We start from the raw sequence: 144,179 nt of genomic DNA, 5'->3' as shown, positions 1-144,179 counted from the left end.
CCTTTTGGGAATTGATCCCTAATTTGTGAAAAGGTGGTCTCCCCCATGAATCTGTATAGTAGAGGATAAAAGTGCAAACAGACTAGGTTCCATAGGAAGAAACCAGATTTCACAATTGTAACACATTTTCATGGTCGTGTATTTGAAAGGTCCTACCTATTAATGAAGAATACTTGGTCTGCCGAAGTACTGTAACAAACCCTGGGATCTGTCTTGGTCACATTTAATAAGGGAAATTGCAGGTACCAAGTTTCCCCTAAGGTTTTTAAGTACTTTATAATCATCTGATGCCTGGAACTTTGGTTGTGACGGTGGCACAAGATAGACGTTCTGAGAGAAAAGTACTCCACTGCAAATTTTCAGTTCCATATAGCCAACTATCAAACCTTGTGGATGAAGTACAGTTTGTTGCAGTGGGACAAAGTAAGCTCCCTCAAAAGACCAGAGAGTAACTGAAGGCAATGGAAGACCAGTTATGAAAAGGAAATTTCAGGTCACGGGATGTCTCTGATGTTAGGGCATGGTCAATGGACACTGCAGTCACTATGCAGAGAACATCATGGCTGCAGTTGTCAGGCATTCCAAAAGAGGTCATGTGCCACAATTGAGGACCTTCCTTCTGAGGGCTTTTTAAATCAAGAACTGGCAAAGTGCATTATTTTCTGAAGGGTTCTGCATCTCTTGGTTTTTACACGCAATTACAGAAGTAGAAACAAAGCAGCTCTCTCTGATTCTCCAGGTAGAGGCCTCCATCATATTTTAGTTCTTACACTCTTCTGAAAAAGAAGAGGCCTGTAATACTATGACAGAGTGCTTTTCATAAGACCTAAGGGGTCAGGTTTGATGCTGAGTTCGTTGGAGAACAACTTTCTCCCTTCTTTCCTTTCTCTGTCAATCTCCTTTTTTTATGGATGTATGGGCTGCAATTAACATTGATCTTTGGGTTTCCATATGGAACAGCATGTTTATACTTGATAGCTTGGAGACTCTCAGTCTTGGTTCTGACGATAGAAGCTAAACTGACTGCAGTTTGCCCTTTCCAATCAAGGGGTGCTGCGGAAAGCGTCACGGACCAGGACACTGCTTCCTGCAGCTCTCCTTGACTAGAAACAGCAAACTGCAGCCAATAGGAGCTGAGAGGCTCCATGGCTGTCGCTCCTTAGAGTAAACAAAGTATCTTGGGGCCCACCAAGGGCTTTCCTTGCCAGGTCTGCGGCCCGAATTTGAAACCCCCTGTCTGACAGGATACAGGCCTGTAGGTTCCTTATGTTACTGCTAAATAACAAAACGCTAAATTTTGCTCTGTCCTATACGTAAAGCATGTAGCAGAAATGAGAGCCAGACTGTGGTGTATTTACCTATGTAACTTTTGTTTTAGAAGTGTTATGCACTGTAAGTCTCAAAGGATTTTGCTCTGTGCAGAGCCAGGCAGTGATATTTTTTTGTTCATTTCAGTGCAGCTGTTAGAGAAGAGAGGTTTGCACACACATGTTCACATGCTGTGCTCTCTGAGACTTCTATTAGTTTTTATCTTCAAAATTATAATAGCTAGAAACTTGAAAACAAATCTCCAGTTGATATAACTTTGCACAGCTCCATTTCCTTCTCTGGATGTATGTTGACCTATATTAACAGAATCTGTCCCTTTTCCTCCTCACTTTTTTTCCTAGGCTATGTCTAGACTGCAAGCCTCTTTCGAAAGAGGCTCTTTTGAAAGATACTTTCGAAAGAGCCTCTTTCAAAAGAGAGCGTCTAGACTGCACGCGGAATTTCGAAAAAGCAAGCCGCTTTTTTGAAAGAAAGCACCCAGTGAGTCTGGATGCTCTCTTTCTAAAAAGCCTGTTTGCTTTCAAGAACGCCTTCTTTCGAAAGAGCACTTTCGAAAGAAGGCGTTCTTCCTCGTGGAATTAGGTTTACCACCGTCGAAAGAAAAGCCGCATTCTTTCGATTTAATTTCGAAAGAACGCGGCTGCAGTCTAGATGCAGGTGAAGTTTTTTCGAAAAAAGGCTACTTTTTTCGAAAAAACCCCTGAGTCTGGACACAGCTCTAGAGGGTAAGCTTAGGTTTTTCTGAGTCCTCTGTGTATTCCTACTCCTGGGATGTGCCAGTGGTGTAACTTTAAGGAAACTTTCACAGCAGGCACCTTGAATCTGGAAGTGTGACCATGCAGAGGCTCAGTGAATTCCTGTTAGCAATCTTTATTTCTTCAAGTGTCTTTTGCATATTGCCACAGGTGTGATCAAGCTACCTGCATCATGAGGCTCCTCAATCATGGGCTGTCAACGCATCTCATAAGTGTGAATTTGTAACATGTGCTTTGAAAAATTGCAGTTACAACTGAGTAATCTTCATTTTTTTGCAGAAACAGAATGTGTTGTCTGGTTACATAAATACAAATGGGCCTCATGTTGAACATATTAAGGAACAGCAGCTTCACCAGCTTCCTCTTGGTGGGGTTGGGGGGACAGACAGCTGTGATGTTCTACACAGAAAGTTGGGAGGAGACCTGTTGTGCCCCCTCACCACAAGTCCCTGCTTCTCAGATAAGGGCTGATCCTGTCACCACTTCTTCCTTCACCTTGAGTCTCTGCCCCTTAGCCAGGTTGGAGGCCAGAAGCCAGAGCTGTGCAGGGCATCTGCTGCACTGGCTGGTGCAGGCAGCAGCAATGCTTCCCCATCTCCTCGTGCTGGGGCTCCTGGCCTGCAATTGCTCCTCAGCTCCCTGCTGCCCTGTTCACAGCTGGTAACAGCTGCTTGGGCATGGGGTCCTATTTTCATGGCCAGCAGGGTCCTCAGGAGAATGACCATGGAGGGGTAGGATCCAGGAATCGGGACCAAAGTGAGTCATTCTGGGCTGTTGAGGGGGAACCTGGGGCTCCCCAACCTGTCCTGGGCGATGCATTGTGTTTAGGGGCTGATCTCAGGAACTCTACTGGCCACCTGGGCTTACTTCTGCACTGTTGCTGGCAGTGGCACTCACTTTAAAGCTGCCACTGAGCCCAGCCAGCACTTGTCACTCTACACTCTGCCTTCAGATCTAGTGGCCAGAGACTGGCAGTTGCAATGGGGGGGCTAAGGCAAATTTTGGGGTGGCTATAGCCTCTGCAACATGTCCTTCCATCAGTGATGCTCCTGTTCAGGATAGATTTCACTGGAACTATGCTAATTTACAGTCACAAGGATCTGGCCTTTATGTTAGCAAAAGTAGCATCTGCAGTTATGCAATTTCAAAGTAGATAATTCATCAGTCCCTTTCCATAGTACTAGAATGATCCAACAGATAAGTTCACAGAAATACATTTGTTTCCATGCCTTTCATTGAAGCATTTACCTTTGCACAGACAGAATAACCACTGGTCTGTTCCAAAAAGGCAGAATAAAAATGGCAAATGTCTTGGGATTTTATAGCACCTCTACCCAAGAAAACTATCGTAAAAACACAAGCCAAAACTTACTCAGCAATTTGGATTGATATATATTGTATTAAATTGCGTAAAAGTTTAATAGGAAACAGCCCAATAAAATGTATTCCAGAATATTCTATATAGATTATAATGAAAGTACAGCTGTTCTAATTAGAATTTGTGGTTGCTGCCGAATTGCAAGAAGAAAATGCTTGCATCTAACATTTAATGACTTTGATTAAATAAAAAGGTATTCAGCTTAGTGCATTTTAACTGCAAAATCATTCATTTTTAATTTGTGGAAATAAGGTTACAAGATTTCCATTTATACTCCATTTATTAAAAATTGAATTGCATTATTTTATAACAGTTAAAGTGTATGCAATGCTGGTAAAAACTATAACTAAATGATTTGTACAAATGTTTTCAATAATTATTGCAATATAGCTCTTGTGACAAATTATTGTTTTATATATTTTTTTTTCTTCATGAGACAGAATTGTAAAGGCACCAAGGATAGTTAGGCACCTGACTCCCACTGAAAATCTCCCTAGCTTAGTACAGTCCTGAATAAAAATACATGGTAGTTAATAATTAGCAGATTTTTTCCTAGATTTTGTGCTAGTGGCTCTTACCCAAAGAATTGTATTGCACTTTTCTGGCTCTCACATTTGTCATCACTTGCCTTCATTTAAGGGAACAAAATATATGGCGATTTGTGCTGGTGAAGTATAGAATCATAGAATACTAGGACTGGAAGGGACCTCGAGAGGTCATCTAGTCCAGTCCCCTGCCCTCATGGCAGGACCAAATACTGTCTAGACCATCCCTGATAGACATTTATCTAACCTTCTCTTAAATATCTCCAGAGATGGGGATTCCACAACCTCCCTGGGCAATTTATTCCAGTGTTTAACTACCCTGACAGTTAGGAACTTTTTCCTAATGTCCAACCTAAACCTCCCTTGCTGCAGTTTAAGCCCATTGCTTCTTGTTGTTCATCTTGGCCTCTGAGGATAAGTTTTCTCCCTCCTCCTTATGACACCCTTTTAGATATCTGAAAACTGCTATCATGTCCCCTCTCAATCTTCTCTTTTCTAAACTAAACAAACCCAATTCCTTCAGCCTTCCCTCATGGGTCATGTTCTCTAGACCTTTAATCATTCTCATTGCTCTTCTCTGGACCATCTCCAATTTATCCACGTCTTTCTTGAAATGCGGTGCCCAGAACTGAACACAATACTCCAATTGAGGCCTAAACAGTGCAGAGTAGAGCAGAAGAATGACTTCTCGTGTCTTGTTCACAACACACTTGTTAATGCATCCAAGAATCATGTTTGCTTTCTTTGCAACAGCATCACACTGCTGACTCATATTCAACTTGTGGTCCACTATAACCCCTAGATTCCTTTCTGCCGTACTCCTTCCCAGACCGTCACTTCCCATTCTGTATGTATGAAACTGATTGTTCCTTCCTAAGTAGAGCACTTTGCATTTGTCTTTATTAAACTTCATCCTGTTTACCTCAGTCCATTTCTCCAATTTGTCCAGGTGATTTTGAATTATGACCCTATCCTCCAGATTAGTCACAACCCCTCCCAACTTGGTATCATCTGCAGACTTAATAAGCGTACTTTCTATACCAATATCTAAATCGTTGATGAAGATATTGAACAGAGCCGGTCCCAAAACAGACCCCTGCGGAACCACACTTGTTATACCTTTCCAGCAGGATTGTGAACCATTAATACTACTCTGAGTACAGTTATCCAGCCAGTTATGCACCCACCTTATAGTAGCCCCATCTAAGTTGTATTTTCCTACTTTATTGATAAGAATATCATGCGAGACCGTATCAAACGTCTTATTAAAGTCTAGGTATACCACATCCACCTCTTCTCCCTCATCCACAAGACTCGTTATCCTATTAAAGAAAGCTATCAGATTGGTTTGACATGATTTGTTCTTTACAAATCCATGCTGACTGTTCCCTATCACCTTGCCACTTTCCAAGTGTTTACAGATTATTTCCTTAATTACTTGTTCCATTATCTTCCCTGCCACAGAAGTTAAACTAACTGGTCTGTAGTTTCCTGGGTTGTTGTTCTTACCCTTTTTATAGATGGGCATTATATTTGGCCTTTTCCAGTCCTCTGGAATCTCTCCTGTCTCCCATGATTTTCCAAAGATGATAGCTAGAGGCTCAGATACCTCCTCTATCAGCTCCTTGAGTATTCTGGGATGATCTAGGATAATCTATAAAGAGAGATTCTACTGAAGTAGAGAATGAGCGAGAGAGAGGGAGAGAATACCTTAGTATCATTCTTGTGTGACTTTTCCATGGTCATGGGATGAGGACAAAGCCGTATCTCACAACCAATAATGTGTGTGCGGGCAAACACAATGGTTGCTTGAAGCTCTCAGGGTATGTCTGTGCTGCAAAGGTGTGCTTGTAGGACAGGTTGGCATACCCTGGCTGACTTTAATTTAACTGGCATGGGTTACAATAGCAGTACAAATTTTAAGGACAGACAGGACCACTGTGATCATCTTGTGTGACCTCCTGTATAGCACAAGCTACAGACATTTCCTAAAATATCTTTCTAGATTTTTAGTCCAAATATCCTATGATACCAAGTCAAACATCTCACAAAAGTGAAGTAAGTATATTACTCAACATGATTACTTGTATCAAAAAACTTGTAATCTCATTTTAAAAAGATATCCAATTAATCTGACAGGATATATTTGATATGCACTCATTTTGATGGGAATTATATTATCCCCGTTTAATTACTTTTTAATTGAATCCCATATCAGACACTTATTTATTGATTGTTAGAAATATAAGTAAGCAATGATAATTTGTAGACATCAAACGCTTTTTCAAGATAATTATTTTCCTTGCTTTGTATATAGGGGAAATGAGCCACAGAGGCAACAAAGGTAGGAAAAAATGAATCCTTGGCAGAGCTAAGAATATGACCCTAGGTTCCCTGACTCCCACTCTAGTTCCCAATTCAATGGACCATGCTGCCCATCTTTATTCAAAACAATAAATAGTTGAAAATGTGTAACTTTTAAATACCTAAAATAGTTAACTATATACCTATTGCATACCCATGTGGAGAATGCAGGCAGTGTTTCCTTTTGAATCCAGATGCATATTTTCAATACACATGTATTTTCATATAACGCGGTTGGTACTCCTTAAAGAGCAGAAAGGATTGGCTTTAGATGTGACCTCCTTTGAACCATCTTTTATGAATTTTTACTTAAGAGCTGGTTACTTCTGTTTTGATCGCCTCTAGAAAATTGAAAGCTATATTGAAATAATCTGCAAGTTTTAGTGAAAAAAGTTCCTAAATTCATATTTTGAATCTGAGCCAAAATTTTAAAAGGCATTTGAAACCCACTGATAAAGGACAGCACTGATGCCTGATGTGCTAGCAAAAGTCCCTAGTATAGATGCAGTTATATTGGCAAGATTGTGCCTTTTGGTGGTTTAGCTTATTTTGCTTGGGGGAGGGAAGTGAAGCTGGAATCAGCTATGCTGGCAAAAATGTGTTTTTTCCCAGATGAGTCCATACTAGAACTGTGCTGGGATAGTATATCTGTATTCCTATACTGCAAAGCTCTCCTAATGTAGACTTGGTCTCTGCTGCACAGAATAGGAACATTCATACCAGAATAGCTGCATCCACTCTAGGGGGTTGTACTAATTTAACTATACTTTTGTATGTAAAGCTGTACAACTTGTATATGTAGACAAGCCCGTGCAAAAGTGTTTTATTGAGATTTTATTCAGTTCATGCTATAATCTCCCTCTTCCTTTGTGATAACAGGCGTGTCTTAAATTTAACCATCTTTGCCTAGATTTTAGCCTAACTCTCCTACTGTCTGACCTGAATTTGCAGCATGGGCTAAATGAGCTACCTGGGAGAATAGGTTAGAGCTACAGTTCCATTTTAGATTGGAACAAGTCCTCTTTGGAGTATGGGAGCAGGTGAAATTGCTAGAATGCTGATCATTGTCTAATGCCCTTCCCACAATTCTCCAGAAGGACAGACAAGTTCTCCCTCAGCTGATTGGGAAAGAATCCTGGAGTGACTCAGCACAAAGAATCATGGGCTGTGTCCCCAGATCTGTACTGGTGAGCACAGAGAGAGTCATGCAGGGAGGGCTTTGCAGTGGGGAATCATGCCTAGAATAGGCTGAGTTAGGTGCTAATCACCCAGATTAACTGTGAAGTAAAGACATACAATATATTGGGTATATAAATAGGGCCTTTGATCTAAAAAGGCATTATCAACATTCATGGATTTTAGTGAAATTACTGATGGAATAAAATACAGCTCAACATGAGTAAAACTGACAGTTTGGCCCCAAGACAGACTGAATGACAGAAAGGAAAGAACAAGACAAGAATTGTAAGTATGAGTTGTATGATATGTGTATATGTGCACAGATAGTCAAGAGAAACAGAATCAGCAAAATCTGGTTTCATCAAAGAAAATTCATTTACTCTTAAGACACATTTTATTAAATACTTCCAGATAATCTCTTCTGTTTTCTGGACTGGCTAGACCACTTAGTCCTGCTCAGTGATGGTAACATGTTTTGAGTCCCAGTTTTGTATGATTACCTGGTTTGCAAATCAACTTGGTTCCCAAAATAAATTAGTTTTGCTCTTGGTTTAAATATATGTTTGAATTCAAAGATGTCAGGATAAATACAGTAGGTGCAAGATCATATAATATAGCATGTTTATTCACTACAATCTGGGGAAAGAAGGTGTGTCAGAGTTGCAGATAAGTTTAAATAATAAAACACAATTTACATTCCACCAAAGCTTGTTCATATTTCAGCTAAGAGGAAAGACATAATTACTGTGGACTATTTGAGCTAAATATTTATATTGTACAGGGACTGAACTTAATTGACAGCTCACTAAATGCAGTATCATAGCTGTGATGTTATGTGTAAATAATTAATATGAATATCTTTTCCCAGTATCATTTGGCCTTTTTGTCATGGGTGATTTTACTCTGATGTAATTGCTTATAGACTGTGGTGCTATAACTGAGACAGAGCCCCTGTCCCGAAGAGCATATATTGTAAACTGGGCAAAAAGAACCCATGGGACAACACTGGGAGAGTGGGGTTGCTGTTAGGGAGGTGGTGATGATCACAGGAAGGTTTGGTGGCTTCAACACTGATTTGCAGGCATCTGGGCACGACCACGATGTTAAGGTTTAATAATAACTAAGGGCATGTCTAAATAGGGGAGTTACTTAATAAGCAAAGCATCCACTCTACCAAGCCTGTTGTTTCAAAATAATGGGCTTGTTATTTTGAAATAACTCCTGCTCGTGAAGAAGAATAAGCTTATTTCAAAATAGTTATTTTGGGAGTTATTTGAAATAGCTTATTTCAAAATAACCTGGTAGACATAGCCTCAGGGACATACACTGTTGCCATTGCTCACCTTGAATAGTCCCATGCTCCCCTAGTAGTCCTATTCTGCTCAGTAGGTTAACTTGTAACTTTACAATCTGCCTGGAAAAAGGGGTGGCATTGCCCCCCAAATAAATCAGAGTATGAATTGTGAATCAGATGTGCTATTGCTCTGCTTGTACACTCTTGCTCTGGGAAGACAATAAGATTATGCTTCCTTTTCATGGAACAGTTAATGCCTTGCTGTGCGGCTGGCCAGCTATTCTGGCCATCGGGACAAAGGCTGGAGTCAGGTCTAGTCCCACTTCTCTCTACTTCCTTTGGCTTGCATGCAGGAAGGAATCAGACAGCTATCCCCACTGCAGCCAGAAACTGATAGCGCTATCAACCTCCATGACAGAGTAAGTTGCTGTGGCTATAAAGGAAAAGAAAATGTTTTTTTTTAATGTACACGAGAGAGAGAGAGAGAAACTATTCCGAGAATCAGGGAAAGCACACATGAAACTCATGGGAATTGGGCATATTTAGCCTATGGTTGGATCAGGTCAAAGGAGAGATTGTTCATAAACTCTCTTCATGGATGCATTGTTAACAACCATATGTTCAGTGGAAATCTGCAAATACAAATTTAGAAGAAGAAAATAAATGTTTAGCTATGGTCTGGAAGACAATGATCAGCTGAGTACATGTCCATGGGAATGTTCATACTTTATCACCTAACCTAATCCCAACCCTGAACATGTTTCCCTTTTAACTATAAGACAAAGTTGAAAGGATAAAGTGTCTCCAGAATAATTTTCTCTTGTTTAAATCAAGAATTCTGAAGAGTCTTTCATAATCTTAATTTTTCACAGTAACTAGATTAGAAATGGGTCAGTTTCCAAAAAGTATGTTTTCATTTGAAATGAAACATTCAATAGCACTTATAGTGGGGAGCACCATTGTCAAATAATTAACACTACTTTTTGTATTTGAACACTTCTTAAGATATAGATGAAAAGAGAAAGTCCCTAGACAATGCTGTTAACATTTGGATCTCTATAAACCTTATTCCACAGTACAGAAGTAGATTACCTTACTTCACTTTACATCCCCTAACAGAACTGTGCAATATATATTTATATATAAAAAGGGACTTTGCAGAATCCTCTTCATTGGAGGTTTTAAGAACAGATTAGACAAACCCCATATCAGTGAAGGTCTAAGTATACTTGGATCTGCATCATCTCAGGCAGCTGGACTAAATGATTTCTTAAGGTCCCTCCCAACCCCACATTTCTTTGATTGGAAGTGCCAATAAGAGTCCATTGTACTTACTGATTAAGTTGTGCTGATCTAGAAACAATGATTTGCAGGTTTGAGGAAGAGGAAATATGAACTATAAGAATAGCCCTGAGAAGTGAACATAATATTGTCAGTGATTATAGGAGGTCACTCTTATGAGACCAGCCTACACTAAGAAGGCTGCAGAGGGCACATCCTCTAAAATGGTATTTCCTTCTATTGGCTTCCAAGTGAAAGTTTATTGGCTTCCAAATTGAACACCTGAACCACCCCTTTATTTCAGTTGCTGTTGTGGTAGTTCAGTAATTTAGAAAATAAAGCCCGTGGAGAGTTAGCTTCAAAAGTATTTAGGTAACTATGGGAACCAAGGTGTCTTTGGGGACCCAAAACCAGAGATCATTTTTTAAAATGGTAGCTTTAAACTCTTAGGCTTGCTTTCTCCAAAAGGAATAATAATCTTAAGACTGAGATGGTGGGAAAAACTTGTAAATATTCCATCCAATTTTGAGCCCTCTGAATTTTGCTAGATATGAAATTTTGGGCCCCTAAGAATGTTTCACAGATTGATTTGCAAAATGCTGCTTTTAGTTCTAAACTTTGTAATATTGCTCAGTCAAAACTTCATTGGAAGATTGAATCATAGAATCCTATGGCTGGAAGAGCCCTCAGGAGGTCATCGAGTCCAGTCCACTGCCCAAATCAGGACCAACCCCAACTAAACCATCCCAGCCAGGGCTTTGTCAAGCTGGGACATAAAAACCTGTAGGGATGGAGATTCCGCCACCTCCCTAGGTAACCCATTCCAATGCTTCACCACCCTCCTAGTGAAATAGTTTTTCCTAATATCCAATCTAGATCTCCCCTGCTGTAATTTGAGGCCATTATATGTTGTTCTACCATCCGTCACTACTGAGAAGAGCCTCTCTCCATCCTCTTTGGAACCTCTCGTCAGGAAGTTGAAGGCAGCTATCAAATCCCCCTCATCTTCTCTTCTGCAAATGAAATAAGCCCAAATTCCCCAGCCTCTCCTTGTAGGTCAAGTGCTCCAGCCCCCTAATCATTTTGGTTGCCCTCTGCTGAACCCTATCCAATGCATCCATATCCTTTCTATAGTGGGGGGCCCAGAACTGGATGCAATACTCAAGATGTGGCCTCAACCATGACTAATAAAGGGGAATAATAAGTTCTCTAGATCTGTTGGAAATGCTCCTCCTAATGCCACTAGCCTTTTTGGCTACCAGGGCACACTGTTGGCTCATATCCAGCTTTTCATCCACTGTAACCCTCAGGTCCTTTTCTGACGAACTACTATTTATCCAGTTGGTCCCTAGCCTGTAGCAGTACTTAGGATTCTTCCTTCCAAGTTCAGGACTCTGCACTTGTCCTTGTTGAACCTTATCAAATTTCTTTTGGCCCAATCCTCCAATTTGTCTAGGTCACATCTATCCCTGCCCTCCAACATATCTACTTCTCCCCCTAGCTTAGTGTCTTCCGCAAACTTGCTGAGAATGCAATCTATCTCCTCATACAGGTCATTAATAAAGTTGTTGAACAAAACTAGCCCTAGAATCGATCCTTGGGGCATTCCACTTGAAACCATCAACCAGACATCAAGCCATTGATCACTACCTGTTGGGTCTGACAATCTAGCCAGCTTTTGATCCACCTTACAGTCCATGTATCCAATCCACACTTCCTTAACTTGCTGGCAAGAATATTGTGGGACCCTTTAGCTTTGCTAAAGTCAAGGTATATCACATTCATTGACTTCCCCATGTCCATAGAGCCAGTATCATAGAAGCTAATAAAATTGGTCAGGTATGACTTGCCCTTGGTGAATCCATGTTCACTATTCCTGATCACTTTCCCCTCTTCCAAGTGCTTCAAAATGTATTCCTTGAAGATCCCCTCCATGATTTTTCCAGAGACTGAGGTAAGGCTGACTGGTCAGTAGTTCCCTGGATTGTCCTCCTTCCCTTTTTTAAAGATGGGCACTACATTTGCCTTTTTCCAATCACCCAGGACCTCATCTCCACGAGTTTTCAAAGATAGTGGCCAAAGGCTCTGCAATGACATTTGCCAACTTCCTCAGTACCCTCGGATGCATTACATCCGGACCCATGGGTTTATGTATGTCTTTTCTAAATAGCTTTTCTAAATAGTTCTTAACCTGTTCTTTCTTCACTGAGGGATGCCCACTTCCTTCCCATACTGCCTTCCCTAGTGCAGTAGTCTGGGAGCTAACCATGTCTGTGAAGACCGAGGCAAAAAAAGCATGGAGTACTTAAGTTTTTTTTCTCATCATCTGTCACTAGGTTACCTCCCTCATCCAGTAAGGCCCCCCTCCTCACACACACACACTCCCTGATCATCCTCTCATTGCTAACATGTCTGTAGAAACCTTTTTTGTTACCCTTCACATCCCTTGCTAGCTGCAATTTAATTGCGCTTTCGCCTTCCTGTTTGCGCCCCTGCATTCTCAAGCAATATATTTATACTCCTCCCTAGTCATTTGTCCAGGTTTCCACTTCTTTTAAGCTTCCTTTTTGTGTTTAAGCTTACCAAGGATTTCTCTGGTACACCAATCTGATCACCTACCATATTTGCTTTTTTTATTGTGCATTGGAATGGTTTGTTCCTGTGCCTTCAGTAAAACTTCCTTAAAATACTGCCAGCTCTCTTGGACTCTTTCCCCCTTCCTGTTAGCATCTAAGGGGATCCTGCCCATCAGTTCTCTGAGGGAGTTAGTCTGCTTTTCTGAAGTCCAGAGTGTGCATTTGTCTGTTCTCTGTTCTTCCTTTTGTCAGGATCCTGAAATCTACTGTTTCATGACTGTATGCCATGCATCTTTGCCAAGTTTTACTTGTGGAAAAAAGACTGGGAAGGAAAATACAACATGCAAAATGTACGTCCACACATTTTCCAATGCGCCACCTGCATGGAGACACTCAGTCTGACAGGATTTACTGTGTCCCTAAGCCCTGCCCAACCATGGCAGAAGGCTGAGGTGAAGTGCCAAAGCATCAGCAATCTCAAGTCAGCTGTCAGATCAGCAGCTGCCAGATCTTTCTGCTAAGAGCAGACAGTTGTACAAAGTGAACTTCTAGTCTGGGATCCAGCATAACACAGGCCATAGCAATTCATTGAGTCATTTCCTGTTGAACAAGAACAGAGCTTTTAGAAAAAACATCCAATCTTGTTTTAAAAGTTGCCAGTGATGGAATAGGAAATCAACCACAGTCTTTGGTAAATTATCCGTAAGATTATTTACCCTCACTCAATGGTGGATTAATGCATGGGATCATAGAGCTCCTTTCCATGGGCCCTGGTCAATTTAGGAGCCCACAAGGGGTACCAGAACTTGTGTAAAAGTGAAGAGACCACTGGTGCTAGAACTTGTCCCCTCCTGCTTTTCTTCTTCCCCCTGAAACTCCACCCCTACTCCTCTTCTTTCCTCAAGGCCCCTCTAGGCGGTGGTAAGAGCTACCCATAGAGCTCAGGTTGCTGTGAGGAGCCCCGTATCCTCCTGCCCTGGTCAGGGTGGCCAAAAGTAGCTGCCAACCCATGTCCCTATCCCCTGGGATGTACAACGTGGGGGCAGGTGGAAGGACTGAGGCTCCCCATACCAGCCCAAGCTCCCTGGGTAGCCCTTACCATGGCCCAGCTCCAGGTTTTGTCCTGGCTAGGGGGTGGGACCTTGAGGGCAGAGGAGGAGCAGGGGACAAGGCCCCATGGTGAGGAAGTTAAGGCCCCCTTTCGCCCTGTACTAGGAAGAGTCAGACACCTCTAGCAGGGGCTGCACTTCACAGTGTGGCAGATGATCACCTTGTTATGTTTCATGGCAGGGCAGCTACTTGCCACTGCTGTTCTGTTCCTGCCCAAAACTACTATGCCTATGATAAAATTTGAAGACTTGGTATGTGTGTGGGGGCAGTAAGTGTCATTCTGTATCTGCCCTCACTGTTAAACATTTGTAGCATGTTTTCTTGACTAAAACTGTCCAGCTCCAAATCTGGGACATTGAATATGGCTATATCTTTGTCTGCTATACTGAGCAACCCTGTTCTCTACATCCTGGTTAAGTCACTACTTGACCATCTTTTTATCATCTTAAACAGGTTACACTCCTTCAGTCTATCACTATAATTGATATTTTTTTCCAATTCTTCAATCATTTTTGTAGCTCTTCTCAGAATCTTTTTCAATTTTTCAACATTCTTCTTGCATTGTGTCCACTAGAACATGGCACAGTGTTTTAGTAGCGGGTACACTATTGACAAATCTAGAGGTGATACATAACCTTCATATTCCTACCCAGTATTCCCCAGTTTCTAAGTGTAAGTAAGCAAGTAATACATATTTATCTGGATTTTCTTTTATTTTTGGAGGTGGGGAGGAATGGAGAAGGGAAAGACGGGACTATACAAAACAAGATATTTTATGCAAAAAGATCTGGCTGGTTTGTCATCATGAGTGTAGAAATTTCTTTTCCAAAGTGGTTAAGTGCTGCGTCAAGAAAGATTTTTAGCTGAATAAGTGGCAATTTTGATATAATAGTCTTTCATCTCTGGATGCTTGATTCACTTCCACTTACCTCCACAGGGGCTGATTGTGCTCCCACTTAAAGCAGCATAAGTCAGGATTAACTCCATTAACTCACAGTGGTGTGAAACAAGTAGAAATGAAAAGTCAGGCACAGTATTGGGATCATCTGTGAAGAATTAAGACTCTTGGGAAAGCTAGGCAATCTGATGAGCAGCTGAGCATCTTAGGTGTCTGAGAGGAAAGTAGGATGCATTCAGCTGAAGAAGCAATCCTTTTACCTAGATCTGTCTGGTTTTGACTTCAGGTCCATGTCAAGGCATTTCTCTATTAAGCAACCAGTCAACCAGCCCGGATCCAGTTCTAAATCAGATTAGCCTCTGACTGCTAGATTTAGAATGAGACTCATAGGAAGCTATTCTCTCCTTATCTGTAGACTTCTGACACCATAGGACAAGTGCACACCAGAAATGAAGGTATGGTTGTAGCACAAGTAGACATGTCTTTGCCAGCATTAATCTATCTATCGTGGTTAACAATAGGAGTTAAGATGTAGGAACACACACTTCAGCAAGGGCTGTGTTCCCCATTACAAGCCTGTCAGGGATCCTGGATATGGATTAAGGTTGCTAGCTGGTGCTGAAATCCATGCTGCCATGTCTTTATTACTGGTACCTACTCTAGCTCAGTTAGCACTAATGTGAGTATATACCCCTGCCCATTCTACAATCACACATCATTTATGGAGTACATGGAACCAAAGGGCACTTTTACTTTCTTAAGTAAGGAAGGGCCTCGGAAGCCTAGAACTTGGAATGCTGTGACACAGCCTCTCTTGGGTTTGACAGCCTGGCAGGTGTAGTAATGAATTTTAGTCACATCATGTTAGATTCGATGCCGAAGACATTCATGCCAGATATGGCAAGGTTTTTTTTTTCCTGCCAAGGTTGTGGTAGTCTAGGACATCTGGTGTTGTCATGGTCTGTAACAGGAGGATCACACTTCAGGACAGGTAGCCTTAGTCCAATTCCTGGTGGAACACGAGTCCACTTTGTAGAAAATATCACATTTGCCACAATTTATCCCCCTCTCAAGAAGTTTTCATTCAGCAAGAATCTGCTGCTAGAAACTCAGCCCTTAAAACACACACTTCCTTGCAATATGAGAAACAAGATAGCTATCCCTGACACTATACCTTTGGATGTGTGAGGAAATGTTACCCTGTTAGAACTCAGTGGGGAAGTGTCAAATAAGTTGCCCAGTATGCAACTGCACAGGACTTTGCTTTGTCAGCACATGCTCTCAGAATGCATCTGAATGCATTCCAGTCAATGGACTCTGCCTACTTTCTCACTCTTTGTGCACATTGTGTGTTGGGCTGATGGGGCCCAAGCTTTATTTGGGTTGCTGAAAATGTTTTGATCTCCTTCTAGATCATGAAACATTTCCACCCTTTCTCTTTATTGAAAACCACCCTGAGGGGCTAAACCCACCTAACCAAATGTCTGTCACCCATTGAGCTATCAAACCTTCCCATAGCCATTTGTACATGTAAATGATGGAAGCCAGATATTCTGCTTCACACAGGGCCCCTTGCACCTGCCAAATCTAGAACCACATCTTCATGGATTACAGAGGACATATTCTATCCTTTCCCATCAGACAATCATTGTATCCAGTAACACACTAATAATAGTTAAGGTTATGTTGGACTTCACGTTATAAAAATATGTTCCATAGAAATTGTATCTTGGCCATAAGATTTTGTATCCAAAGTCCTAATCTGGATTCAGTGTTATGTATTTAAACTTTGAGAATATATAGAGCAGCAATACAGTATCTATACATGCAATCACCTCTTTGCTGCTCTGTGATGTTTAGCAGGAAATACTGAGGCACACAGACCTTAACATTATTCTAACTCATAAATCGGTGCGAATGTATAGACATATTCTCCTTTGAGTGGTCCCCGTGGGTGCTCCACTCTGGGTGCTGGTGCGTCCTCGCGCTGGCGACCTGAGACTTTTCTAGCTGTTTCTGCCGTGGCGCACAGGCGCCGTAGCACCCTCTAGTGTCGTTGGAACTGAAGGGGTGCCTGCGCGCGCGGCTCCTCGGTTCCTTCTCTACCGTCCTCGGCAGCCGACGGAGCCCTCTGTTCACCTTTATTTTTCTGGAAAAAAACAGTTAAATTCCTCGTTTTACCCCTTAGTTACCTCATCAACCAAGTTCTCGAACCCTACCCACCTCCCCTGGTTGTTATTTTAAAAAAAAAATATTTTATTGTTCTCGTTGTGGTTTGCCGCTTTTTCCCCAACCCCTCATGCCTGGCTCACCGGGCTTCAAACGTTGCGAGTCATGTCAGGATGCCATGCCGGCCTCCGACGGACACTCTGCCTGTATTAAGTGCCTTGGAGAGGCGCTCCAGATTCAAAAGTGCCTGTACAGCTCCAAATTAACAGCGAGAGCGTGCCATGACCGAGCCAATAGATTGAGGACTCTCTTATATGAGAAGTCGCTCCATCCCTCCTCAGAGGACTCGCCTTCGCTCTCTACACCGCCTCAGCTAGCTAAGGGTATGGAGAAAAATTAACCCCCTACCCACTCTTCTTCCACAGTATCAATAAGCGGTCTCTCTCCAACACCATCTGTATCCTCAGCACCATCAGCAGTGCGGGCTAGCAACCTAAGGCGTAGGCACCGCACAAGAGAGTTCATTCTGAGCCCAAACAAAAATCAGCGGCATCGACCGCTATGGCACCTAAGCCCTCCTCGGCACCGACGGCACCGTCGAGAGAGCGCTCGGCACAGAAGCAGACCAAAACGGCACCAGGTTCAGCACCAAAAAAGGCCTGTGCCGATAATCCATCTAGTGCTTCGGTGCCGGAACGAACCTCGGCACCTACAACCTCTTCAATAACGACGCCGTTACCACCAAAACCACACTGCCCGGCACGGTCTCAAAGCCAGGATCAGTACCGATCCCCGGTGTGGAGCCACACCTCTTCGGCACCGCCGTCCCCAGGTTCCTCTATCCACTCAGTGAGATCTCAGCGCTCCTTGGCCACTTCTCGTTCAGCTAGTGACATCGGCACCGAATCCAGGAGCAGGTTCTCATCGCAACACTCTAGCCCGGCACATAGACCTCCATCCTGGCAAAAGCCTGCTGTTCAATATGCATACCTTCCACCTCTGCATCCATGGTACGCACAGCATTATACCTATCCACCCTGCCATATGCCACTCAATGGCAACCCTGGGATTCACATCCAAAGAAGAGTCGCCATCGACCCTCTTCTACCAGGCCACTCCCTCCCTCGCCTCCTGCCACCGCATCTGCCACAGAGCCAAATTCTCCAGCTCCCTCAGGCAGTCATGAGTCCCTCTCTGAGGGCAAGACCAGATCTCCTTTACACAATTCCTCCTCCTCTCGAGACGAAGCGGTCATCACCGATGCCCCACCATCGGGAGACAATATAAAGAAATTTCAGGAGTTGTTTAAAAGAGTTGCTATAGCCCAGGAAAGAGATCTCCAAGAGGTGCAGGTCAAACAATATCACCTCCTTCGCACGCTTCAACCCCCAACTGCCTCCAAAATTGCCATTCCTATGGATGAGGCTATTATGGACCCAGCCGACAATATTTGGCAGACCCCAGCATCTGTCACTCCAACAAATAGGAGAGCAGACCGTAAATACTTCATCGCTCCAAAAAATATGGACTTTCTTTTTACCCACCCACCCCCGAACTCCCTAGTAGTGGATTCGGTACGTCACAAGGGTAAACAACCTAACCTAAAAACAACCCCACAAGACAGGGACCACAAAAAGGTGGACATTATGGGCCGAAAGGTTTATTCCTCGTCCACACTGCTCCTTAGGGCCTCCAACTATACTGCCATGCTTGTGGACTATGATCATGCTAACTATTCTAAGCTCCAGGACCTCCTCCAACACCTCCCGGAGCATAAATGGTCAACCCTGCTCAACATTATGCAGGAAGGCCACACCATCTTCCTGTATCTGCAGTCCGCTATGGACGTGGCAGATACTGCAGCTCGAATTACAGCCTCGGCGATAGTGCTCCGCCGAATGTCATGGCTACAAGCATCTGGGGTATCTAGGGACCTCCAACAAAAGGCTGAGGACTTACCCTTTGATCGGACCAACCTCTTTGCAGCTAAGACCAATGAGGTATTGCATTCTATGAAGGACTCCCATACAACCCTTAGGACCCTAGGAATGTACACTCCATTTAAGAGAACCAGATATCAGCCTTATCAACGACCGAGAGAACCATTCCGCCAACAACCCAGATTTGATTTCCGCAAACAGAGATCTCAACATCGTAGACCACAGCGACAACAGCGACAACATGCCACACCCCATCCACCATCCGGCAAGCAGCAGGTTTGAAGGTCAGGTCGAGAGCCAGGAAGCCAATCCACTGACATTCCCAACTGCTACCCTTCAGTACCACCACCCCCTCCGAGCTTTTTTCCATCAATGGTCCCTCATCACCTCGGACAGATGGGTCTTGAACTTAGTCCAATCTGGCTACATCATCCCCTTTACCTCTCTTCCTCCCAACCACCCCCCTACCCCATCCCTTTTCAGGGACCCCTCTCACGAAACCGTCCTCCAGGAGGTTTCACACCTTCTTCAACTGGGTGCAATAGAACACGTACCAACACAATTTCGAGGCCGGGGCTTCTACTCAACGTACTTCCTAACCCAGAAGAAGACAGGAGGTTGGCGCCTCATCCTAGACCTCAGGCGCCCCAACAAATACATCGCATACCACCGTTTCAAGATGGTTACTCTCTCAACTATCATTCCTGCACTCGATCAACACGATTGGCTTTCGGCTCTCGACCTTCAGGACGCAGCTTTCCACATTACAATTCATCCTGCTCACAGATGCTTCCTCCGATTTACAGTGGGTACCCAGCACTACCAATACAGGGTGCTCCCGTTTGGACTCTCCACAGCCCCCAGGGTATTCTCCAAAACCCTGTCGGTCGTAATGGCCTTTCTTCGACGTCAAGGCATCATAATATTCCCGTATCTGGACGATTGCCTCATAAAAGGTGCGTCCTTTGATGAAATGAAGGCCATGACAGATACCATAATAGCCCTTTTACTCAGCCTCGAGTTTCACGTAAATTACAGAAAATCCACTCTATGCCCAACACAGAGACTGGAGTTCATAGGCGCCCTCCTCGACACAGTCGCAGCAAGGGCCACTCTTCATGAACACAGGTTCGCAACGATCTGCAACCTTGTCCGAGCGGCACAAGTGGTAACGACTGTCACATTCTGCCACTGCCTCAAAATCCTCGGACATATGGCTTCTACGACCTACGTCGTCAGTTTGGCCATAGTCCACATGAGACCTCTTCAGTCCTGACTCGCAACGGTTTACAGACCCTTCAGAGACCACCTCTCCAAGTCTGTCGCCATCCCACCACGCATCATCAACTCCCTGCTCTGGTGGACAATTCCTCAAAATATGTTGCACGGCGTTCCCTTTCAACGCCCACCTTCCACTCTCACTCTTATAACAGATGCTCATGGGATGGGGAGCTCACTTGGGAAACATCACAGCCCAAGGCAAATGGTCATTTATGGAGCAAACACTCCACATCAACCTCCTCGAGCTATGGGCAGTCAGATACGCATGCCAGCACTTCACTCAGCATATAGTCCACAACCATTATGACGGACAATACCACCTGCATGTACTACATCAACTGTCAGGGTGGCGCTTGATCCCCTTCCCTGTGCTCGGAAGCCACCAAGCTCTGGACCTGGTGCCTATCACATGGAGTCACCCCGTCGGCTGTCTATCTTCCCAGAATACTCAATATCACAGCAGACACCCTAAGCCATACGTTCATGGACCAGCACAAGTGGGAGATCGACAGACGCGCCCTCACCCCGATCTTCCTTCACTGGGGCCAACCGGAAGTGGACCTCTTTGCCACAAAGAACAATCGAAAATGCCACCTCTACTGTTCCAGAGGAGCCCTGGGGAAAAATTCCCTCGGAGACGCCTTTTCCATCACATGGGATGCCTCCCTCCTGTATGCCTTCTCCCCCCTTCCCACTCCTACACAAGGTCCTCAACAAGATCATAACACACCAAGCGCTGGTCATTCTAGTGGCACCTGCATGGCCCGGACAGAAGTGGTACCCTTACCTTCTCAAGATGATAGTGAAGGACCCATATCCCTTCCCTTCCCATCACGACCTCCTCTCACAGAATCACGGTCGGACCCTTCATCCAAACGTCCTCAAGCTCAATCTCCATGCCTGGCTCCTTCATGGCTCCAGGATGCCGAAACTGCCTGCTCGGAACAAGTGAGAGACATCCTAATTAATAGTAGTAGACGTTCCACCAGGAAAACCTACCTGTACAAGTGGACGCGTTTCTCCCAATGGTAAGCTCAAACCCACGCAAGCTTACCACAGCTTGCTCTTGTACATACCTTATTGGACTATCTACTATCTCTGAAACAGTCCGGCCTAGCACTTAGCAGTATCAAGGTCCATGCTGCGGCCATAGCGGCTTTTCACCATTTTCCGCAGGGTGCTTCCTTTCTCGCTGACCCGCTGACCAAGCGTTTCTTTAAGGGTCTGCAGAATACCTTTCTTCCGGTCCGGACACCAGTCCCCATTTGGGACTTGAACCATGTTCTGAAGAGCCTGACAAAACCTCCTTTCGAACCAATAGCTACTTGCTCCTGGTCTCACTTGTCTATGAAAGTAGCCTTCCTCATCGCCATTACCTCCAGTAGGAGGGGGAGTGAACTTGCGGCCTTAATGGCTGATGCTCCATACACCGTATTTTCAAAGGACAGGGTGATACTTTGACCCCACCCTAAGTTCCTCCCTAAAGTACCCTCCCCCTTCCACGTGAACGAACCAATACACTTACCTGCCTTCTTTCCGAAACCACACACGGACCCGATCCAGACCGCGTAGCACACCCTTGACGTCCGACGAGCCTTGGTGTTTTACGTAGATCACACGAAACCCTGGCGAGCCTCGCCTAGACTTTTTATCTCTTACGCTGAAAGATCTAAGGGACAAGCAGTCTCATCTCAAAGAATCTCTAAATGGATTACATCCTGCATTAAAACTTGTTATACCCTATATGGCAAGGATTTACCTGGAGCTATCACAGCTCATTCCACTAGGGCGGTAGCTTCCACGACCACCTTTCTTCATAACGTTCCACTGCAGGACATCTGCAACGCTGTTACCTGGTCATCTGACCACTCGTTTGCTCAACACTATGCTCTTTCCACCTCGATAACATCCTCTATGGCGGTTGGACAAGCAGTGTTATCCACAGTTACTACCACACAGCTCCAAACCCACCTCTACGAGCCGACAATTGCTGTGTAGTCATCCAGAGTGGACCACTCGAAAGAGAAGAAAGAGTTACTCACCTTGTGCAGTAACGGTGGTTCTTTGAGATGTGTCCCCGTGGGTGCTCCACTACCCTCCATCCTTCTTCTGCTTGGAGCCTCATTCTCTAGCGGGTAGAGAAGGAACAGAGGAGCCGCATGCCCGCAGGCGCCCTTTCAGTTCCAACGACACTAGAGGGCGCCACGGTGCCTGCGCGCCACGGCAGAAACAGCTAGAAAAGTCTCCGGTCACCGGCGCGAGGATGCACCAGCACCCAGAGTGGAGCACCCACGGGGACACATCTCGAAGAACCACTGTTACTGCACAAGGTGAGTAACTCTTTCTTTTCTCAAAAATACAGATATACTCCAGAGAGCTGAGAACACCCCACCCAATGGACTTTGCCTCATCTCCTCCACTCCTTGCACTATTGTGTGGAAAACTTTTGACTAGTTCTAGATTATTTATGCCCCCATCAATATAATTTCAGAACAAGTCATAATCTTAAATAAATGTATCCTAATTTTATAGATGGAAAACTGAGGCACAAAGAGACTGTGACTTGCCCAATGTCACACAAGAAATCTATGGCAGAGCAAGGAATTTAACTGAGTCTCAGGTTAAAGAGCTTTCTCCTCTAGATGCAGTAGGTGAAAAAATAGCCCTACCTTTGAGCTGTCAACTCCTGACATAAGTTGCCATTCCAGGAAAACAAATTAAAATTCTTTCTTGGAAGTGGCTCAATATGTATCCTTTTTTCTCAGAAAATGCATGGTTATTGCTCTTGTCAGGGTGTATTATTATATGAATCTTATCTTGTGTTAATTCATATTTTATCATGTTTTCCCCTCCTATTAGAACGATATGTGGTTTCCAATAGATTCTAACAATACTTCTTGGAAATATTTTCATGGCAACACTTTAACATTCTGCACATTTTGTCAAACCTAGTCATGAAGTAGTAAACATTACACAGTCACTGTGTTCGCAGCCTGGTCCTTGGGATTTATCAGCAATTCTGTTTTTGTTTTTATAAACCCTGCACATTAAAGGACTTATAATAAAAGCTTAAATTGGTCTCTAAGCCAAAACTGAAACTGGCAGGCCTGTTGTAATTGGGATCCTTTTTATTTCATTTTTTTCATAAAATTCTGAATACAGAAAAGGAGTCTGAAGACGATAAAGAGTTTGAGGGAAGGTGAATCAACATGGCTAAAGGGATATGCCACCACAAATCATATATTTACCAGAGCATTTCCTGGAGTGAGGCAGTGGTAACTGCATTTTGCAGAAGACTTTCATATTTTGTTTTATTCTGATTTGGATCACGGGATTCAGAAAGGAGCAGAGCTCTGACTCCAGGGCAGTCTGTCTGGCAGGCTGCCCTGAGCTACGGACCCTAGGAGTCTGGAGACCCTGAGTCTGGGACAGTCTGTATGATGAGCTGCTATGGTCCCTGGAAATCGAGGCTGCTGTGAAGCTACTTAGACTGCTGAGGAACCAGAAGCTCCCAAGAGCTTCCAGGTTTTTGGCTCCTTGTTAGTCCAGCAGGCAGGAGAACTCACAGGAGAGCAGGCAGGTTTCGGCAAACTGGCAATTTCTGACAAAAAAGAAAGAGTCGTATTGGAATGTTTCTGACCAGCTCCAGTTTTAACAATAAGTTAAGGACCCAACCCTTCAAGAAATGTTGAAGACCCTCTTCTTCCATTGTCAACAGAAGTTAAGGGCTTTCAGCACCTCAGAGAAGGTACCTGACATTTTATAGGACTGAGCAATCAGTGTATTAGGAAGGCAAGGTAGTCCAGGAAATAGAGCACTGGATTGGGAGTCAGGAGATTTGGGGATTATTGACAATTTCTAGCTCTGCCACTGACCTGTCTGTGATTTTGGGCATGTCATTTCGCCTAACGGTGCTTGTGTGGTCCCTCCCACCTTCTTGAAGAGATACGACATGCAAAGTACTTTTCAATTATTATTTATGCTGTACTCCATAGCAACTCCACTAGCCCTCCATTGCCAATACCACTCCTCGCCCCGAAGCTTTGTAGCTTTTTAGATTGTGAGTTGTTTAGAGAAGGGATTGGCTCTCTCTGTTTGCACATCTAATAGGATGGGGCCCTAGACTCTTTCTGAAGTACTGTACCTTTTCAAGTTGAATGCTTCAAGTTACTGCAATGCAAATAAGAAGTAAGAACTATTATTAGTAGAGTTCAGTGACTAGCTCATAATGGATAATTTTGTCTCTTTATTTTCACAAATTATCCATAAGATGATTGCAATTTTTTGTTAGCTTGTTCCTTGTTTATCATCTCTTGTGTTGGTGCTGATTTGTGAGAAAGGGCAGCTGGTAAAGGAGAGGACTCCCTCAGGTGGGGAATAAACTGGTGTAGCTGTGGCCGAAAGACATCTATATATGTGAGGGCAGAGGAAAGGCAGGGGGATGCTGGTTTCTCTTGGAAGTTCCAGTTTATCAAAGACAAACTTGGTTTGCATTCATCCTGCAGTGCTCAGTTTGCCATCTGCTTTATGTCCTGAGCCTTGCAGAGCCTGCACAGCTCCAACTATGACTCTGTCTGGCTGGAAACAGAGGCCTTGACCTCAAATTCTTTTTATCTTCTTCTCTGGAGAATACATTAAAAAAGAGAAAAACAACAACAACAAAAATCCAACAACATGGTCAGATGGCACTTCACCCAGGTGTGTTTTGCTGCCTGAATACATAATTCCAGTAGCATCATGTATTTAGCTGTGCTCTTTGATTTTTGAAAAGCAGTCGGATCAAAGAGTTAAAACAATTGCATTGTTTGCCTGTAGATATATTTGCCAGTAAACATGCTCAAGGTTGGATCTAAAAATAGGACATCCTCTTCCTGCATGGCTGCGAACATGGACAGAATTGAATCATTAAAGCTTGTACGCTTAGCTACAGGAAATCGACTCTCTTTTTGATCAACTTACTAGCATTTGCTAATGTCAGTACCGTACAAATATGGTATAGGGCATGAGAATGTGGTTAATATTGTATTACACAATAGCACATTTGAATAGAATCCTATGCAGTAGGTGTCTGCCAGAGCTGGTTTAGGATATTTCACATTTATCATGGAGCAGAAAAGCAGGGTGATTTTAGTTTCAGAACCTCCCCTCCCCACCCCCACTGAATTTATCAAACATATTTTCTTCTCCTAAAGTGATACTCCTAGAATGCAACTCATTTATCTAACTCCTTAAATCCTGTGTCTGTACTAATAACTGGATAAAGACCTGATTTTTCAGGCACTTATGTTAAGTTAATGAACACATTATAAAGCCAATTTCTCCTGCCTTTAACATCTTCATTTTCACATTAAAAAGCTACGAATGGGACACCACCAGAACCCTTAATTAGCTTCATTAACACAGGTCCTTACACTTGACAGGTAGTTCTTTCGCTGTCATATATATTGCTTTCTGTTACTTCCACTCCAACTCATCTAATAAAGTGTGTCTTGATCACAAAAGCTCATGATTCTATATATTTTTGTTAGTCTCTAAGGTGCCATAGTGCTAATTGTTGATTTTTAATGTTACGGACTAACATGGCTATCCCTCTGAGAACTAATACATCTGTTAGTATCTAAGGTGTCACAAGACTCCTCATCATTTTCACTGATAGAAGTTGATCCAATAAAAGATATTACCTCACCCATCTTGATTCTCTGTTTAAATCCTGGAAGTTCTAATGGAAGAATGTTTCAGTCTTTCATTCTTACAATATTGAAGAGATTCATTTGCCCTGGTCACTATGAGCCACAGTAGCTGATTAAACAGTTCAGGAAAGATGGGCTTAGGTGTCCAGCACTGTAAGTGTGAGATACAATTTCAGTTACCATTTCCTTTCAAGCAAGGAAGGAAACAATAAGACGAAAAATAGACCTGTCTTTATTCGATATGGCCAGAGATACATAAATCATGAACTGTGCAAGGTTTCTGAAATAAGTGAAGACACCAGTCCTTCTTTAAATGCATACACTCTTCTGCTTCTGTCTTTTGTTCTGCAAATTTGCTGTAGTCTGCACTGGTTTAAAAAAAAACAAAACAAAAACCTCTTTCTGAATACAGCCATTAGTGACAGCTCTAATTTTTTCAAAACAATGAGTAGTCCTTTGGCACCTTAGGCTACGTCTACATGGCAACATTATTTTGCGCATCTACCCTGCAAGCCTTTATTTCAAAATAATGTCGAGGTGGAGGACTTCTAACTCTATGACTCCTGGTGACCCTAATTTCTTGAGGAGTAAGGGAAGTTCAAGGAAGAGTGTTCTTCCTTCAACTTCCTACTGTGTAGACAGCACCAAAAGCTGAATTGACATAGCTGAAGTTGCGTAGCTTAATTTGATTTCAGCCTTGCTGTGTAAATGTACCCTTACAGACTTATATTTATTTATTTACTTGTTGTTTTTTAAGTTACTGACTAACACTGCTACTCCTCTGAGACTAATTATTTCAGGATATGTTCTTTGCCTTTTACCTCTGGAGCTGATTTTGTTTAAGGGATAAGGCTCAAAAGTTCAGTCCTCTTCCTGGCTTTGCCAGTCAACTTCTGTGTAACCTTGGGTGAGTCACTTCACATTCCTGGTCTTAGTTTCTCTACTTGTGTAAAGCTTCCTTTAACAAGCTCTGAAATGTATGGATGAAAAGTGTTCAGTATAAGTACTTATTAGAACATTTTGAGTCTTGCTGAAATGGTTTAAACTGCATGCATGTTAAACTGTTTGCTCCCTCTATTTTAATTGGCATGATATGAATGATCATCTAAATAAGGCAAATGTACATTTCAAATGACAATATGAAGCTAATGGCATCTTCTGAGATCAGTGCTTCATATGGCTAAAAGCATGCAAAGACGTCCAAGCACTTTCCAGATGATAACTATCAAAGCCTCAGGTCACCTCTGAGATATAAGCAAGGAATATCAAGTGATCAATTCACCCCTAGAAAGTGGTCATCTCTGATAGAACATAGCAGCTGCTCAATGGCACTCTTCTGAAGGACTACGTAAAAGTGTTGTAGAAATAAGAACACTCCTACTATAACTGCATGGACGGGGGGGGGAGGGGGGGGAAAGGATGTGACTACTTGCATTGGAATTTGGCCAGGATACCAAACACTTCTAACTACTGCAAAATTCCAATAAATCTTTAGTGAATTCAATCAAGTGGTCAGGACTCTAGCTACAAATCTATTTATTAGGGCAGGAGCTTTCTTGGGTCAAATCCACTTCATCAGATGAATTGGGCTTTACCCATGAAAACTTACACCCTAATAAGCTGCTTTCCAGCCTCCACTTGGTGGGCTGTCAGTAAGCCCTCTCCTGGTTGAATGGAGCTCTGCACAGCTTCTCTGGTTTGCTTTAACCTCTTCCATGCCCAGACCCACCACCGGGGAAAGGGGGGGGGGGTGGGAGGAGGAAGGCAGTTGCCCTGGGACTTGGCAATTCTCAAGGGCCTAGGGCTCTTGGTGGCTGCTGCTGCTCCTGTGGCAGTAGTGGTGGCTGAAGCCTTGGGCCCTTCAAATCGACCCTGGAATGCTGCACCATGTAGTTTGTGTGGCTCTCAGATCTGGGGGGAGGGGCGCACCGTGCTCTGGGTAGCATAGAAGGCTCATTGTCCTAGCCCTACCCCTTCCGCCTGAGGCTCCACCCCTTCTGGATATGTGGAACTGCCTCCCCACCTTGCCCAGGGACCCATGGAGGCTTTTGGCCACCCTGTCCACACCAGGATGGAGCAGCTGCCCTGCTACATCTACCAACTAGAAAGTGGGTACATGTTTCATCTGGGATGGCAGCCACATGAGCTGGCTAGTAAAATAAAAACCTGTGGCAACAAATTAACTTTCACACTGCTTTATTACAACATGATTATTACAGTACTGATGTATCTGCTGTACTGACGGTAACAAGAGATTCCCACTCTACATTCACTCATTTCTTAAGTGACCCTGGAAATAATGACAAGGAGTCCTGTAGCACCTTATAGACTAACAGATGTATTGGAGCATAAGCTTTCGTGGGCAAAGACCCACTTCGATGCATCTGATGAAGTGGGTCTTTGCCCACGAAAGCTTATGCTCCAATACATCTGTTAATCTATAAGGTGCTACAGGACGCCTTGTCACTTTTGCAGATCTATACTAACACGGCTACCCCTCTGATAGCTGGAAATAACGTAATTTATATGTAATATGGGATGTAAGTGTGATGATTGGGGGTAATCTGTCTAGACAGAGCATGATTTCTGCTTGGTATTGGGATCTTTCTCTGTTTATCTGTCAGACAACGCAAATTCCATTTTGACACCTGGATTTATTTGCCTTCTCTCCCATCTTTGCCTCCATATTGAACTAGAAGCAGGAGGTGGCAGGAGAAATTCTTGTTCTTGGCATAGGGCTAACAATGAAAGGTTATTTAACCTCCTGATGATCATCCATTCAAATAGAGCACCCTTGGACAATGAGATGGCTAATGCTCAAGGCAAATCAGTTTTTCATATCTGAACTTCAGGGCACTATAACTAAGCATTGAATCTCCTGACAAGATTGAACAGGGAAGTCACCCAAACAAAATACGTGTACACTTACTGGGAGATTGGCACTACAGGGGTTGATTTAGTTGATCTTGTAAAGACCAGCTTAATTAACTGCTGACTGTTCTCCCATTTACTGTGCTGCTTCACCAGATCAAGAAGCATAAAGGGAGTTGACAAAGATCTGGTAACTTGATCTAAGCTATTATGACTCCAGCTATGCTATTCACACAGCTGTAGTTGCATAACTGAGTTCCACATTGCCTCCTGCTATAGTCTAAGGATATTGAAGGTTATGAAGGAAAGCTTTCTTTTACTCTCACTGGCCATTTAAGCGGGACAGAGGGCGAAAAGACCATAAGTAGACCGCTGTCTTCAGGAGTGAGAAGAGACTTCTTGTTCCAGTGGAGAAATCAAGTGCAAGGAGAAAAGAGGGAGAAGAATGATTTTGGACTCTTTAAAACTCTGACCACCTCAGTACAAAGAATGCTCAAAGTAGTGAAAATACTGAGGCAGGGGAATGTGCATAGGGATTTTATTGTTTTCTCTAGATCTGTGCAGTCCCTGTGACAAATGGTGTTCAAGATAATCTTACTATGCCCCTGGATTTTCAGCATTCTGAAAATTTAAAAAATACATGCTGGCAATGTATCCCTTATTCAAATCATCCCACATTTGCACCACAAACTCTACCCCAGGAATATACACATTTTCAATACAATCTTCCTGTGCATGTGGATTTTAGAGATCTTCTTGGATTACCAAGATCAGTGACCATTGCGGCGGCGGGGGGGGGGGGGGGGGGGTCTATATCTGAGGAAGTCCTTAATGAAGTGACCTCAATTTGCATCATGGGCTCTTCCTCTGGCCATAATAAATGCCTCACAATCATTGAGGTTATACTTGAATTTCTATATTAAGAGGGGTGAAGAAGTTCTGCAGCAATTCCTGTTCCTTTGCATTAGAGTCATTTTAAAATGTTGTTGTAATTTGTGCACTCCTTGATTTTCCTACAGCAGTTTGTGAGGGGAAAATATCAGCTGAGGTTTGCAATAGCTGGTTTAAAAAAATTTCTAACGGCTAACATTTCCCTTTGACTCATTTTCACAGAAAAAACCTAGTGCTTAGAAAGTTTTGGTTTGTGCAGTATGGATAATTTATTGTAGAAAATTGAAATTTGTTTTCTGACTTTGTATTGAATGATAAACACTAGTTATAGTTTTGACTAATCACAGTGTCCTTGCATTACATTTATTAATGTCAGCATTATGATAGCACTGTGAATAGGGATCTCTGTTATGGATGTTTTTCCTAGAGCTCAGCATTTCCTAATTAAAAATGATTGGTGATATGGAACAGCTTCTATATGAGGAGGGATTAATATGACTTTTTCAGCTTGGAAAAAAAGATGACAAAGGCAGTATATGATAGAGATCTCTAAAATCACAACAGGTATGGCGCATGTAAATAATGAAGTGTTATTTACTCCTTCACATAATTCATGAACTAGGGGTCACCAAATGAAATTAATAGGTAGCAAGTTTAAAACAAATAAAAGGCAGTATTTATTCATACAATGCACAGCCAACCTGTGAAACTCTTTGCCAGAGGTGGTTGTGAATGTCAAGAATGTAACAGGGTTCTGAAAAGAACTAGATACATTTGTGGAAGACAGGTCCAACAATGGTTAGTAGCCAGAAACAGGAAATGGGCAACAAGGGCTGGATCACTTGATGATTCCCTGTTCTGTCCATTTCCTCTGAGGCAGCTGGCATTGACCACTGTCACAAGATGGGATAAAAGGCTATGTGGGATAAAAGGCTATTGTATTTTGATCTGGCCTATTATGGCTGTTATTATGTTTTGATCATTGATGAAAGTTGTAGCTACCTAATTTTCTTTGATCATACTTTGTCTATTGTTTAAGAAACAGGTGAGGACCATGAGGCATGTTTACTTTATCTTAAGATCTAGTCTTCACTACAAAAGGTTTACTGGTATAGCTAATCCAGCAAACACTCGTAAGTTAGGTGCAAATTACAAAGTGTTTTTGATGTTATAGACAATACTCCTTCTCCAAGTAAGATAAACAGTACTTTGCATCTACACTAGGGCTTTTGCCAATAAACAAAATGTCATAAAGAGTCACACAGTCAACGGCCTCTCTACTGGCAAATGTTTCTAGGGTAGCCATAGCCCAATGCTGCTGCTGCTATGATAATCTTTTGTCTTCTCTCTATTTAATTATTGGTGTTCTCCTTGAACTAAAATAAGAGCACAGTACACATATGGATTTCATAGCACTCAGAATGTCTGCTGGTAAACAGGAAGCTGCTCTGAGGGCAAACTTTTAGGAGCCCCTACAAAATGCTGCTGTAGAGCAACAAATGATCATGAGATACTGTATCTCAGGCCACCCCTATGAGGTTACCCCAGTAACTTCCAAGACACTCCAAATAAGTGTTGATTTTAGAACATTAGAAAAATCAGCTATGGAAAAGCAAGCAGCCTGAAACGTCAGTGCTACTGCCACCACAATATAATTTACATTATAAGCTTACATGGTGGGGACTGTCTTTTACTATGCATATATACAGTATGTAGCTCAATAGTTTGTTGGGGCTTATGGGCGTTACAGTACCAGAGACAGTAATAAAGTAGATTTTCAGGTCCAAATACTACTACTCCTTAGTGCTTTACCTCTTTGAAATACTTACTATGCATGACACCTCTGTGAGGTAGATGAGGGAATATTTCAACTCCCATTTTACAGGAAACTTGATTGTTTTCTTCCTTTCTTGGCAGGCTGCACATATGTTTTTCAGGATGTGTTTAAATCCCTCATCTTCCTCCCAGGGCTAAGGATAATAAACCAGTCAGTGCAACCTTGAAAAAGAAACATATTTGATGATCTTTCTGAAAAGTTGCTCCATATGTTAGCTGATGATGCAAAGCAGATTAACTGCTTATTTGGCCAGATAGTAGTTAATATTGGATAATCAACATGCGTTGTCTAGCCCTGTAAGCAGTTTCTCCAGTTTTCCCACAATTGATGTATTTCCACTTCACTAGATTTCCATTTAGTTGCAGGCAAAGTATTAGATGTGAAAACAACAGTTGGCCACGGTTCACCATTCCTAGCCATACTGCTTCCCACAGTTCCCATTGATGGGAACAGTGAACTAAAGCCACTGAGAGCTGAAAGTGCTTACAAATGATCAAGTAAATAAACTATCAGGTGGTCTGCCACAGGATAACTCTGGCGCACTGCATCTGGTCTGTGAGCTGCTTGTAATTCCTCCCTATGTTGGAAGGATTATGTGCAACAACTGTTATGTTCTCCTTCCTGCATTTTTATTTACACTTTCACTGTAGCCCATGTGAGAGTTCTATCTTTTCAGAAAGCATTGCATAGAGACAAATCCAGGGCATTGCCTTCAAAACCTTGAGCTTAGATTTTTTTTTTGACAATTCTTCATTCCCTTCACAGACACAGTGCCACCCAACTGCTTATTACCCAATGTGTATGTTGGATACAAAGAGACATTTGCAAAAATATTAATAGATTTTGTTTCAAAAAGTTATCAGGCAGTAAGTCTCCCAGTCTGTTCTTCAATAAACTTTCACAAACTCTCTTTGATGGGTGTCGATTGTAGGATGAGTTGCTACATTGTTATGTGGGGCTTCACCATAACATTTATCTTTAGTGCACAATCTTTTCCCACTGATTTTCTCTATAGGCTATTTCTGAGTCCATAATGTGGCCTAAAATGTAGGTAAACTCTAGGCTCACCCATAGTTTTCAACTTGACCCACTAATTTGTGGTCTGAAAACAGGCTTGTCTTCCCTAGGATTTTAGCTCATGTTAAGTTGAGTTAAGAATACCTCTTTTGCTTAGTAAAGACATATTGTAGAAGTGACAGATGCTCTTCTCCCAGTTCTCCTTCTTCCTTCATAAAATACACTGCAATGAACCATCCCTTATTTGATTAAGGTTTTGTCTACACTGACAATTGAGCAACAAAACTTTTGTCATTCACAAAAGGCACAAAAGAGGTGCTTATGGTATCCCCTCTCCCAAATGATAAAAGCTTTACTTGGGCAAGTGCTAGTATGAACAGTGCTTTCTTCAGACAAAGCAAATACCACCCATGGGGTGGAAGATTTTTGTTGGCAAAAGAGCTGACAAAGAACATTACACTGCCTGACTTTTAGCGACATGGCCCTGTCGACACGGCTTTGTCACTAAAAGCTGTGTATTATAGACAGTGTGTGTGGGTTTCCCGAATAGGTAAAAGCTGGAATAACACTTAAATGTAGGCAAATTATTACAGATTTTGAGATCCAGACATGACAGCTGGTGCATAATGGTGCCTTCAAACACTGGCTTCAAGAAAGTTTTTGAGCATGCTCAGTGGGTATTACCTTCCTCTTTGGGATATTTGTGGACACTTCTCTTTATATGTGTACAGGGGGCCAGTGTAAAAGCATGTTGGTTACATCTACAGTTACTGCATGGAACATTTTCAGCCATGAGGTCCCAATATATGATATATGCAAACTTAGTTTGCTCCAATCTCTCTTTAGAAGCTGCTGGCCCCTGGAAGAGCACATTTCTGCATGATAAAGTATGCTTTAGTTCTATAACTGGAGCACTTAGGCTATGGCTACACTGCAGGCTTCTTGTGCAAGAATTTTTTGTGGAAGAGATCTTCCACAAAACGTTCTTGCGTCCACACTGCCACGTGCTTTTGCGTGAGAGAGCATCCACGCTGCCATGGATGCTCTTGAGCAAGAACACTCTGATGGCCATTTGCAGAATGGCCATCAGAGTACCTGTGCTTTTACCAATATGGGTTTCTTGGGCAAGAAACCCCTGGTGTCCATCCACACATGCCTTTTTCTGCAAGAGCTCTTGCTCAAAAAGGCTTATTCCTCTTAGAAAGAGAAATAACTCTTGTGCAAAAAGCCCTGTCTTCTGATGATCTACTGTACTTTTTCTTGTGCAAAAATACGCTTATAGTGTGGACGCTCTGTGAGTTTTTGCGCAAAAACAGCTGTGTTTGCACAAAAACTCTGCAGTGTAGACCTAGCCTTAGAGAGGAGGAGAGACCAAAGAGTGATCGGTAGAAGGTGATAGATTCCGAACAGCCATTAGATGTATGCATAGACAGATTATGTCCTTCGAAATATAAGCTTATTTGAAGAACAATCCATTTTCCATGTGAACTCTTGTTCTGACCTGTATAATTTGAACAGAAGGGGTTTTTAAAGTTGTGTTTAACAGCTGTACAGGTGCAAATAATGACATCAGCTTTATCATTCCCTGCGTTGAGGCCTGATCTAATGCCGCTGAAGTCACTGGAAAGATTCCCATCAGATCCTCTGTGTGGTGTTTTTTTCATAGAAGCCAGTGACTCAAAAGCCACATAGCACAATTTTTTCCTTCTTGTATAATAAAAGTAAGGACGCTACAGCTGTCCTTGTACAGTTAATACAGCATCAGCATAGTCACATGCCTTGTCTGTGTCTACCAAGGCATTACAATAATATGTTGTCCTTTTCTTTTTTACCCAAGATATGTAGCATGCATTTACAGGTATGCGTTTACTTGTATTGGCCTGTGCTTGTGAAAAGCAGATAATTCACAGACACTTCCATCCACATTTTAAAGAACTTCCAGGGAAAAAGAGAAAACCTTGTAGGGATTGAAAGACAAGCAGTATACAGCCCTGGTATTAATTGGCACTTTCTCAGGTCGGTGAGCTAGTGCAGAGATAGCTCCATGAGCAGTTCAAGCAAGTTTTGACAAGCAGTAAAGAAAACAGCAGAAGCAAATTTTGCATGCACTGCCTAGCAGCATAGATTCTGTATTTTATTGTACAATTTCTTCTAGCTGCAACATGTAGCAGTGTCAACCCCCCTGGCACAAGGAGAGGATGGAAAAAAGGAAGATGGAAGTTTTTGAAGCCTGTATTACACACAGATTTAGAGCAAAATTAAATCAATTGAAGTAAAAGTAAAAACTTAAAAAACAATAAATAGTCTAGTAGCACCTTAAAGACTAACAAAACATGTAGATGGTATCATAAGCTTTTGTGGACAAAAACCACTTCTTAAGATGACCAGAGTATAAGTCCAGATCCAAGAATAAATAAGGAAGGAAAAAGGGGAGGAGAGGAAGAAAAAGAAAGACAGTGAGTATAGTGCAAATAGTTACAAGAGGCTGTTAACTGCCATTAGCACCTCCATTGGTTGGTTGGTTGTTCAAGTCATTAAAAGGTAAATGTAGTTTTCCACTGACATTGCTGATTATTATTATTTATCATGCATTTCTTTATCATCATCAAGCATTTATCATGTTATTATTTATCATTGTCTGTGTCCAGAAACTCTTATACCATGAGTAGGCTTCACTCACACAGGTTAACATTTATGAAAGTATGCCTGTGGGTAAGGATTGCAGAAGGCTAGTTTCCCAGCTACACAGGGTCTGTTTTCTAGCATAGTGAATTAAGTAACTGCATCCCCCTGAAGGGGGTGCAAACAGGCAGAGTGTATTGGTGAATCTGGCCTTGTATTTTTAAAAGTTCTTATTTGTCATGCCTGGCAATTGGCACAGAGAGACACAAAGCAACTGCTAAAGTTAACACATTTTTACTTCAGCAACTGATCACTTGATTTCCCAAGCCAAGATTTGCAGCTGCTTTGGTCTGTGGGTGAGAGAAAATGAGGAGATTAAATGTTATCATGGGTGTCCCAAATTAGATATTCCCTGAAATGGGTAGACATTCCAGGATAGACATTTCAGGCTTCCATGAATGCTTCTCTGGTTTACTTCTCCCTATTATTATATTATTATTTCACAGTCACCACAAATGTGCAGTAGAAACAAGAAAATGCTGACCCTACACCAGAGAGCTCTTTGTGCAATGAAAGTCCAAACAAAAGAGTCAGGGTGAGAATAAGGAAGGGAAAAAAGAGTTTCTAAATTCTTCGCTAGTGCTGCCCGCCTTCATTTCAGCTGTGTGTGCTCTGCGGCATGATGAAGCTAAGGATGCTCCAAATTGCAATGAGCTCTGGCTTGTATGTAATAAACGTGTACGAGTTGTGTGAGGAGGCTGGGAATCTTTGTTCTGTGGTTTTGACTATACTGTTCTTCTAAAAAGAGACTTCAGTAAGATAACAATAGATGTTACAATGCACATGTATCCCTAACATGAAGGCTATTCCTGATAGACGTGTATCTAATCTGCTGTTAAATATTTCTGGTGATGGGGAGTCCACAACCTCTTGGGCTTAAATTGCAGCAAGGGTGATTTAGGCTGGATATTAGGAAAAACATCCTGTTAGGGTGGTTAAACACTAGAATAAATTGCCTAGGAGGATTGTGGAATCTCCATCCCTGGAGATATTCAAGAATAGTGTTAGACAGACATCTATCGGGGATGACATAGACCGTGCTTGGTCCTGCTGTGAGGGCAGGGGACTGGACTTGATGATCTCTCAAGGTCCTTTCCAGTTCTAGTGTTCTATGATTCTCTGCTGTATTCCTTCCACTTTAGTTTGCTGTAGTGGCCAAAGGAGATGGAATCTGTCCTTATGTCCCTTTCTGAGCATTTCCCCAGAATGGGGAATCTTGATTGGGCATGGAGATAGCATAGTTTACACCTATGCCATCATTCCTTGTGGCTCAGGTATCTCAAGGGGTCAGGGAAGAAATGTGAATGGAGCATGTAATGGTAATTGAGAACTGTTGCCACTTGGCAAAGTTCAAAGCAGCACCTGAGTTCCTCTAATCTTGGACAAAGACAGCTCCAAACAGAGACTTAGAAAATCCTAAATGGCTCCTTGCTGATACGCATTCTCTGTTACTCCAAGCAGAAATTTGGTACGTCATGGGCCACGTCTACACTGGCAGCTTCTTGCGCAAGAACTGTTTTGCGGAAGAGTTCTTGCGCAAACAGTCTTCCACAAGAGCGTGTTTACACTGGCATGTGCTTTTGCACAAGAGATGTGCTTATTCCTCGTGGGGAGAGGAATAACTCTTCTGGAAGAAGCCCTGTTTTCTGATGCCAGACTGTAAATGTACTTGCGCAAGAACACGCGTTCAGTGTAGATATCCAGCAAGTTTTTGTGCAAGAACAGCTGTTCTTATGCAAGAAGCTGCCAGTGTAGATGTAGCCAAAGAGTCTGGCCCATAGAATCTTCAACTCTTATTTACAGACGATTGAATAGCATGTACCTAGAACAGCAAATGTTGACTATCGTTTGTTTTTCCAATAACATATGCATGGTGGCATAATTTGCATAGCATGAAGCTCTTAGTGAAGATCAGACCTGAACAGATCCAATGTTAGTGGCTGCTCTTGTTAGATAACAGCACCAATAGCAATGGCATTACTAGGAACCATGACTGCAAATGTTGTGGCTAGATTCATGGCATTGTAAATGTTGTTAATGAGCTGGTAGTGAAAGATTTGAGCTGCACCGATATTCAGGGCCCACCTAGGAATGTGTATGACGACTAAAAGGGGAAATCCATTCCATTATGTTATTGTGCTAGAGGTATGCAGTGATGAATAGTGTATTATTTTTATTACTCAGAATCACTTTGCTGCACCTCATGCTTCCTACATTTTATTAGTCCTAGCTGTTTAAATATGGTCACATTACTGACTGCTAGTGTCCTGACAAGTTATAAATAATTGTGTGTACTGCAGATGCATATGTGCCAGGGAATTTGTCTGATAATTACAGACCTTTCACCCCACAATGTTCACTTTAGAGTTTTAAATACTAAAAGGGCCAGTTCCTCCACTGCTGTATATCAGAGTAGCTCAATTGAAGCAATTGGTTCTATGTGAATTTACGCGAGCTGAGGGGCTGGACTAGAATTCTTTATTACATGCCAGTGAGTGTTCCCATAGAGTAGTGCCCGTGTATCACAATTATAAATACACTGGGGTGAAAAAAAATCTGTAGCTCTAGGGATGATGTTGAAAGCGGGCACTGGGTAACTAATGAATGGTCAAATGCAAAACAACATATAGTAACTCAATGTTTCTTAGTTTCTGGCCGGCTGTAAATCTTGCTTTGCAAATGATGCTTTCCTTGATTTTCAGGTAGATGTCAGCTTCCCCAGTGGCACTGACACAATTCAAATTCAGCAAGCTCAAACACATGCTCTACTCTGCGCTGGTTAGGCCTCAGTTGGAGTATTGTGTTCAGTCTGGGCACCACATTTCAAGGAAGATGTGGAGAAATGGGAGAAGGTCAAAAGAAGAGCAACAAGAATGATTAAAGGTCTAGAGAACATGTTCTATGAGGGAAGGCTGAAATAATTGGTTTTGTTTAGTTTAGAAAAGAGAAGACTGAGGGGGGACATGATAGCTGTTTTCAGGTAGATAAAAGGGTGCCATAAGGAGGAGGGAGAAAACTTGTTCATCTTGTCCTCTGAGGATAGAACAAGAAGTAATGGGCTTAAACGGCAGCAAGGGAGGTTTAGGTTGGACATTAGGAAACAGTTCCTAACTGTCAGGGTAGTCAAACACTGGAATAAATTACCCAGGGAGGTTGTGGAATCCCCATCTCTGGAGATATGTAAGAGTAGGTTAGATAAATGTCTATCAGAGATGGTCTAGACAGAATTTGGTCCTGCCATGAGGGCAGGGGACTGGACTCGATGACCTCTCGAGGTCCCTTCTAGTCCTAGTATTCTATGATTCTATGCTCTGCAATAGCATTGGAGTGCGCATAGCCAGCTCCATTCCAAGAGGAGAGACTCTAGAACTCAGTGCTAGCCATTATGAAATGAAACTGTATGACATATATGGGACCATGGACATCTGAAATTCTGTACGACATCAGGTTTCATCTCTGATACATACCAATTATTTCTCCATTCAACAGATGGGAAAACTGAGAGATTCCAAGAAAATTATCTGGAGGGACTGTGCTTAAGTGGATGAGACAGAAACCTGCATTCTGGGCTCCAACCCTAATTCTAATATTAATTTGATACGTGACCTGACATATTACTCTTGATTTAGTCACATTTTCATCAGCTATAAAGTAGAAACAAAGATGTTTATTTTATTTAGTGGGGATATTATAAGGCATAACTATTTTTTTTTGTAAAATATTAGTCAGACCAGCTGTTAGCAGAAGTATATATAGCATGTATGCCTTTTTGGCTCATAGACCCATGCTTGATCTGTAGCCTCTGTAGACTTATCTGGTGTCTCCACTTTTGCCCCCACTCAGAAAAATAAGTAAAAGAAGATGAGGGTGGGGGAGGGAATTTTGAAACTCCTTCAACCAATTTTTCATATGAAAATGAAAAACTTCCAAAAAATTTAGCTCCTTTATTGGTTGAATATTGTGTGGAGGAAGAGTGGGGGAGAATGTTGCTAAAAGTTTTTCAATATTTTTCCTTTTTTTCACATTTTAAATTTTCAAAATTCATGAAGTTTACATGAGTCTTTGGGGGCAGCTCTCCTTCCAAGAACTTTTACATAATGTCAGACTGCAGAATTTCATGTGGAACTAGCCTTTGGAGAATGCTATATATTCATAGGGTATGTCTAGTTTAGATTTGTTTACTAGATATACCCAAATGAAGTGCCGATTTAAATAATCGCCACTTCATTTAAATTAAAATGGCTGTGCCGATCAGTTGTTTGGCGGCACAGCGCTGTAGTCTGGATGCTCCGTGCTCGACATCAAAGGCATTTGTTGACTTCCTCAGTATGCCTCGTGTGATGAGGTATACCGGGGAGGTCGACAAATGCCTTTGATGTCGAGCTTGGAGCATCCAGACTACAGCACTGTGCCACCAAACAACTGATCGGCACAGCCCGGCAGCCATTTTAATTTAAATGAAGCGGCTATGTCTAGTAAACTAATCTACATGGCTCTGCTGACAGAGCCATGTAGTCTAGACATACCCATAGATTCTAAGGGCAGAAGAGTCCGCTGTGGTTATATAGTCTGATCTTCTTTATAGTATAAGCCAGATTGCTTAGAAATCTTGATTTAACAGTTGCCACCACAACCCTTGGTTAATTATCCCAATGATTAATTACTCTCACCATTAAGAATGAATGTGTATTTCCAGTATGACTTTGTCTAGCTTCAACTTCCAACCACTGGAACTTTGCTGGATTCAAAAGTCTATTATTAAATATTTGTTTCTCATGTTTTCGTGTAGGTACTTATAAACTATTGTCAAGTCACCTCATCACCTTCTCTTTGTTAAGCTAAATCACAGAATCATAGAGTTGGAAGAGATCTTAGGAGATCATTGAGTCCAATCCCCTACTAAAAGCGGGACCAACCCTGATTAAATCATCCTAGTCAGGGCTTTGTCAAACTGGGATTTAAAAACCTCTAGGGATGGAGATTCCACCACTTCCCTAGGTAACCCATTTCAGTGCTTCACCAATGAAATAGTTTTCCTTAATATCTAACCTAAACCTTCCCCCACTGCAGCTTGAGATCATTCTGCCATCTGTCAACACTGAGAACAGCTTCTCTCCATCCTCTGGGGAATAGATTGAGTTCCGTGAATCTATCACAATGAGGCACGTTTTCTAACCATTTAATCATTCTTGTGGCTCTTCTCTGAATCCTCTCCAATTTATCAAGCTCCTTCCTGAATTGTAGGCACCAGAACTAGGCACAGTATTCCCACAGCAGTTGCACTAGTGCCAAATATGAAGATAAAATAACTATTTTATTCCAACTTGAGAACCCTTATTTATGCATCCTAGGATCACATTAGCTCTTTTGGCTGCAGTCTTATACTGGGAGTTCATGCTCATCTGATTTACCCAACAGTCCCCCCAAATCTTTTTTAGGATCATTGCTCCCCAGCATAGAGCCTCCCATTCTGTAAGGATGGCCTGCATCCTTTGCTCTCAGAGGTACACATTTACATCTAGCTGTATTAAAATGCATATTGTTTGCTTGCACTCAATTTACCAAGTGAGCCAGATTGCTCTGTATCAGCGACCTGTCTTTTTCATTATTTACCATTCCCCCAGTTTCTGTATGATCTGCAAAATTTATCAGCGTTGACTGTTTTCTTCCATATTATAAAGAAAGAATTTTATCATCACAACTATGATGAGACTGCATCATCTGTTTTTTCCCAAATGGAAAATAGAAATATTTATAGGACACTTCTGCCTTTTCTGCATTACTATTACTATTTTCATCTAGTAATAGACCTATACCATTCTTTTCCTAATATATTTTAAAAACTCCTTATTGTCCATAGAATCATAGGACTGGAAGGGACCTCGAGAGGTCATCGAGTCCAGCCCCCCTCCCTTAAGGCAGGACCAAGCTCTGTCTACACCATCCCTGACAGATGTCTATCTAACCTGTTCTTAAATATCTCCAGAGAGGGAGATTCCACCACCTCCCTTGGCAATTTATTCCAATATTTGACCACCCTGACAGTTAGGAATTTTTTCCTAATTTCCAATCTAAACCTCCCTTGCTGCACTTTAAGCCCATTGCTCCTTGTCCTGTCCTCAGAAACCAAGAGGAACAAATTTTCTCCTTCCTCCTTGTGACACCCTTTTAGATATTTGAAAACCGCTATCATGTCCCCCCCTTAATCTTCTTTTTTCCAAACTAAACAAGCCCAGTTCATGAAGCCTGGCTTCATAGGTCATGTTCTCTAGACCTTTAATCATTCTTGTCGCTCTTCTCTGTACCCTTTCCAATTTCTCCACATCTTTCTTGAAATGTGGCGCCCAGAACTGGACACAGTACTCCAGCTGAGGCCTAACTAGTGCAGAGTAGAGCGGCAGAATGACTTCACGAGTTTTGCTTACAAACACACCTGTTGATACAACCTAGAATCATATTTGCTTTTTTTGCAACAGCATCACACTGTTGACTCATATTCAACTTGTGGTCCACTATGACCCCTAGATCCCTTTCCGCCATGCTCCTTCCTAGACAGTCGCTTCCCATCTTGTATGTATGGAACTGATTGTTCCTTCCTAAGTGGAGCACTTTGCATTTCTCTTTATTAAACTTCATCCTGTTTACCTCTGACCATTTCTCTAACTTGCTAAGGTCATTTTGAATTATGTCCCTATCCTCCAAAGAAGTTGCAACCCCACCCAATTTGGTATCATCTGCAAACTTAATAAGCGTACTCTCTATCCCAATATCTACATCATTGATGAAGATATTGAACAGTACGGGTCCCAAAACAGACCCTTGCGGAATTCCACTTGTTATCCCTTTCCAGCAGGATTTAGCACCATTAACAACAACTCTCTGACTATGGTTATCCAGCCAATTATGCACCCACCTTATCGTGGCCCTATCTAAGTTATATTTGCCTAGTTTATCAATAAGTTATATTTGCCTAGTTTATCAGTAAGATGCTCGCCACCAGGTTCTTTTTGTGTACCTTGTTCCCCCTTATTAATTTTCTATAATTCATAAGTTCTGATTTATATTCTTCAATTCTATAGCTATAGCTATATATCATTTTTAGAGTATATCTATCTGTTTGTATGTCTGTCTCTGAGTTTGTTTGTTCAAGAACTCCTCCTAAACGGTTAGTGCTAAGGCCATCAAATTTGATATGCACCTTCTTCTTCTCCTAACTTAAAGCAAGGTCTGGGTTGGGTTGTGCCAGGACAACCAGAAGCCGTGGGAAAAGGACTATTTTCCATAACATGCAAAGGGACGGGCTGCTGTTCGGAAGGATGCAATATAGGGCAGCAAGCTTATAGGGGAGAATTAATCTGTAGAATGACCTCTGCGGGGGCAGCCATATCACCAAGGAAGTGGCCAGCAGGGCTGAGACTCTGCCATCTTGCTTGCCAGCATGCTGAGTAAGTTGCGCTCTCCCCACCAACCCAAATCCTTACCCCACTTCCCAGCAATTGAAGAGGAGACTGGGGACAAGATGGGCCAAACTCAGAGTGATGTATAACATCTTTTATCATAGACCCCCTCACACTACCGTCAGCTCCTTTGCACTCAGCTGCAGTCCCTTCCCTTCCCTTCCCTTGAACTGGAATTAAAAAATAAACGTAGATATAAATCCTCATGCTTCAGGGTAGACACCAACCTATAGCTGACAGGGATTAGGAAGAAGTATCCTCCACTTGGTAATGCTATAGCTGTCAGTTTTGAGGTCTTTTATCTTCCTCTGAAGCATCTGATGCTGGCCATTGTCAGGCCACTGGTATGTTGCTCTATTTTTTTACTTACTTTCAGCCATTTAAGGGAGTCTAATTTGATGCAACTTGCTCACTGAAGGGGCCAGAAGAAACTGCAAATTACACTGACTCAGATTCCATCTAACCTTCCATAAACTTCCCTGTGAATTTGAATTAAGACACCTGCGAGAAACTGCACAGCAGAGACAATAACCCCGCCTCCCCCCATCCCCAGTAATGCGGAGAGTTCCTTTTTCACATTCATTTTCACAAGGCAAAGTTCCCATCTGTTGTACGAGCTTGTTTTCTCATTGCAATGTGAGAACTGCACTGCCTCCTGGATTCTGGAGATGGTAGCCTGGTGCAGCTCTGACATTTGTACTCCTCTGCAGTGTGATTAGTAACAGAGTCAGAGAGCAAGCCCCAGGGAGGGGATAGAATGTTCAGCCAATCAAACAGAGAACACAGAAAAGGCCAAAGGCATTTCATTCTGCAGTCTTTGAGAAGACTGTTGGGATTAAAATTCTGACCCCAAATGTCATTCTCATGATGTGGGGCCTGCACAGGTGCTCACTGAGGCAGGATCAGTCACAAGGACAGTATTGAGAAATGGACACAATGAAAAACTATTCTGGCAATAGAATGGTTGTAATGCACATAAGAGCTGATAGTTTTCTTTCCCCTATGGTTGCTTTACTACACACCTCCTAAAAGGCTAACTTTGCGCCTATAAGGCATAGAGTGTAAATGCAGACAGCAGACCCTGACTTTGCATGTATAACCCTTTTGCTAGGTGAAGCCAGCAGCAACCTGGGCTAGATTAATTACCTAGGGGTGTATTTTCAACAATACAGGACAAAACCAGCTTGACCCCTCAACCTAGTAACCTGGGGAAATTACACACACACTCCTGAGTGCCTTTGGGAGGCAATACTTCACCCCTTGCAAGCACAGAGATTGAATTTACAAAAGAAATAGGAAGTCATTTGACATTAATTAGGGAAAATGCAGCAGGCAGGATTCATAATAAAAAAGCCTCAAGCAGGACACTTCAAAGGGTGAGTCGTCTGCCTCATGTTCCTGAGTTCTACAACCAAAAGTTCCTTTCCTGTACCCATTCCCTCACACCTTCACCATATCCCCCTCACAGTGGTTGTCCTTGGTCAGTGAGGACCCAGGATTTCAAGGTGCAGCTGTGTGAGTTCACCTTCTACTGGGAAGAAGGCGCTTTGCTTGTTCTACCATGTGACCACATCAAAGGGGTGGAAGAGACCTCAGGAGGCCATCAAGTCCAGCTCCCTGCCCAAGGCAGGACCAATCCCAACTAAATCATCCCATCCAGGGCTCTGTCAAGCCGGGACTTAAAAACCTCTAGGGATGGAGATTCCATCACCTCCTTAGGTAACCCATTTCAGTGCTTCACCACCCTCCTAGTAAAATAGCTTTTCCTAATATCCAACCTAGACCTCCCCCACTGCAACTTGAGACCATTGCTCCTTGTTCTGTCATCTGTCACCACTAAGAACAGCTTCGATACATCCTCCTTGCCCCCCCCCTTCAGGTAGTTAAAGACTGCTATCAAATCCCCTCTCACTCTCCTCTTCTGTATAATAAATAAGCCTAAATCTTTCAGTCTTTCCTTATAAGTCATGTGCTCGAGTGTTCCTAATTATTTATGTTGCCCTCTGTTGGACTTTCTCCAATACATCCATATCCTTTCTATAATGGGAGGCCCAGAATAGGATGCAATATTCCAGATGTGGCCTCATCAGTGTGGAATAAAGAAGACTAATCACTTCCCTAAATCTCCTGGCAATGTTCCTCCTAATGCACCCTAATGTGCTGTTGGCCTTCTTGGCTACAAGGGCACTCTGTTGACTCATATCTAGCTTCTCATCTACTGTAATCCCCAGGTCTTTTTCTGCCAAACTTCTGCTTAGCCAATTGGTTCCCAGCCTGTAACAATACTTGGAATTCTTCCATCTCAAGTGCAGGACTCTGCACTTGTCTTTTTTGAACCTCATCAGATTTATTTTGGCACAGTTCTCCAATTTGTTTAGGTCACTCTTGACCCTATACCTGCCCTCCAATGAATCTACCTCTCCCCTTAGCTTAGTTCATCCGTGAAACTTGTTGAGGGTGCAATCCATCCCCTTATCCAGGTCATTAATAAAGTTGTTGAACAAAACCAGCTCTAGAACTGACAATGGGGCACTCCAGTTGATACTGACCACTAACCAGACATCAAGCCATTGATCGCTACCCATTGAGCCCAGCAACCTATCCAGAGCTTTCTATCTGCTTTATAGTCTATGTATCCAATCCATACTTCCTTAACTTGCTGGCAAGAATACTGCAGGAGACCATATCAAAAGCTTTGCTAAAGTCAAGGTATATAATGTCACCACTTGCTCTGACTGACTCCTCAGCCAGCCACGGTTCCTTGTCACTGACCTCTCTGTCAGCTGCGGGTCCTCTCTGTTGGCTGGCTTTCTAGTTGCCACTCCACTCCACTTGCTGGTCACCTCTTGCCTCCTACTTCTCTGCCGTGACCCCTGTAGGTCAGCCACTTGAGAGCTCACCTGAGTGTCAGCTCTTAATGAAGCACTAAACACTATAAAAGACTTCCAATGTAGCTCAATCTTTGAACACTGGGGAGGAACAGGTTAAACTAGGCTCTTGGGGGCATCTATACCTATTGGCCAGGACACCTGTCCCCAGGTCTGCTGACAGCAATTCTGGGCCCTGGGCAGCATAGACCAGCAATTCTCAAATTTTTTGGGCTCCAGAGCCCTTTACATGGGTAAAAATGTATGTGGAGTCCCAGCGGTGTGTGTTAATTGCGTCAGACAATGGGGACTGCCTGACTGCAGACTTCATGACTGGGTGCTGCTGCGCCTGCATTGCTATCATGTCCCCTCTTACTTTTTTCATCCACATGAGCAATACATTTTGTTTGCATGAGAAGATGTGTACCACCAGTAGAAAAAAAAACAGGTACATATTTAAAAAAAAATGATCATGGGGATTATTATTCCCGCCAGGACAAGATAGGCATTTTTGAATTCAAAGAATTAAATTTAAGTGTAAGATAAACAAAAATTATGAAAGGCATAGAGAGGTCAAAATAAAATAACACTCATTGGATTGAATACAACTGCAGAGAATATATATGCATTGCACGAAGTACCAAGTGGTAACAATAATACAAGTATGCGTTGAGAGGTGGATGTGATAAAGAGACGAGAGAGAGAGTGTGTGTGTGAGAGTGCATGCATGTGTGTGTGTCTTGGCTTGGCTTGAGAGAGAGAGTGCGTGTGTGCGTGCGCGCGTGTGTGTGAGTGAGGGTATGTCTAGACTACATGCCTCCTTCCACGGAGGCATGTAGATTAGCCAGATCGGAAGAGGGAAATGAAGCCGCGATTAAAATAATCGCGGCTTCATTTAAATTTAAATGGCTGCCCCGATCTGCCGATCAGCTGTTTGTCGGCAGATCGGGGGAGTCTGGACGCGATGCCCCGACAAAGAAGCCTTTCTTCATCGACACAGGTAAGCCTCGTGAAACCAGGTTTACCTGTGCCGATGAAGAAAGGCTTCTTTGTCGGGGCATCGCGTCCAGACTCCCCCGATCTGCCGACAAACAGCTGATCGGCAGATCGGGGCAGCTATTTAAATTTAAATGAAGCCGCGATTATTTTAATCGCGGCTTCATTTCCCTCTTCCGATCTGGCTAATCTACATGCCTCCGTCGAAGAGGCATGTAGTCTAGACACACCCAGAGAGAGAGAGAGAGAGAGAGAAAGAGAGAGAGAGCGAGACTGAGTTGGCTGCTGGGGAAGTCTCAGAAACAGTGCATTGTCTCTTTAAAATTGGCATTCACACGCTCACAATTCAGAGTATAAGGAAAAAGCTCTGATCCAAGTCCTCCTGATCCAGAGCCTCCTGTGTCTGTTGTCCTTGCTCAGCACAGATGGGGTACAGTAGAGGCAGGGGGGACACCCTGACTGTGACATCAGTACCACATACCCCCCCTGCTCCACACAGCTAGGGACCAAGAGCACTGAGCTGCAATTGGATAGAGGGGAGGGGACTGTTGCCTCTCAGCTAGGAGTCATGTGACTCTTCTGTATGGCAGGGCCCCTCTGGACCCTTGGAAATCACCAGAGCCCTTGGGCAATTGTCCCCTTTACCACACCGACCCACAGGGCTGCCTGTCCCAAATCTCTTACATTCACAGGGCTGTGGCATATGAGCCTCTGGCTTAGTGAGTTCCTTTCAAGTAAGGGTGACCTCTCAATCAGGACAGGTTAAGCACTACAGTAAAGAAAGCATTGATAACATTTCACTGTGCCTTCCTTGGTGATTAATCGAACATAAAAATCATATAGACTGAAGGAATATGGTTACCGTTTGCTATGGAAAGCATAACAAAACACAAAAACATGGGTTAGATATTCATTGAACAACACACGTCAAGAAACCAATTTCCTAGCAGTGGATTTTGCTTAAATCTGTCTTGATTATCTGTATCTGAAAGAAAGATATAGGGACGGGTTAAGAGATGATGTGAAGACTCCCATGAGCAAGTAAAACATTTTAAATTATACCAGAGTTACTCTGTTAGATGCAGATGTATTTTGCTTTAAGAAGATGCTCTGCAATTCAATGGAAGGATATAATTTCATGGGATGTGATAGTTGCCACGGAAACTGAATTAATATTGAATGTGCATAAAACATATGCAGAAATATTCAACATGCTGGTGCTTGCTGCCCTGAGGCTACCATCACTTACTCATCTTTTCTTTTAAAACTGTATCTTTTCTTCTCTCCTTAAATATGTACCTCACATGAACAAGCTTTTCTTAGTTACTAATTCTTATGCTGTGTAGGTGGGAGCTGGTCTTTTATCAGCAGGAGGGATGGAGACATTCAGAAAAGGCTTTTGACCTTGTGTTTATGGGCCTATGCTGAATCCTTTTTTTTTTTTTTTTTTTTTTTAAGGAGTCATCTTTGCAAATGTTGCATGGGCAGTGAAGGGGAGCGGGAAAACTACAATTAGTTAATAAGATAAGCAATTTCTTTTCATGCAATAATGTTTTTCTCTGATGCATTTCTGACTCCTTTTTAGTCATCAATGCATTAATCACTTATTTTGTTTTTTCCTATCTCTCCCTAATGTTTTCAGGTGAAACCTCGTCCCCATTTAAGTCAATGAGAGTTTTGCCATTTACTTTGATGAAACCAGGGATTCATCTTCAGCCTATAGTTAATTGAGGACCCATTGAAAAAACTTTAGGGTAGCAACAAAACCCCAGCAGGTCTAAAAAATCCAGATGGTGACCCTTGCTAGTGTTCTGCACTTGCTAGGTGAATTGGCGGTAGCAGTGTGGAGGCAAGAAAAACTTCTGTGGAGGACAGAGGGGCATGAAATCATCTCATTCTTGCTTACCTAGAAAACCCTAAGCAAGACCTACCCAAGTGACCACCTCTCTCCTCTTGCTAATCAGGCACAGCTGCAATCAGCAGAGGCACTTACGTTTTGCCCCATGGCTACGTCTATACTGGCGTGATTTTGCGCAAGAACTCTTTTGCAGAAGAGTTCTTGTGCAAAAACTCTTCCAGAAGAGAGCATCTACATTGGCATGTGCCCTTGCGCAAGAGATGTGCTTTTGCACAAGAGCATCCATGCCAGTGTAGACGCTCTCTTGCACAAGAAAGCTCTAATGGCCATTTTAACCATAGGGCTTTCTTGCACAAGAAATTCATATGGCCTGTCTACACTGGCCTCTTGCACAAGAACAGTTGCGCAAGAGGGCTTATTCCTGAGCGGGAGCATCATAGTTCTTGTGCAAGAAGCACTGATTTCATACATTAGAACGTCAGTGTTCTTGCACAAGAACTCGCGGCCAGTGTAGACAGGCAGCAAGTTTTTGAGCAAAAGCGGCTGCTTTTGTGCAAGATCGCGTCAATGTGGACACAGCCCATGAGTATAAGAGAGAGGAAGTAGTTAGCAGGACTTTTTTGTTAGATCTCTTGCACATTTGGGACTTACAGATCCTGGCAGTAAGTAACAGCCTGAGTCTGGTAACATTTGAGAGAGGTTCCATTTGCTCAACCCACTGGGAAGTTGGAGAATGATAGGAGAGGAACTCTAGTGGCAGTTTTCATAATGAATGTTATATTAAATTAGTGTTTCTCTCTGTTGCTCCTGGGTAATGTTATCTGCAGGAAATTGCTGTGGCTCTGTTTATTTTACAAGATGTATTTTTAAAATTTGTTGAAGGTGCCAGTAGTTTGGGATAGATGGTCATTTGTTTATTATAGTATAAATATGAATAAATAAATAAAAGCTGCATCTGTAATGTGGCAGACACACAAAGCTCAAGATATGATGCATAGGGAATTTATAATTAACTTGCTCATGATGTTAGCATTTATTTTCAAATCCTATCTGGAGAGCGTAGTGTATGTACAATTAACCAAGGCCCATGGTGGTGTGTACATACAAGGTCCAACCTATGAAGCTGTCATACATGTTAAAACTAGAAACAGAAAATCTTTGGTCTTCAAGATTCCTAGCATTTAATTATACTGCCTGGCTCTGTTCCATGATCCTTATTCAAACTTAAATTTCAGGCTTTCAACTTTCTTTTTCAGCACCTGAATGATGTCCACTAATTCAGTTTTTTGTTCAATTACTGCTTTAATAAATAATGTGGGCTTTTGTAGCAGTTCTGCCTCCTGCTGGTCACTCCAGGAATTAGTGGATTCTTTGGCCTAGGTGCACTTTCTGATGGCCTTTTCCTATCCATTATCTGCCTTCTATTAGCATCTCCACCACTCATCAGGCCCCGTGTCTGTTGGCCCATTGTGCCCCTTCTATCGCGGAAGTGCCCCCACGCTCTGGAGTTCCTCCCAGGTGACCCCAAGCCACCTTGACTTAAATACTGACCTTGCCTTAGTGAGGCTAGTCCTCATCTAGTCTTTGGCTCAGGGGCAAATTGCAGTCTGAAATTGCCACTCATTATTGGCAAGGGAGTGTGGATTTGCTACTTTCTCCTGAAGGGCCTCCCTGCAGCCCTAGTACCTCTTAGGCCTTGAAAGCAAGGCCTCAGCCTGGGAGTTTGCTTGGCCAGGGCTCCCCAGCTCTGCCTGCCTGCCTGCCCTTCCCTTGCATTATTCTGTCTCAAGTACCCTGTCTAGCTTACCAGTCAGCCTGCCTGCTCCACAGCTGAAGCAAGAGCATATGAGCTCCTCCTCTCCAGGAGCCCTTCTTATAGGGCCTGGCCAACTCTTGATTGTCTGTCTCTAGCCATCTTCTGATTAGGTCCCAGCCTTCACCCAGGGTTGTTTTAACCCTTTATGAACCAGTGAGGGACAACTGCCCCGTCACAGTTCTTTTTTTGAGGTGGCAGCAATAGTACACTAGGGCTGCGTCTAGACTGGCAAGTTTTTCCCAAATGCAGGCGCTTTTGCGGAAAAACTTGCCAGCTGTCTACACTGGCTGCTTGAATTTGCGCAAGAACACTGATGATCTCATGTAAGATTGTCAGTGTTCTTGCGCAAATACTATGCTGCTCCCGCTCAGGAAAAAGCTGTCTTGCGCAAATGCTTTTGCACAAGAGGGCCAGTGTAGACAGGTCAAAACTGTTTTGCGCAAAAAAGCCCCGATGGCGAAAATGGCGATCGGGGCTTTCTTGTGCAAAACTGCATCTAGGTTGGCACGGACGCTTTTCCGCAAAAAGTGCTTTTGCACAAAAGCGTCTGTGCCAATCTAGATGCTCTTTTCCACAAATGCTTTTATCGGAAAAACTTTTCCATTAAAAGCATTTGCGGAAAATCATGCCAGTCTAGATGCACCCTAAGGCTACGTCTACACTGGCATGATCTTGCGCAAGAACTCTTTTGCGGAAGAGTTCTTGTGCAAAAACTTCTCCAGAAGAGAGCATCTACACTGGCATGTGCCTTTGCGCAAGAGATGTGCTTTTGCGCAAGAGCATCCGTGCCAGTGTAGACGCTCTCTTGCACAAGAAAGCTCTAATGGCCATTTTAACCATAGGGGTTTCTTGCGCAAGAAATTCATGTTGCCTGTCTACACTAGCCTCTTGCACAAGAACAGTTGCGCAAGAGGGCTTATTCCTGAGTGGGAGCATCATAGTTCTTGTGCAAGAAGCACTGATTTCATATATTAGAACAGCAGTGTTGTTGCGCAAGAACTCATGGCCAGTGTAGACAGGCAGCAAGTTTTGGCGCAAAAGCAAGTGCTTTTGCGCAAGATTGTGCCAATGTAGACACAGCCTAGAAGACTGAGATAGTATATACTGTTGACATTTTTCTGGCAAAATGAAACAAACTGTAACAAAATGTAATTATTAGAAAAGCAATGAAAAGATTTTATTGAAAAGTAGGGCTGGCTGATAAGCTTTGTTGCTGCTGATAACTAAGTTTATGTTTCTAGAATGGAGGTTGAGATTAGATGTAGCTGAGAGGTTGTAACATATGATAAAGGATATTGGAAGGCAATGGGCTAGATTCTGCATACAGTTACATCGGAATAAACTCACAGGAACTTGACTGATTCCAGCAGAATTACTGTGATGCATGCTGGTTTTTTTTTACAGGAGTCATGGCATTTTTGGAATCAATCTAGGTTCAGAAATGCCAAAACCCTCTAAGACAGGCTTTTGTGGTATTTCTGAATGGTCTAGAAGCAGCAAGTAATGGAAATTTAAAGAATACCTTCTCACCTTAGTTTTCTACTAGCCTTGGAAGGACAGAGTGCTGTTGGGAGAACAGTTATTATTTCTTGGTTGCATTGTACTGCCATTAACTATTCCAGAAAGGGGCAGGAAGTGAGCACAAATGTACCTTCATCCTTGCTTTGCACAAATCTAAAAATCTGGGACCAGCGTCTCAGAGTGTGCATGCTGTGTCTGTTCAAAGGGTAACAGAGCTACTGCTCCATCATATGCTTCCTAAGTTACCCAGAAGTATCTTCTCCTGGTGGCCCTCACTGAAGAATGGCATACTGGTCCCCTGGCATGGATTGCAGGATACAGGCTATAGAAAACCTAGCCCTATAGCTATGCAGAGGAAGGGGATGTTAAAGAAAAAACAAAATAAACTTTTATTTTAAAAAGTAAAAAGGCTGGTTTTAATTGCATGTCTTTACTCTTACAAATGGCTAGTCCCAGGTTTTCCTATTTCCAGGAGTCATGCTGTGCAAACATTTTAGTGATTTAAAACAAAAAAGTGAAGGTCTTCTGAGGTGTTCTTCACACTGGAGCTAGAGTAATCACCAAGGTTAAGAGTCTCCAGTTGCAGTCTTGCTGGAATTGACTCCTGATATCCTTTTCCTGGCTATTGGAAGATGTCTATAAAAAGTAACTCTCTAATCAATATCCAGCATATCAGGTAGAGGGCAGAGCTCTGCCATTTGAACAAAGAGCCAGTAATGGGGTTCCAATTATTAAACTTGATGTTTGTTAGATGGGCTGCTCACAAAAATATCCAGTCCACACTGCTTTTATTGTCTTCATGCTCCAAGCCCAATCCTGAGCCAGCTGAAATCAATCGCAAATCTATTGCTTTGGCTTTGACTAGAATCCGGTCCTTTATGTAAATCCTCTATTTTGTGCTATAGTGTTGTATTTTTTTCCAAGCTGTCTAATGCGTCCCTCTCTGGCTGTGTATGCTCTATCCCTTAATATTGTTCTCCTGCTTATTGGTGGATGTAAGCTACACATTGGGTCAATCTTGTACATGAAGCTGAATTTCCTGCAGCAGGAGGTGCTGTTTCTCTGTGGAGTTTGATTTGAGATTGGGAAGATCATGACACAACACTAAGAAGAGTGATTTCAGGAAGAAAATAATAAAAAAAACCTAATGCAATTTGCTTTTTTGTTTCCCTGGAAAGCCAGAACATTGATGAAGAAGGACTTCATCTACATGCATCAATATGTGTCCATTTATCTATAGATACATATCGGTGCACGTAACAAAATTCATTCCACATATGGATGGAAAAAATAGAGGCAACCTTGCTCACAGCACTTTGATGTCCTTTCTAAACATGGATCTAAATCTTTTTGTACAAGACAGACCAGTCAGCTACCTCTGTGGCAGCATTATATCCTTCCTCCAAAATGCTATGGAGAGCTCTCTGCAGGTCCATCTAGGTGCACAGGGAAGGGGGCAGACTGGGAGAGAAATGGAACAAATGGAATGCTGGACTGATGGGAGTCAAGAATGTGCTTCATAAAGTTCTCCTTGGGGAGGCAATACCACATGAAGGTGTATTCAAAGGCACTGATTCCAACTGTGCTCCGGGGCTGGGATGCCCATGGGAAAAAATGGTGAGTATAGAGCACTCACTGGCAGCCCCCAATCAGCACCTCCTTTTTCCCTGAGCACATCCTGCTTATCAGCAACCCCCTTTCTCCCTGTATCACATGCCCACCGTGGATTAGCTATTCCATGGCACACAGGAGGTGCTGGAAGTAGGGAGAGGGAAGAGTGGGGGTCAAGGTGCACTTGGGGGAAGGGGGCAGAACAGACAGGAAGAAGTGGGGCAGGGCACTGGTGGAGGAGAGAAGAGGTAGGGCAGGGATGCTGCTTTGGGGGAAGGGATGGAGTGAGGCTGGGGCCTGGAGCCGAACAGCGGTTGAACACTCCCTGGCACTGTAGAAAGTCAGTGCCTCTGGCTGTATTATAGTTCGCCTGGAATCATCCTCCCCAGGGAGGAAGTCCACGTCAGTGGGAAGCTCAGGGCAACTGTTTAGGGAAAAAGTCCTAGCAGTTTGGATTCATTGGAGTGGCAGGATAGCTCAATTTCCCTGAGCAATGCTGCAGTCCCAGTGAAGGTTGAGCCCTCTAGCTGGCTTTCCCTGTTAGATGCTGCATTTTTTTCCTTTATAAAATAATGAATTCACAGGATATCATTGAGCACTGAGACATAGAATCATAGGACTGGAAGGGACCTCTGAGGTCATCTCGTCCAGTACCTGCCCTCATGGGAGGTCTAAGTGTTGATCAGATGCTCTCAAGAACAAATTATGTTCTTGATAGGCTCATGACTTACTAAGCTCTTGCTGTTAGGGTACATCTAGATTACACCTCTCTGTTGACAGAGAGATGTAGATTACTCATGTCAAAATTGCTAATGAAGCAGGGATTTAAATATCCTGCGCTTCATTAGCATAAACACGACCACTGCTTTTTTTCGAAATGGAGCTTTTTTGGGAAAAAAGGCAGTCTAGATGAGGATCTGTCGAAAAATAAACCCTTTTTCGAAAGATCCTGTAAACCTCATTTAGACTGCCATTTTTTATAAAAAGCTCCATTTCAAAAAAGCCGTGGCCATGTTTATGCTTATGAAGCATGGGATATTTAAATCCCTGCTTCATTAGCAATTTCAAAGTGCCTAATCTACATCTCTCTGTTGACAGAGAGGTGTAGTCTAGACAGCCTTAGATTTCATTCAGCAAAACATATTCTGCATCTTGGAGCAAACCCCCCCCCCCTGTATTTTGCAAGGGAATAGATTTTAAAATGAACTGAGCACCAACTAATTCTTAGAAAGCTATCTTTATCCAGGAGCAATCCTTTTTATTTAGAAGCAAATTAAATCTGATTAGCATAGCGTCATTAATTGTGCCTTATGATCTGATCTTAATGGTAGTATCAGTGGGCTTTGGAGCCGGCCCTATATGTATTGTGACATAGCTCCTCCTCCACCTTGGTGGGTCCCATACTTTCGATTGCTTGCCTCAGAGGCTCATAGCAGCCCTCAGTTTAGACACCAGCTTTCTGTTTGTTTAGCTTCTCTCATCATTGGCCAGCATGAGGAAAATCAAACTTCATAGTCTTTGTGGCCCCTCCCAGTGGTACAGGGTAGGACAAACCCTTGGACCAAAACCAATCTCCTCCTCATCCTGAAATGGGGAGTTGGTGGTGGTGGGAACCTCGGCCCACCTTTTACTCCAGGTTCCAGGCCAGAGACTCTGTAATAGCAGTTGTCTATAATGTTTCTGGTAACAGCTGTGTGACAGCTATGAATTCCTGGGCCAGTTCCCCGGCACCTCCCCTACTACAGGTTCTTCCTTCTGGTACCTGCATATGCTTGTTCCTCCCAGACTGTATACAGCTTCTCCTCTCCTCAAACTTTTCACCACACCAAGCCACCAGAAATGGAGACCTTTTTAATTAGCCTCAACTGGTTCTTCATTGGCCCCAAGTATTCCGATTGGTCTAACTTACTATACTCTGATCCCAATTGGCTCCCGGTGCCTTAATTGCCCTGATTGGTTCTGGCAAGTTCCCCCTGGTTCTGCACTATCCTTTGTTGTTGACCAACAGTCTTACCATGAGGACAGGGGACTTGACTAGATGACCTCAGAGGTCCCTTCCATTCCTAAGATTCTATGTCCCAGTGCTCAATGATATCCAGACTGCTAGGACTTCTCCCCTCTACCGTTGCCCTGAGCATCCCATTGATGTGGACTTACTCAATCTAGGCCTAAAGTGCTTCCCTTTGACCACTCTCCCCTATCCCTGTGGCCTGACCATGTCTAGATTTCCAGTCTACCAAAAAAAAATTGTTTGGATGACAGGGCAAGCTGCACCTCTGAGGCCTGAGTGCACCCCCTCAGGTGACAGGCCTCTTGCCCTCCCCTCTCCTATGGTGGAATCATGAGGCCCTCCCACTCTTAGAGGAATTACAGTATTTTGTAAATCAACCAGGATTCTCAGAATGTCTGACAAGATTTGACACCCACAGGGAATCGGTGACCACTGGTGAATAGAGTAATAAAACCAGAATATTATTTAATCTGTTAAAGTATAACAAACAAAAAAAGAGGATTTCACAACAGTGAATGGCCTATACATATAGCTATCTTTCCTAAAAGCATCCTGTCTCCAAGAAGCCTAGGACAGCCCGATCTCTTCAGACACACCAGTGGGGTCTTAACAGTAATACTGGACAACTATTTTTATGCATTCCGAGTTCTTTTGTCCTCTGAGTTCCCCATATGTTTTGGACCTGCTGTCTAAAACCAGTCTGATAGTCTCTCGGGGAGGTTGGGCCACTTTGCACAGCATCAATAGCTGTGTTATTGGGCTGTAAAAGCCCTCAAATATTTGCTGAGGGATCTGTTCCATGCAAAGTCAGTGTTTCATCTTCCTGTTCACTTCCCCTCAAGCCCCATTGACTTAAACCAGTCTAGTCACACAGTGAGGCTATGTCTACACTGGCGGGTTCTTGCACCAGAAATAAGCAAATGAGGCTAAGCGTGGAATATCACCGAGCCTCATTTGCCTACCTAATGAGCTGCCATTGTTTCAGAAGAGGCTCTTGCACCAGAAGGAACGTCTACACTTCCCCTTCTTGCGTAAGAAAAACCCTCTTGTGCAATGCCACTATGCTGATTATTTTCAGGAATAACGGCATTGCACAAGAGGGTTTTTCTTGTGCAAGAAGGGGTAGTGTAGATGCTCCTTCTGGCACAAGAGCTTCTTCTGCAAAAATAGTGGCTCATTAGGTATGCAAATGAGGCTTGGCAATATTCTATGCTTAGCCTCATTTGCATATTTTTGGCACAAAAACCTGCCAGTGTAGACATAGCCTCACTGTGTGACTAGACTGGTTTAAGTCAATGAGGCCAGCATGGCAAAAAGTGAGGAAAAACTAATAGTCTCTGTGGCCCCTCCATGTGGTATAGGGCAGGACAAACCCCTGTACCAGAGACAGTCTTTTCAGTGCTGAAATGTGGAGGTGGTGGTGGTGGTAACCCAGACCCACCCTGTACTCTAAGTTCTAGCCCAGGAACATTGTGAAAGCAGCTGTCTGCAAATGTCTCCAATAACAGACATGTGACAGCAATTTCAGTGCCACACCCTGGGCCACTTCCCCACAATCTTCCTCAGAACCTTCCTTACTACAGGCTCTTCCTCCTGGTACCTACATGCACTTTCTCCTCCCAGAATTTTCACAGCTCCTTCCTCACACACTAAGCAAACATAAGAGAAACCTTTTAAAACCAGTCTTACATGGTTATTAATTGGCCCACAGGTGTTCTGATTAGTCTGGTTCCCTTGAATCTGGAAGCTTCCTAATTGTCCCTATGTGTTTTAATTGGCCTGCTTGACCTGTTGGTTCTGGATGAGTCCTTGCTAGTTTACCCTGGGAACAGGGCCTATTTAATCTGAGGCTAATATATTTCCCCTCTCTTACTCTCTTGGGCTATGTCTAGACTGCAGGCTTCTTTCGAAAGAGGCTCTTTCGAAAGCATCTTTTGAAAGAGCCTCTTTCGAAAGAGAGCGTCTAGACTGCACGGAGAAATTTCGAAAAAGCGGCTTGCTTTTTCGAAAGAAAGCATCCAGTGAGTCTGGATGCTCTCTTTTGAAGAAGCCCTATTTACATTGAAGAACGCCTTCTTTCGAAAGAGGAACTTTCGAAAGAAGGCGTTCTTCCTCGTGAAATGAGGTTTACCGCCATCGAAAGAAAAGCTGCGTTCTTTCGAATTAATTTCGAAAGAATGCGGCTTGAGTCTGGACGCAGGGGAAGTTTTTTCGAAAAAAGGCTACTTTTTTCGAAAAAACCCCTGAGTCTGGACACAGTCTTGTAGCCCTCTGCCCTGACTCTGTCACAGCACCTATTTATAAATTATTTCATAGCCGCTCCACCTCCATCACAATTTACATTTATGCACATAGAGAACCACCACCTCCTGGTCCCCTGGCCCTTTCTTTTAATAAACCTGACTTTTCTCTAACCACTTCTACTCAAACTAGTTCCTCATTCTGATGAGCGATGAGCAATGAGCTGCATTAAACAAAATACATTTCAATAGATATTGTGGCAATATTGATTAAATAGGCAATAGCTCTGCAATGGGGTAATCTGGAAATACATATATTTGTGCCCTCCCAACACAAATACAACAATAAGGGCCAGATGCCCAGTTGGTGTCAGCTGTAATTCAGTTGACTTCAATTGAGTTTACAGCTGCTGATGATCTGGTTGAAGTTATTTTTTGAACTATCAGAGCCAAAACCAGTCCAGGCATAAGGTAAAACAACTCCCATTCAATGTGGCTGCGTCTAGATTGGCAAGTTTTTCCGAAAAAGCAGCTGCTTTTGTGGAAAAACTTGCCAGCTGTCTACACTGGCCGTTTGAATTTCCGCAAGAACACTGACTTCCTACTGTCTGAAATCAGTGCTTCTTGCGGAAATACTATGCTGCTCCCGTTCGGGCAAAAGCCCTCTTGCGCAAATGCTTTTGTACAAGAGGGCCAGTGAGGACAATGCGGTATTGTTTTGCGCAAAAAAGCCCCGATTGCAAAAATGGCGATCAGGGCTTTCTTGTGCAAAACCGCGTCTAGATTGGCGCAGACGCTTTTCCACAAAAAGTGCTTTTGCGGAAAAGCATCCATGCCAATCTAGATGCTCTTTTCTGCAAATGCTTTTAACGGAAAACTCTTCCGTTAAAAGCATTTGCGGAAAATCATGTCAGTCTAGACGTAGCCTATAAGTATAACTAATGGCCTGTGTCTTCATTGGTGCAATCTTGTGCCAAAGCGGCTGCTTTTGCACAAAAACATGCTGCCTGTCTACACTGGTGGGGAGTTCTTGCGCAAGGTGTTCTAATGTGTGAAATTAGTGCTTCTTGCGCAAAAACTATGATGCTTCCACTCAGGAATAAGCCCTCTTGCGCAACTGTTCTTGCGCAAGAGGCCAGTGTAGACAGGCAACATGAATTTCTTGCGCAAGAAAGCATCTACACTGGCACGGATGCTCTTGCGCAAAGGCACATGCCAGTGTAGATGCTCTCTTGCACTAATACTTTAACGCAATAACTCTTGCATATTTACGCAAGATCAAGCCAATGTAGACACAGCCATGGAGTTTTCTTCTTATGCTTTGACCTTTAGTACTTTAAAAAGTACATCCTCCATTGCTCTATGGCTAGTGTGTTGTAGCTCACAAAAGCTTATGCCCTAGTACCCTAATAAATTTGTTAATCTTTAAATTGCCACCAGACACCTTCTTGCTTTTTCATTATTTTAGTTTTTCACTGTTGCACAGCAATAATAATATGCAATCCAAAAGAGTTCTATGGACAATTTTATTTAAAAAAACACTAACAATACTGCACTTCATTTCTGTTTCCTCCTGGATAGCAATAACAAGCCGTCCGCTACTACTGTACGTAAATTCATCCAGGCTGCATTGCTTGCATTTCTCGTTATTGCTTACATTGCACTAACAGCTGTTAATCATGCAGATGACAGTGTCAGGGTGGTATTCAGCAGTATACAGCAGGAGGGTTTCTGCAAAAAGCTGCCACCTGCTTTTCACAAAGTGTTAAAATAATAAACCAGTTTAGAAAATCATTGGTTTAAAAAATATCATCAATTGAGTAGAAAATTAGGGGAAAATAGCTAGTTCACCCAAAGGCACCATAGTACCAACCATTAAAGTAATGTGTTTGCTTCATAAATACAGGAGCCCTTGTAATCAGATCAGTGCCAGGTTATCCGCTCTAGCTCCTTTGAAAGTGATCTTGCACATTTGGCTATATGTGAATTCCTTACTAAGGGTCAGTTCTTTCACCCTTACATGAAGTAGTATCTTATTCCATGAATACTGTCCTACTGATTTCAAGGTAGCTACCCTGGTCCTCAGTTTTTGCCTCGGGGGGACACTGGGAATTTTGACTTATTGAACATTAAAGGCAGTAGAGTCTGGACCTACAGATAGATAGTTGAATAAATATCTTTTCAAATTAAGTAAACATAATGATCACCTTAAATGTCCACAGAATTTCATGACTTAAACCTTGACTGTTAGCCAGCACTTGACACAAAGACATACTTAGCAAAGGGAGCACTAAAGAGACAGATAAATAAGCCTTTGAAATGACCACATTCTGATTTCTATCCCTCTGGCAAATATGTGTTCTTAATAGCTCTTGGTAATATGGTAATTATAGATGATAAGGTATAGGCTATACCTTGTGTAGCCAACCATGGAAATGTTCTTGGTGTGGTAGAGAGTTTATGGGGGGAGAGTTAGACTATTCTCTATATTGTGAATTGTTTCTATTTAGAAACTCCCATTGGGAATGTAGACTGGGGTTATTCAGGGACCCATCTGCATCTGTAAATTTACTGTCCACAAAGCTGGCCTTTGGATCCCCTTAATAGGAGAGTCACTAATGCAAAGGAAATCCCCAGCTTTCATCATGTTTGAACCATTTTTCCTTGCAGAGAACCTTGGAGATATGAATGAATATGAACTTGCTAGGATTAAAAGATGGGCTGTACTTCTGCAGTCAGAGCTTGGAGTGATCCTAAAGTTCTTTCCATCTATGCACTTCAGCCACTTAAGCATGGGCTGATTCCCAAAGAAACACCTTATCACCCTCCACAAAATCCCAACTTGCATAAGATATGAAAAAGGATGGGTCAGGAACTGGACATGATTAAGTGGGGCGAGTGGGCAAAGTGCTGACTCATTGTTATTTTGGAGACTTGGGGCCAAATCCTAAACTGGTGTAAACTGGTAACACTCTGATGACCTCAGTGGTATACACTCATTTACACCAGATGAGGATACAGCTCTTGGCATCTGATCCTGCTTTCAATGAAGTCACATTCAAGTTCATATTTAGTTTATGTAGCATGAACAGACTTTCTGCACCACAGAAAACAGCTTTGATATGCTTCTGTAATCTTAAAGGTTGACATTGACATAAAGGTAAAGGTGAGAACATGCTCTTTCAAAACGCTGAACAACTTTCCCACGGAAGAAGAAAATACATATATATATGATGATAAAAGTGACGGACAAAATGTACCTTCCCTTTGTTAACAGCTTGTTCTTATTTTATTAATAGGTTATATTAGCACTTCAAAGACACCCGTGCTATCTAATTAGATCACGCTTTTCCTTGATGAAACAAACAGCAGCATTTCCCTTATGAAAGAAGTGAAAGGTGTCAAGCAGCCCTAAAATCATGTTTACAGTGTTTATATTCTAATGCAATTGTCAGCATTACCTGAAAACCTTAAATACTTTTATTTAGAAAACAAAGATCAGTTTAAAGTGTGGAAGAAAAGAAAGAGAGTATTTAGAAAACAGAACTTCAGCGCAAAGCCATTCTAACCAAGAGCAACTCGTTTTGTAAACGTGGTTTTGGATATTTCAGTACACAAGTGTTTCCCCATGACTCAGCCTCCTTTTGGTCTACAACCTAGGACTTTCATCTCACGGAGTGAAACTGTAGTTGTTTCTGAAATGAAAAGTAGAGTTAGAGAGCAATGGTCATTCGTGGAGAAAGGAGGAAGGGTCACATTCTAGTTGTGACCATGGTAGCTCAGCAATACAACTGCTATCCCCACCCCCAATGCCTTGACCCAGCTCCACCACCTTGCTCTCTCATCTCCTAGTAGCAGCTGCCTAGCTGCCAGTGTCCAGTCCATTGTCCACCCCCTCAGCATGCCCATGGTGCCTCTAACCAGAGTACAGGGGGCCCATCAAACAGGAGGTGAAGGATCCTGACTTATAAACACAGAATCATAGAGTACTAGAACTGGAAGGGAACTCAAGAGATTATCAAAATCCAGTCCCCTGCTCTCATGGCAGGACCAAGCACTGTCTAGATCATCCCTAATAGATGTCTATCAACCTGCTCTTAAATATCTCCAGTGATGGAGATTCCACCACCTCCCCAGGCAACTTATTCCAGTATTTAACCACCCTGGGTATGTCTACACTACCCTCCTAATTCGAACTAGGAGGGTAATGTAGGCATACCGCACTTGCAAATGGAGCCCAGGATTTGAATTTCCCGGGCTTCATTTGCAGAAGCCGGGCGCCGCCATTTTTAAATCCCGGCTAGTTTGAACCCCGTGCCGCGCGGCTACACACGGCACGGAGTAGCTAGTTCGGATTAGTTCGTGGAATGAGGAGTACAGCTAGTTTGGATTAGGAAGCCTAATCCGAACTAGCTACTCCGTGCCGTGTGTAGCCGCGCGGCACGGGGTTCGAACTAGCCGGGATTTAAAAATGGTGGCGCCCGGCTTCTGCAAATGAAGCCCGGGAAATTCAAATCCTGGGCTTCATTTGCAAGTGTGGTATGCCTACATTACCCTTCGAGTTCGAATTAGCGGGGTAGTGTAGACATACCCCCTGACAGTTAAGAAGTTTTTCCTAATGTCCAACCAAAACCTCCCTTGCTGCAATTTAAGCCTCTTGCTTCTTTTTCTATCCTCAGAGGCCAAGGAGAACAATTTTTTCTCCCTTCTCCATGTAGTACCTTTTTAGATACTAGAAAACTGCTATCGTGCCCTCTCAGTTTTCTCTTTTCTAAACTAAATAAGCCCAGTTCTTTCAGTCTTCCCTCATAGCTCATGTTTTCTAGACCTTTTTCAACTTATCCAGAAAGGGGAGACCACACATGCAAGACCTGAAGGCTGTTTTTATCAACTGGACCACAATTCACTTTCCTCCATCCTACAATACAGCACACTGTCGGCTCTTGCTCTACCTCTCAAAGCTCCCTTTTTTGTTATGTCAAAGGTGGTAAACCTAGTTTCATCAGGAGCAGCTCAACTGTGTCTGAATGTTCATGTGCAGCATCAGTGGAGTTGAACTACTGTACATCAGGGCTGAAGCTGGGCATATTGCAGGATGAGCCGAGCCTTGAGGGTAATTTCAGCCCAAGTCCTCAGGCCTTCTTGTGTGTCCTCCTGGCTTAGATGGCTGAGGGGAACTGCAAGATAGCAGGATTTCTTCAAGAGAAAGCCAGGGAAGAAATGTGATGAAGACTTGGGGTGGCTTTCCAAGGACTAGGCTATAACTAGCATGGTTGTTTGTAGAGGCAGCTGGGAATGGAGGTAATGAGAAAGACCTAGGAGGAAGAAGATAAAGACATCTGTTGAAGGCCATGATGAAGGCCTCCAAGGTAGATTAGCTGACTAGGCTCAGAAGTAACCATAATGAAGTGGGTGGTTGAGGTGAGAGTGTACGATTGATTCATTCCCACTGCGGGAGGCGGGTATTGACCCCAATCCCCGGGGCAGGTGCGGGACTGCAGGAGGGGTTTTGTTTGCACTGTGGGAGGGGGCTTTGGCTCCAGGGAAGGTGCAGAGGTGGGAGGGGTTTTGGCTGCGCCGCGGGAGGGGGGTTTGGCCCGGGGCAGGCGCGGGAAGGGTTTTGGCTGGCTTCCCTCTGTGGGGGAGGGGGAGAATCCTGGGAGGAGGCAAGTGCAGGGGACTCTCTGCCCCCACTCCTCTCCTGTTCCCACTCCCCAGCCTCAACAACCTGTCCCCATTGGTACCCTCTCCCCTCCCAGCCCCCTGTTCCCTCCCCCTATTTCCTGTTCCCTCTCCCCAGCCACAGAAACCTGTCCCCACTGGCACCCTGTCCCCAGGACTATGTCCCCTGATCCCACCAACACAGTTGGGGCCACATTAGTGAAGCTTTGGGGGCGGGGAGGGTTGGATGAGGGTTTTTTTGCAGCTCACTTGTGTGGCCCCAACTGACTTTTCTGTGGGTCAGTGACCCCTGACTCAAAACAGGGTCCCTGCCCTTCTCAGAAATAAAGACAATGCAGAAACTTTTTGTATTTGACACAGTATTTTATTTAAAAATGAAGCCTGGCCAGCAAACCCCCTGTTGGGGCCAAGCCCCAATCTGGCCACAGCATCATAACACTCCTGCACTCCCCTTTCCCCCAGACCCTACATCTGAGCCTATCATACACTGGAACCCCATGCCCTGATCCCCTCACATACCCCAACCCAAATTCCTGAACCTTCACATCCAGAAGACTGTGGCTTGCTTAGTACTCCAACCCTCCATCTGACCCCAACACTGCCCGGTCTGGAGCCCCCTTCCTGAGCCAGCCTCCCCTTATCCACCTTCTCCTGCATCCAGATTTCCTCCCAGAGCTTGCACCTCTCACCCCTTCCCACACCCAAATCCCTCATTCCCACCCCAGAGCCTACACATCCTGTCTCAATCCAGCGAGGGTATGGCTAGACTGCAGGAATTTTTCAGGATTCCGGAGATACCCCAGAAAAACTCTTTTGCATCCAGGGATACGTTTCTTCTTCCACTTCTTTTAGTGGAAGATCAAACATGATCTTTCAGTCACCCCTATATTCCTCTTTCCACGAGGAATAAGGGGGCTTCCAAAAGAAGGGGGTTTTCTGACATTTGGTCCAGTCTAGACAGGCCAAATGTTGGAAAAACGTCTTCCTACAGAAGAATTGGGAAAAAAGCAGCAATATAAGGGTTGGGGATAGCAAGTGATGGAGAGGAGGAGAATAGAGAGGGCGGGGCTTCAAGGAAGGGGCAAGGCGGTAGATCTTGGCTTGTTCTGTCATTTAAAAAGTGATCTTGGGTGTAAAAAGGTTGGAGACCACTGATTTAAAGCAACTTCCTGTTTTTTAACAAATGAAGTTGTGCCTCCTATCTCCATTATGTTTGTTTTTCCAGACATTTAGTTTGATAGTTATTTTCTTTTTCTCTACCACAATATGAATTTTACTTTTATTTCATGATTTAATTCAGGATCATTTCACATTAGCGTTTACTGCCCATGCATGTTTGGGTCATACACTGGGGATTCAAAAGGGCTGTGACTCTTTTTTGTGTGTGGTAGGTTTTTGTTTTTTGCTCAACAAAAAATCCAGGCCCCATCGAAACTGTTCAAACTGGGCCCCACATTTCCTAAAGCTGGCCCTGCTGTCAAGACACTTAGAACTGGGGATAGATGTCCCTCTTGTATATAAAATCTAAATCTCTGCACTTTCATACTTCTTCTTGCTCATTAATCTCTGTGTGATTTGGGAGAGAGAGGCTGAATACAGATACTTTTACTCCTTGTGCCTAAGTATTGGTTAGATTATCCACCTGCATGGAGGAATGGAGTCTGGAGAAGTGCAGAGGGCAAGGGTTTTCATGTGTGTGATGCTCTGTATGTAAAGAACGAGGAGCTGCACTTTGTGATCAATAGGAGGCTACACTCTAATATAACATTCTTGCCCGGGGTTTAGAATTTCAAGTTCACTGTGGAATACACAATTGTTTGGCAAAACCTATTTTCCTAAACCCTGCAAAAGGGGTGGATGTGAACTGGCATAGTACTAACATCAGCAGAGTTGTGGATATATTTGTCACCTTGCAAAGAGTAACTCAATTACAGTAGTAAGAGCCAGGGTGAGGCCTTTTGTAGGCAGGATGCTAGTGCTGGAAAATTGAATCAGAGCTGCACATCATGAAGTCCCCAAAAATTTTAGGGCAGCAGGTGACAACCTTCACTGGTCTGGGCAGAGCCCAAAATATTACAACAGCCCTTCTAGTCCCATTCTCATCAAAGATGTTGTTCCTAAGTTCTTAATTATCAGACACTTGAACCATCCCCCTCTGTCTCATAACCTCTGAAGGCATGAAACCAGCCCCTACTTATCCGTTCACTTTGGGATATGCTATCCAGAGACTTTTCTTGGTATTAAAATAAATAAACTGTTTATTTAATAGAAAACCCACATATTCAAAGATAAATGTGAAGGAAAACATATACAAGCTACACAGAAGATAAACAGAAAGTTGCAACCGCAGGCTTTATGCTTCCATGTGAGATAAAATCCCTGTTCTAAGAAGAGTTATCTTTTGCCTTAAAGGTTTCCAGTGTGCTCCTTAGCTATGGGATGGATTTAGAATTCATGGAAGACCCCTGCCTTCAAAACTGTTCTCAAAGTTCTGAATTAAAAAAAGCTTAGTTCTAAGCCTGCTTTGAAAAGCATTTTTCCCTTTCCCCCGTCACCTACTCCCCTGGGGTATGTCTACACTACCCCGCTAGTTCGAACTAGCAGGGTAATGTAGGCATACAGCACTTGCAAATGAAGCCCGGGATTTGAATTTCCCGGGCTTCATTTGCATAAGCGGGGCGCCGCCATTTTTAAAACCTCGCTCATTCGAACCCCGTGCAGCGCGGCTACACGGGGCACGAACTAGGTAGTTCGAACTAGGCTTCCTAGTTCGAACTACCGTTACTCCTCGTGGAATGAGGTGTGTGGGTGTTGGGGTTTTTTTTTTTGGCTTTTCACTTGTGTGTGGCCTCCCACTGATTTGTTTGTGGGTTAGCAATCCACGACCCAAAAAAGGTTACTCTCATAACCATACTATGTATAGATATCTTGTGACACTGCATCCCATATTCTTCATAGTGATATTATGATATGATTGTGGCCTGATTATGATGCATATTTTACAAGATGGGACATGTAAAGTGCCATCGGAAACATTACTGTTTGCTGAATATGATTATTTTAGCTATATGTATGTTTCATTTTTGTATCTGATGTTATAAATAGTGACTAAGAATATGTATTTCAAATGTGGTTATACCTGGTGATACCTACTAAGGTAAAGTGCTTCCGAAATAGCTAGCCATGAGGGACCTATTCAAAGTAATGGACCACTAGGAAAAACAATAGGCTTTAGAAGAAGCTTATCCACCATCAGGTAAGCTTTCCTGCAAATGCTTCTGGCAGCCTGTAAGTACTGGCTCAGCAAGGCATATGACTCAGCAAGGCATATGATCAGGACACATGAGTCTGGTCTCCATTTTGGGGTACCTGTATTTTTCAAAACTGGTGTGGGAACCAAGTTCAAAAGAAAGGGTTCCTACCTATCCTAAAGCTATTTTAGGCATGGAGTGACATCATCAGTTGCTCTTGACTGTCCACACAAGAGGACCCCTGGGAACACCTTAGGAACAGAGATTGAACAGGGGAAAGTGCTGGGCCAGATTTCTAACCTGAGTATGAAAACCTGGGAACTCAAGCTGTGAAGTAAATTCATTTTCAGCCTTAAGAATCTGCAAGCCTGCTTGTACCATTGCTCCAGGAGAAAAGCTGTTATTTCCTATCCAGTCTGTCTAGTATGTTAATCTTAGTTTTAATTTTGTATATTTGCTGGATAATCTGCTTAGATCTGTTTACTATTCTTTATACAGTAATCACTGGAAATCTATCTTTTGTAGTAATAAACTTGCTTTGCTTTATCTAAACCAGTGAATGAAGTGCTTGGAAATCTTCGCTTGAGGTCAGGAACACTTGCATTTCCTCTCCACATTGAGGGAGGGATGAACTCTATCAGCTTTTGCTGTGCCGTTCTCTGTGCAGCTCAAGATGGTATAATTTAGAGTTTATATTCCTGTGGGGGACGTGAGTCTGGGACGCTGGGAATTTGGTTGTTGTCTGTATTTGACTGGCTTAGGTAAAGTGCTCTCAGGTTGCTCTGTCTGTATATGTGATGCCACTTGCTGTCATGTTGGGTCACTAACAAGGCCTGGGTTAGGTTTAGGCTGGCTGTGTCTCCAAGAAAACAGTATAAACTTGGACAAATCAGCTGAGTATTCAGAGGGGCTCAGCAATTTCTCACAGCTTCCATGCTGCAGCCTGGGGGTGACAACCTGTCACAAATCTCATAATGACTATTCAGTGTAGTGCATTAAAGGCTTTAATAAAATACCATCCTTGAAATACTCTTACAATAAAATAACAGCATGCAATCGGTTGGTTTAATTGCTTACTTTGAGGGGAAATGAAACCTTCTGTTGTTCCCTTGGGGTTTCTAAACCCGGATTATCCCACTGACCCCATGGTACATTAACAATGGACACTGAAAAGTTATAATATGAGCCATTTGGAGAAGGTTGCATGGTTTGCTTTTCTTCCAACCTCTTCCTACTAAGAATAGCCTATTGCTCATGGGCATCTTATAAAAGGTGACTGATCACTTATGAGTATTGGTACAGTTTTATCCTCTTGCCTGTACTGACTCAAGCAGCTGTTATTATACACCTGATAAAGAATATAATATGGCACATAGACTGAAGAATACTACTCTAAAAAAAAAGTAAAACAAAAGCTTCTTTAGCACCAGTGGTCCTAAAGCAGTGTATCAGATCAGAATCTGGTTCTTCTCTTGTGGTTAGGTATTTGAATGATATTCTTTCAGACATGAGTACTGACAGACCAGAACATATAGTCTCTAAGGGAGATGGGCTGTCTCCTGGGAACCAGCAGCTACAAAGTGGACTGGGCAGCACCTATGGAGGGGCCATGTGATGAGTGCCACTGTGCTGTTACTGCAACTTGAGGCATCTTGTTCTTCAGGGTCTGTCATGGTTCAGTTCTATCAACCCAACAGAATTTAAATCCAAAGATTTCTGGGATGAGAGAAGGAGGCAGTATTGAGAGAAGGGCTAAGTGTGTTCATTCTCCTCACATTGGAAACATTTTGACTGCAAGAATGTCAGCTCCAAGAGAGGACCAAGGTAAAAAGTCAGAAAGGCAAGAGAGCTGGAAATACTACACTGGTAGTCCAAAGGCTAGAAAGGCCAGAATACGGGACTTCTGTGAGGAGCAGACTGGTTATTGAGAATCTGGAGTTAAAGCTGTACAGGACATGGCTGAAAAACAGCAGCTATTTGAAGGTGTTTGCTTTTTCAGGGGTTTAATCTGTGAATTTTCACTCTAACATTTCTTGCAAAATACTTAAGATAGGTTGAAACTTTGGATTCTGTTTCTGACACTTCCCCTTTCTGCCACTCAGTACTATAAAATGAGACACACAGTCCCCCCCTTCATTTGCTCTCAATGTTTCTTTTGCCACTGTGATGTCTCACAATGTCGACTTTAGAAAAGTGTCAGTATGAGTGAGAGAGTTAGTTTTCTGTTTACTTTTGCTACTCTGTAACTTTCTTACACGGAGGAGCTTTGAAAGTCAGCGTTGATTTATTATCCCCATCTTACACATGGGAGATGAAATACAGAGGTCAAGTGACTTGCATAAGGTCATAGATGGATTGTATAGCAGAGCTGGGAGTTGAAGCCAGGTTTCTGTTTCCTGGACTAATTGCTTAACCACAAGATCAACCTTCCCCTCACTGATGGAAGTCAAACTGTGTGTGTGCATTTGAGGGGCAGTGGGCAGGATAAGAATGGGACTCCAGACATTTTTTTTTGTGTTCATAGAAATGATGGAAAAACCTCAAAATCTAAATTCTGTTTTCTTTGTAGAAAACAAACATTTTGGGAAATGCAGAGCTTTTTTGAAAAGGGTTCTTTTGAGCAGCTTTAATCAGGACTATATGAGTTCTTTTAAAATCCATTTCACGGCTGGCTATAGAACTGGGTCCATGGAGCCCTAAGGCTTCACATTTTAGGGCTTACCATTCAGAACTATATGTGACTCTAAAGAAATGAGTTACCAGGTGAAGATAATGAAGCAAATGAGTCACCTGCATCCTCAAGAGAAGCTCATTTTAGACACAGAATGAAAGGAGTATAAAAATAACTGGCTGGCTATTCATAGATAAAGCAGGCTTGTTGTCCATAGTAACCCTTTCCTAGCTTCACATTTCCTCACATCCTCTGAAACTGTTGTGGTCTAAGGTGTCAGTCTAGCTGCTCACTGTCCATGACAATCATAAAATTTCATATTGGGCTCGGTGTTGTCATGGAGGCTAAGATGAAACACTGAAATGCCAGCTGGATCCATTATCAGCTCTGAGCACGGCATGCATTAGAACTGCTGAAATGAAGTGTAACATTCAGCTCCAGTTAAATGCATCTGGTATGCTTTGTGGACATGAAAGCTGAGTGGCAGGAAGGAAAAGAAGAGAGTGAATGTGATAGAATAACAAGATCCAAATGTACACTAAAACTCAAATCGTCTTGAATTCATCTGGAATGAGAATGACTAAGAGAACACATGGAGGAGAAGGAGCCTGAACTTTGACAATGTAATTGTTTGGACAATTTCTTAATTACCTTATGCACAGAAGACTGGGCGTGGAGAGTTCACAATATCTATAGCAGCACACAGAATCAGAGTGCAAAGCTCACCCTGTGCAGAGCATTTGAGCAAGTTGAGTGAAAGTGCCCGCCCTGCTTGAGCTTTTTGTGTGACCTTGGGCAGATCACTTAATCACATTGTGCTTCTTTTTCTCATGTGTAGAAAACAATGTACTTGCTTGCTTGGCTAATTTCTGAGGAACAGGGACTGCATCTCTCTGTGTCTGTGCATGGCCTACCATGGTGGGGACCTGGCATCAGCAGTGGTTTCTGGGTTCTACTGGAATGAAAGTAATACTAAATAAAACCTCTTCTCTGCCTCCACTGTAGCCTGCTCTAAATACATTAACAAAGGAGGCATTGAGAGTCATAGGCAATGTTCCCTCTAATCTTTTCCATCCATGTGCAGACTAAAGTTTGGTGTGTGCACCAACGCATGTGCAAATGTGAACCACCAGGAGAAACACAAATTGAACAGTGATTGCTCTGCTAATTAGCTGGGTGGCATGGGAATCTCTCATGAGCAGCCACAAAAGTGCTTCCAGGGAAACCTAGTCATAGACTATCCCAATGAAAGCATTATGGAATAGAAACATAGCCACAGAATAACATTCCACAGACTACCTCATTTGTAATTTCTCAGAGGTGTAACTGTTAATCTGTACCTTTAAAAATAATGAGTAGCCTTGAAGCACCTTAGAGACTAACACAAATATATGTTATCAAGAGCTTTTGAGGGTAAAACCCACTTCATCAGATGATACTATATATTTTTGTTAGTCTCTAAGATGCCACAGGACTATTCATTGTTTCTAATTTATAAGGTTCATGCTAACACCATAGAATTCTGTTGCATCCCTGTAACCCTTCAATCTACATCTCAAAGCACATAACAATTATTACTTAATTTACACTCGATGCTTTTCAGATGCAGAAAAACAGTATCTTTGGTTTACAGCAGGGGTAACAGACTTTTATGAAACTGTCCCGTGGAACTTTTATAGGAACAAAACTAATAGTCTTACCTAAATGTAAATTGGATTCTGTTTATTTTTAATCAAGAGAATATTATTTCCTTTAGTGCTGTAGACAGGATGATCTTTCTTGGTTAAACTCTATGTCCATTTTCCTCAATGGAAGTGTAATAGGGTAGCACTCACCTTTTGTGAGTGCCCCATTGGCAAAGTGTATGTGCCTGCACCTCCTCTCTGCCTTGTGGTGAGTCTTCAGTGACTCAGCCCTCCAGCCGAGTCACACACAGTCTGTACGTGAAGTCAAGAGCAAATCCCTTCTGGCGTGCACATCCAATAGCCCTTCTCTCAGGGTACGTCTACACAGCAGTGTTATTTTGGAATAACTGACATTATTGAAATAACATAGTCTGTGTCTACACTACAAGCAGTTATTTTGACATACTGTTGAACTGGAGGACTTTTTTACTCTGATTCCTGTAACCCTCATTTTATGAGGAGTAAGGGAAGTTGGAGGAAGAGTGCTCTTTCTCGTACTTCCTGCTGCGTAGACAGTGCCAAAAGCTGAAATAAGCTATTTCGACTTAAGCTACACAACTGACATAGCTCAAGCTGCATCGCTTATTTTAGCTTTAGCCATGCTGTGTAGACATGTCCTCAGTGATCACTGTAATGTCTCTTTATCTGTAACCCTATTCCTGGGCTCACTGCTCAATCAGTCCAGCAGTGCCTGTCACAGTAGCCTGGTTCAAGCTGTTGCTCAGCCCCTTCTCAAATTGTCCCTGGTCTGGATAGAGCAGTATTTGAGGGCTCTTTCCCACTCCTAGGCTGTGTCTACATTGGCACCCTTTTCCGGAAAAGGGATGCTAATGAGACAAGTCAGAATTGCAAATGCTGCGGGGGATTTAAATATCCCCCACGGCATTTTCATGAACATGGCTGCCGCTTTTTTCCGGCTCGGGGCTTTGCCAGAGAAAAGCGCCAGGCTAGACGGGATCTTTCGGAAAATAAAGCCTTTTCTGGAAGATCCCTTATTCCTCTTAAAATCAGGAATAAGTGATCTTCCGGAAAAGGCTTTATTTTCCGAAAGATCCCGTCTACACTGGCACTTTTCTCTGACAAAGCCCTGAGCCGGAAAAAAGCAGCAGCCATGGTCATGCAAATGCCGCGGGGGATATTTAAATCCCCTGCGGCATTTTCAATTCCGACTTGTCTCATTAGCATCCCTTTTCCGGAAAAGGGTGCCAATGTAGACACAGACCTAGAGACAATGTCTTTGACCTCTCAGGCCTAGCTCAGATATTCTGCAACTAAAGGATCTTCATTTTCTGGGGTGTATCAAAACCTCCGGCCACTTCCTTAGTAGCCAATTGGGACATATTGTGATGATCCCCCGCCATGCTTTATGAAATTGTCTTATGAATATAAATATGCATAATTCAGAGATGCTTTGGAAAACATATCTCATGTAACCTATCAATTTTAATGTTAAAACCTGCTGGATCTGAATATCTTATTTTGGTGCATAAGTGGCAAGGAGTCCTGTGGCACCTTATAGACTAACTGAAGTGTTGGAGCATAAGCTTTCGTGGGCAAAGACCCACTTCGTCAGAGGCATGTAGTGGGTTACCTTTAGCAAAAAAACTTCAGGACCAGACTTCAAAGAGAAACTGCTGAGCTACAGTTCATCTTCAAGTTTGATACAATCAACTCTGGATTAAACAAAGACTGTGAATGGCTTGCTAACTACAAAAGCAGCATCTCCTCTCTTGGAATTCACACCTCCAGATCAGCTGCTAGAAGTGGGCCTCATCCTCCTTGATTGGATCCACCTCATCATCTCCAGCCTGACTCTGGCCTGCATATTTATACCTGCCTCTGGAAATTTCCACTACATGCATCTGATGAAGTGGGTTTTTGCCCACGAAAGCTTATGCTCCAACACTTCAGTTAGTCTATAAGGTGCCACAGAACTCCTCGCCGCTTATTTTGGTGCATGTATCATTCTTGTAGTTAAGGTTAGAAATATGAAATATGAGATTGTTATAGTTTTAAAAGTGTTAATGAGAGCCATCAATGGTGCTCTGGAAGCCTTAATGACAGGGTGAAGATTTGTAAACAACTTTGTTTGTCCTATAAATCCAAAGATTATTGGTCTGGTAAAACATGTGACCCTACTACCTGATACCGGAATTCTATTTTGACCAGATAATTTTCCATGGAAGAGGGAATGGAGAACAAAGGATTCTTGCCCCAGGGGAAGTCTATATAAGCAAGAGGAAGTTATCAGGTCTTTGTCTTTGGTTGGTGTGATAAGAAAGACTACTAGATACCCAAGTCAGAGTAAAAGATTATCTTTGACTTGAAAGCCTGCCTGAAATAAAAACAGCTTCTTGGGTAAGAAACTGTTTGCAATAAGTGCATTAGAAACAACTATGCATTTTCTTTTCATTTTAATTTTGTAACTTACTTTGATCTGTTTTCACTTGCAACCATCTAAATCTTACTGTTTGTACTTGATAAAAACATTTTTGTTAACCAACAAACCCAGTGTAAATTGCTATCTGGGGGGAACAAATCAGTGTGCACAGTCTTCTTTCATTGATACAGGGGGTTTTCCTGAATGAGCCATTACACAGAGAAAAATGGATTTATTTGGGGCATTGATCCTTTCTGGGGGTTGGTTTCCTGGTGCTCTAGAACTGCATTCTTCTACAGTTGATGTGGCTCAATATCTGCATTGCTCTGCTAGGAGGACAGCAACCCCAACTCTGTGCTTGTCTGGGGAAGACCAGAGGATCTGGCCCTGCAAAACTGGGTGATGGGGAGCCCCAGAGAGGAAGATGGTGGGGGTCAGTGGCACAGTCTGCACCCTGGGGAACAGTCAACAAGGGGCCTTCTGTGAGCACACCCCATCACACACATCCCTTATGAAAATTCTTTGCAAGAGTCCCTAATCCTATAATCATTATTAGCCATCATTTTCTCAAAGGGTGTGATCCTGATTCAAATGATTATAAAAGGTGCAGGACAAATCTGATTCTAAATTCCCAGATTGCAGGATGTTTTGTTTTGTCAAAATACTACTTTTGTTACATTGTTCCAAGTGTCTATTTTTATGCAGGAATTCATTGATGAACTGCTTTTATTTATGCAGAGAAATATCTTGAGTAATTGGTCTTCTACTAATAGCTCTTTGGAAGAAAACCTCCATTATAATGAAACAGTATTATAAGGCAACAGAAAACACATGAAGTTGAATTATAATCTAATCCTTTTTTAAAAAGCAGTCTTCTGACACACTTAATCCATTTCTTTCATCTTGATGTTTGCTACAATTTTTTTTTCAAATTCATTGCTGGAGTATGTAGTGTGGGCTTCTGCATTTATTTCTTAGTGAACATGGATTTCCTGTGCAATTTTAAATCAATTGGTGCTCTGTTTATATTCAAGACAATATCTTTGAATCTGGAATATAATGAAAAATAGCTCTTTTTGTCCTCAAGAAATGAATCTGAGCCTGCCTTTGTCATGAATATGCAGGTATTGGCACTATCAACCCTGGCTTCCTTGGCCCTAGCAATATTTAAGATTCTGCAATGTCCTTGTCCTATTGTCCACTTAAAGCTCAGCTAGTTTGTTGCTTCACGAGGATGTGATGCAGATGTCCATAATTAATAGTAGCATTTTCTTTTGCATAGACACTGGTACTGTGAAAGAACCCCTATGTTGGTATATTGGTCCCATTAACACATATACAGATAATTCAGTGTTCTTTGGGAACGGTCCCAAACGCTACATTTTTTACACCCATGTAATTTTAGGGTTTTGCAGTATTGCTGTAACAGTTCTGACAAAAGAGAGACAGATCTTTCATGCCATTTACACCTAGAACCATTACCAGCACCGGGGCTGCTTCTTTTTTCTTTCAGTTCTCCTTTCAACAAAAGCTATTGGACCTCATTGTGAAATTATTGGGTGAAATCCTTTGGCTTGTGTTATGCAGGAGATCAGATTGGATGAACACACTTATCTCTTCTTCTAGCTTTCAAATCTAGGGAAACACAATTCACCATTACCCCCTCAAAGAGCCATAACTAATGATATCTGCCCACACAACATAGCATGAAGACATATATCTGACAGCTCCACTCAATCACTTGCTTTTGTTACCGCCTCTGCCTTTCCTTACCTATAGATTAAGCTATTTAGAAGGCAAAATCCTCAGACAGGAAAAGTGCCTCTCTTTCTTCTCAAAATGTGCCTAGCCCACTGGAAGTACATATATAATATTAACTCTGAAATACATGCCATGCCACTGCTTTACTGGAGTGTTAGGTCATCGATGGTAAGAGTCTGAATACACTTTTCTCTGTTTCTGGTTCTTGCACTCTACTATAACCATCTCCAGACAGGCTGCTGATAAAAATAGGCCTCAAGGTTCATCTGAAATAATCATCCTTATAGTATGCTCACCTGCAACTGATTAGCTCCCAGCTGAAAGTGTTTCCCTGATTTGAGAGAGCCCTTTTTGGGGGTTAATGTCAGGCTACTTTCTAACTCAATGAGGCCTCTGATAGGGCCTCACAGTTTTCAGGTGGGCAGAACTGCAGAGACTAGGATACAAGCATTAAATACAGAGCGAAAGGGAGGGAATGCAGCATGGACCACAGGAAGCCAAACTGGTCTCTTCACCAGATGCAATGAAGCCTTGAAGTCATCTTCAGGTGAAGCCCCTTACTTTTCTGTTATTTGCTAAGTGAACCTGAAAACTGGCTCACTGAGTTCTACCTATTCCTTCATTCTGTTTCCTGTCTCTCCATCATTATCACAACTCTCTGCTGATTCATTTTGTGTCCTTAATTCAACATTCTAATGATCACTATGGAGAAGTTAGCAACCACATGTCATGGGGTGCACCCTCTCCACACTGGGCACGAGGGGGTTAGCCCTGTTCTAAGGGCTGAGAAAGCCACACCCCTTTCACCTTCGTGGGCATGTTCACGCTGCAAAGATATAAAACAGAGCAGCTCAGCTGAGTTGTGGCTGGTTGCTGGAGGGAGAGGATATGCATTGCCTGCTCCAGGCAAGCTGCCATGAACACATAGATGCTGAGGTGCTGCAACCCAGGCTGAAGGCTAAAAGCTCCCATAGACCTCGCAGGATTCAGAGGCAATCAGGAGCAGACAAACTCCCGACAAGGGAGGAGAGAGGGAGATCCATACCAGAGCTGAGGCGACAGCAGCAAGAAGTAGCCTGGGGGATGGTGATGGTTACTGGATGAGTGAGCCAATGCTGGGGAGTTAGTGTGTTTTGGTCAGAGCTTTTCCCCACTGACTCAGTGGCTAGAACTGCAGCCACTAACAGGGTCCTGGGCTGGGGTCCAATTAAGTAGGAGGGGCTGGACCCCTGCTGCCAGGGGATATAACCTGCTCCCTTATCACCTGTCCCTTGCAAGGGGACTACACAACCCAATGAGTTGGGTGGAACTTATTGTCTTTGGCCATTGCGCTGCATTACTCCATGAATGTGACGAGTTACTGACGAGTTACTGACTCTTTTTTTTAATATTGAGCTGCACTGTTCTGTGAAGAAGGGCTATTTGTTGATTCTAGCAACTGGGCTACACTACCCTGTGGATAAGGGCAAATGACTGATTCTTGCTATTGGGCCGCATGCCCCTGTGAATAGTGGCTCTCACTATTATGTTCCTATACCCAAATTGACTAACTCGGGCCACTCTGCCCTGCAAGTCATGGTAGGTTCACTGACTTTAGTGGTAGGCCACTCAGTCATAGAATGGTGGATGGAACTATAGGCATGGGTTGAAGAGGAAAAAGCTAGGAGTTACATGGGAGTGCCAGAAGGGAGATGGGTTCACCCACCCCAGACTGGATGTGGTTCTCCCCATCTGTCACACCATATCACCTGGAAAAACCATATGAGGCTCAAGATCATGCTTGCGCTAACATGTATTCTCATCAGGAAGAACATGTACTATGAGGTCATAATTGCAGCAGTATATCACAAGACTCTTATCCTCCCCCTAATACCTTAGTCATGTCCTTGTTGCCTGTAATCTCTCTGATCTCATTCTCTCCTTGCCCCCTCCCCAGGCTACCAGATTGTGACATTCACCCACTTTAAGTGACATGAACAGGACATTGAGTCCTGGTTTCTAGTCCTCTGGTGTAATTTCTAAATGCTAATGTAATGGACTAAGTTCACCTTGTACGTGGTGGGCACAGTTTCATGGCTCAATTTACTCTCAATAAGTCTAAGAGAACCCTTTTATTTTTCATTGCTAGAACTGAAAAGACACTTCAGAATTGGATCACTAGCCAAAGTCCCTACCTATTAGGTTATTTCAACTCTTGGGTTGGCCAGACTCAACTCCACCTTACTGCAAACTGGTTTAAACCCTGCTTTTGTCAGCAGAATAGCAACTGCTTCAGAAGGAACACATTTTGCTTCCTTTAAATGAAAGATGCCTTCCAGAAATTTTAAAATACAGTACTTGAAACCTAGCAAGGATTTAACTTTCAAGAGCTAGACATGCTGTCCACTCTTATTTGTCACTCTAGTCACAAATGCATGAAAAATACCCTGCAGATTCTGAGAGCATAAATATAGTCCTGGTCTGATAAACCAATCAACCAAAAAAATCAAGCTCTGAAAGTCCTTTCTTTACAAGAAATGTAGAGAAATATTGATGTTAAACTAATTCCAGCTGTGTAATGGATTAAATTAAAATGTTCCTATGGGTGTTTATTGGACATACAGAGCATATTTAAATTTATGTGGGAGTTACATGCACAAAGAAGGTGAACAATAATGGGAATTCTTCAGGGAAGTACCCACGCAGTATGTGCTTAAAAATTTAACTCCAAGTGTTTAATCTTTTGGGAGCATGAAAGAAACTTAGCACAGAGGTACAGTATATCATATTTATGGTGGTCCTGATTTTTTTTTTTGGTGTAATAAGGTATTCATATGCGTTATTGAACGTGACACAAAAGCCTACGTAGGACAGTGGCTGTTTGAAGGCAAATAAAGAATTGGGGGCAAAATTGTAGCATAAGACTTATTAAGAGATTATCTGCAAATTGTTTATGAATAAATAGCAGTGTTCCTTATTCTCAACTTGAGATGCTTTGCCAAACACTTTCAGTGAAAAATTTTGGTCTGTGAATTACTTTTAAGTATTCAAAATGTATAGTTTGGGAACTGCCAGGTAGGACTCTTAATGGACACTGGCCAAGACTCAAGGCATCTATTTTTTTTTTTAAGCGTGGCTCTGATACATATTTATGTGCCTAAATGCATAATCTGATTTTTTTTTTTAAATAGCACCTACCAGGTTCCAGTAAGTCAAATGAGTTAAACTGCATGAAATTAGTGTATTTAAGAGCAAAACCAGAGCCTATGTATTACATGATTTGTGTCTTCCAAAAGATAAATATGCAGTTTACAAGGTCTAATTGTTATGTCATGTAACTCAAGAATCTATTTGCTTACATGCTTGATTTTTTTTCCCTGCACAATCAGCAAAATATTTCAGCTCTTTCACATCCTGGCAAGAGTAAGTTTGTGACGCATCATGGTCCATCTTTCATGAGATATTTGTTCATAGGCTGCAAGGCCAGAAGGGACAATGGTGATTAGCTACTCTCACCTCCTGTGTGACACAGGCCATAGGATTTCCCAAAAATAATACCTTTTGTAATACAGATTGAACCTCTTAAAAACTGGGACTGTGGTCCAGCAACATCCATGGTCTAGTAGGACCACAGATGTTCTTGGGCCAGAGAGCCCTGGTGCTGGGAGTCAGGCTGGGTCTGGAAGCTGGGTAGGGTGGTAACTCAAGCCACAGCAGAGCTGGCACCATGGCCAGGGCCAGTGGCAGTAGAGATGTCCATCTAGCTGATGCTGGCAGTTGCAGCAAGGGAGCATGGCAGATAGTCTGGTCAGGGCTGGTGATAATCAAAGGCTGGCACTCCAGCTGGGACTGGTAGTAACAGGACCAGGAGCCTGGCTAGGAAAAGCCAGCAGTGATGGGCGGCAGCTGGAGCCAGGAGTAGAGCTCGGGAGGTTTGGGGGGGGGGGGGGGAGGGGAAGGTAGAATTGACCTGCCCTGGTATGGCAAACTCCCTCATTTGGGACCAGTTAGGTTCCAAGCTTACCCTGTATAACTTATCTTTTAAAAACAATCAATCTTGATTTTAAAAAGTGATGGATAATCCATCACAGCCTTTGGTAACTGATTCCAATGGCTAATTACCTTCACTTACAAAATACACCTTATTTGATTTTTTTTTTTCACTTCAACTTCCAGTCACTGGAACTTGTTATACCTTTATTTACTAGATATACCTGATGTTTTCCAGTTCGGTTATATTGTTCTCTTGATGATATCATTTGACCTTTAATACACTATCTCCTTTCAGGTAATAAAGAGTTTGCTGTTATTGCCCTTTTCTGCAAGAGAGAAAATTAAGTTTTTTATCACTGAATCTGATCCTTCACGGAGTTGCATTAAATAATTGGTACATGATTTATATCGAAAAAGGAAAGTGCAAGTGGATTATAGTATCAAAATTAGGTTATTTCCTGCATGCTTGAGAGTTTGGCCAGATTGTCCATTGGTATAAGTTGGTATAGCTACCTTTGGCCCTGTGATGGAGTAATGATGCAGGTTTTTAATGGAGATCACTGTGGCAGTGTTATCAAGATATGTACTAGATTCTATGCCTTGCACACTGGTGGCTATGCCTTGCACACTAGAAGCCTAATCCGAACTATCTAGTGCGTGCCGCGTGTAGCCGCGCGGCACGGGGTTCGCACTAGCCGGCTTTTAAAAATGGCGGCGACGGCTTTATGCTAATGAAGCCCGGGAAATTCAAATCCCGGGCTTCATTAGCAAGTTCGGTATGCATACATTACCCCCCTAGTTCGAACTAGGGGGGTAGTGTAGACATACCCTGGGTTCTTAACTCAAATAAGTTGGGTTTTCTTTTTCATTTAAATTGTTCTGGGGTGGAGCTGGGGATGAGGGGTTCAGCATGCAGGTTCCCCCAGGGAGAGAGGATTACCCCAGCCCTCTCTCACTGCAGCAGCTTGGCAACAGCTGAGAAGCACCTGTCCATGGCCACTGTAGCTCCAGCAGGTACAGCCAGGGGAGGTGTGAATGTGTGTGTGTCTGTTGCCCAGCTAGGGGACACAGACACAAATAGATAAACTCTCTGAAATATATAAAATAACTTCCTTTTCTCCACCTGTGCCCCCTGCTGGCCCAAAGGGGTCCCAGTCCCCATCTCTGGCACCTTGCTGCCCCCTGTGGTCATTCTGCAGTGTAACTGCCTCCTGCCAGACTCCTCCCTTTCCCAATTTATGAGAGAAGATTGGGTTCTACTCACATCCCAATAGCCTAGCATGACCATACTCTGACCTTGCTTTAAGTTATGTCAAGAGGAAGCTGCATACCAAATTTGGTGGTCCCAGCTCTTACTATTCAGAAAGAGTTCTTGAACAAACACTCAGACAGACATTTCTAAAATATGTAAGACTTCTGACTCCCTATCCTTCCATAGGTAATACAATATACTGGCAATGTAAGCAGTTCTGTTTATCTGAAAGAGTTTAGTTACTAAATGCATTAGCTAGACAAAATGGTCAAAATATTAACCTTCTGGGGATGCAGTACCTGGCTCTCATAGGGTACGTCTACACTACAACGTTAACTCGAACTAACTTAGTTCGAATTAGTTAATTCAAACTAAGCTAATTCGAACTAACGGATGCAGACTAAAAAACTAGTTCGAATTGTCGTTTTGCTAATTCAAACTAGCATGTCCATATTAAGTGGACCCTGAACCGGGGTTAAGGATGGCCGGAAGCAGTGCCAGCAGGGCATCAGAGGAGGACTTAGAGCGTGGAGCTGCTGTCTCAGGCTAGCCGAGGGCTGTGCTTAAAGGGTCCCGACCCCCACCCCGGACAGACAGTTCTCGGGGTGCCCCGCTTACAAAGCAGTCCTGGCTTGGAGTGCCCTGAGTGCCCACACTTGGCACATCACAGCACTCGGCCATCAGCCCGGCTGCACTTGCCGCAGGCTGCCATCTGGGGAGAGGGGGCAATTGGGGGGCTGCAGGAGAGCTTCCGCCCCCAGAAGCCTGCAGAGCCAGCCCAGTCCTCCCCATCGGGGGCTTGTGCCCCATTCCTCCCTCACCTCCTTCCACTTACCCTTCCCTAGCCCCTCTTCTTGATGTACAAAATAAAGATAACGTGTCTTCCAAAATGGAATGTGTCTTTATTGAACAAAACTGGGGGAGACTGGGAAAAGGAGGTGGGAGAGGGGAAGAGAGAGAGTGGGAGAGGGGAGGGCAACTAAAATGATCGGGGTTTGGAACAGGTCCCATATGAAGAGAGGCTAAAGAGACTGGGACTTTTCAGCTTAGAAAAGAGGAGACAGAGGGGGGACAGGATAGAGGTCTCTAAAAGCAGGAGTTGGGTGGAGAGGGTGCATACAGAAAAGTTCTTGATTAGTTCCCATAAAGAAGGACTAGAGGACACCAAAGGAAAGGAATGGGTAGCAGGCTTCAAACTAGTAACAGAAAGTTGTTCTTCACAAAGCAAAGAGTCAACCTGTGGAACTCCTTGCTGCAGGAGGCTGTGAAGGCTAGAACTGGAACAGAGTTTAAAGGGAAGTGAGATCAAGTCATGGAGGTTGGGTCCTTGGAGTGGTATTAGCCAGGGGGTAGGAGTGGTGTCCCTGCCCAAGGTTTGTGGAAGGCTGGAGAGGGATGGCACGAGACAAATGGCTTGGTCACTGTCTTCGGTCCATCCCCTCCAGGGTCCCTAGGGTTGGCTGCTGTCTTCAGACAGGCTACTGAGCTAGATGGAGCTTTGGTCTGACCCAGTACGGTCATTGTAAGCTCAGGGTCGGGGGTCTCAGTGGACCCCCATTGATTCTCTTGCACACCTGCTCCTGGGTGGCCAGGCTGGCAGCTCTCCTGCCCAAGCCAGCCACTTTCCTGTGCCTAGTGCGGAGATCGTCGACAAAGTCCACGATGTCCGCAGTAGCCCAGGCGGGTGCCTGGCTCTTGCGGTCCCGGGCAAGCTCCTGGGGGCCGCCAGCCTGGTCCCGGGAAGAGGGGGAGGGCTGGAGGGCATCGGGTGGGTGGCTCGATCCATGCCAGGTGCAGGGTCTGCTGGCTGGGTGCTGGCAGGCTTGCACCTGGCATGGGCACCGTAGCCAGCCCATGCCCCTTTAAGGGCTCCGGGGCCGGCAGGGGGGCAGACGAGTTTCCCTGGTGTTGGCCAGAGTGGCCACCAGGGAAACCTGGGGAGGGCTAGCCTCCCACTAGTTCGAATTAAGGGGCTACACACCCCTTAATTCGAACTAGCTAGTTCGAACTAGGCTTAATCCTCGTGGAATGAGGATTTCCTAGTTCGAACTAAGCCCTCTGTTAGTTCGAGTTAAGTTCGAACTAACGGAGCACTAGTGTAGCGCCTATGAAAGTTAGTTCAAACTAACATCCATTAGTTCGAACTAACTTTGTAGTGTAGACATACCCATATAGATTCTAGAGCAAGATCTTCTCCCTAGACATTTTTGTATTGCACTAACATTCCTTGGAATCATTCAGAGCAAACATAACCTCCAGTGAGGCAAAAGCAAAGTATTTATGCCAAGCTCGAAATATTTGCTCTGAGACAGCCCCGGAGTCAGATATGCACATAGTCAGCAATTGAGCTAGGCACAGAAAAGATGCCATTGAGAACTTGGCGTTCAGGCATGTTTCATGTTTATCTGCAAATATTTACACCCTTGCTGGAGCAGCAGCTAGATTGTAAATGTACTTGGACTTCTTGAGAGTCTGTGTTTTTTTTTTTTTTTTTTTTTTTTTTTTTTTTTTTTTTAACCTTTAGGGAAGGTGGAATTTAAACAGCATGTAAATAAAGTGACTTGAAGTGTATTTGTGCCCTGGCAAACAATACAAATTGAGTAGTGTAAAGAGGGCCACCTTTGTGTCAGGATGCCAAGAAGCTACCTGGTAACCTATACTTTTAGAGACTATTCCACTGTGTATAAATACTTAAGTAGTTATCAAGCAAAAGAGAGAGAAAAAATATTGACTTTATAGCCTGGTAGTAGATGCATTGTCCAGTCCTCCTGCACAAATTGTCCTTTTAAAAATAATCTAGAATGGAACCATTTCAACAAGAGTGTGTGAGGGAACTCCACCTCCGTGGTCAGAGAACTATCCCCAGAGGGTAGAGGTGGAAGACCCCTGTACAAATACATTTCCTGCTCTGCCAGAGGAAGGGAAAAAAGTAACCCAGGTCACCCACATCTCAGTTGAGTGCCCTACCCACTGGGTTAAACGTTATGAGGTGGGCACCACCACATTCTCCTCCTCCTCCTCCTCCTTTGGCCATTTTCTGTGGCATGAGGCAGATGCCTGATTCCTGTAAGAAAATACTCAGGGGCCTAAACTTCCTGGCTCCAAGAGACAGTTTCCTAAATCAGTCTACAGCAATCTGTGCCAACTGGAAAATTTCTACACAGAACCATGCTCCTCAGTTCAGTGATATTTCTTTGTCTTCTAAATCATCTTGTTGCCTTCAGTGGGTGGGAAAGAAGAGGTAATTTGTCTACGTGTTTTCGTTTTTATACCCCAACTTCTTGTGTTGGAAAAATCCTTGCTGTGTAATGGGGTCAGACAGTACCATTACCTATGTACTTTATCAATAATGCAGATTCTTATCTGCATCTTCTGTGTGTACTGTAGGAGATGACCTGTATGACCTTTGCTTACAAACGTTTGTGGCATTCCCCATACTCACAACATGTTTCAGTAACAAACACATAGTAAAACTTCACAACTTCATACATTGGTTTTTCCTCCCTGGTCCAGCACCACCAGGGACCTAACTGGTCTCAAACCAGATAATTTGCTGCACCAGGGAAGGTTATTTTGAGGTATGCTGTACAACAGTTATACTTGAAGTCTTGAGCCAGCAAATCATTTAGCCTTTTCTACACTAGGAAACTATTTCAAAATTAGTAAATTCAGCTTAACTCCCACTTTAACAAATTTGAATTAGCATAGCCACACTATGTGGAAGCCTTGAAATTAGTCGGAGGCAGGCATCCCATTGATGTGAATGCAGTACCTCAGACTTAAGATCCCCAGGAAGCACTGGGGACAAATTAGTTTGAATTACTCCGGGGAGTAATTATTTTGAAATAGTGGCACCAGAGTGTCCACAGTACTGTTGTTTTGAAATAACTATTTCAGAATTAGCATTACTCCCAATGGAAAGGAGGAGCACAGATTTTGAAATAACATTGTTGGTTGGGTGGATTCTCTGTTTATAAATTCAACTTTGGGGCGTTATTTTGAAATAGTCCTAGTGTAGACCAGGGCTTAGACTCTTGATTAATGTTGGACATGAGTGGACATAGTTACTTAAAACTCAAAATGTGTTTAAATAGCTTGCTGAATTTGGGGTCTTATTTGAAGATATTATTATGGCTTTAAGAGGATGAATAGAATCAGGTGTGGCAGCTGACAATGGAAGGTGGTTGTGGGTTTTAGGTTTGATTGGCTGATCTGAGTTAAGATGCTCTGTATATATGGTAACAGTGTAGCTAATAAATTAGCAATTAATTATAACTGACTAGAGAGATATTGAATATAAAACATAGTGAACAGATTCTTCCACCCATATTTAGGCAGAGTGGAACTTGACTGTTCACACAGTACAGGGAAATAAATAGTAATAAGATATATTACATAGCCTGAAAACAGGAGGCTGAATTGGGCTGTCATTGTTCTTAAAGTACTTTGCTATCACTGGGATAAAAGGCAAGATAGGATGTACAAGGAATTTTTCTGTTTGTATCAAAATGAACTTACGAAAAGGAGGGGGGTAAAAATTCCTACTAATAAAATCTGCTTGCTGTGTATTATAAGGGAAACAACAAGGTGGGTGTGGTAACATATTTTTATTGGACCAACTTCTGTTGGTGAGAGACAAGCTTTCTAATATCCTGGGACTAACCCAGCTACAATAATACTGCATACATGTATTATAAAAGCAGAGAAAATTTGCTGATAAAGCTGACACTGTTGCCATTTTAACCAACCTCATACAAACAATATTAGGAGAAAATACAGTTTTCTATCAAACAAGTCTGAAACATCCACCTAGAAAGATGAAAGGAATGCAACATTCTAGATTTTAATTATATTCTAGCATAAAGCAAATTGCAGTCATACACAAATAACAGATTGGACAGCTATTCCCCTGTGCAAGCCATGGCTTGAAATTGATCTCTATCTTATGTGAAGTCAGCCATGGAATGGGGAAATGTGATGGGCTGAAATGACTGTAAAATTACTTGTTTGGTCTGAGCAACAGGCTTTAGTTTATAAAGAGCTATATTATTTTTAAACAGAAACAATTACTATGTGGACTGTCTAAAGTGACAGTTCTTTTAGCCAATATAGTAGACTCTTACTTTTTTAATGAACAATCAAAAGTTTGTCAGCATATAAAAATATTTCAAGTGCAAATAAAAATACTTTTTGAATAGCATTTTTCTTGTGGCCAATACTTCTTATGGCCCAGATTCTGAAAATCCATGCAGGCTAAACAGTCTTTTGGCCTACATGCTCATAGAGGATGGCATGGAGAAATAAGACTACTATTAGGGCTTTCTATGTATTTTATTGTGCTTTGGGTCTGATCCTGATACTCTACATTGGCTACCTAGTTGGGGGAGGCCAAGTGCACAGAAGGAGGTGCTGTGTGGCTGAGATCCTCAATGGAGCAGGTGAGCAGAGAGTGGGCAAAGATGGGTGGTGAATCTGCAGAGGGACTTAGTCAGTCACATCAGCAGAAAATTTGACCCTAAATGGTGAATTAAGCTGTGAAATGACAAGCAAGAGCTGGATTTATTAATATGGGTGCCCTTGCCAACCTGTTCGAACAATGAATGTTTCACTTGTTTGGTCCATCTATCCACTGCCAAGCGATGGAGTAGTTTGGACTATTCATCTAAAGACGATATTATGTACCCACACTGCACAAGAGTGGTCCCAATTCAGCAATTGATTTATTTGCTTTGCTGAAAAACAGATGTGATGTCACTCTCACTTTAATATATCTGTCAATGAGAATTTGACACAACATCTGTTATGTTAATTTAGAATAGAAAGATCAAAATGCAAAGGCCTATAAATACCTTTGCATGTGTTTTATATAGCTAAAAGTTCTTCCAATTTCTTTGTTTAGTGCTTTGAGCTTCCGGGGAAGAGCTGAAAAACCAAAAGACTGAGTAAAAGAAAAGAATACATTCATAAGAATAGTTGTGTGCCTTTCCTTTTTTTTATGCCTATGTTTTGGAGACTGTGTTAGTTTTCCCCTATCTATGTCTCCCTCTTTTCCTTTTGAGATCTGGGTGTGCATAGTTTTTCTTTCTTTTAATTTTCAGTACAACTAAATGAATGAATGGAGGTGCCTAGCTCCTAGAACTGGAAGGAAGCTTGAAAGGTCATTGACAGCATTCACAGCAGGACCAAGCACCATCCCTGACAGATTTTGCCCGTGATCCCTAAATGGCCTCTTCAAGGCTTGAACTCACAACTCTGGCCAGCTAAACCCAATGCTCAAACCACTGAACTCTTCTTCCCCCCTGCCATGACTATTTTATATGATACATATTAGGAGTCTACCATATGATACACTACCAAGCCCATTATTTTGAAATAATGGGCTGGATATTTCAAAATCTGTAATGCTTCTTTCCTCAGGGAATAATACTAATTTCAAAATTGTTATTTTGAAATTGCGTTAGTGTGGATGCTCCACTGCTGATTCAAAATAATTGGCCTCCAGAGATGCCTCACAGCTGTAGTTCTGACTGTTCTGGCTATATCTGGTATCTCCACTGCTTCCTTTTACCTGCAGAGCTTAAAATTCCCAGCAGCAGGAAAATGACTTCTTACACATTGGAGAGCAGTGAGAGCTACATGTGAGACAGCGGCAAGCCAAGGAGCCAAGACGGACCCCAATGCTCCCTCAGAGCCTTCCATGGCTATCTGCACTCCTGCTGTTCCCTTGGCTGCCACTGGCCAGGAACACAGGATAGCTCTGGCCTGGACTGAGCAGAGATCCTGGACTTCATCGAGGTCTGGGAGGAGGAGACCAACCTCAGGGATCTCTGCACCAGAAAGAGAAATGTGGATGTCTATAGCTGGATTGCCTCCACCCTGGCCAGCAAAGGCTGCACCCAAACCCTGGACCAGGTCCATATGAAGATCAGTGAGCTCCAGAAAGCCTACTACGAGGCCAAAGAGCAGAGTGGATGATCTGGGCAGCACCGCACAGCTGCCACTACTTTGAGCAGTTAGATGCCATCCTGGGAGAGGGGGCCAGTCAACTCCCCCTTCATTGTGGAGTGTGGCCAGGACACACCCGGTCTTGGCCTCCAGGAGGGCAGGGTTGTAGAGAGGGAGGAGGCAAACTAGATGACCTGGCCTACCAGCCAGGACCTGCTCTTCACCCTGGAGCCAGTCTCCCCTCCCAGGATATCTCTCAGGTTTTGGACAAACCCAGGAAAGGCACTTCAGGTGAGTTCTATAACTTTCCCTATATACACACAGGGGCAGGCAGTGAGCTGCGAGGGGCCGAGTGCTCCTTTCTCAGCCTACTCATCCTGGGGGTTGCACAACAGCCTGTGCACCATGGAGCACCAGTCTGGAGCACTTAGTTCCATGATGCTCTCACATAGGAACTCTTCAGTCGTTCTCACAAAGTTCCTGGAGTGGCCTGCCTTACTCCGGCTTCCGTGTTGGGACACTTTCCCATGACAAGCCACCACTAAGGAGTTTGGGGTCAAGGCACCACACTGCAGTGCTGCACATGGCACAGGCTCATGCCCACACTCAGGCAGCATCTGCTTCTGGTCAAGCACAGCGGTGCAGAGACTGAGCCTGTGTATGGGAACCTACCTGGGAGAGGAGGAGGGGAACCCAGTAGCACTCTGTCTGCAAGCAGTGTCTGCCGCTCACACATCTTCTCCAGTATCCGCTCCCCTCCTTCTACTGGGCAGGGATCGAAGTTCTCTCTCTGTGGGACATAACCAGTGCCAGACTTGGCATGTGCTAGAGACAGTAGGAAGATGAGCTGCCCCACCGCCCCCCTCCTACACACAGGCGCCTTGCCTGGCCTGTACCTTCCCATGCCTGCTTATTTCCAGGCTGTGTGTGCAGCGATGCTTTCCTGGGCTGTCTGTGCCCCTGCAGGAAAATGCCTGATGTCTAGGCAATATATGGCCTGGCTCAAAGCATGTCGCCATCATCTGAACTGAGACCTTTGGTGTCAGCTCAGAGATTAGGGCTTGGCTTCATATACAGTGTCTCCTGGGATGACTACCATTGTCACTTTTCATAGCTGAGCCAGCTGCAAGCTTGGCATGTCCACCATCTGCATGGGATCTGTAGGTGGTAAAGAACTTGCGAGAACCTGATGTGTGAGCAGATGGGCTGTCTGCAGTCCCTCGTTTGGAGCTCAAGGATGAGTGCCAGGAAAGAGCCACTGACTGGGAGCAGAGGAAGGCCACCTAGAACCAGCTGGAACAGGAGCACAAAGCCATGTGCTCCTCTCTCATCTCAGTGATGGAGTAGGCCACCAAACACCTTCCTGCCCCATACATGTCTTCCCCCCCTAACCTGCCCCAGAGCTGCCAGGGCCACAGAACATGTGGTAGTAGGATCTCTTGGGCAGCTGGGGCTTCTTGACAAACCAGAGACAGGAGACAATCCCATCCCCATCCCTGAGCCTCCATACCTTCCCCCCCCCCCGTTATTCCAGGTTCTTTTCCCAGTCCCTCTCATGTTGTCTATCCCTCCAATAAATAGTCCTGCTTTTTTCAGACAAGAAGGCTTTATTTGCTCTAATGGGGAGGGAGTAAGGTGGGACGGGAGGGCAAGGGAAGGGAGCGCTGGGGGAGGAAAGGCGCACATAGAGGGGATGCAGGAGTTCCTTGTGGAGAGGCATGCAGAAGAGTCTCAGAGCTGGGCTTATACAAAACTCTCCCTTAAAGCCTTTCTGAGCACAACCCCTTGATTTGCTCTCCTGATGGCACTGGTGTCCGACCACTTGAATGCTCTGGCCAGCAGTTCAGCCACTGCCTCTCACCCTGGCAGAAAAATCACCCTCTTGTTCTTACATAGGTTGTGGAGCATACAACAGGCCACCTCCACAAAGGGGATGTTGTGCTCACTGAGTTCCAGATGGGTAAGGAGTTTCCTGAACCTCCCTTGAAAACTGCTGAATGCAAACTCCACCAGAGTGCAGCACCTGCTCATCCAGGCATTGAAGTGCTCTTTGGTGGGGTCTGGCTTCCCATGTAGGGCTTCATGAGCCAGGGGAACAAGAGAGAGGCTGTTTCAACCAAGATTATGATGGGAATGTCCATCTCTCCAACTCTGATGCAGTTGGGGGGGAAAAAGTGCTAGTGAACATCTTTCAGAACAGGCAGGAATTTTGGAAGATGCAGGCATCGTGGTGTGCCTTCCCCGACCACCCAATGTTGATGTTGGTGAAGTGTCTCTTGTGATCCATGAGGGCCTACAGCACCATGGAGAAATACCGCTCTATTTTTATATAATCTGAGGCACTGTGGTCAGGGGCCTGTGTGGTGATGTGAGTGCCATCTGTGCTTTCTCCTCCCCCCTTCCCCACACACACAGTTGGCAAAGCCCTTGGTGGCAAAGCCATCCATGATGCTGTCCACGTTGCCCAGAGTAATGACCCTTCATAGCAGCGCTTGTTTGTTGTGGCCTTGGCTACCTACAGGAACACATCCTCGACTGTAGATTTCCCCATGCCGAGCTAGTTCCTGATGGAGCAATAGCTGTCTGCCATGGTGAGCTTGTAATGGACCGGACCGTGTCTGGGCACAGCTGAGGGCATCTGCTCAGGGCGAATTGCTCAAATCCAGGGCTCCTTACAGCCCCCAGACTGGTGACCTCTCCACACAGGCCACAAACCAGTCCCACAGAGCGCTTCAGCAGCCTGCCTGAAACCTCACGAGCAAAACCCCTCCTACACCCCAGCAATATCCGTGCCCCAGATGGCCCCAAGCCTATACACAGGTGGGGGGGTCCTAGCACCCAATCCCACCTACCCCGAACAAGTTCTGTCCGGTTCCAAGAAACCAGCCACAGATCCCTGGTCAATTTACCCTCTGGATCTTACCCACAAATCACGCGCTGGGCCAATCCTTTAGAATCTATATCTAAAGGTTTATTATCACAAGAAAGAAAAGCCTGAGAGTAAGATTGTTAAAGAATAGTACGTTACATGCACCGAATCTCCCAGTCCTCGATGCAGGCTCTAGCAGAGATGTTACAGCTGCTGGTTTAAAAGTTCTTTTTGCACATCCTAGCATCAGGATGGGTTCACAGGTCTTCCGGCTCTTCAATCCCTGCAATGCTGCCTCTGGGATGAAGTGCTGAGCTGAGAACCAAGATGGCGTCGACCACATGGAACCTTTATCCATTCCTCTCTGGTCTCTTGGCTGCAGCAAATCACCTGGTCAGCAGCCAATCTCTGTGTTCTCTGCTGGCAGCTTTCAGGTGACAGCCCTCCTTCCTTAGGTGTGTCCTTGGCCCATTGAGTGCCATTGTCCCACAGGGCCTTGCCGATTAGCATGTCCATAGGCCGGGCCCTGCCCAATGCTCAACCACATGCAGGGAAATATTCAGTATCCATACAAGTACATGCTTATAATTGCACATGCAGACATTATACAAACACATAAACAGCGTACACAGGATTAGCTGACAGTGAGCTTCTATTCAACACCCCACATGGCCCCCTTTTATACCATTTTCTGGGGCCAACACCCCTACCTATGGGTGCAGCAGTGATCTGGCTGCTCCCCTCAAAATCCAGTAACGTGACAGAGCTTCCAGAAAGTGATGGCGACATGTTTCAGCAGGGGGATGGTGGGTTGCAGTTATGTGTCCGGTTACCTGAGGGCAGGGTCGAGCCACTTGCAAAGCTCGAGAAAGGAGGCTTTCCACATGTGGAAGTTCTGCAGCTGCTGCTGGTCATCCCATCTCTGCAGGATGATGCAGTTCCACCAGTCTGAGCTCATCTCCCACTGCCAGAAATATCATTCTATAGTGTCCAGGGGATTGAGGGGCATGAGCAGCAGCAGGAGCCCCAGGATCTGGGTGAACAGGGCCTGTGGTCCAGGCTGGTCCTTGTCTTGATGGAGCAGCATTCAGGCAGTTTGGAAGTACTGTGCCAGGGGGCACAGCACGAAGCCTATGAGCCTGGCACTGCTTTGCAGCAGTTCTGGCTCCATGTTGAGTGCTGTGGCCTCTGCATCCCGTTTGTGTCCCGTGATGGGGGAGAAGTGGAGGAGTGGCATGTGAAATGCAGCTGTAGAGAGGAGCCCCTGAAATCATGCACCACACTTCCTGTGGCTACTTGATCAGAAAAGCTATCTGCCCTCCTGGATACCTCCCCAGAGTGCTTTCTGGGGCTCTAAGTCCAAGGCAGGCTCTAGTCAGTGTGAACATGCTATTTCAAAATAATTCTGACTAATTTCAATGCCTCCCTGTAGTGGGGAACATGCTATTTCAATATTGTTAAGTCAGGAGTTATTACACCAGATTTAATTATTTAAAATAATTTCCTAGTGTAGACATGCCCTTAGAATCACAGAATCCTAGAACTGCAAGAAAACTTGAGAGGTCGTCAAGTCCAGCCCCCTGTACTCATAGCAGGACCAAGAATCACCTAGACCAGGGCTACTCAACACGGGACCCATAGGCCGCATGCAGCCCCTTTGTTTGTGGCCTGTGGTGTGGTTTGGGTTTACACAGGGCTCAACACACGGCCCACGGGTGGAATCCTTTGAACATGATTTCCACTGGGAACACACTCCATAATGGTGAGTCAATATAATGGTCTTTTGTTATGTGCTTTAGTAAGCTAAATTCCTAAACTGTCATAGCTCATTAAAAGTGCTGTCGTATGGCTGGAAATCAGGTAAATTTTGCATGTTATTAATATCAGCAGAACTGACTTAGATGGGGCCTGTGTGTTGTGTAGTCTTGCCTTAATCTTTGTGTTCATGCCTGTGAGTGTGAAAAGCTATTTGCATAAATATTTGCATGTATATGCAACCACACTTAAGTTGTGGCCCACAGCATGTGCTGTGAGTGTCGTTGTGGCCCCTGCAGCTTCCAAAGTTGAATAGTCCTGAGCTAGTCTATCCAAGGTATTTGTTTAAACTGCTCTTAAAAATCTCCAGGGATGAAAATTCCACAACCTCAAATTTATTCCAGAGTTTAACCATCCTGAGAGTTATGAAGTTTTTCCTAACATCCAACCTAAACCTCCCTTACTGCAGCTTTGGCACATTGCTTCTTGTCCTGTCATCAGAGATTAAGGAGAATAATTTTTTTCCTCCTTCTCATAATAACCTTTTAGTTACTTGAAAACTATTATCATGTCCTCTCTGACTTCTCTTTTCTAGACTAAACAAGTCCAGTTCTTTCAGTCTTTCCTCATAGGTCAAGTTTTCTAGACCTTTAACCATTTTGTTGCTTTTCTCTGGATCTTGTTCAATTTGTCCACATCTTTCCTGAAATGTGGCACACAGAACCAGACACCGTACTTCAGCTGAGGCCTAATCAGAGTAGAGCAGAAGAATTATTTCTCATGTCACCTTTACAGTACAGGCAGTCCCCGGGTTACGTACAAGATAGGGACTGTAGGTTTGTTCTTAAGTTGAATCTGTATGTAAGTCGGAACTGGCGTCCAGATTCAGCCGCTGCTGAAACTGACCGCCAGTTCTGACTTACATACAGATTCAACTTAAGAACCCCAAGCTTCCCCAAGTCAGCTGCTGCTGAAACTGATGAGCGCTGATTCCAGGAAGCCTGGGGCAGAGCAACTCTGCCTCGGGCTTCCTGTAGTCAGCGCTGGTCAGTTTCAGCAGCGGCTGACTTGGGGACACCTGGGGCAGAGCAGCTGGGGTGCTGCTGGGTTGCTCCAGTAGCACCCCTCGGCGCTACTGGACCAACCCAGCAGCACCCCAGCTGCTCTGCCCCAGGCGTCCTGATTCAGCCACTGCTGAAACTGACCAGCAGCGGCTGAATCAGGACCTGGGGCAGAGCAGCTGGGGTGCTGCCGGGTTGGTCCAGTAATGCCCAGAGCGCGTGCTGCAGGACCAATCCGCAGCGCCCCAGCTGCTCTGCTCCAGGGTCCAAAACAAAAGCCTGGTCTGCTGGTGGGGGGGCACACTATCCGCACCCTCCCCCCCAGCAGAACAGGGACACGGGGAGCAGAGCAGCAGCGGCAGCGGGGTGCCGCGCATCTGAGGCTTTGCTCTGGCAAAGTCTCAGAGGCACGGAACCCCCCTCCCCCCCCGCGGCTGCGGCTTCAGTCCCGGTGCCTGTGGTCTGCTGGGGACTGTCCCCAGCAGACCACAGGCACCGGGTCTCAAGCGGCAGCAGCAGCGGTTCCCGCGCTTCTGAGGCTTTGCTCTGGCAAAGCCTCAGAAGCGCGGGAACCCGCCTGGTGCCCCTGGTCTGCTGGAGACGGTCTCCAGCAGACCAGGGGCACCGGAGCAGCTTACGAACGGGGCTTTCTCGCCCCGGAGCTCACAGGTAGCAATCCACTACCTCGACCTCCGGGGCGAGAAAGCCCCGTTCGTAAGTGCGGATCCGACATAAGTGCGGATCCGATGTAAGTCGGGGACTGCCTGTACTCATATTAATACATCCTTGAACATTGGGTTTTTTAAACAGTGTCACATTGTTGAATCCTATTTAGCTTGTGGTCTGTGATCCTTACATCTTCCCCTCCTCCCCGTCCAGTACTCATTCCTAGATAGCCATTTTGTACGTATGAAACTGATTTGTTCTTTTCTAAGTGGAGTACTTTGCATTTGTCTTTATTGAATTTCATCCTATTTACTTCAGATCATTTCTCCAGTTTGTCCAGATCATTTTGGATTATAACCCTATCCTCCAAAGCACTTGCTACCCCTCCCAGCTTGGTATCATCTGCAAACTTAATAAGTGTACTCTGTATGCCATTATCTCAATCATCGATGAAGCAATTGAACAGAAGTGGTCCCCTAACTGATCCCTGTGGAACCCTACTTGTTATGCCCTTCCAGCATGACTGAACCATTAATAACTACTCTCTGTTGAGAATGGTTATTCAACTGCTTAAGCACTCACCTTATAGTAGCCCCATCTAAGTTATATTTCCATAGTTTATTTATGTATAAGACAGTCATGTGAGACTGTATCAAATGCTTTATTAAATTATATGTATACTACATCTACCACTTCCCCATATTCACAAAGCTTGTTATCCTATCACAGAAAGCTATTGTGTTGCTTTGGCATAATTTGTTCTTTACAAATCCATGCTGGCTGTTACTTATCACCTTATTATCATTCAGATGTTTGAAAATGGATTTCTTAATTATTTGTTGGATTATCTTCCCTGGCACAGAAACTAAGCTGACTAGTCTGTAGTTTCCTGGGTTTTCTTTATTTCCCTTTTTATAAATAGGCACTATATTTGCCCTTTTACAGTCTTCTGGAGTCTCTCCTACCTTCCATAACATTGCTACTGGCTGGCTAATTTCTAACAAGTTTCTCAGGCCTTCAGGGAGAGATCTGAAAGAATGTCCTGAATGTATATCTGCAGCATTTCTACCTGCATCTTACATTCTTCACAAATGCACACATGCTATCTAACAGTTAGTGGACAGAGCTGTGAGTAACGACATTGCTCAGTATTTTCATAATAATTCTACATTAGGCCTCTGTGCACCAAGGTCATCTGTATCTAAAACCACCACATTTAACATCACTCTAACTATACATTTGATTAGTACTTGCAAATAACTTGAATAAATATAAATACATTGTTGAACCAGAGACTCAACTGTTTACACTATTGCAGCATAAGAACATTAACCTTTTTGCCCATTTGTCCTGTTTCCAGGAAGTTTCAAAGCTAGTAGGAGAGTTGAAAAACATTGTGTAATAGGCAGGAAGGCTCTCTTCTAATATAACTGTTATGTCTTCATCAACTATGACAGACATGCTGTATAATATACGGTAGTCTTTTCTGTTTATTATATCTGGACAAAGGCTCATACCTAGAAATGGCAGAATCAAAACATATTGAGATGATTAAGGGATATCTATGGCCACCAAGGAGCTTTGCTCTGAGCCTCACCTTTGGCTAACAGCGCTCTAAAACTTTTATATGACCTAGGATTTATATTCTCAATGCATACAAGTAAATAAATGCCTTAGTTGGTAGCAGAGAGCCTTACAGCATGAATTATTTAGGAAATAAGTTATTTAGTTTTATGCTGGACTGAAATCACATGTCCTGCCCTAAATAACTGCTGCCGTTCCATTGTTTACATACCATAGATAAATATTTAAAACTTTTTCCTGTGAACTGTGCCTACAAGGAAAGACTCAGCTACTCTTTACAGGAACTAAACAGCAGATCCTATCCCATTTTCTGCAGCTATAGAGGGTTCCAGAAGTAGCCTCACTCTTTTGTCCTGTCCCGTTTCAGTGGTGGTTTGGGAGGAGTGGGGGAAGGGGACCCAAGCAGATTTCTACATACCCTGTGCAACACTGAGCTCTCCTCTGTGGGGACTTCTTACGTCCCTAGGGGATTTAAGTACAAGGTGGGATGACAGGACCTTTGACTACTTTACCAATCACTCCTTCTGGCAATGAGGGTGCTAGTGCTGCAGAAGCTATTGTGCCCCCGAGACCAAAGAAGTAGCCTTTGGTCTCTGGAGGAGGGGGGATTCTAACCAGCTTTCCACAAATGTGCTGCAGCCAAATGAGCTTCAGCACAAGGTCTCCTGGCCCTCCCAGAGAGCATTATAAGACTAGAGACTGTGCTGGCCCCTCACTATTATCCACCAGATGGAACTCTTACAGTCTTCCTGTGCAGCCAGGTGAGCAACAACCACTGTCATGAACACCTGGGGAAGAAAGTGATGGGAAAGTCACCAGGTCCTGATGAAATGCATCCCAGGATACTCAAGGAGCTGATAGAGGAGGTATCTGAGCCTTTAGCTATGATCTTTGAAAAATCATGGCAGACAGGGGAGATTCCAGAAGACTGGAAAAGGGCAAATATTGTGCCCATCTATAAAAAGGGGAATAAGAACAACCCAGGAAATTATAGACCGGTCAGTTTAACGTCTGTCCCAGGGAAGATAATGGAGCAGGTAATTAAGGAAATCGTATGCAAACACTTGGAAAGTAATAAAGTGATAGGGAATAGCCAGCATGGGTTTGTGAAGAACAAGTCATGCCAAACTAATCTGATAGCTTTCTTTGAAAAGATAACGAGCCTTGTGGATAAGGGAGAAGCGGTGGATGTCATATACCTAGACTTTAGTAAGGCATTTGATACGGTCTCGCATGATATTCTTATTGATAAACTAGGCAAATATAACTTAGATAGGGCCACGATAAGGTGGGTGCATAATTGGCTGGATAACCGTAGTCAGAGAGTTGTTGTTAACGGTTCTAAATCCTGCTGGAAAGGGATAACAAGTGGAGTTCCTCAAGGGTCTGTTTTGGGACCCGTACTATTCAATATCTTCATCAATGATGTAGATATTGGGATAGAGAGTACTCTTATTAAGTTTGCAGATGATACCAAACTGGGTGGGGTTGCAACTTCTTTGGAGGATAGGGACATAATTCAAAATGACCTTAGCAAGTTAGAGAAATGGTCAGAGGTAAACAGGATGAGGTTTAATAAGGAGAAATGCAGAGTGCTCCACTTAGGAAGGAACAATCAGTTCCATACATACAAGATGGGAAGCGACTGTCTAGGAAGGAGCATGGCGGAAAGGGATCTAGGGGTCATAGTGGACCACAAGTTGAATATGAGTCAACAGTGTGATGCTGTTGCAAAAAAAGCAAATATGATTCTAGGTTGTATCAACAGGTGTGTTGTAAGCAAAACTCGTGAAGTCATTCTGCCGCTCTATTCTGCACTAGTTAGGCCTCAGCTGGAGTACTGTGTCCAGTTCTGGGCGCCACATTTCAAGAAAGATGTGGAGAAATTGGAAAGGGTACAGAGAAGAGCGACAAGAATGATTAAAGGTTTAGAGAACATGACCTATGAAGCCAGGCTTCATGAACTGGGCTTGTTTAGTTTGGAAAAAAGAAGATTAAGGGGGGACATGATAGCGGTTTTCAAATATCTAAAAGGGTGTCACAAGGAGGAAGGCGAAAATTTGTTCCTCTTGGTTTCTGAGGACAGGACAAGGAGTAATGGGCTTAAAGTGCAGCAGGGGAGGTTTAGATTGGACATTAGGAAAAAATTCCTAACTGTCAGGGTGGTCAAATATTGGAATAAATTGCCAAGGGAGGTGGTGGAATCTCCCTCTCTGGAGACATTTAAGAACAGGTTAGATAGACATCTGTCAGGGATGGTGTAGACGGAGCTTGGTCCTGCCTTGAGGGCGGGGGGCTGGACTCGATGACCTCTCGAGGTCCCTTCCAGTCCTATTATTCTATGATTCTATGATTCTATGAAAGCTCCTTTTTTACACCCCTTTGAGCACTACAGAGCAGAAAACCCACTTATTCTCCATATGGCAGGAGGCCCTGAGCATTATGAGGGAAGAACTATTATGCCTTTCTTTCCCTGATGCCTTGTATAGCAGAAGTTCTTCCATGTGAGTGTGACAGGTCAGGGGTAGAAGAATGTCAGGGAGCCACTGCCATTAGTACATCAATGATTAGTTTGCTCTTCCAGTATCATATGGCTCAGGAAGTGCTCTTCCTATGTGAACGAAGGGAGGAGCTTGCAGCTTAGCAGCATCGGAGTCATTTATTGTAAATTTTCAGGCAAAATCACAATCCAAGGGAGAGGCCATTCTGCTTTTTGCTTCCAGATCCCTCTAAGGATCTAAGTGCGTCTCTGACTTTTTGGCCCACGGTCCACCCTGCTCCATGCCAAGCACCCATGATGACAAAATGAGTGCAAAAGGGGGAGGAGGTGCAAGGTCTGGGTGGGAGGGATGATGCAGGAGCAGGCTGGGGGTGGGGATGTGGACGGGAGAGGGTGTGTGTGTGTAAGGGGAATTGAGGTAGGGTCTGGGCATGAGGGGGAATTGAGGTGCAAGGTTTGGGAGGAAGGGAAGGGGTAGCAGCAGGCTGGGGGTTGGGATCTGGGCAGGAGAGGGATGGGGGCACCTGGCTCTGCTCCTACTGCTCCCATTGGCTGTGAGTCTGCCCAATGGGAGCAGCAGCAAAAGCATCCAGGAGAGCAGTTTCTTGCACTGCCATTCCTGCAGTTGGGGTGAGGGGCACCATGCAGAGACACTTACTGCCCCCATGAGTTGGATCTAGCCTGCATGGCTCTGGGCTCCCCCTTGCAGCAGGAAGTAGGGGCTGGGGCTCCAACCTCAGAGGAGAGATGTGGGGCTGGAACACTAGTGCAGGCTCCCGGCTGTGGGAGGGGATGAGCCCATGGCCCACCAGCTAGATGGTCATGGATCACTAGTGGTCCATGGACCACACTTCAGCTACGTCTAGACTACAGGCTTCTTTTGGCAGAAACTTTCTTTGGAAGAGATCGTCTGAAAAAACTTCTTCCGAAAGAGAGCGTCCACACTGCAAAAGTGAATCGAAAAAGCGATCTGCTTTTTTGAAAGAGAAACTCCGGACTGAATGGATGCTCTCTCACATGTAAGCTCTGATTGCTATGGACGGAAGGCCATCATGGCACCTGTGCTTTTTCCTCTTTCCTCTTCTTCCAAAAGAACTCCCTCTTCCCCATCCACAAATGCCTTTTTTGCGAAAGAGCTCTTTCACAAAAAGGCTTCTTTCTCATAGAATGAGGATTATTAATGCCAGAAAAACCCCTCTGTTCTTTCAATTTTCTTGCGGAAGAATGTGATTGCAATGTGGACGTTCCTTAAGTTTTGTCAGAAAAATGGCCATTTTTGCTGACAACACTCTGTAGTGTACACACACCCTTAAAGAACCACGGCTCTGAGCTCTCACGGCTGCACATGCTGAGAAATCACTCAGTAGTTTGTTTGAACATCACTCATATTATAGGTTTGAGAGGGGTAGCCATGTTAGTCTGTTTCAACAAAAACAACAAGGAGTCCAGTGGCACTTTGAAGGCTAAACAGATCTATTAGGGCATACATTTTCATGAGGTACAACACAAATACTGAAGAGAAAAGGAAAAGAAAAGGAAGGGATAGAGAGATGGGAATGTGACATTGCTAATTGAATCAGAGTAGATGAGGTGAGAGTACCTGAATGGAAAATTACCTATTGTAATGTGAGAAGCACTCAATGTTTCTATTTAAAACTTGTTTCAGGGTGTCAAATTTGCATATGAATTCCAGCTCAGCAGTTTCTCATTGATGTGTGTGTTTGAAGGGTTTTTTTTGCCTGACACAGACAATTTGCAAGTCGGAAGCTGTGTGTCCAGTGTTCCTCCACTATTTTTGTATGTTGCCATTCTTAATGTCTTTGTGTCCATTTATTCTTTTGTGTAGATACAGTCCGGTTTGTCCAATTTACATGGTAGAGGGGCATTGTTGGCACATGATGGCATATATTACAGTAATAGATGTGCACATGGATGAGCCTTTGATGCAATAGGTAATGTGCTAAATCCTGTCATGGTGTCACTAAGGTAGATGTGTAGCTAGAGTTGGCAATGTGGTTCGTTGCAGGCTCCTGGATTGTTTTTTCTGTTCTGGGAGCATGACATTGGTGATGAGTATTTGTCTCAGGGTGGGGGGCTGGCCTGCCTTGCAAGGTCTGTGAGAGTGAGAGATCATCGTTTATGAATGGTTGTAGATCCTTGATGTTTAGGAGGGCTGTTAGCTGGTAGCTATAGGTTATGGCTAGTGGTGTTCTGTTGCTTTCTTTGTTATGTTTAGTCCTGTGGTAGGTGTCTTCTGGGTATCTGCCTGGTTTTATCAGTCTGTTTCTTCATTTCTTCAGGTGGGCATTGTAGTTTTAAGAATGCTTGATAGAGATCCTGTAGGTGTTTGTGTGTCTGTGGGATTGGAGCAAATGTGATTGTATCTTAAGGCTTGGCTGTAGACAATGGATCATGTGGTGTGTTCTGGATGAAACCTGAAGGTGTGTAAGTAAGTATAAGTGGTCAATAGGTTTCCGGTATAGAGTGGTATATATGTGACCATCACTTATTTGTACTGTAGTGTCTAGAAATTGAATCTCCTGTGTGGACTGGTCCAGATAGATCGATGGAGGGGTGGAAAAAATCCCAGTGGAATTCAAGGGTCTCCTTCCTGTGTGTCCAGATGATGATGATGATGTCCTCTATGTAATGCAAGAAGAAGGGGGGGGGGGGGGGCACTTGAGGATGGAAGGTGAAGAAGCATTGTAAGTCAGCCATAAAAATGTTTGCATATTGTTTGGCCATGCAGGTACCCATAGCAGTACCTCTGACTTGATGGTATAAAACATCCCCAAATCAGAAATGGTTGTAGGTGAGAACAAAGGCACAAAGTTCATCAATCAGTTGTTTATTACATCATTAGAGATACAGTCCCTGATGGCTTGTAGTCCATCCTCGTGTGGAATGTTGGTGTAGACTGTAGAGAGCTGCGTTTTTGTGTTTGTTTTTGTGTTTTTGTTTTCAGGAAGATCACTGAAGTATTGCCATTTCCTTAGGAAATCGGTGTTGTCTCGAAGATAGCTGGGAACCTTGGTAGCATAGGACCTGAGGAGGGAGTCGTCATAGTCAGAGAGTCCTGTTGTAAGAGTGCCAATGCCTGAGATGATGGAACATCCAGGTTTATGGATCTTGAGTAGCAGACAGAATCAAAGTATGTGTTTGTAAATGGTTTGACTTGTTTTAGTAAAGTCTGGCCATGTGGAAGATAGTGTGGAAGGTTGGTTTTGTGTGAGAGTCTGTAATTATGAGAGCTCTTTCTTGATTTTTCTATTTTCTGTATAGGATTCTGATCAGATGATTTCGTAGTATCTTTGAGAGTGTGTAGTGCAGTCTCTCGCTATAGTCTGTGGTAAGTCAAATGTAATGGATTTTTCACCTCCACTCCCTTTGGTATGATGTCGGTCTGTTTGTACTTGGACAAGATAAAGACAGATATCATCTTCTGGGCCAGTTTTTCATGAAGCTGATGGCTTTCCACTTCAAACAGCTAAATTCAGTGACTTGTATGATGATAGGTTTCAGAAAGATCTGAGTCTGTTTCAGCAAAAAACAGCAAGGACTCTAGTGGCACTTTAAAGACTAACAAATTTATTAGAATATTAGGGCATAAACTTAGGTGGGACTGGACTGCTCAGGCAACCTTAATTCTGGTATTTCCTAACATTTTGACTTTAAGGTCTTAGTAGTGCTCTTTTAACATAGTTTGCATGTGTAACTAGAACTTCCAGCGTGGAGATGCTCTCTGTATACACGGGCTTGTTGGTACTTGAAAACCTGTATTCACATGAACAAAAGCTCCTTCCTAAACATTTGTGGGAACAAAATTCCTGGTTGCTTGTGTAACCCAGAGGCTCTGAGACCACTGAGAGGGAGAGTAAAGTCTGCGCTACAGCCTTACTTAAGAACCAGCTGGCTTTTAGCATGAGGCATTGCACTTGAATATTCATGGGAAAAAGGAAACACAATGATAATGAAATGGATGGACTGAATTGTGACTGAGATTTAGCAAATGTTCTGTTTATCTATGATTTTATTCTGTACCCATCTGTGTAATCTCTGGACACCTGGTAGCTTTGTGAATGCATTTCCCCCTTATTCTACCCACTTAATCAGAGATGATCTGATTTCCTTCTGAAGCATTGCTATCGCTGGAAACCAAGTTTTTTCATGACAGACAAGATTTCCTTTCCTTCCTATAGCTCTCAGCTCTGAGTATTCATAGCCACCATCTGAGTCTGGCCCCTTCTACCCACACTCAGATAGAGCTGACTTGCAGGCAGGTGCATATTATATGCAAAAAGTGCAGCATGTGTAAATTCTTTTTAGCCAAATACTTCCTAATTTTGTTTCACTCCTTGGCAAACCCCTGAGGAATGCACTGTAGTTTAGGTAACGTGTGTAATCCTCCAGCAGGAACCCCAACCCTGAGCTTTCCCTTCCCTTCCTCCCCTTCCAGCACCCTCCTCCCAGGTTTCCCCCTCCCTTCTCCCACACTCACTCCTCCCTCCCCCCACCCCAGTTATGTACAATAAAGAGATTTTTGTTGGCAAAACAGGTGTGTTTATTTTACATTAGGAAGGGGGGTTATGGAGGGGAAAGGGGAAGGAGGGGAGGGTGGAAGAAGGCCCCAGTGGGGCATGCAGGGAGAGTTCAGTCCTCCTCCTCCTCCTGGAAGCTCTCTCGCAGGGCTTCCCGGATCTGGACGGCCCCCCCGCTGGGCCTCCCAGATGGCGGCGGTGTGGGGCTGCACGTACCGGCCAGCCAAGCGCTCAGCCTCAGCCTCAGCCATCCAGGCTGGCAGGAAAGCCTTCCCCTTCCACTCACATAAGGCATTGAAATCGGGCTTTCAGGCATCCGAAGGCACCTTCAACCACGATGTGAGCCCTGGTGAGCCTGGCATTGAAGGCCTGCTGGGAGGGGTTGAGGTGTCCCACGTACAGCTTCATCAGCCAGGGCTGTAGGGGGTAGGCCGCATCCCCCACCAGGCAGACGGGCATGTCCACGTCCCTGACCCTGATGTGGCGGTCAGAGAAGAAGGTCCCAGCCTGCAGCCTCCAGCACACAGAGGAGTTGCGGAACACCCTGGCATCATGTGCCTTGCCGGACCAGCCCACATTAATGTCCGTGAACTGGCCCTGGTGGTCACACACGGCCTTCAGGAGGATGGAGAAGTACCCCTTGCGATTGATGTACTGGGAGGCCTGGTGTTCTGGGGCACGGATGGATATGTGCGTCCCATTGATGGCCCCCCAACAGTTGGGGAAGCGGAGGGTGCTGAACCCCCAGAGAATCGCATCCGGGTTGGCAAGGCGGACCACCCTGTGGAGCAGCACCTGGTTGATGGCCTTGACCACCTGCAGAGAGACACAGCAAACTGCAAATCACTGGGGTGCCCAGATGGCTGGGAGTGTTCATTCCCTGGCACTGCCCCGTGCCCCACTCCTGGAAGGGACCCCCGCTGCAATCCTGGATACCGTGGGTGGCATGTAGTACATCCGGGACAGACTGAACCCTCCCGTGCGGGGCACTTTCGCCTCCTCACTCCCCCCCCGTTTACCCTGGGGTGGCCCATCCCCTCCTTGCAGTCTCCCTCCCCCCCAGCCCAGTGGCTGGTGGGTGCCGTACCTGCATGAGCACTGCTCTGACAGTGGATCTCCCCACGCCGAACTGGTTCCCAACGGATTGGTAGCTGTCCGGCATGGAGAGCTTCCACAGGGCCATGGCCACACACTTCTGGAGGGGGATGGCGGGCCTCATGGGAGTGTCCAATTGCAGAGCAGGGGCGAGCCACTCGCAGAGATCCAGGAAGCTGTCCTTCTTCATCCTGAAGTTTTGGGTCCACTGTTGGTCTCTCCAGCGCTCCAGGAAGATACGGTCCCACCAGTTGCTGCTGGTGTCCAGACGCCAGATGAGATGGAGCACACTGGCATCCAGATGCTGCTGCCGCTCCTCCACGACCCCCGGGGAGGCCAGGGGGAGAGGCAGCGGGCTGACGTGCACCAGATGGTGTAAGGCAGCCTCCACCCATTGCTGGCAGGCTTGCAGCAGCAAGTCCAAGAACTGGAGCAGCATGCCCAGGGCGAGCTCTGGCTCCATGGTGCCAACTGCATCAGCGTCCCCAGTGGGAAGCACCAACACAGGCAGGTGGTGAGAAAAATGCTTTGCTGTCCCTCAGCGAGGTAGGCAAGCAAGCAGAAAAGCTGAGAACTGGCTGTCCAGGGGGGTCCCTTTAAGCACGAGCCTCAGACAGCAGCCACACAAGCAACTACTGACCTGATGCCCTGCCGGAACCGGTTTCAGCTGCCCTTAAATGCGACCCAGCGTCCAATCAGTGTGGGCGTGCTAGTTCGAATTAGAAAAACACTAATTCGAATTAATTTTTGGGTCTAGATGCGCTAATTCGAATTAGCTTAGTTTGAATTAACTAATTCGAATTAAGTTAGTTCGAATTAGTGCTGTAGTGTAGACATACCCTGATGGATTTGGCTCTAGGCCAAACCTAGAGATTTTGGCTCTCTGTGATGTCAGCTTTTCAGTGATTTCAGCTCTTGGCATGCAACACAGTCCATCCAAGATTCCAGCAACCACTGGAATAACTTTTTAAATAATAAAGAGACTTCTTATGGAGTCTGTTTTTGTTCTATCATTAGAAGGAAGTAGAGGGAAAGAAACAGGTTGAACCAGTCTCTATAGCTCATGCCTGGAGGCCATGTGGCCTGCTGGTTCAGAGCAATTCTCTTCCCCACACTTGACTTCACAGACTTTGGAAGAGAAACCTTTGTCCAACAGAGATTCTTTACAATGAGGCTACGTCTAGACTGGCATGATTTTCCAGAAATGCTTTTAATGGAAAAGTTTTCCGCTAAAAGCATTTTTGGAAAAGAGCGTCTAGATTGGCACGGACGCTTTTCCGCAAAAGCACTTTTTGCGGAAAAGCGTCCGTGGACAATCTAGACGCGCTTTTGCGCAAAAAAGCCCCGATCGCCATTTTCGCCATCGGGGCTTTTTTGTGCAAAACATATCTCAGCTGTCTACGGCGGCCCTTTTGCGCAAAAGGGACTTTTGCCCGAACGGGAGCAGCATAGTATTTCTGCAAGAAGCACTGATTTCTTACAGTAGGAAGTCAGTGCTCTTGCGGAAATTCAAGTGGCCAGTGTAGACGGCTGGCAAGTTTTTCCAGAAAAGCAGCTAATTTTTCCAGAAAAACTGGCCAGTCTAGACACAGCCTGACAGTGTCTCTCCTTTGAACTGAGTTAAACAGCATCTGCTTTCCTGCATTCCCAATGACTGCAAACATTGGTGGTCATATTTTATATTTCCTACATTCAGATTTATCCTGGCTTGTGACCCCACAACAGCTAAATTGGTTACTATAGGAAAAATACCATTCTAACAGTTGAATACCTAGGGGAGCTAAGCAACAGGGTGGACATAACACCCAGGATTCCTTTCTCATTCCTGCTAGCTGTAATGGAAGCATTGATTAAACCCTGCTTGTATGTGTTAACTTTGAGTACTGCATACTGGCCTATTTTTGAAATGGGTCTTTTTTGAGCAGACTGATTCCTCAATTCCTTCACAGAAAGTTTGCATCCAGGTGCAAGATACAGAAACACCCAGTGAATAGGGCTCAAGAGCTAAACTCCTAGCTTGTGCCTTGTTAAACTCAGTCACACTGCATCCTCTTTTTGACCTCAGTTATCTCCCTTGCAAACTTAGTGCCTGAAGCAAAAGAGTTGCAACTTTGAAGTGGCTGCTTTTAACTTTGCTTCACATGCCTGAAACAATTGAACAAATGGATCGATCCGTTTGTGTCCCTGAAGCCACTGTCTCTGGTGTGCGAAGCTACCTCACAAAGGCCTCTTTATTCAGAGCTGTGCTCTGAGCACTTCTGAATATAATTTCTTGTCATTCGCTGAGTGTGAGCCTTATCCACCCCATGGCATTATTTGACCACAATGTCATTTTGATTGCAAAATCATGATCACAACTGAGTGAATAGTGAGAAAAAAGATTCACAGCCATTTTGGCAACTTCTTACTGGATTTTTGCTTCACCTGTATCCGTTCCTAACCATATTGACATTAGAATGAAGCTTTTGTTCATACATATGTCATGTGGAGAGGCAAATAAGGAAGTGTAGAGAAAATTCATTCTATCGACAAATTAATTTTGTGATTAAACTAAATTAATTTTGGGGACAAGTGGGAAGAGTTACAAATGTTAGATTCCCCAATCAACAAATAGAAACAAAATCATGTGATTTGAGCAACCAGTCTCACTGTTTAGATATTGAATATTCATAGTCAATAATGATTCAGTAACTCTGTGAGGGTATGTCTACACTACCCTCCTAGTTCGAACTAGGAGGGTAATGTAGGCATACCGCACTTGCAAATGAAGCCCGGGAATTGAATTTCCCGGGCTTCATTTGCATAAGCGGGGAGCCGCCATTTTTAAAACCCTGCTGGTTCGAACCCCGTGCAGTGCGGCTACACGGGGCTCGAACTAGGTAGTTCGGAATAGGAAGCCTAGTCCGAACTACCTAGTTCGAGCCCCGTGTAGCCGCGCTGCACGGGGTTCGAACCAGCGGGGTTTTAAAAATGGCGGCTCCCCGCTTATGCAAATGAAGCCCGGGAAATTCAAATCCCGGGCTTCATTTGCAAGTGCGGTATGCCTACATTACCCTCCTAGTTCAAACTAGGAGGGTAGTGTAGACATACCCTGAGAGGTTGGGGAGTCTATTACAGGAGTGGGGGATTAGATTCTGCGGTCTGCAATGTGGTCAGAGTAATGACCATGATGGTTCATTCTGGCCTTAAAATCTAAAAGTAGCTATGGACAATCCATAGTCTGAAATGAAATCTAGCAACACAAAATGCTCACCAAACAATCTCCTACAGTAAACAAATCTGCAAAAAATGAAGCCACTGACAATTAGAAAAAGGAAAAATCGAGCTGTTGACTTAAGACAGTGTTCTTTCCTTGACAACTGTGGTTTTGTTGCAAAGTGCTCACTCTGCTCTTATTAATCATCCAGCTCTCTGTCTAATTTTAAATAGAGATGAGCTTGCAAAGCCCATGTTTGTAACTACTATCTTTGCAGTAGCACCAAGAGGCCTCAGCCAGGAGCCAAGGCCCCATCATGCTAGATGGTCTACATGTACATAATGAAGGGGCCCAGTGATCAACAGGGTTTATGAGGTAAGCAAACATAACCCTATAATTCTACTTGGTTGTTCTGATCAAACCTCCCTTGTCCAGCACCCCTGGGTCCTGAGTGGCCCCGAACTTTGGAGTTTGCCAGACAAGGGGAGGTCAAGGCTTCCTACTTGACTGTCAACACTGCTCCCAGATGGGGCTGAACTCCCTGCCGCAGCCCTGCTGTCTCCAGCCTCCCACCATGCCAGCCCTGGCTGGAGCTGCATCCTCCCACCACGCCAGCCCCAGACAGAGGCTGGCCGTGCAGCTTCCAGTCCCGGCTGGTGCTACACCCCCCACGGTGCTGGCCTGGGCTGCACACCCAGCTGCTGGTCTCACTGGCTCCAGCCCCAGCTGGGATTGCACTTACAGCTGTCAGCCCTGACAGCGTTTCCCTCACCCCCACTGCAACTAGTCCCGATCGAGGCTGTGTTTCCCACCATATCAGTCCCAGCTAAGCTCCTGGTCACTGGCCCTGCTGCCTCCAGCCCTGACTGGGGATGTGCTCCTTCACTCAGCCCTGGCCAGGGTTGTGCTCCCCACCATGCTGGCCCACTAGGGCTGCATTTCCCACCACTCAGCCAGCCCACCAGAACCTGGCCGGCCAGGGCTCTCTGGTCCAGCAATACCCATGGTCCTGCTGGACTGCAGATGTTGCCGGTCCAGAGAGTCCCAGATTTTAGAGGTTCAATGTTTAATGAAAAGATAACAAGAGTAGAGGTGTTAAATTGTGAAATCTAGAAAAGACTGCCTTCCTGGCTTGCCCTCATTACTGCATGCCTTTTCCATAGTGTGGAAATTGGGCTAGCAGCAATCGCACACTACACACTGAGCACCACAAGACTTTTTATTATTCAGTGATAGCAAGCAGACAGTCTAGGACAGAGGCATGAGTGGAATGAAAATGATCTATAGTAGCCTATAGAGTCTCAGGTGGCCTTGTTCATAAAGGAAAAGACTGGTCTCATATGCTTTACACAGCATCAATATGAAGAAACCACATGGGCACAGTGGGGTCAGAATAACTATGTTTACTAAACATATAGCATTCAAGTCCTAGCTATGTAATATATACTCTGCTGCTCTGGCAAAAATACTGGTGGTTTCTGAAACCTAGAAGGCCTCCTAGGGGTCTCAAGCTATGAAAAGGGATACTATTCAATTCCTAGGCACTCTGTTTTCCCAGTTCCAATTCCCTCCCTCACCACTCCAATAGCTTCCAGAATTTCTTAAGACAAAGGGCTCAAGTGAATGGCTAATTGGAAAGTGAATGCTGTGTCGTGAGGCAGGGAGGAGTAAGGAATCATACAAAGGTACATGTGGTTGCAACAGGAACAGTCTGCTTCAAAGTAACCTGGACATACTCCAGGAATTTTGTCCTGGTCTTCTTTATGAACTAGAGGGCTGATTTTAAATTACCAGTAATTCCACTGGGACATTTTCAAAACGGTAGAATTTCTTACTCCAGCAAAGTGAGAGTGGGTGAAAAAGGTAGTGAATGGAAACTACTGGGTGATAGGAAAATTCCCTTGTAATGTGAGAATAGCTGTTTTTGCTACCTCGGAAATGCTAAAAAATCATGACTCACCTTCACCCCCCAAGTTAGGATTGGCTGCAAAATTAAGAGTTTTTAAATAAATGTAAGGTTGTTTTAATTAGCCTTTTGGTTTTTTAGCCTTTAGGCTTCAGTTCCATGAGGGCTTCAGTTCCATAGAAATGTTTTTGTTCAAATGAAAGTTGATTTACAGGAGTTGGAATTTTAAAGAATTATCACAAAACTTGTGTTACAATCTCAAGAACTGGCAACACTGTAATAGCAGCTGCAGAAGGTAAACTGGATTATATGGGCCTTTAGGGGCCTTATCCAGAGTCCATCAATGTCAACGTGAACCTTTTCTAAAGAGGTTCTTGTGCCTCTGCCAATATATTGGCACTAGGACAGTGACATTTTGAACATGTCTGACAAAATAATAAATACACATTTCTTACTAGAGAAGCACACCTTAGGAAACAGCTGTCACTGTTGGAAATCATTTAAAGTTACTGTCTCCCACTAGATTGAAGATTATGATTATTTTATTTTATTATAATAATATAATATAATAGTGCACCTGACCTTTTATTCCATATTTTTTAGTTAATTTTATTTGCATCATTTCTGATGTTCAGTGTCTGTGACACAGTATCTTCAGGGTAAACATGTTTTGTGATGTAAGTCATTAAAGGCAGCTGTTTTCCTTTAATGAATAAATGCCAGGAGTACTGACACAGGGCCTTTGTATTCCTAATCACTATGCGTATCACTTAATTATAATACTTGAGGGAGCTGAACCTAATAATACAAGCTGATGAAGCACGTAGATTATACCAATGTCCTTCTTCTTGGCAAGGAGAATTGCTCTCCATGCCCTGGTCTACACCTGGGAGTTATTTTGAAAAAACTCCCCTATTTCAAAGTAACAAGCGGAGTGTTCACACTACCAAGCCCATTATTTTGAAATAACAGGCTGTTTATTTTGAAAACTCTACTGCTACGAGGAATAATGCTTATTTCAAAATCATTTTGAAATAAGCATTATTCCTCATAGCAGTAGAGTTTTCAAAATAATGTGAGTGTGGACACTCAGCTGCTACTATTTCAAAATCATTGACCTTCTGAGGCCTCTCACAGTTTAACTTGTGCCACTCTGGCCACTCCTGGCAGCTCCAGGCAGCTTCTCTTCTCCTGCAAAGCCTTTAAAGCAACAGGCGGCAGGAAAAGGGCTTACGGCACATGTAGGACAGCCCAGGAGTCCCCCATGGCAGCCAGCACTCCCACAGTACTCTTGGCTGTCTCTGGCCAGGGATGCGGGAGAGCACCAGCCTGGACTGGCATGGGAGGCAGGTTTGTATTTTTGGTGGTGCCCCATTAGCCATGCCTCTGGAGGTAACACACTCGGGACAAGATGGACACGTGACCAGAAGTAAAAGGTGTCATGTCACTCCTCTTGAAGGGCTTTTCCCACCATCCTCCTACCAACAGGGGTTAGTTTGGCCCCCACCAAACCCCCTCATGCAACTATCCTGCAGTTGCATTAACCCAATGTGTGTGACATTAACTCGGGGGCAGAGAGGCTGGGGGAAGTGTTCCCTCTAAGGCTATGTCTACACTCGCGGCTTCTTCCGCAAGTACAGCTGTTCTTGTGCAAGAACCCACAGAGCATCCACACTGCCCGCCTGCTCTTGTGCAAGGAAATTTACAGTACGGCGTGGGAAGAGAGGGCGTCTTGCACAAGAGAGCTTACACCTGTTAGAAAAGAGCGTAGCTCTTGCTCAAGAGGGCAGTATGGATGCTCAGCAGGGATTTCTTGCTCAAGAAACCCCTATGGCTAAAATGTCCATCGGTGCTTTCTTGCACAAGAGAGCGTCCACACTGCCATGGATGCTCTTGTGCAAAACAGTTCGCACATGGCAGTGTGGATGTGTTCTTGTGCAAGACTTCTTTCTCAAAGCACATTGCCGTTGCCTGAAATGAGACCTTCAGTGTAGGCTCAGAGATTAGGGCCAGGCTTCATGCACAGTGCCGCTGGGATGACTGACATTGTAGCTTTTCTTCATAGATAGGCCAGTTGCTAGCATGGTACATCCACCACGTCCCACGCCACCCTACCAACTCAGTGTGATCTGCCAGAGAAAGAGAACCCGCAAGGACCTACTATGGAAGCAGATGACTTGCTTCCAGTTCCTTGTCTGGGGGCTTGACAGTGAGTGCCACGAGTGGGCTGCAGACCAGGAGGAGCACTGGGATAACTGGGAGCAGTGGAAGGGCACCTGGGGCCAGCTGTTGAATCAGCATGAGGCCATGTGCTCCTCCCTCACCTTGATGATGGAGCATATGGCCTTGTGCATGGAGTGGGCCACTAGCCATCTCCCTGTCCCTGCCCCTCTCTCCCTGGCTGTTCCTCCTTGTCCCTCTAGGGGCTGCCAGGGCCCCCAAACATGGGGTGGTGGGACCTCTAGGGCAGTGGAGTCCTCCAAAGCTGAACTGGGAAGGTGTCACTTTCAGCCCCATCCCTGAGCCTTGAACCCCGCTCTCCCGGCCTCCATTCCATGTTCTTTCCACAGTCCCTCCCTAGTTTTATATCCCCCAAATAAAGTCACTTGTTTGTTCCAAGAAAAATTTGTTCTGCAGGGGAAGGAGGAAAGTGGGAAGGGAGGGCAGGGAAAGGGATGGGTGGGGGAGGAAAGGCACACAGAAAGAATGCAAGAGCCCCTTGTGGAGAGGCACAGAGGAGAGTCTCACAGCTGGCCTTAGACAAAACTCTCCCTCAAGGCCTCCTGGATGAGCATAGCCCCTTGATGTACTCAGCAAATTGCACTGGTGTCCGACTGCTCATTAGCTGTGGCCAGCTGTTCAGCCTCTGCCCCCCAACCCTGGCAGGAAAGTCTCCTCCTTGTTCTCTCAAAGGTTGTGGAGCACACAGCAGGCCGCCACTCCAAAGGGGATGCTTCACTTGTTGAGGTCCAGGCAAGTGAGGAGACTGCTGAACCTCCCCTTCAAACCACTGAATGTGTATTCCATGACCATATGGAACCTGCTGAGCCTGGCATTGAAGTGCTTCTTGGTGGGGTCCAGGCTGCCCAAGTGGGGCTTCATGAGCCAGGGGAGCAAGGAGTAGGCTGTGTCATCCAGGATGCACATGAGCATGTCAACATCCCTGACTCTGATCAGGGAAAAAAGCACCGGCATGCATCTTCTGGAACAGGCAGGAGCTCCTGAAGATGAGGGCATCATTCATCTTTCCCAACCAGCTGTGAACAGGTCCTTGTGGTCCACAGGGGTCTGCAGCACCAACAAAAAAATCCCTTCCTGTTTCTATAGTCTGAGGCATGGTGGTCAGGGGCCAGGATAAGGATATGAGTGCTGTCTGTGCTCCCCCCCCCCCCCACACACAGGTGGGGAAGCCCATGTTGGCAAAGCCATCAACGATGGTGTCGATGATGCCCAGAGTGATGACCCTCCCTAGCAGCATGTTGTTGATGGCCTTGGCTACCAGCAGTAGCACATCCTCAGCTGTGGATTTCACCACATCAAACTGGTTCCCAACGAAGTGATAGCTGTCCAGGGTGGTGAGCTTCCAAAGGGCAAATGGTGATGCACTTCTGTAGGGGGATGGCGGGTTGCAGCCAAGTGTCCTGTTGCCTGAGGGCAGGGGTGAGCCATTCACAGAGTTCCAGGAAGGCAGCCTTCTGCATGTGGATGTTCTGGTGCCACTGCTGGTCATCCCACTGATGCAGAATGATTCGGTCCCACCAGTCAGAACTGATCTCCCTCCACCAGAAGCAGAATTTGAAGATGTCTAGAGGATTACGGGGTATTTGCAGCAGCAGGAGCACCAGGACCTGGTTGAGGGGGTCCTTCAGTTTGGGCTGGTCATCTCCCTGCTGGAGAAGCATGCGGACAGTGTGTTATCATAGCACCCAGGAGTGCCTATCATGCACCAAGTATCAGAGGGGTACCTGTGTTAGTCTGAATCCACATAAACAATGAGAAGTCCTGTGGCACCTTAGGGTATGTCTACACTACCACCCTAGTTCGAACTAGGGTGGTTAATGTAGTCATACGAACTTGCAAATGAAGCCCGGGACTTGAATTTCCCGGGCTTCATTTGCATGTTGCCAGGCCCCACCATTTTTAAATGTCCGCTAGTGCGGACTCCATGCCCGCGGCTACACGGGGCATGAACTAGGTAGTTCGGACTAGGCTTCCTATTCCGAACTACCTGATTTTAAGAGGAATAAGGTATCTTCCGGAAAAGGGTTTATTTTCCGAAAGATCCCGTCTAGACTGGCGCTTTTCTCCGGCAAAGCCCCGAGCCGGAAAAAAGCGGCAGCCATGTTCATGCAAATGCCGCGGGGGATATTTAAATCCCCCGTGGCATTTGCAATTCCGACTTGTCTCATTAGCATCTCTTTTCTGGAAAAGGGTGCCAATGTAGACACAGCCATAGTGTCAAATTCGCAAATGAATTGAAGCTATGCAGTTTCTCTTTGAAGCCTGTTTTTGAAGTTTTTTTTGTTGCAGGATGGCTATTTTTAAAACTTCTACTGTGTGTCCAGAAAGATTGAAGTGTTCTCCTACAGGTTTTTGTATATTACCATTCCTGATATCTGATTTGTGTCCGTTTATTCTTTTACGTAGCGACTGTCCAGTTTGGCCGATGTATATAGCAGAGGGGCATTGCTGGCAAATGATGGCATATATTACATTGGTAGATGTGCAGGTGAATGAGCCTGGAATGGTGTGGCTGATGTGGTTAGGCCCTGTGATAGTGTCGCTGGTGTAGATATGTGGGCAGAATAGGCACCGAGGTTTGTTGCAGGGATTGGTTCCTGAGTTAGAGTTACTGTGGTGTGGTATATAACTGCTGTTGAGAGTTTGCTTCAGGTTGACGGGCTGTCTGTAGGCGAGGATTGGTCTGCCTCTCAAGGGTCTGTGAGGGATCATTGTCCAGGATGGGTTAGATCACTGATGATGCATTGGAGAGGTGTTAGCTGAGGACTGTGATGGCCAGTGGTGTTCTGTTATTTTCTTTGTTGGGCCTGTCTTGTATCAGGAGGTTTCTGGGTACACGTCTGGCTCTGTCAATCTGTTTCCTCACTTCCTTGGGCAGGTATTGTAGTTTTAAGAATGCTTGGTGAAAATCTTGTAGGTGTTTGTCTCTGTCTGAGGGGTTGGAGCTAATGCGGTTGTACCTTAGAGCTTGGCTATAGACAATGGATCGTGTGTCTGGGATGGAAGCTGGAGGCATGTAGGAAAGCATAGTGGTCAACAGGTTTTCAGTATAGGGTGGTATATACATTGATGACATCTTCATCATCTGGACCCATGGGAAGGAGGCTCTTAAAGAATTCCACTGTGATTTCAACAGTTTCCACCCCACCATCAACCTCAGCCTAGATCAGTCTAACAAGTGTGCGACACTACAATATGAATAAATGATGGTCCCATAAAAACCACCCTATACTGAAAACCTATGGACCGCTCTGCTTACCTACAGGCCTCCAGCCTTCATGTTGAATGAAAGTTGGTAGGTGTGGGTGTGGATAGGTACTGAAGGGCCTTGATAGTAAAGACAAGTATCTTAAGTGCAGTATCCTAGAAGAGGGAGCCAGTGAAGGGAGGTGTGACCTGGTTTAAGTAACGAGCTAGGAAAGTTAATGTTGTGTAACCACCACCAGGCAGATTTGAACCTGGGATCTTTGAAGCTTGGTGTAGGCGCCTTTACCCTTTGAGCTAAAAGCCAGCTGGCTCTCAGCCCATGCTGTAGAGGTCTCTTGTTCTTATCTGTTGCTGTGGACTAAGTGCCACTGCATGGCACAGTGAACCACACTAGGTGTGTGGGTTACAGTTGCAGCAGCTTTTCAAATGGATATGAGCAAGGCCAGAGCAGTCCCATCCATAGGCTGATTCAGAGCAGCTGGCCCAGAACCCACACATCAAGGGGCCCTTGTGGTGGCCACCTCTACTATCCTATGGATGGGGCCCAGGGTTGCCTGGGGCATTACTGGGAGGCCTGGCGCAGGGCAGGAGCAGGGTTTGCCCCCTCCCCCTGAACTCACCACTCACCAGAGTGACCTGGCAGCCTGCTCTGTCCTACCCCACCCTGCTGGCCTCTCCCAGCCCACTGCCTCTTGGGAAAGGGCAGCCGGGCAGAGGAGAGCAGGCTGCCAGGCCTCTGCGGTGAGTGCAGGAGGAAGCGGTGTCCTCTGCTGCATCCCTGACCCCAGGTCACAGGAGGGGGATTTGAGCAAGAGGGCAGAGCAGGGGCAGGAAGGGATGGGACAGGGCTTGTGGGAAGGAGTGGAATGGGGGCGGAGCAGACGCAGGGCAGTTCCTGTGATGAGGGGGGTTTCCTGGGCCTCACGCCGGGGGCACAGGATGGGGGGTTGCCCCAAGCCCCACACCTCCTGAGGGATGGCCCTGAGCATGGCAATATTGCATATGTCAAGGCTGGAGAAAAGGATGTTACAGTGACTGAGAGGTGAGATGAGGAGAATTGTAGTTGTGTGGATGGATAGGAATGGCTTTATCTGAGAAATATTATACAGAAAGGATCTGCAAGATTTGGGCATAGCCTGGATGTGAGAACCTAGAGAGAGAGTCCAATAGAAGATGAGATCCAGGTAATGAATGGGTCTTCGTGACAGGGAAAAAGATGCAGTTGTCCGCAATGATTGAGAAAGGAGTGTGTGTGTGGCGCGGGGGGGGAGGTGGAGGGAGGGAAGAGGTGCATTGGAGCAGGGAGAAATCAGAAACTGTTTTAGCTATATTGACCTTGAGCTGGTGGTTAGACATGCATAAGGAGCGATTTTAATTTGGACAAAAGGCAACAGGTCTGGAGGAGGGAGGTAGATCTGTGAGCCATCAGCACAGAAATGGTCGCTCAGTTTCTATTTGCTGTTGCCAGAGATAAGGCTTCTCACTTGTGTGCAGCCCCCGATTGATTTTTCTGTGGGTCAGTGGCCCCACCCCAGGCATAGAGGGAGAAAAGAGTCCACAGAGCCTTGTGGAATTCCCATAGAAAACTGGAGGGGGGGATGAGGAGGATCCTCTGAAGGACATGCTGAAGAGGCGAGTGGGTATATTCTAGGAACAGCAACTCTGCCCTTAGAAACTGTAGCATTTTAATATTCTCTGATAAACATAAAGGGAAATAGTAGATTGCAAATTTGTATAACTACATATATGCATAATTCAAGGGCAATCAGAAATGCATCCTTTCCCCTTTCCATATTAAAATTTTGCTTATAGGGAGATAATTGCATGCATTTGTAAGGAGCCGAGGGTGTTTGATAGGTGCCATGTGTCTCATTTTAAGACATTAATTTGGTAAAGCCTCCATTTTGCAAAAAACTTAGAATAACACAGAACATTTATTACCGTGATGTTTATTCATCTACTATATTATCCCATTCTGCCTGTTATGCAACATTGTTATCTGTCCTCTCTGTGTTCTTGGGGAACCAGGGTATAGTATCCACCCTGTCTGACTCATGATCCCCAGCCCCAAACCTCTGCTTAAACCAAAGCTGATCAGAAGGAAGACTTACAAAAAACAATGAAAAGACAGGAAGACACAACTAAGACCCCCCCCCCCCCCGGAAACTCCCCTACTCTCATTTACATCAAAGGTGGGACAAGGAGACAGCCACTGGGATTTCATCCTCTCCTGATGATCATGCTGGGGGCACTGCTCTGCCTGTCTCCAATATTCTGGACCCCCGAGCTACCATCACCAATAGGAACACTGATCAATTCAAAGTTTACGAAGTTGTGAGACCCCGCCCCCTCCTCTCTCTTTTTCTCTCCGTAAAGCCTCTTGAACCTGCCTTATGTGATCAGTTATGGTTTGTAATCAGATTTAAGTTACATTTAATATTGTAACTGTTTTGTTTGTTTGGCTTCCCTTATATAGTTACTGCCTGGAAATAAATGAAATTACTTTCATGGTTAAGCTGGTTACTTCTCCTTCCCACCTCTTGTGGGTTATTGTTTTGAACTTACCCATTCACTCCGCAGCAACACTCTTTGTACCTAAGATAAAGATCCCTGTAGCACCAAAACATTCTGTGGGGTATGTTCATTGAGTTACTAGCAGAATGGTTGTAGCATGAAAGTGGGGACTGGGTCATGCTGAGCCTGGGTGCATATGAAGGTGACAGTTTAAAGTGTTGCTTAACCAAGCCCACTGCGTCCAAGGGCACGTGAGAGTCTCAGCTTGGCATTGGTATCCAACCCAGCCCAGGGACACATAAGGGATCAGCTTGAGAGTGCTGATTAACTGGTCTTCTCAGACGTGCTCTAGTGGTGGGTGTGAGTGAATGTGTTCACTTTATTCTACCGTGGGAAATACCCACCCTGGGGAACCTAGATTCTGCAAGATAGCTTCGTTTGAAGGGAACTGACGGAAGGGAAAAGTGGTGCACCCATATGGAGCTCTAACTTGAAATAAGGTTCGCAAATTGAGCTACACAAATTGCGTATCTTATTTCAAAATAGCTTATTTCATAATTTGGTGCTATCTACACAGTGCCAAATTTTGAAATAACCCGCTATTCAAAAGATCCCTTACTCCTCTTGGAATGAGGTTTACAGGGATGTTAGAATACCGAGTCCGAAATAACGGGCTTGCTGTTAAGATGTAGCATATCTATTTTGGGATACTCTAGTATCCCTAAATAGCATTGCAGTGTAGATGTAGGCTATGAGAACACAAAAGACACAGGAAGCACACTGGCAGACTTATCATCTCTCTCCTTCAGAAGCATAACCTTAACAAAAGAGCATACCCCAAAGTAATGGGCAAATCTGGGAAAAACATGTGGGTGTAGCTTAGTGGTTCAGTTAAATTGCATGTTGAATTATCCTTCCCCATTATTCCCATCAAAAACATGTCCAGGCCAGCTGCACAAGAGCTTTTAGCAAAAACTATCTTCTTACTTTTTTTATCCTAGGGATATACACAAATGCCACTATTGTTTTAGGTTTAAAAAAATACCCAGAAGGAAAAACAGAATGTTGTTTGTTTGTTTTGTTTAACCACACAGGGATTCCATAATTCCTGTATCCAGGTTTCATAGTTCCCAAAATGTTTTTTTTTCTAATTCACTTGATGAGAAATAGTTCCATGCATGAAAGAGTGTATTACCTTGTAAAAGCATTTCCAGTAAACAGAAAAAAAATCCAAACTTTATAATTTTCATTTTTATGTGTGCTATAATTGGTTTTTTTATACAATGCTTTGTACTGGGATTGTGGCGTGAGGCTGACTATGCTAGTAAATGAATTCACCTTAAAATAATTAACATTGTAATAGCAGCCTTCAACTTCCTGAAGGGAGGTTCCAAAGAGGATAGAGAGAGGCTGTTCACAGTAGTCAGGGATGGCAGAACAAGGAGCAATGGGCTCAAGTTACAGTGGGGGAGGTCTAGGTTGGATATTAGGAAAAACTATTTCAGTAGGAGGGTGGTGAAGCACTGGAATGGGTTACCTAGGGAGGTGGTGGAATCTCCATCCCTAGAGGTTTTTAAGTCTCGGCTTGACAAAGCCCTGGCTGGGTTGATTTAGTTGGGATTGGTCCTGCCTTGGGCAGGAAGTTGGACTTGAAGGCCTCTTGAGGTCTCTTCCAGCTCTATGATTCTATGATTATTAATTAATAATACGGTAACTATATTCAAAAGAAAGGAGAAAATTAATCTTTAAGAGAAGATAAAAGAATAACAATGAGAAACCATCTGTCCTTTCTTCTGGGGATTCAATAGTACGAATCAGACCTATTTTGAAAGACTGACTGCATTATTATTTCTGCTACTGACACTGCTGCTACTATTGCCATGGACACTATAAAAAGGAAATTGAGTAGTGTAATAGCAGCAGTAGGCATGGGAAATGGATTCACTTTTAAAAATATGTATAGGGGGGAAGGGAGTAAGATGCCTTAGTATGCTAGAATACAGAGGTTAAATGGTTCAAAGTTGCTAATTTAAATCCAAACCATATTGCAGTGGAATATTTGTGTGTAGTATGGCATGCAATTGTCCTGGGTGTACGCTTTCCATTGCACTTTAGGATGATTAAATAAAAAGTATATATGAAAATATGCGTATGGGCACATAGAGGTGTGTAGAAGTTTTCTTTCGCAGAATTACATTTGCTAGAACAACTACCCAACCCCATCAGCCAAGAAATGGACAGCTTCCTTTTTATCAGTCCCTTAGATAAATGGCTGATGACTGACTCCCATTGGGAGCTCTTGTGCATTTCAAAGATTGAAACACTGCGTGGAGCCTGGGGTCAGCAGGGGACCCTCCGCTGGCCCCGAGCTCCTCGCAGCTTTCCAACCTTGCAGTATACAAGAGTCTCCACTGGGGCTCTTGTACATTCCAAAGAGGAAATGCCACATGGAGCCTGAGGTCAGTGTCTCAGAGTTTCCCGTTGGCCCCGGGCTCCATGTGGCACTTTGTCTTTGAAACATACAAGAGTCCCAGCAGGGACACTTGTTCATTTCAAAGTTGGCCGCCGCTGCACTCGTACCCCCTCCCATGGAGCTGGAGCAGGGGAGAAGTGGTTTTTAAGCCAGCTCCCTCAGCACTACTTCCTCTCCCTCATTTGCTGCATCTTTGTGATAGAGGCAGCAATGGGGGGAAGCAACTAGCCTATAAGCTTGTGCTTATTGGATAGTCGACTAGTCAATTAGTCACTTACATCCCTAGTTTGGAAACAATATCCATGCTCCCTTGGGGGACGTCTACACAGCAGCGTTATTTTGAAATAACTTGCGTTACTTTGAAGTAACAAAGCGAGCATCTACGCAGGAAGCCTGTTATTTCAAAATAACTGTGAAACAATGGGCACTTTTATTTTGAAATCTGTAACCCTCATTTTACTAGGAATAACACCTATTCCAAAACAGTTATTTTGAAATGGGGATTGGTGTAGACAGCATAGTTGTGGTTATTTGAAATAAGGGGCCTCCAGGACTTCCCATAGATGTCCTGCTGGCCACTTTGTCTATGCTCATCAGAACTTTAAGTTCCCCTTCCCCTGCAGCCACAGGGGAAAGGGCTTGTCGCACACAGCAGGCCCCGCTATTCCTGTACCGCACAGCAGTGCCTTGCTCTGCCCTACCTCTGCCATGACAGACCCCAGTACACCATCTAAGGCCTCCATGGCTGCCAGTCCATCTGCAGCCAGCTCCCAAGCCCCTACCTGGGTCGAAAGAGGAGGACACCATCGTGGACTGATGCAGAGATCCTGGACCTCATTGAGATCCAAGGAGAGCAGTAGAACAGCCTTGATCTCTGCATCAGATGGTAAAATGCTGAAGTGTATGGCCACATCACCAACAGCCTGGTCCAGAGTGGCACAGTTGCATTCTAGAGCACGTGAGACTGAAGGTCAAGGCGCTCCACCAGGCCTAAGCCAAGGCCAGGGAAAGGAATTCCCAGTTGGGAGGGGAACCCCTGATCTGCCACTTTTACAGCCAGCTCAGTGGCATAGGGGGCAGGGTAGGTCGCCTCCCCTCCCTTTGTCATCAACTCTGGCCTGGAGGTGCCTATTGTCAGTCTTCCGGAGGGTGTGGCAGTGGAAGAGGATGATGATGATGAGGAGGAGGTGGCCACCACATAGACATGCCCGCTAGCCAGGACCTCACCCTGTCTCTGGAGCCAGTACCCCCCCTCCCAGGATGTCACCCAGGGTTTGGATGAGGCCTGGAAAGGACCATCAGGTGAGTTCTATTACTTTGCCTGGACACATGTGGGAGTGGGGTGGTGGTGGGGTATCAAGGGGCTACACACTCCTCACCCAGCCTTCATGGCCTGGGCATCGCACAGCAGCCTGTGTACATGGCTGCACATGGAGCAGCAGTCCAGAGCAGAAAGCTGCATTGAGACAGCTGCTCAGGAACCTTTGTACTCCTGCTCACAGGGTTCCTGCACAGGCCTGCCTGACTCCCAGCCTCGTAGTGGAACTCCTTCCCACTACAGGCTACCACTAGGGAGGATGGGGTCACAGACACACACGCAGCAATACCGCCCACAGCACACGGGCATGCCTGCACTCCCAGGCCAGCATGGTGAGGCAGAGGACACTAGTCCTCTGCTAGGGGTGCCTGCCAGGAAGGCGAGTGGGAGGAAGTGGAGGGGACCCCAGCAGCACCCTCCCCAGCAAATGGTTGTGGGTACCGTCAATGTTCCCCACCCCTGCAGTTGGGGAAGCCCATAGCAGCAAAACCGGTAATAATGGGGCCCACGTCACCCAGGATGATGAGCCGGCACAGCAGGATGGTGTTGATGACCCTCACCACCTATAGAAGGAGAGAGAGAATCACAGGGCTAGGGCCCTCAGGAAGTCCCCAAACCCAGCCACTCCCCTCAGATGCACCAGGACCAACCCCCTACCTACCCCATCCCTCATCAGGGCTTTGTGAAGATGAGACTGGAAACCCTTCCAAGGAGGGAGCCTCCACCGCTCCCCCCTAGGGAATCCCATTCCAGCAGTTCACCACATTCCTGGGACAATAGCATGAGAGTGCCATACCTGCATGACTACAATGCCGATGGTCGATCTCTCCACACCGAACTTGTTCCTGATGGAGCAGTGGCTGTCCGACATGGAGAGTTTTCAGATACCGCTTCTGGAAGGGAATGGCAGGTCTCATGTGGATGTCCTATCATGAGCAGAGAGAGGCGAGCCACTTGCAGAGCTCCATGAAGGTGTCCTTCTGCAGGTGAAAGTTCTGGAGCCACTGCTGGTCGTCCCACTGATCCATGACGAGTCAGTCCCACCAGTCATAACTGGTGTCCAGTCACTAGAAGCGGCAGTGCACCATGTATGGGGAAGGGTGGGGAGGGTCATGCTGCATAAGCAGTGTGAGGAGGGAGGAGAGGATGTACCTCACAATGAGCTGGGGGTCTTGTTCATGCAGGGCCACGAGGGCAGCCTGCAGTAACTGCAGCAGGATGTGTGGCATGTGGTCTAAGAACCATCTACTGATAGGAGGCTGGTCTCGCTCTATGGCTAGAGTACTGTGGTGTCTGCAAGGGCTGCCAGAGCAGACAGTGAAAAGGCTTTGTTATCCCTCAAGGAGGTAGGTGAAGGAGAGGAGCTTGAGACACGGCTCTAAGTGGGGGGTCCCTTTAAGCTCGAGCCTCAAACAGCCTCTGGAAGAAGCTCCAAGAAGACAGTGCTGTCCTGATGTCCTGCCTGAAATGCTTCCAGGTGGCCCTAAATGTAATTTAGCCTCCAATGAGTGTGGACGCTCTATTTCAAAATACCTCAGCGCTATTTCTATGGGCATTTGCTGTGTAGATGCACTATTTCAAAATAAGCTATTTTGGAGTTTCTATTTCGAAAATAGCTTATTTCAAAATAAGTGTTCAGTGGAGAGACACCCTTGGTATTGTTAGACACTGACAATGGAGGAAGCATTTGTGACATCTTAGGATACCTAGGTATGTCTACACTACAAAGTTAATTCGAACTAACAGACGTTAGTTCGAATTAACTTTGATAGGCGCTACAGTAGCGCTCCGCTAGTTCGAACTTAATTCGAACTAGCGGAGCGCTTAGTTCGAACTAGGTAAACCTCATTCCACGAGGACTAAGCCTAGTTCGAACTTACTAGTTTGAATTAAGGGGTGTGTAGCCCCATAATTCGAACTAGTGGGAGGCTAGCCCTCCCCAGCTTTCCCTGGTGGCCACTCTGGGCACCACCAGGGAAACTCTATTGCCCCCCTCCCGGCCCCGGACTCCTTAAACGGGCACGGGCTGGCTACGATGCCCATGCCAGGTGCAAGCCTGCCAGCACCCAGCCAGCAGACCCTGCACCTGGCATGGCTCGAGCCAGCCACCCGATGACCCCCAGCCCTCCCCCTCTTCCCAGGACCAGGCTGGCGGCTCCTGGGAGCTTGCCCGGGACGGCAAGAGGGGGGCACACGCCTGGGCTAGTGCGGAGATCGTGGACTTCGTCCACGATCTCCGCACTAGGCACAGGAAAGTGGCCGTCTAGGGCAGGAGAGCTGCCAGCCTGGCCACCCAGGAGCAGGTGTGCATGAAAATCAAGGGGGTCCACTGAGACCCCCGACTCTGAGCCCTGAGCTTACAATGGCTGTCTTGGGTCAGACCAAAGGTCCATCTAGCCCAGTAGCCTGTCTGCCGACAGCGGCCAACCCTAGGGACCTTGGAGGGGATGGACCGAAGACAGTGACCAAGCCATTTGTCTCATGCCATCCCTCTCCAGCCTTCCACAAACCTTGGGCAGGGACACCACTCCTACCCCCTGGCTAATAGCACTCCATGGTCCCAACCTCCATCACTTTATCTCACTTCTCTTTAAACTCTGTTCTAGTTGTAGCCTTCACAGACTCCTGCAGAAAGGAGTTCCACAGGTTGACTCTTTGCTTTGTGAAGAACAACTTTCTGTTACTAGTTTGAAGCCTGTTTCGCATTCCTTTCCTTTGGTGTCCTCTAGTCCTTCTATTATGGGAACTAATGAAGAACTTTTCTGTATGCACCCTCTCCACACCACTCATGCTTTTATAGACCTCTATCATATCCCCCCTCCATCTCCTCTTTTCTAAGCTGAAAAGTCCCAGTCTCTTTAGCCTCTCTTCATATGGGACCTGTTCCAAACCCCTGATCATTTTAGTTGCCCTCCCCTTTCCCACCCTCTCTCTTCCCCTCTCCCACCTCCTTTTCCCAGTCTCCCTGAGTTTTGTTCAATAAAGACAGATTCTATTTTTGACCACACATTTTCTTTATTTTGTCCATCAGGAAGGGGGGCTAGGGAAGGGTAAGTGGAAGGAGGTGAGGGAGGAATGGGGTACGAGCCCCCGATGGGGACGACTGGGCTGGCTCTGCGGGCTTCTGGGGGTGGAAGCTCTCCTGCAGCCCCCCAATTGCCCCAAGTGCAGCCGGTCTGATAGCCGAGTGCTGTGATGTGCCCAGTGTGGGCACTCCGGGCACTCCAAGCCAGGACTGCTTTGCAAGCATGGCACTCCTGAGAACTGTCTGTCCGGGGTGGGGGTCGGGTCCCTTTAAGCACAGCCCTCGGCTAGCCTGAGACAGCAGCTCCACGCTCTAAGTCCTCCTCTGATGCCCTGCCGGCACTGCTTCCGGCCATCCTTAACCCCTGTTCAGGGTCCATTTAATGTGGACATGCTAGTTCGAATTAGAAAAATGCTAATTCGAACTAGTTTTCGTTCTAGACGCGTTAGTTTGAATTAGCTTAGTTCGAATTAACTAATTCGAACTAAGTTAGTTCGAATTAGCGCTGTAGTGTAGACATACCTCCTGTTAGGTGCATCTGAGCATGCTCTCCCAGCATTTCTGGAGGCCTTCTCCTTGCCTCCATATTCTGTGGGCAAAATCCAAATAGCCACTGCTATGTAGGTATTTTCAAGGCACTTATTGCTTGAGAATCTGAGAGACCATCCCATCCCTGCTCCCTTCATATACCCCTGGAGTTTAATGGTAGAAATTAACCCATTACTTGTCAGTGTAGAGTTTAAAGACTATATTTTGATCCTGATGTATCTCCCTACCCTCTGGGTATGTCTTCACTATGGAGATCTATCAGAAAAAGCTATGCAAATTGTGTGCCACAATTTGCTTACCTTTTTCTGCTAGTTTTTTCGGAAGAGGCTTTTCCAAAATTTAGCCCATCTACACTGGGCCAAATTTTGGAAAAAAAAAAAAACCTCTTTCGAAAGAGGCCTTCTTCCTCGTGGGAGGAGGAATACATGGCTTCCAAAAGAGCGCTTTGGCTCTTCTGCAAAAAAAAGCATACATGTTGCTCCCGTATTTAAATTAAATCTTTAATAATGGGATCTTTGGAGGCAGGAGACAGAGGCTATGTCTAGACTATGGATTTTTTCTGGAATAAAAAATGGTATTCCAGAAAAACCCCATAGTCTAGACATAGCCTCTGTCTCCTGCCTTCACAGATCCCATTATTAAAGATTTAGTTTAAATATGGGAGCAACATGTATGCCTATACAAACACGTGTCCAGTAGTTGTTGTCAGTAAAAGGCTGTATGCAAGCTTCCGTTCATACATTTGCATGTATAAATAGATATTGAAATGTTTGTCCTGCTGAACTCAATGGGAAAACTCTAGAGTACCTGTGAATGGCAGTAAGTTGGCGTGTTTCATGTAGAATTATGGATTGTTCAAGACATAACAAATGCATCTTCTTTTCTGTGGTTACCCCCCATTGCACACATCTGAAAATTGGCCCAAATTATGCTTTATTTGAGAATTTTAATCTTTATATATATTATTTCTGTAATTGGACAACAGTTCATCTTAGCTATGGAGACATTGAATTCAGACACAAGAGAGCTATATATAGTTATTAGGAAATGATTTAATAATACATGAATATTTTGAGAGCATAACTGGAGATAATGTGTTTGCTTTCAGGGATAACTAGATTAATTTGTTTGATGTAAAACCTGGGCTAGTCATGGCAGAGGATTAAAAGTCTCACAAAAGGGAGAACTAACCTAGAGCAGAATTAGGCTCTAGGTTAAAGAGAACAGTCAAATGCTTCCAAGTCTTGACTCCTCTCTTTATGTTGTTGCTGAGACCTTGATTCTCTGCAGTGGCCAAATTGAGCTCTGATTTATTTCAGAGTGGCAGCTACAGAGAGTAGTTTGTGGCTCCTTTATTCTCAGCCAGCTGATACCAAAGGAAGTTATGGCAGGAGGGGTCCTGCTTTAATGTATGCCACTATTGAGTCTGCAGTGGAGTATCGTGTATTTGATCTTATGCCACTATTGCGCTAGTGGAGTATCAGGCATAGCTGATCTTCAGTCTGCCTTTCCCACTTGTGCCAATGCTGTGCCCTGTCCCCAGACACTGGCTTCATTTATTTGAGGCATTCAGGGATGTCTGTCTCAGGACCTACCTTGCCAGCCTAGTTAGAGAGGAGCTCCCAGGCCCAAAAGGAATTTTCCACCAGCTATCTCTTATCTGAGTTGCATAGTACCCCACAAGGAATGTCAATGAAATCAATGTGCTTATCTGAGGAGTAAGGTGCTAGTCAGTGTGACTGAGGGAATTGGGATCTGGGCATTCGGGACATTTTTATTTACACATCTTTTCAGTGGAAACGCTCCCCATCTGAGAGGTGTTACGTCACCCTGCGTCCTTCACTATGATTCTTCTGAGAACATGAAAATAACTTTCGCATTAAAAGGAAAAACAACCACATTTTTATTTCTGCAAAATCAGTATTTCGGAAGAGAAATTTATGGAGGCGGAGAGAAGAATGTACTTTTGTCTTACTCAGGTGACTATGGGAGAAAGTCCACACACACACACACTGCTCCCTTACTCAGTATTCCAGAAAACTGAGCCCCACCCTCTAGTTTATCGGCCTATCCCCCAGGTGAACACATGGATGGAGAGGGACAGGAAGTGGGCAAAGTCTTGGTTTTGGCCCCTTGCATGCTGGCCAGAGGAGTTAGCAATGGGAATTAAGTGGCATCCATTTGAGGCTAGCAGTAACTTACTTCCCTCCCAGAAGAGCAGTAGAGATTTTGGGAAGGAATCACAATTTCTCCCTAGACAGTTCCTGGGGTTAAAGCTGCTAGGTACTACCTTCCCTAACATGGAACAGTCTTAAAGCTCACACCAGCATGAAATACCGAACTTTTTCTTTAAAGTCACTGGTCCAAATACAGCCCAAGTCAGTGGTACTGTCTGATGGCTCTTGGATGGTACCTGTGAAATGAATCTGTAGTCTCACCTCAGGTACTGGTGGGGAGCTGACCAGAATTTTAAATTCACCATTGATGTTGTCATACTTCTTGACCCTGTTAGCAGAGACATCACTGACTGAATGGAGAGCATCCTACCCTCCATGCCAGATCTGGCTTGAAGCATGCTGATGAGGCCGTGAGAGGAAGTGGGATGTGCCAATGTTCTTTCCTGTTCTGGGCCCAGAATAGTGTTCCATGCTCAGGCAATCTCTGTGGTACTTTTGCTTGAGTCACTTACTGTGGGGTTGGGCTCAATGTGATTAAAAAAAGATTTCGGTTTCTAGGGCTGCCAGCCCAGCCTCTCTCTCTACTAATAAATCTTCCTAGAAAAGAGAGATGGTGACAGAGAAGTGGGGTGAAGAGCTATTTGAAATGAATGAAATTTGATAACAGCCAGCTAGAAACACAATCCCCAGAGCTAAGAGACCATGTGTCATCTGAATGCCAATAGTCCTATCAATTCTGTACCTGCAGCTCAAGCTGCTTCCCAGAGTTACTAATGTTCACCTTTTTCTATGTCCAGTAGCTAATCCTGGAGGCAGAATTTTCTTCCTTGTTGTTTTCATTATGAAACTAACTATTCTGGATTCCAGCTGTATGCAAACAATTATTCCTATTCTACCAATTGACAATGGAGCTAAAATATTTTTCACTTGCACTTATATACCAACAGTTGAGGACATCTGCAGTTCAATCTCTAGGTTCTAGTCTGTAGGAATTGAGGGTACGTCTACACTACAGCACTAATTCGAACTAACTTAGTTCGAATTAGTTAATTCGAACTAAGCTAATTCGAACTAACGCGTCTAGAACTAACAACTAGTTCGAATTAGCGTTTTGCTAATTTGAACTAGCATGTCCACATTAAATGGACCCTGAACCGGGGTTAAGGATGGCCGGAAGCAGTGCCGGCAGGGCATCAGAGGAGGACTTAGAGCGTGGAGATGCTGTCTCAGGCTAGCCGAGGGCTGCGCTTAAAGGGACCCGACCCCCACCCCGGAAAGACAGTTCTCAGGGGTGCCCTGCTTGCAAAGCAGTCCTGGCTTGGAGTGCCCGGAGTGCCCACACTGGGCACATCACAGCACTCGGCCATCAGACTGGCTGCACTTGCCGCAGGCTGCCATCTGGGGAGAGGGGACAATTGGGGGGCTGCAGGAGAGCTTCCACCCCCAGAAGCCCGCAGAGCCAGCCTAGTCCTCCCCATCGGGGGCTCGTACCCCATTCCTCCCTCACCTCCTTCCACTTACCCTTCCCTAGCCTCTTTTCTTGATGTACAAAATAAAGGACAATTGTGTTCAAAAATGGAATGTGTCTTTATTGAACAAAACTGGGGGAGACTGGGAAAAGGAGGTGGGAGAGGGGAAGAGAGAGGCTGGGAGAGGGGAGGGCAACTACAATGATCAGGGGTTGGGAACAGGTCCCATATGAAGAGAGGCTAAAGAGACTGGGACTTTTCAGCTTAGATAAGAGGAGACGGAGGGAGGACAGGATAGAGGTCTCTAAAAGCAGGAGTTGGGTGGAGAGGGTGCATACAGAAAAGTTCTTCATTAGTTCCCATAAAGAAGGACTAGAGGACACCAAAGGAAAGGAATGGGTAGCAGGCTTCAAACCAGTAACAGAAAGTTGTTCTTCACAAAGCAAAGAGTCAACCTGTGGAACTCCTTGCTGCAAGAGGCTGTGAAGGCTAGAACTGGAACAGAGTTTAAAGAGAAGTGAGATCAAGTCATAGAGGTTGGGTCCATGGAGTGGTATTAGCCAGAGGGTAGGAGTGGTGTCCCTGCCCAAGGTTTGTGGAAGGCTGGAGAGGGATGGCACGAGACAAATGGCTTGGTCACTGTCTTCGGTCCATCCCCTCCAAGGTCCCTAGGGTTGGCTGCTGTCGGCAGACAGGCTACTGGGCTAGATGGACCTTTGGTCTGACCCAGGACGGCCATTGTAAGCTCAGGGCTCAGGGTCGGGGGTCTCAGTGGACCACCTTGATTTTCATGCACACCTGCTCCTGGGTGGCCAGGCTGGCAGCTCTCCTGCCCTACACGGCCACTTTCCTCTGCCTAGTGCAGAGATTGTGGACGAAGTCCACGATCTCCGCACTAGCCCAGGCGTGTGCCCCCCTCTTGCGGTCCCAGGCAAGCTCCCGGGAGCCGCCAGCCTGGTCCCGGGAAGAGGGGGAGGGCTGGGGGGCATCGGGTGGCTGGCTCGAGCCATGCCAGGTGCAGGGTCTGCTGGCTGGGTGCTGGCAGGTTTGCACCTGGCACGGGCACCGTAGGCAGCCCGTGCCCCTTTAAGGGGTCCGGGGCCGGGAGGGGGGCAATAGAGTTTCCCTGGTGGTGCCCAGAGTGGCCACCAGGGAAAGCTGGCGAGGGCTAGCCTCCCACTAGTTCGAATTAAGGGGCTACACACTCCTTAATTCGAACTAGGTAGTTCGAACTAGGCTTAATCCTCGTAAAATGAGGATTACCTAGTTCGAACTAAGCGCTCCACTAGTTCGAATTAAGTTCGAACTAGTGGAGCGCTAGTGTAGCGCCTATGAAAGTTAGTTCAAACTAACGTCCGTTAGTTCGAACTAACTCTGTAGTGTAGACATACCCTTACAGAGTGGGAGGTGGTGGTATTTTAGTGCAGTTGACTTTTATAGTTATGGTTGTTTGTTGCATTCTAGCTTGCAGTTCTACAATGAAAGGAACAAGACCAGGTTGACCTGACTGAACTGGGATATAAGAACATAAGAATGGCCATACTGAGTCAGACCAAAGGTCCATTGAGCCCAGTAACCTGTGCTCTGACGGAGGCCAATGCCAGGTGGCCTAGAGGGAATGAACCAAACAGCAAATTATCAATAGATTCCTCCCCTGCCACCCTTTCACAACTTCTGGCAAACAGAGACTAGCAATACCATTTCTACCCATCCTGGCTAATAGCCACTCAGGGTATGTCTAGACTACATCCCTCTGTTACCAGAGGGATGTAAATTAGACATAATGACATTGCAAATGAAGCAGGGATTTAAATCTCCCACACTTCATTTGAATAAAAATGGCTGCCATGTTTTGCTGAGTCATCAGTTTGTCAGCACAAAGAGGTTGTCAAGCTGGGGATCAGGCGACAAAGAAAACCTTTGTCGGATGATCCCTTATGGCTCATAAAACAGGATCGGCCGACAAAGGCTTTCTTTGTCACTCAATCCCCATCTTGATAGCCGCTTTTTTCTGACAGACTGCTGATTCGGCAAAACGTGTCGACCATTTTTATTCAAATGAAGCATGGGAGATTTAAATCCCCGCTTCATTTGCAATGTCGGTATGTCTAATTTACATCCCTCTGACGACAGAGGGATGTAGTCTAGACATGCCCTGATGGATCTATCCTTCATTAATTTATCTAGTTCTTTCTTGAACCCTGTTAATGTCCTGGTCTTCACAAGGATGACAATGTGTTGCAAGGCATTCCAAAGGATGACAATGTGTTGCATGAAGAAATACTTCCCTTTGTTTGTTTTAAATCTGGTGCCTACTAATTTCATTTGCTGACCCTCTTAAACCCTCTTAAGGGTGCACCCTTGTTCTTCTGTTATGGGAACAAGTAAATAACTTTTTTTTATTTAATTTCTCTACACCAGTCATGATTTTATAGACCTCTATCTTATTCCCCCCCTTAGTTTCCTCTTTTCTAAGATGAAAAGTCTGTCTGTAATCTTTCTTCATATGCAGCTATTCCAAACTCCTAACCATTTTAGTTATCCTTTTATGAATTTTTTCCAATGCCAACATATCTGTTTTTAGATAAGGTGACCATGTCTTCACACAGTATTCAAGATGTGGGCATACCATGGATTTATACAGAGGCAATGAGATATTCTTTGTCTTATTCTCTATCCCTTTTTAAATTACTCCAAACATTCTATTTGCTTTTTTGACTACTGCTGCATATTCAGTGGGTGTTTTTAGAGTACTATCCACAATGACTCCAAGATCTCTCTCTTCAGTGGTAATAGCTAATTTAGTCCCAACCAGGCAGTACACAACTACACAGAAGAGAGGAGGGGGGCAGGGCCAAGACAGAATGGAATCCCCAGGGCTGGACTTGCCCGTGCACCCCGCTGGGACCATGCATGGGACAGGCAGAACCCCAGGATCTGTGTGCACCCGGGCCAGCCTCACTCCCCACCAACCAGTTCCCCCCTGACCAGCCCCACTCCCCCCAACTCCCTCCCAGTCAGCCCTGCTTACTGGCTTTTTAAACTTGAGATGTACATTTAAGTTGGGCTTCTATAATGGTGTTTTTGAAAAGTTTGCATGCAGCTTGCAGGGATTTTGGTTTTGTCACTGTACCTTTTAATTTTTGTTTAACTAACCTCCTTGTTTTTGTTTAGTTCCCCTTCTGAAATTAAATGCTACAGTGTTGGTCTGCTGAAGTGTTTTTCCTACCATGGGCATGTTAAATTTCATTACATTATGGTCACTATTTCCAATTGATCCAGTTATATTTACCTCTTGGACCAGATCCTGTGCTCCACTTAGGACTAAACCAAGATTTGCCTCTCCCTTTGTGGGTTTCAGAACCAGCTGCTCCAAGAAGCAGTCATTTAAGGTATCATGAAATTTTATCTCTGCATCCTGTCCTGAGGTGAGGTGTACCCTATCAATATGGGGATAATTGATATCCCCAACTATTATTGAGTTTTTAATTTTGATAGCCTCTCTAATCTCCCTTAGCATTTCATAGTCACTATCACTATTCTGGTCAGGTGGTCAATAATATATCCCTACTGCTATATTCTTATTATTAGAGCATGCAATTGTTACCCATAGAGATGATTCTATAGAATATTTTGGTTCATTTAAGATTTTTACTTCATTTGATTCTACATTTTCTTTCATGTTTAGTGCCAGTCCCCCACCAGCATGACCTGTTCTGTCCTTCTGATATATTTTGTACCCTGTTATGACTGTCCCATTGACTGTCCTCATTCCTACTATCCATATCCTCCTTTAATATGAGGCACTCTAGTTTACCCATCTTATTATTTAGACTCCTAGAGTTTGTGTATAAGTACTTTAAAATGTGTCACTATTAATCTGTCTGCCATATCCTGATGGGTTAGACTCTTTTTCATTTGATTATTTCTCATCTGATTGCTTCTCATCTCATCTGAACTGAAAGCTCCAGAGCTGAAAAACTAATTCTCAGTGTGTCCAGTAGGAGGCACTTGCGTTGGTGAGTGCCTGCCATGCTATGCTATGCCAAACCAGTCCTAGGCAGTCCTCTAACTCTGAGACACACTAGTAAAAACCCACCAATCCCAATTCCTACTTTTTATTACAAACTTGAATACGTTTGAATAAATGGGTCTTCATGATTTTCATCCCAAATCAGTCAAATCAGTGAATCTAGTTAAGTTTCTCTTCGATATTTTGGATGTTTTTCTGACCCAGATCTTCAAAATAAACTCAGAAGCATGCACCTCAAATCAGAGTGAAGTGACATAAATAATAATTGAAAAGGTTATGGTCAAACTTTGCAATCAGAAACAACTGAGTTTTGCACTCTTTCATCAGTCACAGGTACCATACACTAGCAACTGAAATCTATTAATACTCCATGAATTAATACAATGAGGTAATATTCCAGCCATGATCAGGTAATCCTCCATGTCATCATTCAACCAACCACAGAAACAATTTGTTAGTGTGTTGGACTGATTTCCTAGTAATTAGTGCATGGCTGGAAATGTATTGCAAACCCTAGAACCAAAAGCAAATGATGTCCAGCAAATGTATTCTTAATACTAACTCTCTGGATTATCTTGTGTTCTCCCTGGTGTTACCCTTGTTTACATATTCAAAACATCTGTCAAAAACTGTGCAATCATACTACAGTGCTTGCTATGATCAGACTTTCAAAATAAACACTATGTACTCTTAAAAAATATATCATGCTAATTTAAAATCCTAATTGATTCTCATTATGGCTAAGAGCATACAAGATGAACTAGTAACAGACTGTTGTCTCACTGAGGCACTTTTAATGCACTGTATCTGAACATAACAAGGATGCTGACGGTTCACTCTAATTGGGTTTGGCAATTTATAATTAGTGTGTTTTATTTCAAGACCTTCTGGTGCATTCATATAATATCTATTCTAGATTTCAAAACAAACTGAATGATAAGAAGCCTTAATTAATTGGGAAGCATCTAGGGATTTAAAACAAACATCACCATTAAGATCTCCAAAAAGACTAAAATAGCCTTTGTAAATGCCACAGCTAAAAGGAAAAGAAAGATTTCTAAATAGGAAGAGGGTGTATTTTAAGGGTCAATGAAATGATACTACGTACTCAAAGATCTTGTGTAGTTATATTTAGAAAACCAGTTTATGTGGCTTAAAGAGCGGTTGAGTGGATACATCATTCCTGGTAGCTGTGTAACACCTGCCTCTAATTTAAGGGCCAGATTGTGACTCATTTTTGCTTGCCTGCACAACAGACTAAGAGGAGGTAATGGGGGATACCTAACTGTCAGCTCTGCATTGACTAGCCATGCCTTGAGTAGCAGCATGGAGCAGAGAGCATACTTTCCAGGATCATTACATGCCCCTTTCCCTGTACAAGTGTGTGAAGAACCGAAAGTGGATGAACCCTAGGCTCCATGCCAATACACCAATCAGTGCAGCTGCATGCACACTGTAGAGGTTATAGGCTTTGCCAAGCGTAGAGTACATTTCTGCTTTTTTAGTCTGTTTCTATGGCAGCATGACTATATGCAGGCCTTGTGGCAAAGCCACAATTGAATCCTTCTTATAGAAAAACATAATTTTAATCCTGTTCAGAAGTAAAACTTCCCCATGGAAGTCTGTTAGCAAAATCACAGGTACCAGAGTGAGCAAGGACGGCAACATTCTGTGTTCACATATGCCCTGTGAAGTTCTACTAACCCTGTCTGCAATCAGTAATGCTGGTTTATTATCATCATATATTTGTAGAATTGTAGTGCCCTGATGTCCCACTTAGAATCATGTCCCCACTGTGGTAGATACTGTACAAACACAATCTCAGCTTTGGAAAGCTTTATGGTTTAACCTCAGGTGAGATACAAATCTTCAGAACAGAATTTCATGCACTGCGTATATAAGTTCTGATGAGTAAATATTTGTGTCCACCTTAATGTTTCTATTAAGGGCATTGCGGTTGGATAGCTCTGCATTGTTATTCATTTGTTTAACATCACCAATTTGCTCAGCTATGTATGTAGCCCAAAAGATAAAGATAGTCCCTACTTTATAGATCTTAGAGAATAATTCTGCTCCCATTAAAGCCCATCACAAAAGCCCCATTGATTTCCAAGGAAGAGGATCCAGCTATTAGTTCCTAAAAATGATTTAGTGATATGCGCTGGTGAAAGCAGAACAGCCTGGTAAAGATGGATCACTGCTCTCAAATACAGAACACTAGAGTGCTGGAGAAAATGCTCTGCGATTGGAATTGTAAAAGGTATGTAACATAGATGCTCAGTTTTTTAATTGTGTAAAGAAATGATTTGTAGTTTGAAAATCCTGTATTCTACTTCATGGAGTTAACTTTCTGATAAATATTTCATTTATTTACATTTCTTTGCCTCAATTTCATATTCACTTAACAAAATTTAAAACAATAATGTAATCGGTAACATTAACTAAAATGCCTTATAATAACTGCAGTGCCTCTCATTAATCCTTTCAGAACTCTGTAGTTCACCAAGAGGGCAGAATCAATGAAAAGAGGCAGCCTTGGCTTATAACAGGATAAAATATATTTGGTGAAATATTTCCAGAACTAGAGATTGGATCCATTATTGTGAAACAACATACACTCTGCACTTCTGTGACTGGTACACAGTCACTGTATTTATATTTACCATCCATTTATTTTAAAAAGTACATACTTGCTGTGTGTATCTTTATTTTAGTCACAAGGTCAATGTGTTCCATATGAAACAATACAAGAAAACTGCTTATAATGGTCCTAAGCTGCTATTGGCATAGCACAGAACTGGAGCTTAAAAAAGAAATCATCATAATAAATTAACAGAATGTGCAATAGAAAAAGTGCAGGGAAATTTATACAGAAAGTAATGCCAGCTAATGGAGAAAAGGAAAATCTTAATTTGTCTTAATTTGTCTGCCATTCACAACTTCTTCAGTCAGTAAACATGTTGCATCATCAGTATTTCTAATTGATGTCCATACAAAAATATATTTAGCACAAACTTTAGGGGGGGAGGGGCTGATTTCCTGTTACATCCAGGGAGGGATGTCAGGGAACCAGTTATGGCTTCTTGTATCTTTGCCTAGTACTATTTTTAAGAGGTGGTTAAAGTATCCTGGAGCTGCTCTAAAGTGTGACAGCTGGCAACCATCCCCCAGGGAACATAGAATCATAAAATACTGGGACTGGAAGGGGCCTTGAGAGGTCATTGAGTCCAGTCCCTTGCCCTCATGGCAGGATGCAGTACTGTCTAGACCAGTGGTTCCCAAACTTTTCAGCATCACGCCCCCCTTTCTGATTTTTGAAAAACCCTCACCCTGCCCCCCAAAAAACTTGTTAAGCGGAAAAAAAAAGGAACCGAGCAGGGCACCAAAACCTGATGGGGGGGGAGGGAGGCCTGGGTCGCCTTGCTCTCCCTATGGAATTTCGGCACACCCCCAGTTTAGTAATACCATGGTCTAGACCATCCCTGATAGACATTTATCTAACCTGCTCTTAAATCTCCAGAGATGGAGATTCCACTGCTTCCCTAGCCAACTTATTCCAATGTTTTAACTACCCTGACAGTTAGAAACTTTTTCCTAATATCCAACCTAAACCTTCCTTGCTGCAGTTTGAGCCCTTTGCTCTTGTTCTATCCTCAGAGACCAAGGAGAACAATTTTTCTCTCTCCTCCTTGTGATACCCTTTTAGATATGTGAAAATTGCTATCATGTTCCCTCTTAATCTTCTTTTTTCCAAACAAAACAAGCCCAATTCTTTCAGTCTTCCTTCATAGGTCATGTTCTCTAGATCTGTAATCATTTGTGTTGCTCTTCTCTGGACCTTCTCCAATTTCTCCACATCTTTCTTGAAATGTGGTGCCCAGAACTGGACACAATACTCCAACTGAGACCTAATCAGCGCAGAGAAGAGCGGAACAATGACTTCTTATGTCTTGCTCATAACACACCTGTTAATGCATCCTAGAATCATGTTTGCTTTTTTTGCGACAGCGTCACACTGTTGACTCATATTTGGCTTGTGGTCCACTATAACCCCTAGATCCCTTTCTGCCATACTCCTTCCTAGACAGTCGCTTCCCATTCTGTATGTGTGAAACTGATGGTTCCTTCCTAAGTGGAGTGCTTTGCATTTGTCCTTGAAGTGCTTTGCACTTCATCCTGTTCACCTCAGACCATTTCTCCAATTTGTCCAGATTATTTTGAATTAGACCCTATCCTCCAAAGCAGTTGCAACTCCTCCCAGCTTGGTATCATCTGCAAACTTAATAAGGGTACTCTCTATGTCAATATCTAGATCGTTGAAGAAGATATTGAACAGAACCAGTCCCAAAAGAGACCCCTGTGGAACCCTACTTGTTATGCCTTTTCAGCAGGCATAACATCTTCAGTTGCACTCTAATCACACTCTCCGTGTGTTCCTATTTGCCCCTGCCTTACTTCTTTAACCAGGGGCTTTTAGGTGGGAAGCATAGTTGGAAATATGTTCACAGTCTCCAGTTAGATTGTGAGCCATATGGGCAGGCATTGTCGTCTCTTCTCTATTTGTTGGTACTGTGCCTACTACAGTGGTAATATTGTCACTCACAATAGATTTCTATAAAAGAGTTTAAAACATGTTTACAGCATGTTTCGATGCCTTTTTGTAACCTGTGGCAATTCTGGCTTTGGTAAATCAAAAGGCAAAAATGATAACCTATATTCAGCTGTGGTAATCTGCTAATTGCTGCTGGACAGATGAAGCTGTAGCATGTATTCTCTTTGGTCAACTAGGAATTAAAATACTTCCCAAGCCATCCACCTGCCCAGAGAAGTGTAACGAATATTCAGACGACATGTAGGCACAGAAATGGCAATGGTGTGTCCTTACAAAACTCCAAGAATCAAACTCCCAAGGAGTGCTTTGTGGAGTAATACCATTCCACATAGCATTACAAGCTTTCTTTTCATGCTCTTGATAATGATATAGTAGAAATTCTAAATAATAGATAAATGGTGGGGAATTCTAATAATAGACTAGGGGAACATGATAGGTGAGTAGAGAGAAGCTTCAAAATCAATCAAGCAATCTTTAATACAGAGGACTTCATTGACCTGCAAGTGTGGAAACTGCTTTTAATAAAAAGTAATAAAGGACTCATATTGCAATCAAAGACAATTCCATTGTTGTTTGCATAGAACTGCCCCTATATAATTATCACCGTCAGGAAATCTAAAGGAGCACTAACCTCTTCCCCATGCAATGGGATACTGGCCTGAGATGTAAATAGACTAAACTTCAAGGAATAAGTTCAGCTGGAGAGATGAACTCTGCGTGAGTCATGCTGATTAACAGGCCTATAAAGAAATGCTCTTTTAAAGATCTGTTTTGCTACTTCATTGCTGTCAAGTTCTTGTTCAGAAACAAGAGGAATGACAATAAAATCAAAGCCAACTTTGAGATCTCTAAAAGTAGTGTTTCTTTTGTTTCATGATGCATCAGATTTAAAAACAATGGAACTTTTATCTCAGTCAGCTGCTCAATAGGAAAAGCCTCTGGCTGCAGTTATCCTCCCTGCGCATGCAGGCATGCACACACACACCCTTTCTCCATGCTCACCATCTATCATTCTACCCTCCTGAAGACTCACAATTGCTCTTCATGCACGCTCCCTGCACTTGCTTTGCATGCAATAGCACTAACTCCACTCATTTCCCTCTCTGAATGCACTTGCTCATCTCCCAGCCACTGCAGAACTCCTCAGGTACAGGGGACATACACATGTCTTACAGTCCTATATTCTGCGTGATTGCTCCAGGCCTGCGTATGGATTTCCAGGGTAGTTGGCTGAGAAGGCTACATCTAGCTCAGTATCCTGTCTTCTGACAATAGCCAATGCCAGGTGCCACAGAGGGAATGAACAGAACAGGTAATCATCAAGTGATCCATTTCCTGTCACCTGTTCCCAGCTTCTGACAAACAGGCTATGGAAGCCATCCCTGCTCATCCTGGCCAATAGCCACTGATAAACCAATCCTCCATGAAATATCTAGTTCTTTTTTGAACATTGTTATACTCTTGACCTTCACAATGTCCTCCTACAGTGTACTTCATGAGTTGACTGTTTGCTGTGTGAAGAAATACTTCCTTTTGTTTTAAACCTACTGCCTATTAATGTTATATGGTGACCCCTAGTTCTTGTGTTACTGAAAGGAGGAAATAACACATCCTGATTTATTTATTTATCCACACCAGTCATGATTTTACAGATCTCTATCAGAGTTACTGACAAAATCCATTGCCTCCTTGCTAGTCTGAATGTTCACCGGAAGCCTCATCAGATGTGGATTGGCACCTACCAACACTCATTGTAAGTGTAAATACTTCTATTCAACTTGAAAAGTCCATTCACAATAGATTGGCCAAATGCTTTACTGGTGCAACTCAGAATCAAACACATTGAAATACAAGTACATTGCCAATGCTCTTGATTTCAAATACAAAAATGATACGTGCATGACATAGTATAATCATAGAAGGTAGATCTTAAGCTCTTCACAGACAACTCACTTGGCTTGCTCTCTCTACAAAATTTGTTGCAGATATTTAACAGTGGTTGCAACAGTGATCTTTAGGGTCATAGTTTAATCAGATGACATCACACCACCTCTATACCCCACTTACTGGGCAGCTTGGCTAAACTCATGCAGGGAATATAGTAACTTGATACTGGTGTACACAATGGACATAGATTTTCCCAGAGGCCAATACCTTTGGGTCTTATTGATTCCAGAACTGTAGAGTGGTACCTTGCTAGATACACAGTTAATTTCAGTGGCACTACCTTTGAAGCAATCACCTGTTCAATAGCCCACTGATGTCAAAAGAACCCTTTCTAATGACTTCCAATGTTCTTTTGATAAGAACACAGAAATAGCTATTCTGGTTCATATCCAACGTCTACCTAATCCACTAGCCTGTCACCAAAAGTGGTCAGTTCCACATGCTTCAATAGAAGGTGAAAATAAGTTCTGCAATAGGCAGTTACTGAAATAACTTGCCCCAAGGGAAATTCCATTCTAACTATGGTGGAGATGGCTTCTCTCTAACCTCCTGTGGAAAAGAGTTCTACAGTCTAATTGTGATGGTCTGAAAAGGTATTTGCTTTTATCTGTTCTGAATCTTCTATCTTTCAAGTTAATTGGATCTGGGTTTTTTTGAGACAGGCTCAACAGAAATTCTCAATCTTCTGTTGCTAAACCAATATTTTATACTTTTATCATCTTGTTGATATCCCCAATTTTTTCAGTCTCTTCATGTGAGTTACTAAGAGCGGATCTGCAGCATTGTTCCAACTCAGCAAAAGCCTCACAGGTGAGCTGAGGTAACGCAGGGGGAAACCACTTTTTCTTTCACAGTTTTTAGAATCAAATGTATTCAAAAATCCTTAGGTTTGTTTTGCTGGTTATGTCAACATGGCATCTGGGAATAAGCTTCCCAGAGTAGACAGGCAGATGCTGATTGGGACTTGAACTAGTGCACTCCAAACAGTAATTAGGATCTCAAGTCCATCTGTCTCCTTGGGTTTGCACTTGGATGGATAGCCTAAGTCTCCCCTGGAGCTACAATGTCCACAGGGCACTTTCTGGTGTGCTAGCTTGCTCCCAGCTGCAGCATAAGAAATACACCTAAATGTTAGGATTCAAGATTTCTTGAGGGCAGATGGAGATAGTTCATAGAGATTTATTGATGCCTGAAAAAAATACAGGGCTGCTGAACAATTACAATTCTGATAAGTCAATTAGAGAGACAGATGTTTGATTTTGGGTTTGTTTACACAGCAGTGTCATTTCAGAATAATTGACATTCTTTCAAAATAACAAAATGCGCGACTACACAGCAAGCCATTAATTCAGAACAATGTCGAGATGGAGGACTTCTTACTCCAACCCTGTAAAACCTCATTTCATGAAGAGCAAGGGAAGTCAAAGCCTACTGTGTAGACCAGTGTTCCGTCTAAGCCGCAGGGCAGCACAGCTTCACTGGTGATTAATCAGTCCTGCCCAGTCAGAGGCTCAGAGCTCCCTGCATGGAGCTGACTGACTGGGTGGGGCTGGTTAGTCACCTGTGAAGCTGTGCTCCAAAATCTGAATTAAGCTATTTCAACTTCAGCTATGCAAGTTGCATATCTTAATTTGACTTTTGCTCTGCAGTGTAGACGTGCACTTTGTGAGCTGCAAGAGCTTGGAGGGAATTCAATTCTTTGTATATTGTTTATCTTACAGTTTAATATATTTTTTAAATTTCCAATAAAATATTTTCTTAATTTCTACAGGGTTCTTTTTAGTATATGCCCTGGCTTTCTTTATTCCAAAAGAGATAATTTTTGGTTGTAATCTGATTTCTATCTGGGAAATGCAAAATATACCTAGCCAGAAATTTATTATTTCTGAGTTAGAGAATAAAATTTGCATGTGTGCAGATTCGTTTATGCAAATAGTCCCATCAAAATCAATGGTAGACTTCCTAAGCATATAAAGTTTCCCATCTGCCTGATTGTTCTTCAGTGATGGATTTGCTTTGCAACCTTTTGTAAACAGACATGGGGTTTCGGTGTAAATTTACAGCGAATCCTTTAAAGTTAGTAGAGTCACTCTGGATTTACAATGGAGAAACAGAAAAAGGTAATTATCACAAGCAGGGCCAGTCCATGTTGTGCTGCCCACTCAGGTTTGAAAATGTTTTCAGCACTGGTCCTCTCCCCAGTGCCGAACAGCCAAGGAAAAAAAGGAAGGTTGTCAGAGCGATGTAACACTGTAAGGAGTTGGTGCCAAATCAGCTTCCTTGTACGCACATCCCTAAGCTTTGCTCTGATCTGCAGAGATGCATTCTACTGACTTTACTGAGGTCTCTCATTCAGTGAGTAGTAGTTTAGTCTGTGATTGGACTATTCCCAAGGTACTATTCAATGTGGGTCTCAGCAGCAGAATGTGGCCCATAATAACTTTCATTGTTGAAGAAAAAAAAAACCTGGTGACCATGTGTAAATAAAAGAGAATGGACTATATTTGAATGCAAGTACACATGCTCATTTCTCAATTTCTTCTATAAAACAATATCAATGGTTACATCTAATTTTATAGGGGCATATTTTCCATCATGCCAAGAGTATTCCCTCTGGGCAATGTAATTTATATGGAATTGTGACCGGGCGGCCCCGCCCCGCACTCCAGCCCCAGGAAAGCACTTGGCTCAGGGGGCAGAGAGGGCCGTGCCCACGCCACCCTACTGGGCATGCTCCCAGGAGGCCTCAGGTATAAAGGTCTGCAGTCCTCTTCAGTCGGGGCAGACAACCAATGGAGCGGGAGCTAGGGACCAGCCTCTGGAGCTGCCGACCCGTCAGCCAGAGAGGGAGTTGCCAGGCCTGCCGCCGCAAGGCCCAAGGTGGGCTCGGCCTGAATGTCGGAGCCACCAGCCAGCCACACGGGACCTAAGCGCCAGACCTGCCACTGCGACCCCAGACGCCGAGTCGGAAGGTGCTGCTACGGACATCTATCTAACTCCACCAGGTGGGACTGCTGCCAACCAAGGGAAGGGGGTAGGAAGTGACACAGGGCAAAGAGCCGGAAAGGCCCCAGAAGGCTCGACGCGTTGTGGGAAGGAACCCCCACTGAGCCAGTGGTGGGAGCCGCCCACCACTGATAGGGCCCTGGGCCGGGGCCCGGTGGAGAGGGAGGGACCAGGCCCTCTTACCCCTCCTTTGCTGATCCCCGGCGAGCAGGGGTTTGGCTAAAGGACTAGGCCTCAGGGCCTGCGTACTTTAAGACTAGGCCAGTGGGCTGTAATTCTCCAAATACAGGGGCAGCGTACTGTGAAACAAAACCCAAGCAGTCTAAACTATGCCCTGGACTTGGGTGGTGCCCTCCGAAGGGGGGGGCAGCCCCCCAACAGGAATGAACAAGAGCCAGAGGTTCTGTTCAATGGCTGGCTGGACAGAACAGGCTCCTTAGTGGTTCAAATACTATGGGTCCAATCTCACGCCTGAGCAGAAAAATAATATTCCCAGCTTCTACTCTCTTAGGGTATGTCTACACTACAGCACTAATTCAAACTAAGCTAATTCGAATTAGTGCATCTAGACCTAAAAACTAGTTCGAATTAGCATTTTGCTAATTCGAACTAGACTGTCCACGTTGAGTGGACCCTGAACCGAGGTTAAGGATGGCCGGAAGCAGTGGCAGCAGGGCATCAGATTAGGACTTAGAGTGCGGAGCTGCTGTCTCAGGCTAGCCGAGGGCTGTGCTTAAAGGGACCCGACCCCTACCCCGGACAGGCAGTTCTCAGGGGTGCCCCACTTGCAAAGCAGTTCTGGCTTGGAGTGCCCTGAGTGCCCACACTTGGCACATCACAGCACTCGGCCATCAGACCAGCTGCACTTGCCGCAGGCTGCCATCCAGGAGGGGGGCCTTCAGGTGACTGCAGGAGAGCTTCCACCCCGAGGAGCCCGCAGAGCCACCCCAGTCCTCCCCATCGGGGGCTTGTGCCCCATTCGTCCCTCACCTCCTTCCACTTACCCCTCCCTAGCCCCCCTTTCTGATGTACAAAATAAAGGACACGTGTGTTCAAAAATAGAAACTCTCTTTATTGAACAAAACTGGGGGAGACTGGGAAAAGGAGGTGGGAGAGGAGAAGAGAGAGGGTGGGAGAGGGGAGGGCAACTAAAATGATCAGGGGTTTGGAACAGGTTCCATATGAAGAGAGGCTAAAGAGACTGGGACTTCTCAGCTTAGAAAAGAGGAGATGAAGGGGGGATATGATAGAGGTCTATAAAAGCATGAGTGGTGTGGAGAGGGTGCATAAAGAAAAGTTCTTCATTAGTTCCCATAATAGAAGGACTAGAGGACACCAAATGAAATGAATAAGTAGCAGTCTTCAAACTAACAATAGAAAGTTCTTCTTCACAAAGAAAATAGTCAAGCTGTGAAACTCCTTGCTGCAGGAGGCTGTGAAGGCTAGAACTATAACAGAGTTGAAAGAGAAGTGAGATAAAGTCATGGAGGTTGGGTCCATGGAGTGGTATTAGCCAGGGGGTAGAAATGGTGTCCCTGGCCTCTGTTTGTGGAAGGCTGGAGATGGATGGCACGAGACAAATTACTTGGTCATTGTCTTTGGTCCATCCCCTCTAGGGCAGTTGGTGTTGGCCGCTGTCGGCAGACAGGCTGCTGGGCTATATGGACCTTTGGTCTTACCCAGTATGGCCATTCTAAGCTCAGGGCTCAGGGTCGGGGGTCTCAGTGGACCACCTTGATTTTTATGCAAACCTGCTCCTGGGTGGCCAGGCTGGCAGCTCTCCTGCTCTAGATGGCCACTTTCCTGTGCCTAGTGCGGAGGTCGTGGATGAGGTCCACGATATCTGCACTAAACCAGGCGGGCGCCCGCCTCTTGCGGACCCGGGCAGGCTCCCGGGAGCCGCCAGACTGGTCCCGGGAAGAGGCGGAGGGCTGGGTGGCAGCGGGTGGCTGCCTCAAGCCGTGCCCAGTGCACGGTCTGCTGGCTGGGTGCTGGCAGACTTGCACCTGGTACGGGCACCGTAGCCAGCTCGTGCCCCTTTAAGGGCTCCGGGGCCGGGAGGGGGGCAGAAGAGTTTCCCTGGTGGTGCCCAGAGTGGCCACCAGGGAAAGCTGGGGAGGGCTAGCCTCCCACTAGTTCGAATTAAGTGGCTACACAGCCCTTAATTCGAACTAGTTAATTCGAACTAGGCGTTAGTCCTCGTGGAATGAGGTTTACCTAGTTCGAATTAAGCGCTCTGCTAGTTCAAATTAAGTTCAAACTAGCGGTTCTGGTGTGTAGCCCCTATCAAAGTTAATTCGAACTAACGTCTGTTAGTTCGAATTAACTTTGTAGTGTAGACATACCCTTACTTGAAGAGTATATTTTGTGGCCCAGCACTCTCTGTTGCCTGACCTGTTGATTATATAGATTATTTAAACATTCCCAAATCTGCAAATTAATTCTCTAAAGTCTGACGGGTCCATTCCAAAACCAGGCTCACAATTATCAGAATTACAGTTAAATTGGAAATCGCAATGTGCATGATTGCAACAATTTCTCTCTCACACACACTCACTCTCTCTCACACACACACACACACACACACACACACACACACACACACACACACACGTTCTGAGCTTTTAACACTTTTATTAACAATGTTAGTAAAGAAAGAAACAAATATTCCGACCTAAATGCAAATATAACAGTAATGCAATATTAACTTTATTTCCTGTCATATGTATGCTACCACCATCCCTGTGGAAACTTGGGATTAGGAAGACTTGTCTGTGAGGGTCCTATCCTGTTTCTGGAAAGCCAAACTATTCCAGTGGTCAAGGTCTTGATAGTCTAGTACCCTATTATAGGATCAGATGCATGTCATGAATATACTTTTCCCATAACAAATATCCTCTTCCTAATAATGTTGTGTTGTCCTTATTCTATAGGTTACTACATTAATATCTCAAACTGTTTAGTATATGTGTCAATTATTTACTATAACAACCCTGTGGTTAAGCGTATGCTGATGTTCCTAGCCTAAAATATTCAAGCTGGCATTGACTTACTTCTTGTGGTTACCAGTCAGCATTATATGCAAAATTTCAGCAGAATTACTTATTGCAAAATTACATCTTATGTCATGTTGTGACTTAGGGTTACTGTTGATCAATTTACACAGGCTAAGATTGAATAGGCATAGTTTATGCTAAATCCTTAAGCTAATGTGTTGCAGGTTTGGGCCTGAAGGTTTCTTGTATTACTGTCTATGTTCATATAACAGGCAGTTCATATAAAAGCTAAGTTTAAACCTGTATTTAACTCATAGGCTACAGCCCCCATGATGATTTTCTACAGAGCTCCAGCTCTGCAGCATACACAGAAGCAGAA

Source organism: Pelodiscus sinensis, chromosome 1 (genome assembly GCF_052426305.1).
Source record: "Pelodiscus sinensis isolate ZL-2025 chromosome 1, ASM5242630v1, whole genome shotgun sequence".
NCBI classification, from domain to species: Eukaryota; Metazoa; Chordata; order Testudines; family Trionychidae; genus Pelodiscus; species Pelodiscus sinensis.
This window is presented reverse-complemented; position numbering follows the sequence as displayed.